The 114,222-nt window shown below is 35.9% G+C and overlaps 10 protein-coding genes and 2 long non-coding RNA genes across 20 annotated transcripts; 5 read left to right on the top strand and 7 right to left on the bottom strand.

Annotated features, from left to right (window-relative positions):
• The first annotated feature begins 3,761 nt into the window (after positions 1 to 3,761).
• Positions 3,762 to 7,990, top strand: LOC130722857 (uncharacterized). 4 transcript variants are annotated; one of them, XM_057573710.1, is made up of 11 exons: positions 3,762 to 4,150; positions 4,335 to 4,590; positions 4,802 to 4,909; positions 5,000 to 5,258; positions 5,348 to 5,444; positions 5,528 to 5,649; positions 5,787 to 5,853; positions 6,020 to 6,080; positions 6,425 to 6,535; positions 6,645 to 6,772; positions 7,014 to 7,990. In XM_057573710.1, the coding sequence occupies exons 3-10, from the start codon at positions 4,889 to 4,891 to the stop codon at positions 6,744 to 6,746; spliced, it is 840 nt and encodes a 279-aa protein (XP_057429693.1). In that variant the 5' UTR covers positions 3,762 to 4,150; positions 4,335 to 4,590; positions 4,802 to 4,888; the 3' UTR covers positions 6,747 to 6,772; positions 7,014 to 7,990. The 4 variants fall into 4 exon arrangements, 1 of the variants encoding a protein (XP_057429693.1); XR_009014109.1 differs by having other exon boundaries at positions 3,764 to 4,150; positions 6,645 to 6,847; XR_009014110.1 differs by having other exon boundaries at positions 3,764 to 4,150; positions 4,763 to 4,909; positions 6,645 to 6,847.
• Positions 7,991 to 12,284: 4,294 nt separating this feature from the next.
• LOC130722565 (probable cinnamyl alcohol dehydrogenase 1) lies at positions 12,285 to 19,776 on the bottom strand. 3 transcript variants are annotated; one of them, XM_057573323.1, is made up of 12 exons: positions 19,593 to 19,776; positions 18,591 to 18,665; positions 18,280 to 18,433; positions 18,099 to 18,167; positions 17,906 to 17,984; positions 15,657 to 15,776; positions 15,064 to 15,159; positions 14,700 to 14,813; positions 14,196 to 14,426; positions 13,561 to 13,846; positions 12,943 to 13,093; positions 12,285 to 12,830 (listed from the first exon to the last, which is right to left on the bottom strand). In XM_057573323.1, the coding sequence occupies exons 7-12, from the start codon at positions 15,150 to 15,152 to the stop codon at positions 12,634 to 12,636; spliced, it is 1,068 nt and encodes a 355-aa protein (XP_057429306.1). In that variant the 5' UTR covers positions 15,153 to 15,159; positions 15,657 to 15,776; positions 17,906 to 17,984; positions 18,099 to 18,167; positions 18,280 to 18,433; positions 18,591 to 18,665; positions 19,593 to 19,776; the 3' UTR covers positions 12,285 to 12,633. The 3 variants fall into 3 exon arrangements, with proteins under 3 accessions (XP_057429306.1, XP_057429307.1, XP_057429308.1); XM_057573324.1 differs by lacking the exons at positions 17,906 to 17,984; positions 18,099 to 18,167; positions 18,280 to 18,433; positions 18,591 to 18,665; positions 19,593 to 19,776 and having other exon boundaries at positions 15,657 to 15,795; XM_057573325.1 differs by lacking the exons at positions 17,906 to 17,984; positions 18,099 to 18,167; positions 18,280 to 18,433; positions 18,591 to 18,665; positions 19,593 to 19,776 and having other exon boundaries at positions 15,064 to 15,162; positions 15,657 to 15,781.
• Positions 19,777 to 23,770: 3,994 nt separating this feature from the next.
• LOC130725803 (protein FAR1-RELATED SEQUENCE 5-like) lies at positions 23,771 to 26,059 on the bottom strand. The gene is made up of 2 exons (XM_057576992.1): positions 26,027 to 26,059; positions 23,771 to 25,945 (listed from the first exon to the last, which is right to left on the bottom strand). Exons 1-2 carry the CDS (start codon positions 26,057 to 26,059, stop codon positions 23,771 to 23,773), a joined length of 2,208 nt encoding a protein of 735 aa, XP_057432975.1.
• A 3,568-nt stretch (positions 26,060 to 29,627) lies between these two features.
• On the top strand, positions 29,628 to 40,229 carry LOC130722465 (MADS-box transcription factor ANR1-like). 3 transcript variants are annotated; one of them, XM_057573192.1, is made up of 8 exons: positions 29,628 to 29,684; positions 29,892 to 30,104; positions 35,797 to 35,875; positions 37,928 to 37,989; positions 39,054 to 39,153; positions 39,258 to 39,299; positions 39,386 to 39,469; positions 39,721 to 40,229. In XM_057573192.1, the coding sequence occupies exons 2-8, from the start codon at positions 29,923 to 29,925 to the stop codon at positions 39,895 to 39,897; spliced, it is 726 nt and encodes a 241-aa protein (XP_057429175.1). In that variant the 5' UTR covers positions 29,628 to 29,684; positions 29,892 to 29,922; the 3' UTR covers positions 39,898 to 40,229. The 3 variants fall into 3 exon arrangements, with proteins under 3 accessions (XP_057429175.1, XP_057429176.1, XP_057429177.1); XM_057573193.1 differs by lacking the exon at positions 29,628 to 29,684 and having other exon boundaries at positions 29,699 to 30,104; positions 39,721 to 39,872; positions 39,967 to 40,229; XM_057573194.1 differs by lacking the exons at positions 29,628 to 29,684; positions 39,258 to 39,299; positions 39,386 to 39,469; positions 39,721 to 40,229 and having other exon boundaries at positions 29,755 to 30,104; positions 39,054 to 39,159.
• LOC130722466 (uncharacterized) lies at positions 35,867 to 45,595 on the bottom strand. Its single transcript, XR_009013966.1, has 3 exons — positions 45,447 to 45,595; positions 45,281 to 45,373; positions 35,867 to 41,268 (listed from the first exon to the last, which is right to left on the bottom strand). It is a non-coding gene; the product is annotated as an uncharacterized LOC130722466 (long non-coding RNA).
• A 2,430-nt stretch (positions 45,596 to 48,025) lies between these two features.
• On the bottom strand, positions 48,026 to 54,427 carry LOC130722463 (oligopeptide transporter 4). The gene is made up of 6 exons (XM_057573191.1): positions 53,822 to 54,427; positions 52,714 to 52,811; positions 50,912 to 51,475; positions 49,994 to 50,246; positions 49,065 to 49,247; positions 48,026 to 48,855 (listed from the first exon to the last, which is right to left on the bottom strand). The coding sequence occupies exons 1-6, from the start codon at positions 54,410 to 54,412 to the stop codon at positions 48,238 to 48,240; spliced, it is 2,307 nt and encodes a 768-aa protein (XP_057429174.1). The 5' UTR covers positions 54,413 to 54,427; the 3' UTR covers positions 48,026 to 48,237.
• A 7,043-nt stretch (positions 54,428 to 61,470) lies between these two features.
• On the top strand, positions 61,471 to 65,940 carry LOC130723569 (uncharacterized). 2 transcript variants are annotated; one of them, XM_057574674.1, is made up of 5 exons: positions 61,471 to 61,701; positions 62,044 to 62,871; positions 63,715 to 63,794; positions 64,736 to 65,000; positions 65,087 to 65,940. In XM_057574674.1, exons 2-5 carry the CDS (start codon positions 62,088 to 62,090, stop codon positions 65,353 to 65,355), a joined length of 1,398 nt encoding a protein of 465 aa, XP_057430657.1. In that variant the 5' UTR covers positions 61,471 to 61,701; positions 62,044 to 62,087; the 3' UTR covers positions 65,356 to 65,940. The 2 variants fall into 2 exon arrangements, with proteins under 2 accessions (XP_057430657.1, XP_057430656.1); XM_057574673.1 differs by having other exon boundaries at positions 61,802 to 62,871.
• A 1,773-nt stretch (positions 65,941 to 67,713) lies between these two features.
• LOC130722417 (heat shock 70 kDa protein, mitochondrial) lies at positions 67,714 to 71,050 on the top strand. Its single transcript, XM_057573139.1, has 6 exons — positions 67,714 to 67,885; positions 68,360 to 68,424; positions 68,528 to 68,606; positions 68,703 to 69,269; positions 69,359 to 69,979; positions 70,218 to 71,050. The coding sequence occupies exons 1-6, from the start codon at positions 67,817 to 67,819 to the stop codon at positions 70,845 to 70,847; spliced, it is 2,031 nt and encodes a 676-aa protein (XP_057429122.1). The 5' UTR covers positions 67,714 to 67,816; the 3' UTR covers positions 70,848 to 71,050.
• Positions 71,051 to 73,365: 2,315 nt separating this feature from the next.
• On the top strand, positions 73,366 to 80,597 carry LOC130722601 (rDNA transcriptional regulator pol5). Its single transcript, XM_057573379.1, has 8 exons — positions 73,366 to 73,978; positions 74,303 to 74,428; positions 74,524 to 74,721; positions 75,344 to 75,571; positions 75,664 to 76,776; positions 77,105 to 77,389; positions 78,515 to 78,956; positions 79,367 to 80,597. Exons 1-8 carry the CDS (start codon positions 73,490 to 73,492, stop codon positions 80,251 to 80,253), a joined length of 3,768 nt encoding a protein of 1,255 aa, XP_057429362.1. The 5' UTR covers positions 73,366 to 73,489; the 3' UTR covers positions 80,254 to 80,597.
• Positions 80,598 to 80,850: 253 nt separating this feature from the next.
• Positions 80,851 to 83,454, bottom strand: LOC130722602 (transcription factor GTE7). The gene is made up of 4 exons (XM_057573380.1): positions 81,852 to 83,454; positions 81,503 to 81,728; positions 81,248 to 81,406; positions 80,851 to 81,166 (listed from the first exon to the last, which is right to left on the bottom strand). The coding sequence occupies exons 1-3, from the start codon at positions 83,205 to 83,207 to the stop codon at positions 81,348 to 81,350; spliced, it is 1,641 nt and encodes a 546-aa protein (XP_057429363.1). The 5' UTR covers positions 83,208 to 83,454; the 3' UTR covers positions 80,851 to 81,166; positions 81,248 to 81,347.
• Positions 83,455 to 92,109: 8,655 nt separating this feature from the next.
• Positions 92,110 to 94,191, bottom strand: LOC130726985 (uncharacterized). The gene is made up of 3 exons (XR_009015072.1): positions 93,910 to 94,191; positions 93,478 to 93,571; positions 92,110 to 92,366 (listed from the first exon to the last, which is right to left on the bottom strand). It is a non-coding gene; the product is annotated as an uncharacterized LOC130726985 (long non-coding RNA).
• Positions 94,192 to 98,353: 4,162 nt separating this feature from the next.
• LOC130723415 (protein PAL OF QUIRKY-like) lies at positions 98,354 to 100,014 on the bottom strand. The gene has a single exon (XM_057574461.1). It carries the CDS (start codon positions 99,913 to 99,915, stop codon positions 98,506 to 98,508), a length of 1,410 nt encoding a protein of 469 aa, XP_057430444.1. The 5' UTR covers positions 99,916 to 100,014; the 3' UTR covers positions 98,354 to 98,505.
• Between the last annotated feature and the right edge of the window lie 14,208 nt (positions 100,015 to 114,222).

The raw sequence follows: 114,222 nt of genomic DNA, 5'->3' as shown, positions 1-114,222 counted from the left end.
AAAAATTACGAGTAAAAATATAGAAAAAGACTTGGAAGCAACTTCCAATTCCGTTGAGTGGAGGAGGAAGTGAAGAAGAAGGGCGGACAGGAGGAGGATGCGTGAGTTTATTGTTGTAATATTGCACAATTAAGTTGTTTCCTAGAAAACTCTAAAGGGGTTTGTTAACTTACTCCCACTTGTTTTTTAGAAGGAGTAAGTTAACAAGTAACGCCTTTTATACATGGACAAAAAAACCAAATCATTAATTCTTAAAAGTTAAAAATAACAACACACAATTAAGGGCTTCATTGTAATTTGCATTTCAGTTTTTTTAAATTAATTTTAAAAATATAATGTCCTCAAAGCCACGTTCTGTCATTCACCAAAAAACAAAGCCACGTTTTTTTTTTCTTTCTTCCCCAAAGTTGCATTCTTACGTTCTGTTAACGTAATATGATATTGCTTGCTGAGTTAAAAAAAATATGATATTGCTTGCTGGGATTGAGAGAAGAGTGAAGGAGAGCGAGAAATTTTAAGCTATTGAATTAATGTTGCAGAGGGTTTTTTTTTTTTAAAGAGTTGCAGAGGTAAAAGACGGAGGAGAGGAGGAGAGAAGAAAGAGGAAAAACTCAAAAAAGAAACTACTTTAATTTGAAATTAATAAGAGATTATGAGGAGAGAGAAATTGTTAATTTTAAAATTGAAATAAAATTGAATTACATGAATAGCCCTGAAGTTAGTTATCTTTAAGAACAAATTAGGGAGTTTTTTGTCCAACAAAAAAGGTGTTGAATGTTAACTTACTCCTTCTAAAAAACAAGTGAGAGTAAGTTAACAAACCCCAACTCTAAAATATTACGATGTGTGCTAACACATTGCTTTTTATGGAAATGGAAACATACCGGTTGTCAAAGACACTTTTTATACATTACAACAGAATACTCAACGCGTGTCCGTCGCGTGGGTGAAAAGTTGATGTTTGGATCCCTAAGTTAAAAGTTCGAGTCTCATATTGAGTCGCACTTTTGAGAAAACATTTGACATTCACCATAGTGAAATTAAAATTACGAGAACAATTTAAGACTAATTTTGTTCTTCCAAATCTAATTCACTTTAGTTTTCAATTTTATTTCAAATTTTAAACATTCATACTCACTTTTATTTATATATTATTTTTGATTTATTATTCTCCAATCACACTGCTCATTATATGTTCCTTACTCTTTTTTTCCTTCTATTTCTATCTCTTTGACTAAATTGGGGTATGATCGAAGATATTATTTACCTTTTAGTATCCCTTCAAAGAATTTTCAGCAATTTTGAGAATGATTGCTTGTTATTTTGTAAGGCTTGGAGAATTAAGCTGAATAACCTTCGTATTTTTAATCTATTGTTCAAGATTGTCTAAGCCTCGCTTTCTTTTTGTCTTCTTGTGCTTTAGTTTATGTAAAGAGGAAGAATAATAGTTGATTTTCTAACTAGCAAAGCTTTCTTAACTAGCTAGGTAACATGTGAAGGTAGAGGATTATCATATTTTGTTATACTGATTAATGAAAGTTTGCATTAACCGTAAAAAACAAATTCAATTACATCAAATAATATAATTAAGCACCAAAAAAATTACATCATATTTAAGATCGATTGCAAATACTTTTTAATTTGGTAAATAAAGAAGCATTCAAAAATCGAACCGTGGTCATAGGCATGTTGTTAAATATTTGTTGCGGGGATAGTGGCTTGCATCACGAGCAGAGACTGAGTCTGATCCACACAACACAACCTGCAACCTTTATATATGGATCCTTACAATCCTCACTTTCCCACAACACAAACTGCAACCTTCTTCTTCACTAGCTATGTAGCCAGATTCGTAAGAACATGTCTTCTTCACTTTCATCTTATTAATTTTCTTCACTTTCTTCTTCTTGTGCTGTCTACTACACCTTGATCGACAGTCCACCAAACATATCCAGCCATGACCAATATGCCACCAAACATAACCAGCCAGTTTCAGAGCAATCCTTCAAGGGATCTGATCTTGTGGAAATGGTTCAGGATCATGACTTTCTTTGTTATCTCTGCATCAACTGTGATTTCCTTGATTAATTGTCTTACCTTAAGACACATGTTCTTACCTTAGGATACGAATGAGCTAGGTGAGGACCACAAAGAATTTTCACGAAAGAATATTCAGAAAGTGGTCATTTATTTTTCCTGGTTAAAAATAGCTGCCATGGGGAAACAGGCATTGCCCCAGAATTCCTACACAAGTTCGCAGCTCTGTTGATGCATTGCATAAGCTTCCTAATTGAAAATGTTCTAGAGAGAGGTCCTCTGCATCAAAGCACAGATGTAAACGATTATGAAAGAGTGTTTCAATTCAATAATTACATGCTAGATTCACATAAGAATATTCAGAAAGTGATTATTCATTTTTCCTCTAATTAATTAATTTTGAAGTATTCAACTATCAGGCAATGAGAGTATAACATGAGTTGCCATTTGTATATCAAAGTTGAATTTGCTCGAGTACTAATTGTATGAGATTGATAGGAAATGATAAGACAATTTATCTTATTAGTGTACATCGCTATTTCAACATATAGCCTACTTTGTATATGAAATCTCATTTGTTACCGCATTTGAAAAAAAATAGGATTTCTTTATTGTTCTTCACTTCTTGTATATAATCTAAAGCTCAAAAGGAAAAGCAATGTTTCTTTCTTACTTTATAAATTAATTCCTTACTTTCTAAATTAAGAGAGCATCCATACATGATTAGATTGTATATAAGCGAGCTAGTTGAAGGCTATTGACAATCCATTTCAATATTGACTTAACTGCATTGGTCCCATATTTACTACAATGAGATCTCCCTGTTTCAAAACTAGCGATATCAGTTCATTTTCAATGTATGGCGTGTGAGTTGAACGATGAGAAAATGATGCTGGATTTTTGACTTATTGACTCTTCCCCTACCTCAAATGCAGAACATCTTCATCACTTTCATCTCCCAAACATCTCCATCCTCTCTAGGGATTAAGTAAATGAAAGTGTGAAAAAAAAGAGAACAATCAAAATTATATGAAACAAACTCATGAGTAAGAAAAAGATTTTGTAGCAGCTTCCAATTCCTTTTTATTTTATGGTTATCTAAATATCCACTACAAACTATATTTCACATCCCTATTTATGATTCTCTCAAGAGATTATTCGTATAACAGGATTTGAATCACATTTTCCCTCAAGTATGTAATATAGCAAACAAGGTGAAGTCCAACCATGAAATTCTAAGAGTTGATACATAATTTGAATCTAGTCTTCTATTAATAAGTTTACCTTTCACGGACTACAATGAAATTGGAGTATCATCCTTTTGTAATTGTACCATCAATATCAACAGCATTAAAAGTGTAAATTGATCCCTTGAGACAACGATTTTCTAGTCCATCATTGCAAAAGTCACAATCCTTGCATGAGTTGACATAAGTGCCCACTCCAACATGGTCACCAACACTGTCTGGTATGAAAAAAGTCACAGATAAATTAGCTTAAGTATTATGTACCGGCTTGGTTGCAAAACAAAGAACACTGATTGAAGCTTATTAGACCTTGAAGTTTATTGGAGCTTATCTTCAAGAATATGCACTAAATAAGCTCTGATAAATGCTCTTTGGTTTGCATTCTAATGGGTACTTAGTACTTTTTCTAGTAGATAAACTCTAGTAAGCTCGTATCCAAACGAAGCGAGATATATATATAGGATTCTCAGCAATGTATGTAGTCCACATACCCAGGCACAACAGGGTACATTGAGTTCCCATGCAAATCCCTTGTCCAAATTACATCAGCTTAACAAACACGACAATGGGTGATCGATTTTAACATAAACATCTTCATTTCCAACAGCTCTGATCAATCATCATTATCAATTATCATCCTTCTGTATCTACTGAGTCCCTATCTATGCACTTTGTTAGCCTTTGTTATCTTCTTCGACAGTTGTCCTACGTTATGTTCTTATCTGTTGAGATTTTTTTCTGCCATTGCTATGTCCTATTAAGATATGGAGGATGACTATTATCTATTTCCCCTTCTCAATTTTCATAAACCATGATACTTTTGACAACTATTGCTTACTCAGGCAGCTATGGCTATCGCTTTACAGGTTCTTTTCTTACACCCTATCTGATCCCCTAAGTCTATTATAGCTGAAATCAATTCAATTCGAAAATTTGGTTGTGGAACTGTGAGCTCCTTGCTATAAATTGGACCCTTATGGTCTGAGATGTCCATAAGTTGTTTCACTGTGTTTTTTTTACTTCATTATCCCGCTCCTATTTTGGTTTTAGGTGATCAATTTTCCCCAATTTTGATCGGAGACATGGGTGTTCATGTTAATCCAATCAAGAGTCTATGCCCTGGGAAAAATTTCTTCAAAATTAGGACTAGAGTTATCCGGATGTGGGAAGTATCCCCTGTGAATGATCCCTTGAAGCCGATTGTGCACTGTTTTGGAAGATTTCCATGTCCTTTGTGATGTAAGAATCCCTTCCATAGTCGACAACTCAGTGCTCTCATCTCTTTATAGTACTGAACCAGCTAGAGGTTAGTTCTTTTTTTTAATTTAATCCTTAAATTAATTGAATTGTTACCCTCATCTGCTATAAATACATTACATTGTTTCCGATTGAATACACACTTGCCTGAGTTCTTGAAGCTCCTTTCCCATCAAATTTGCTTTTGTGTTAATTTTCCTGAACTTCCAATGGATACTCAGTTGTCAGCGATTGATCATGTTACTTCAATTCAACAACAGGGACGGTCATGGAGCATCAGGGTCCGTGCTGTTGCTGTGTGGAGAATACCATTTGACCACATTACACTGACACCCTCTTGCTTGGATATGATCTTGATCGACAGAAGGGTAAGCTGAATTCCTTTTATATACACCATTATTTTTACACTTTCAACATGTAAATTCTGAACTGTTTGTTGTAACTATTATGGTTGTTAGGGGACAAAGATACAAGCTTCTGTGTGCAGGAGGCACCCTATTACTCGTCCTATTGAAGTTGGAAGGGTGTACAACATATCTCATTTCAAGGTTGTTTTAAATGATGGCATTCGATTGACCCCTCATGACTTTAGGTTGATATTCCATACCTGCACAAGTGTTGCTGAAAGCTTTGATGTTCGAATCCCTCGCAATGGCTGGTCTTTTTACAATACTCAGATTATTCGTAACAGGGTTAGTGATTTTACCCACCTGATTGGTATGTAAAAGCTTTAGTTCATTCAGTATTACCTTAATGTATCCATTTAAATACCAAACACAAACCTAAATTCTGGAATTTATAATCAGATTGTTTGGGAGTTATTTCTGCTGCTGGTCAAGAGAAGCTCTTCATAAAAGACAGTCAGCTCACTAAGATGTTGCATATTGATCTGCAAGATTCAAGGTATTGTTGGCATATTTATTTATGGCTTATAGCTAATAAACCTGATGATTATGAACTTATCTCTCAACCACATTCTATTTCAGGGGAAAAATTAGATGTCTTCTTATTGGGAGTTTGGTGAACATTGTTGCTGACTATTTGGCTTCTAACTGGACTAAGAGGTCTGTAATTGCATTTCAGTTTGTTAAGGTCAAAAGCTTCAAAGGTATGTGAAAACTCTTTTCAATAGTACTCACAATTCCTCTACATAATCTGATTTGAAGCATTGTATATAATGCAATTTCTATCTTACTCTTTAATAACTGAAAACACTTGTATTTGCAAACAAATTTCTCATTGAAGGCACACCTGTATCTTCAAAAGTTCATTTCAACCCAAACATTCATGATGCTATTGAGTTAACTAAAAGGTATAAACCATCTGCCATATAATGACTAATATTTTTTTAAAAATGTCGTATAACATTATATCTGATCTATATGTAATGCTGCTATCTTCATATTGGATGTTCTTGGTTTGAATTACCATGGACCTGTTGGATTTATTCCCACTAATGAGTCTAATCTGAGCCTTAGGGATGAAATGCTTAATACCTACCCTAGGAAAACATTAACTCAGCTGCTGGAAACTAAAGAGGTGATCAAATTCATTCTTTTCTAATTTAGCTCCATTATTTGTGTTCATAGATTGTTTTTGTATCTACTTTGATTATTTCACTAAACAGGGGGGGATATTCATAGTGCATGCTGTAATAGTCGGGGTCCTTAGGGATGGGCAATGGTCATATCAAGCATGTAGATGTTTCAGTGAACTTAGAATGAATGGTGTTAAGTATGACTGTCTAAAATGTGGATGTATCATTGGTGAAATGATTAACAAGTATTTCTAAGAAGCCAGATTTTGTATATTTATCTAAGATAAAAATTCCTTAGATAACTAATGGTAGAATAAATTGCACCTAAAATGTGTACATGTTTCAGTTCAAAGTAGAGGTTTTTGACGGCGTCGACAGCGCTGTATTTGTGTTATACGACCCTGAGGCAGAACAGTTTACTGGCTTTTCATGTGAAGAATTGATCAATAACATTGCAGTAACTTATTCTGAATTCTTGATTTTGCACTTATGGATCTTGCATTTTTTCCACCACGTGTATACTGCTGCTAAAGCTTTTAACCCATCTTTTTAACTTTACATTTCAGCTTGAGAACAAAAGCATTCCTGAAGGGGAGTATCATGAGGACATTGAAAACCGTGTAGCTGGCTTGGAGATGCTTTTATGGTCCGCAACAAAGTTGGTATGATGTATGGCAAGGATGATTGCTTTGAGGTGATGAGGATTTGCTGTGATTTGGACATAATTGCTATGTTGCATGATCATGATGCAATAGTTACACCCAATAAGGTTGATTCTTTGGATATTTGGTTCATACATTACACATGTCCTATTTTGATCAATATTCACAGTAGAATTCTGCATTGAATAGCATTGCAATAAATATATTTAGTGTACACTTTTTGTATATTTTCATTTGATAGGTTTTTTGCTGATCTATGTTGTTGTACAACAGGCCAAGTTCATGCCATCTTTCCCTAAGATGGGGAAGAAATCATCTGCTGATGAAAGTAGCTTGAACATGAGTGACAAGAGTCTTGGGTTATCTGAATCCAGCAGTCTTGAAAGAGGTAATCGTCGCCTGCGAAGGAAGCTGGTGATTGACTTTGAGTCAGAATATGAGGATGTTAATGCTGTTGAGGAAGTTGCTGCTTAGATCAAAGGAAAGAAACGTGTTGCTGATACTGAGTTTGATCTGAATGATGAGCCAAAGGAGACAAATGCTGAAACTGAAACCAAAGATGTAGCTGGGACTGAATCTTTAGTTGCAGATGGAGAAAGAGTTGTTTCCATTGATGGTACTCCAAAGGCTGTTGAAACTGAGGAATCTAAATCTGGATTCACTTTAAGTGAAGTTGTTGCTGGGAAGAAGTTTATTGACTTTGCTGTGGAAGATGATGAACTTGATGGCATAGTGTCTGCAGATGAAAGCACTGAGGACAGTGATCCTTCTGAAGGAGAAGACATGGTGGATAATTTGGATGAATGTGGCCTTAAATACAAGGTCAAGATTGAACATGTTGATGATGACAATGACAAAGTGCTGAAGAAAGGTGTATATGGTGATGAGGTGATTGTGATCTCAGATGATGATGAGGTTGCTCCCTGAGCTTATCTCTACCTATTACTAGGAGGTTTCAGACTATATAGTCTGATATGCTGAAAAAGATGCAGATTGCCTTATCTGACAATAGCTCCAAAAACTTTTTGTTATAGTATTAGTAGGATTAGTATTGTTGTCAAGTTCAGTCCTCACTTTTTGATGCATGAATTGAATTTGGTCACTGTACCCTGACCACAGTTACACACTCCAATTCAATGCTTTTATCTTTATGTTTTAATGTATCATGTAGGAATCTCTGTCATGTAACTGACATATCCAATATATGCTGTACTGTGGACCTATCTATGTATGCAATGGTTTCTTTAATACATATCTGCTTTGATTGTGTATATTTTTCTATTTTCTTTCTATGCATTTATCTTTACTCGGTTTCTTTTATGTGACTGAGATGAGTTATTTTTTCTACCATTGGTTCATACACTATTTATAAAATGGCTAATAATTACTAATCTTTTGTATTATGAGATCCACACCCTATACTGAGAGATAGTGAATCTTTTAAGTATATCTTACATATATTACATCTCAATTCTATTTATCTCATTCTTAACTCTTAAATTACACAATTAATTATGGAGTACATATGCCATACACAAAATAGAGACAGAGGCACAACTCCTTTTAGTTGTTGCCTAATGAGTACAGGTGTAGAAAATTGGCACCTTAAAATGAAGTTATACTAAGAACATAGTCAGTTTTGCAAGTAATTAGTGGTATGATTATCATTAAGTTAAATAGTTAGCAGGGAAAATAGTGAGAAGTGTGTGGTGTATTCTATGTGTTATGCTGTTAATTGTTTCATTATGGGGTTAAATTTAGTTTACTTGAAATTGTTATGATAGATTTCCATGGCTAGGTAGGGACGAGTGGTTTAATGGATTAGGGTCCAACTATAGTAAAAGTTTGATTTTTATCATCATTTACAATGATAAGATAAAATAGAGTTTGTTTCTGATATGCATCATATTTACTTCCCTCAACTATAGTATGGTGATGGTATTCTTTTTAGGAAAATTCTGTGGTACCCATAATTTTGTTTGGGTGTGATACCCACATTATGTTATTTAATAGATTATTACTATGTTTTTCAATGTAAATTTTACATTTTCAAATTTTATTTTACTTTTCAATTAACTTCATTCAATAAAATTTATTTTTTAATGAAAAATAGATGAGTAGTGAAGACGAACGAAGGTGGTGACGATGCGCGTCAATTGACCATATTTGACGGAAGAACAAAAGTTAACAAAACACAACAAAGAGATTTTACGTCTCTAACAATGGAATACTACATTACTATAATATATTAAAATCAAACTTTCAACGGATATATAAGTTTTTACTACTCATTTAACTCATTTTGGGTACCACGCCTTGAATTGACTCAAGGTACCACAGCAAGCACCTTCTTTTTAATATGCTATCTATATACATTAATTGTTTATGTAAGAACAAACCATTTAAATGTATAAAATTAACAGGGCCGATTTTATTATACACTTGATCTAAAAAAAATGGGAACAAAGGAGAGAAATTAGGCGCCGTGCATCGCACGGGTACAATCCTAGTATATACCTGCGACTGAGTTTGTAGGGTGACAGAACCCCAGATGAATCTCTTGATGCATATCCAAGGCAATCTTCACCGACACCTTCAGAACTCATAATTTTTCTACTTCACCATAACATAATTAGTTACTTCAATGTAAATTAAGATAAATCAGTGAAGTTTTGGGGCAAAAAATTTCATGTCGACATAGAAGTAGAAAAAAGTTGGGGATATTGATGCATGCATGTAATTAAGGAAAATGTAGACTCATGTTGAGGTTCACTGATTGAAGATATGACTAAAAGTAAATTAATGAATGGTTAACTTGGTTTTGGCCCTGAGATGTTTGTAACCGGAAGAAAGAAATACGTTCAAAAGTCCCAAAATGTGTGAAGTGTGGGTTAGAGACAAATTTGGTTTGCTAAAATTTTGATCAAGATAGTCATTGTATGAATTAATTTGGCTGATGTTTTACACTTTCAGATACTTTTGAACTTCATTTCAAAAAAAGAGAGACTTTCGAACTTATTTTCTTCTTCAAGTTACTATTTTGCAAGTTTCAAAATCTTTCAAAGACCACAAACAATCCTCAAATAGCTATATTCAAGCGTGAGTGGATGTGTTGAGATCTCACTTATTAAAAGATACGTTCAAAGTTTTACTTGCAAAAGGGTTTTTAGTGATTAGAAATATGGGTCAAGTAGTCCTTATTCTAAGATCCCAAACCATCATTAATTACTTTAGAAGAGACACAAGGGGGGTGAGCCTTTGATATGAATCAATTCGTAACTTCGATGTAAATGAAAAGTAACATGCAAACAAAAGTTAAGCCAAAAGCAGGGCAGTTAACTGCAGGGACCTGTGTAAGTCTAACGAAGAGGAAGAGGAGGTGAAGAGAGAAAGTGGAAGTGGCCTTTTGTTGTTGTTTCCTTTCTCCCAGTTCATCTGTGAATTTAACATTGTTTAGCAGCACTATAAAAACCGCCGCAAATGCGAAAATTCAACATACATGATAAACAAATGCACCTTATTTTTTTTTATGGGCAATTAGAAATATATTGAATAGAAGTACAATGGGTACTTCAACCCAATACAAAAGGAGAAAGAAAAGAAAAAGAGACAAAACCTAAAGATGAAGGAACTACCCTACCTAATACCTCCTTGAAAATAGACTAACCAAGACAAGCCTCATTAAAACCTTGCTAGGGTAAAACCCCCTTGGGAAAACCTAACAAGGAAAAAGAGTACCAATCTTGAAAAGTCAAGAGAATATTTTCAAGGAAATTTACAAAGAAGACTAATAACTCAGCCCAAGCCCAGCTCTTTCTACTCCACAGAGTGTAGAGAAGAAAAAATTCCTCAGACCACAAGCTTTCAAACAATAGACAGAACCAACCCTTCTGGCATCAGAGCAAGAGATTCGTTTGAAAACTGCTGAGGCTTTCAATCCGGTGTATAAATAAAAATATTAAAATGTCAAATTAGCAAACCGCTTATCCATACAGAATTCAACAACGCATTAAACCTCGTACATTATTGTAAAAGTTTGCTTATGCACAAAGCTAAAAGAAATAGCTCATCCATTATGTCAGCCCTTCCAACTTTTCAAACATTATTGTAAAATAAATCACGTTTAATCCTTTCAACAGAGTTGATGTGTGATTTGGTTTTTCAATAATTTTTTAAGTAGATTTAGTTATCCTCACTTCTTTTCACTTTTTGTTCGGGTTTGACAAGATTGATCTCCAATGAAGCTGAGTGATTAACTAGAAGTGCGGTGGAGTTGTGACAATGCAAGGTGCTAGAAAATGTATATTCGCGGCGGTTAATAAAGCGTTATGGTTAGAAGCGCCGTGCTTCAATCTACATCGGTTTTGATCAACCGTTGGAATAGCCACATGTTAACATATATCACAGTTCAACATGCACACTACTCAGTCAAAAAAAAGAAAAAAACATGCACACTACATTTGATGTCCTTTTTTGCGGCAGTTTGAAATCGTAAGGAATATCAACTAGATTTTTTTCCTTTTGAGGAGGTGTACAACTTTTTTTTTTGGTACAAAGGTGTACAACTGCTGCAATGTTTATTAATTGAATACAACCACAATTCCAAAAAAAGATTCTTCAAAAATTTAATTGCATGTGTTAATTTCAATGATTTTGAAACTATTCATTGATGACCAACAAGTGAATAGTTATGGGCACTAAATAAACAAAGTTTCTAGAAAACTATTGTCCGCCATAAGATATATTGATAAAATATTTAAACGAACCCAAATCTAACCAACTCAAGTATCATATGGTTGGGCTGGTTGGTCAAGTCTTAATTTAAAAAATGACAAGGAAAGAAAGAAAACAACAACAACCGATCTCATCACTAGGGAAAATCACAAATTTTTCATCAAAATCTAGGTTAAAATCCTATCCAAACACACTAACAGATTTAGAAAGAAAATAACTCTCTTTGGTTATTAAATCAAATCAAAATAAGATCTATGCATTTTAATAAAATACAAATGAGATCTTTTACATGTATGTATGAGATTTTCAACGGATGTGCCCAACGGAGGTCGTGACTCGTGAGAATGAAGGCACGACGGTGGTGCGATGCAGGCACGAGCACAACAAAGTGACCACATGAGGACAAATGCATGACGTAGATGCAAGTGCGACAAAGGTGTAAGCACCACTGAGGCTAAGGCAGGAGCTTGGCGGTGGTTTGATCGAGGCGGCTTAGCGGTTTTGTTGGTTTTCTAATTTACGTACTACTTAAAACCAAGACCCGAAGTAGTAAATTAGCTTTTGTCGATTCCACAAGGATTGTACTTCATTAAAATTCTTGAGTTAAAAGGGTTCAAATTTGTAAACATATTTGTAAATTGGCAAATGATAAAGTAAACAATAACAAGTTTAAAACAAGAGAATAAAAATAATGATAAAGTGTCTCAATTCAACTTTTTCAGTAATGATTCAACATGTATTCTGCATATGCAATAACATCATCAACCGTCCAATAAATTGCTGCATGTATTGAAAACTATAGTAGAAATATACGGAAAAAAAGACTTGGAAGAAACTTCCAATTCCTTTAGTATTATCTTATGGATATTTAGATATCCTACTTACAAACCATTTTTATTTTTTCAAAAGGAAGGGGCTAGTCCTGAAAAAACAAACAACTAAACAACAGCCGAAAAAGAAGAAGAGGATGCAGTCTCTGAAACACCCCTATAAGAAGTATAGGGTGATGAAATTACAAACCATATTTCACACCCCTATAAATGACCATCTCAAGAGCTTATTTGTGTAACACGCTTTAAATCACCTCTTTCCTGAAGTATGTAGCGAGCTAGGTGAATTCCAATAATGTCTAGCTTGAGAAGCAATTCCAATCATCCTATTAATTTAGGGAGTTCTCAATATCTATGACAAACCGATATTTCACGTCCTTCTTTATGACTCTATCAAGAGCTTCATTGGCATATTGGATTGGAACCACTTCAATATTTGGATGAATCTCGTTTGCTACACAGAATTCAATCATGTCTCGTATTTCTTTTGTACCACCTACACCACTTCCAGAAACAGTTCTACTTCCTGCCAAACAGATTATGCATACTTTAAGTCTCGTTACTTCAATGAAGTAATCAATCGCATGAATGAAACATGGTCATTATGACAAAACTTTTGTATGTTTAAAGCAACTTACCCATGATAAGGAGCCCCGGGTGGATTTTGATTTCACCTGGGAACCCAACTAGGGCCAGAACACCAAATGACTTCAACAGTGCCATGTAAGGATCAAAAGAGTGAGGACCAGATGCTGTGTCAACTATAAAGTCCAACGATTTAGCCAATGCCTGCATTAGAAACACCATCAATATAGAAGAAGCATAAGCCATCATGGAAACTCATTTACAATAGATAGTGTGTTTGGTTCCACATTTGAGAGCCTTAGAATCAATTTTCACTGACCAGAACTACTTTTAGGTGGTTATATAGATGTTTGAAATTCGACTAAGAGAATTGATTTAGGTCCTAAAATCAATTCTGCTGAGAAACCACCAAGAGTAAAGACATAAACAACTGAGATTTTGTAACTCGATTTCACAGCATTACCTTATAAAAACTAACTTTTCATAAACGTATTGAAACATAAATCAATTCACTTTCAACTCACTTTTACCATGACCAATTGCACCAAAATCATTTCTATCCAAAATCATGTCTAAAAGCACACTGATTCTAAAGGCAGATCTCAATATTATTTCCATGGTCTAAAGAAATTGTTCTGTGAATTGAGATAGATGCATTATATGATACTTACCCTCATCTCCTCTTGATCAGATGAAACCACAAACCGGTCTGCACCAAGCAAACTCAGTGCCTCTTCTTTCTTGGATATACTAGTGCTGAAAACTGTTACATTTAAACCAAATGCTTTTCCAAACTTGACTGCCATGTGACCGAGGCCACCAAGACCAATCACTCCTAGAGATTTACCAGGTTGATTCATCTTATGGCGCATCATGGGAGAATAAACAGTAATTCCAGCACAAAGCAAAGGAGCTGCTGAAGCCAGAGGATAGCTTTTGGGTATCAAGAAGCAGTACCTGAAAATGTAAGACCAAATATGTCATGAACAGGGCTATAACCTGCCTTCAATATGAAACCAAACAAGTACTTTTAGAGGCTCATAATAAAATTCAGGAAGAAGACCTGACAAAATTCTAAATTCTAAGTGTTGATACATAATTTATAACCTACCTATAAGTTGTTTTGACATTATTTTCATAATAGGCTCAGAATGGATTACGGATCAGTGTTTATACCTACTTATAATCTAATTTAAACTTATCTCAATAAGTTTCTATAATTAGTTTATGAATAAGTGTTTATGCAATGTGTTTATTCATGTAATCGCTTAATTAAGTTGTTTACTTAAAAGCAGCGTGAGTTTACCTTTCATGGACTACAATGAACTTGGAGTATCCTCCTTTTGTAATTGTACCATCATGATCAACACCATTAAAAGTGAAAACTGATCCCTTGACACAATGATGTTCCAGTCCATCATCACAAAACTCACAATCTCTGCATGAGTTGACATAAGTCCCCACTCCAACATGGTCACCAACACTGAAACCGTGAACATTAGAACCCACCTTTGTCACAATCCCAGCAATCTCGTGTCTGATATGAAAAAAAGACCAAAAGTAGATTAGCTTAAGGGAAAACGATTTGTAGACATCTAAATAGTGCAAACACTCAAAGTGAGAAACAAAAATAAGAGAGAGAAGTAATGGTGTAATATATGATGAATGTGATATGAAGACAGAGGATGAAATATGATGTCTGTCGAGTGTCTGCACTTTTCGGGTGTGTAAGTATCATTACTATTAGCTTAAAGTACATAGGATTATGAGATTCTCAGCCATGTACAAACTGTAAGAAACGTCCACATACCCAGGCACACAGGGATATACTGAGTTGCCAAGTGTATTCCTTGTCCAAGCTACATCAGCATAACAAACACCGCAGTGGCTGATTTTAACATAAACATCATCGTCTCCAACAGCCCTGAGCAACCATCATTATCATATTGTCAATATATGTTTTATGAAAAAAGGTAAAAACACCAGCATGTCAAGTATTAGCATATTTGAATTAGTTAATTTTTTCTCAGAATCGATTCTGGTGGTCGGAAGCTACACACATAACTTTTCTTCAGAATTGATTTTAAAATCAATTGCAGGAGAATTTACAAACGTGCATTATGTATTATACATGCAACACCATTCTATAACCGGAGTAGAATGTACACACATACCTGCGACTGAATTTGTAAGGTGACAGAACTCCAGATGTATCTGTTGCTGCCCATCCAAGGCATTCTTCACTTGCACCTTCAGAACTCATAATTTTCCTACTTCACCATAACGCAATTAGTTACTTTCTGGTAATTTATCATAAATCAGTGAAGAGTCACAAGGTATGAGCATTTATTTGATATGAATCGATTCTTGACTTTGATGTAAATGAAAAATAACATGCATAAAAGAGTCAAACCAAAAGCAGAGCAATCATTACCAAAAATCAAAAGCAGAGCAATTAAAAGGGTCATAGTAAGAAAAGATGTAGCATTAATTTGGAAAAAATGATAGACCATAGATCAAAAGCTAACAAATCATAAAACTGGCCATGAAAAAATGACTATTAAATCAGAAATCCAAAACATGAGATCATCTTCCTCTTCAGTTTCACAAGTACCTGTAAAAAATACATGACTTTTTTTTATGATATAACACCTTGTTTATACCCTTTTTCCTATAATTCATATGAAGTTCTTGTTAGAGTGAAGAGTTCATTGGACGTGGTTATTAGTTTGGCAAAGATACACAAGGAATAAAGTAGCATAGTCACCTGTGTAAGTGTAACGAAGAGGAAGATGAAGAGAAATTTAAGAGAGAAAATGGAAGAGGTCTTTTGTTCTGGTTTCCTTTCTCTGAGTTTCAGCTTCGAATTTAACATTGTTTTGCAGCACTATAAAAAAGAGTGGCAAAAGCAAAAATTCAAGATACGAGTCAAACAAATGCACATTATTAACTCCGCTGTGTAGAAAGTCAAATAAGAAAATTGCTCATCCATTACGTCGTCAGTTATCTTTTCCTGACCCACTAGTACTAATAAAGATTTCTACACGAATTATTCATAGGTTTTGGATAAGGATTCCATTGCTTTGACAGATCATGCCATTTTTTTGGAAAATGATATTTGGCACGAGATTTTGTTAGATGTGCTACATTGACTAGAAATATTCACATTAGATATTTTTTATAAATGGTAGAGCAACCATAGTCGAGTTGACTTTTTAAATTTTAATAAGATATCAGAGTCTATTATATTTTTGTTTGTTAGGGGAGACCTCTCATACTACAACCGCTCCGTAGATTCCAGCCTGGACTTGAGGTAGTGCGTTAGAAATCTCACGTGGGATAAGGATAGTCTTTACTCTCGAGTTAACTCATATGTTAAAGTTAGGTCTCCCAAATTATAATATTTTCAACAAGAGCATACGAAAGAAACTTGACTTTAACTGTAGCTGCTTACATTTTACTCTGCGCTATCTTTTTGTTTTTTTATCACATTTGGTCGGGCTCGTGCATTGTGTTTTTCATTACAAATAGCAATTCTCACTTTTTTAAACACAATTTTGTAAATCTAAGTCGTTTATTTCTTTTTATGTTACTTCCTATTCGAAAGATCGTTGTATGTCTCCTCCCAACAAATATTTTTCCAGAGCTATGAACTTGTGCTCTCACCTTACTTAGTACCCATAAGACCAATTGATAGTCTTTCGGTATATAAAAGGTAAAGATAACAACTGAAATTTTAATGCAATTCATTTAATTTTAAAAAATAATTGAAAAAAAAATCAACTCTTTCGTTTTAATTCAAATTTTTATTTTCGTTATATATTTTTTTGGCGAATTTTTTCATTATCTATGAGGTGTTAATCGTAATATTTCACCGCCCTAAGCATATGCGCCTGCTGTTATTGGAATTGGAATTTCCAATTTTCTTATGACGGAAATTTAGCCGACTTAATTAAATACTATTTAGGTAGGAACCACAATATCATAGCAAAAAATAGCTACTTTAATCATGTATATAGAAAAATGATTTATGGGTAGATGTTACTTAATTCGGTGATCTCTTTCTCTAGAAACAAATTAAACGGTGGCGCTATTAACCGGGGAACACTTGCTAAAAAAATATCTAGGGAGCAAGGAATTCAACATCGTTTAGGGGCCCGTATGAAAACAACGATTACCAACAAAATTTAAAAATAAAATAGTAAACTCGAACATTCTTAACTCTTGAATTGTCAAAGGAAATAGCTCATCCATTATGTCAGCAGTGCTTTTTCAATAGACTAGATTTGTATTCTACTTAAAAAGAAAATGTTTATGCTCTAAAGGACTAAACACGCCCAACCCAACGAGAAAAAAGTTTACATAAAAGAACCTCCACTAGTCTCAAATTAACAATTGAACGCATCCATGGGAGACAATGAAACGAACGTGTGGAAGACGTAAAATATCAGGACTGGTTCTGAGTTTTCATAATATTATTGCAGTTTCCATTATTATATAACTTTTGTGACTCAATCTTTAGTGATAAGGAGAATATAGGATTAAGATCCTCCCAATGCAAACCATACAAGGTTCCTTGGCCTACCTATCTTTCATGATTCTCTCTGCACAAAATATGTCCTACTAAACTAAGCATAATCTCTTCCTTATTTCTTCTATCCATAGTGTGATATTGTTCAGTGAGCCGACACTATCTTTAAGTGAAATAAAATATCAAATCAACGCTTTGCGTAGGTTTGGACAACAAAATTGTTGTTTCTTGCGGTGTTCTATCGTAAATACTAACTTCTTTACTTGGTAGTAATTTTTGTTTGGCAATAACTGCTTAACACATTATTAGGAGTGTTCATCTGATGCCACAATTAGGTTACACGAAAATATCCTCCCAGCTAATTGCAGTGCGCAACTATCATGATTTTGTATTGCAGAGAGAGCACAAAATCTAGCAAAGAGGCCTATAATGCTTGTAAAATATAACTAGGAGTTCAATATAGTCTAGCAACAAAGTACATTTACCTGGAGTTGCAAGGTGTGAACAAGAAAGTTCTAGACAACCCAAGTTTCTCCCTTGAGCAAAAAAGCAAGAGATACAATTCTGATATAAAAAGTGTAGAAGAAAGAATTATGAACAAGTTAAGTCAAGTGTTAGTGTTTCTTTATGAAAAGTTAGTGAGTTTAAGTGTTTAACATCTAAAACTCAAGAAGCTACCTGAAAAATAAGGGTCCCAATAGTCACTTGAACATGAAGTGCATTATTACTATTCAGCTCCACTAAAAACTGCATCACATGGCAAACACTAAAAGTAGTTAATGAATCATGCTTGGAATCTGTTAAGCACCAGCAGTAACAATACACATAGTAAGTTTCAGGAAATGGTGTGAAAACATACCACTGCTGGTGCAAATAATGTTTTGAATTAAGAGGCAAATAATGTTTTGAATTAAAGAGGCCAATAATTTAGCTCCTTATGCCACAAAGGAACATGACTAAAATACTATTTGAAGCAGCCCTCCACGAACTGCAACAGGCCCTGCAACTTTTAACTGCATGGAAAAATAATGCAAAACAGGTTCCCTTAGAAAAATGGAAATGGAAACAAGAGTTTTACTGATCTATAGCCTCAAATCAAAAGCCTCAGGTGAGGACAATATAAAGTTCCATTCAATCTGTTCATATGATTTGCAACAAGAAATAGCAAACCTTCGCCAAGGACGAAAAATCCAGCCCTAAAGCAAAGAGAAGAAACACAACCCCAAAATGCGCAACAGCCTCAACCTGTATAAAAATGATAAGAAAAAAATGGTTATACATCGCAAAATGATTGAGTGACAACATAAGAATCAGTTCGCTAAAATCAAACTTGAAGGCTCAAAACCCAAATGGAAATATTATTCTTTCATTGATTCTTCCATGGATGGGCGAGGAAATGATAACCTGTCAAATTTGTTCTATATGCTGTATTACTGATGTATAGATCATATTAATATGTCACTTGAGCTGAAAGAAACCTTAAAGCACCCTAAGTCAACAGACAACAGGTTACCTTTGTTTATCAGGCCTGGAATTTATCATACCACTAAATCAATTCCAATAGCTCTGCACTTAAGAGCCAACAGCCACCAGTCAAGCCCTTCATAATCATCTTATTCCAGAATTTCTTGCAAATTGCCCCATTTTTTAGAATAACTTAAATATACCCCGATTCCTAGCATTGGTACATCTAAAATCCTATCCTTAACCTATGTACACAATAATTCCTCCACTGTCCTATCAAATATCAGTTCTATACCTAGTCCTGCCTAAGCAATAAGCAGCCATCATACCCTGAGTAAACGATAAACACTGTCGCAGATAATTTAATGGCAGAGGAGAATATGATCAGTAAGAAATCTCAATTTCTATATGATTTTCAGAGATAGTGGATGGATTAATTAACATTAAATGCCAATGGAGAATTATGATTTATGATGATCACCATCACAAATGAAATTCATGAACTATGGAAGAATCTACATTTCAAAAGCAAAACATGTATAACTAGATCAAAGTTGAGTAACATCACATTATATACAATGTGCAAATAGAAATAACATGAACAGATCCAAGTTCATAACACTTGAATGAAAGTAGAAAATTTAAACATGCATACAAGCAACCAGAAAATAATGAACTAAACTTGATAATTTGCATCTAAAAGCTGACCAAGATATACAGAGTTACTCAAATCACCATTTCGCCGAAACGAGTGATGCCAACGCCGGCGACGTCACATGGCTGAGGAACGATCAAGCCTTTACGGATTTTCACGGCGTCATGGAGTTTGGGAATTGAAGCCTAGCACCGGCGAACGGAATCCGAGGAGGGAGATCGACCGACGACCGGCGGTTTCTCTGATTGGAGGAGAGACTGACGAAGAGGTCAGCTTCGAAGGAAATGAATGTTCTCTTCATAGTCTTTTTACAAGAACAAAAAATTTAGTGGCATATTTATGTGATGCCACTAAATAGCTGCCAATAAAATGAATGATTATGGTATTTGCGACGAAAAACATCTGTCTCTAATTGTAACTAAATTAAACTTGATTACAAGGACTTTGTGACGGACAGACAGTACGTCGCAAATATACTGACAAGGATTTTGCGACGGATTTACTTCCGCCGCAAACATTCTGACAACGAGTTTGTGACGGATTTAATATTCGTCACAACTTTGCTGACATGGATTATGCTGGCGCTTGGCAAGGATTTTGTGACTGACTTAATTTCCGTCGCAAACTTGCTGACAAGGAACTTGTGGCGGATGTACTTTCCGTCGCAAAAATACTGACAAGGATTTTGTGACGGATTTACTTTCCGTCGCAATTTTTCTGACAAAGATTTTGTGATGGGTGTGTTTTCTGTCGCAAAATGTAATGACTGATATTTTCCATTTGCAAACATATTGATATGAGATCATTATTGTCACATTGTTTAACTAATTAGACCTATCAATTATTGATAATTGACAACTGGCTAGGAGCTTAGTTGGAAATATAATACCCCTAATATATTCTCATTCCTTTTTTTTTTTGTCAATATATGTTCTCATTCCTTGAATAAAGTTGACCATAACAAATCCATTGACTGTTTATTTTTTGGACAAATCCATTGACTGTTTAAGGAAACAAAATATATACAAAAACTCTATCACGTGGGCTAATGGCTATGGGCAATCTGTGACGTAAGTTCCAAATTAAAAGAGACCCAGAGGCCCAAGAATATAAAATAGGACATTGATTTAATACCTATTTTCATTCTATAAATCAATAGGGAAAACAACTACAAGGTTTGTAATTACTGAAATATATTGTCATTTAAGTTGATGAAAGAAATGATATCCATCGGTGAGGTGTCAGCTTATTCATTGAACATTAGTGTTGACAGAGTCGATTGATGCTAAAACATGGGCCGAAGAAATGGATATATATAATACATTTCAAATTAGTGTCGGTGAGGTTAATACTATTATTTTTTATGAATGCTAAATTAAATACATAAATAACAAGGGTTGCTAAAAGCTCATTTATAAAGAGAAAAAGAAAAGGAAAGCAGGAGCCAAGAAAAATAATTCAACAAGTGACCAAAACAAAGCCAGAAACATTTTGAAGTCAAAATACTATCATGATCGGTGATTTTATCGCTAGCCAAAATCAATGCTTATTTTTTTGAGCGAACACTAATTATAAGCGTTAGCTAAACTCAGGGACGGATGCAGGTTAAGGGTGATGAGGGCAAATGACCCCACCTGAATTCCAAAAAATAGGCTAATAGTCTGATAGAATATTAGGATACTAGTGTAATATTGCCCCCAGACTACATAAAATGCCCCCACTATCATTTCCACTATGCAATACACTCTTTTGTTTTCTTTAATTTCTATTTGATAGTATATCCGATCCATTGTATCACTCATTCTTATTTCCATTTGATAGTATTCTTCTCTAACAATACAACACCATGTCCATCACTTCAGCCCTCTTCCCTTTTTCTCATCCAGTATTAACCCCTTCTTATTCCTCTAAAATTTGTCTCAGTTTCTAAATGCATGCATACCAGATATTTGATAATACCAATTAATTGGTTAGGCATTTTCCCTCGAATTACATGTCCTGATCAAATAAAATCAAATGTTTTATTGTACTTTTCAGTTCCTAATTCTTGCTTTTTTTTGGCAGAGTTCCTAACCTTGTTAATGACTATAAGTTATTAAATTAAGTTCAAAATGAGATAAACATTCATTCAGACCAAGTGAGAGATAAGAAGAAACAAGGGAGAAATGTAAGATATGATAAATAATGTGATAAGAAAAGAAGAGAGGTAGGAAAAGAAATTGAGTAGAAATGAAATGGAACAGAAAGTTATTTGTGAATAAATCAAAACACAACATAGAAAACAACTAAAAATTGAACAAGTTACAAATATGTTATATATATATATAGGGAGCATATCAGGTGAGAGGAGTGGTTTATAATGAGAGATGAGAGGAATAATTAATAACCCTTGGATCAAAATAAAGGGTTCAGATTAATTCTCACTTTTAAGTTCTCACGTGACCACCTCTCTCTTCAATTCATTCTTTTCGCACATACGCACACCATCGTTCGTTCTCTCCCTCTCCCTCCCCGTCTTCCAATCCTGCATCAGATTCAAGTCTGTTCTTCCCTTTCCCTCTATTGCTGACGAATATGGGTTGGTTCTGTGTTTATTCGAGTTTCTTCTAGCTGTTGGAAGCAAAGGCAAACACGGTTTTCGTGTTCACTTCAGTTCAATTCAATTCAATCTGAAAACCCTAAAGCTTTAGGTGGTCGAAGATGGAGGTGGTGGAACCCGTAGAGCCACAGTCACTGAAGAAGCTATTATCTATCATTGCTGATTCTAATTCATTATTTGTGCCTCCTTTCTCCTTTTCTATTTCAAAAATCGTAACTTTTCACTATTTTCGGGTACCCATTATTTACCATTGCTGATTCTAATTTATTATCTTTATCTGTGTTTTTTGCAGATATATTTCCTTGGAGCTTATTTACGGAGTATTTTTGGCTACATGTGAAATTTGTGTTATGTTGGTTTGCATAACTTGCTTTAATTTTTTTTTGCACATACAAATTTCCTCACGAATTTTGCAATTTGTGTGATGCTATTAGTGGTCAGATTCAAGTGATTCAATAAAGCCTTAGAGAATGAATCAGCATCTCAGATTGAAGTGATTTAATGCAATGGTGCATCTTTGGAAGCTAATGGAAGAGTCCTATGACAGTTAACTAATGTTGATAGTTTATACTTGGTGACAATGTATTAGGTTATGAATTGGTTTATACTTGGTGACAATGTATTAGTTTATACAGTGGTCTCCCCATGAGATGTATTCCCCATGAATTGATCTGCTGGGTTATAAGTGTATTCCCCATGATTGCTGAACAACAATAGGCTGCTGTCTTTTTTGTAACATATTTTTCTGGTTCTTCTCTTGTTTCTCTGTTACTTGAGTCCCTTGTACACACCATGGGTTGAGGTACCCCTAGTACCTCTTTAATACAATTTTGTTTATCAAAAAAAAAAGTTTCCAGTCTTTATAAATATTGATCCACAAATGTGAAAGTTGCTTATGTTGTATCAAGTGACTAATGATTTCAAGTTATGATTTTGTAATGAAATGGATGTTAATTTTTTCTTTTTGCCCATAACTGTGAAAGTTGTTTTGCTTCCCCAATATCAAATGATTATGGAGCAACTTTGAAAACTTTTACTTCATTTCATTTGTCCCAGATCATCAATAAATTTACCTTAAATCTAAATATACACTCTGCTAGTACAGAGGAATGCATAAATACTGGGATGAAGAGAAGTTCTGGCAAGTCTAATTCATAATCTGCACTTCTAGCACATGGTCAATGTATCAGTCTCAATAACACATGAGAAGCAATTATTTCAAACTTCAACTCTAAACAAAGCTACTAAACTAAATGATCCATAGCATGAGATCCCTGAGTACAATTCATCTTCAATGAGCTATCACCATTGTCTACAACATAATGAAAAATCCAAAATCAATTTCCTATTTAAAACATTGAATTGACGTGTTCTTTTAAACTCCAAAATGTCCAAACTTGAAGGTTGAATTGACTTCTTCTACTTGAATTGAGTTCTCTTTTACGTCTTCTTTTCATGCCATTCTTCCCTTTTGACAACAAACACATCTATTTGCATGTGAAATAAGAAGAAGCAACACAAAATCCCCTGTTTAATAACAAACAAGATTCTTAGTTAGAAAGTTTTTAAAAAACAAGAACAAAAAAGCAGAAAGAAGTAATTGAAATCATATACGAAAGTTTCTTACCAAAACTAGGAAGATGCTTTTGAGGGACAGTTACGACTGTCATGAATTCCATGTTCGCCACAAGTTCTACAAAGCCTTGTTCTTTTCTGTTGTTGTTCTACAGCCTTCTCTTTTCCACCTTTGATTCGTCTTCCACTTCCCTTTGTTTTTGAAACCCGTGGGGGAAGGATTTCCACTTCTTTAGGAATATTGGATCCAACAAAAGTTTGCAAGTCATCAGCCATATCTTGTTCAGGATTCTCTTCAAACTCGTTCAATTGCTTTTCAATGTCAATAACTCCATTCATCACGAAAAGCAATTTTTCTTTACTATTTCCCGCCTTCTCCACACACTTGAATAAGTGATCCCATACATCTGAAATGATCTTCCTCTCATTTTCTGGTTTAGAACACATTTCCAATGCATTCTCAGCAGTATCAAAAATAGGTTTTCTATTTGCCAACTTAGTCCACCTATTTAAAATGTAATTACTTGGGATCTCATTTAATCCTTTCCCTTTTAGAACACAAAGTATGTGTCTACAAGGTATTCCTTGAGATTGATACATTTTGCAAGAGCATTCTGCATTGTGATTAGAAGGATTATAAGCCACTTCTCGCATTTTAGCATTGGCGTGACTGTTATCGATTATATGCAATATTTCCAGTCCACCCTCCTCTTTCTTGCTTTCAACTCCACAATCCACACATGCAATCCATAACTCTTTCTGAAACTTATAAAAGTTCTCATGAGTATAAACATTTGATCCATGCTTTTCTAAATTGCGATTCAACTTCAGTTTTGGTTGTGAGTGAAGTGAATCATTATCTGCAAGTAGTTCCTTTTGCCTCTGTGCTTCGATAGCAGAATCAAATCTCATCCAAAATTCAACCAAACTAACATTAGGATTCAAAAATTTACCATAGAAAGAATTCTCACTTTCTGATCTTGAGGTTGTTCTCAATATCCCAGCTAAAAAAATATCTTTAAAGTAAGCTGGGATCCACATGCTTCGAATATCATACATATGTGAGAGCCAATCATTCTTTTGTAATTGAAATCTAATAATGATAGATTTCCATGTTGTTTCAAATTCATTTGCTGTCTCCGATCTCCAAATACATGACTTGAAATCAGTGTTGAACTCCTCATTGGCATTCAATGAAACACCAACTTTTTCAGAAACTTTCTTCATAATGTGCCACATACAAAATCTATGAGCAGAATGATTAAAAATCTTCTCTATAGCTACTTTCATTGCAGGATCTTGATCTGTTATTATAAGGTTTGGTTGATGGTGACCCATGGCTTCTAAAAATTTTTCAAACAACCAAATGAATGAATCAGCTTTCTCATCTGCTAAAAATGCTGCTCCAAAAGTAACACATTGCCTATGATGGTTTACTCCAGTAAATGGTGCAAAAATCATTGAATATCTATTTGTCTCATAAGTAGTATCAAATGAAACAACATCCCCAAATAAAGAATAATTTTTTCTAGAAAGACCGTCTGCCCAAAAAACACATTTTAATCTACCTTCTCCATCTACATCATAAGCATAATAGAAGGATGGATTTAATTCTTGCTTCCTTCTAAAGTTGTCAATAAATACATGAGCATCAGAATCTTTAATTAAAGTCTTTAAATCTCTTGAGTAATTCTGAAGATCTCTTTGTGTGCATCCAACATTTTGATAACCCCCAAATTGCTCTTTCAACAAGTGGTAAGTTTTCGAAGGCCCAATATTTGCTCTATTATATGCACGCAATAAACTCTTGTGCACAGGATTCACTTTTCTTGCTGATCGTAAAAATTGTCTCTTCATAGGTGAAGCAAGTGCATGTGTATGACTTTCATGAAATTTATTAAGTTCATATTTACCTTCCTCTACCAGTTTGAAAACAGCCCTTGCATAGCATCCTTCTCTTGTTAGACTCCTTCTTCTAGCCTTAAGCTTAACTGTGGATTCACTTTGCACCACACTTTCTGTCTTATTTGGTAGGTAACCTTCTTTTGAGCAAACAAAATACTTCCAGCGCTTCACGCCATTTTTGTCTTTAGTTTCAGATGAGCAGCGAACACTAAATCCAGCATTATGTGCATACCTTTTGTAAAACTCTTCACCTTCTTCTAATGTATTTAATTGTTGTCCAACCTTCGGCTTTAATTCTTCAGCACAAGTTGGCACCCATTCGTTTTCCTAAAAAACATTACCATATAAGAAAAAATAACTTAATTACACAAAACTTAATATAGTAACATAGTGTAGAGAGCTTTGTACCTCTTCAATTGAGCTGTTGAGGGCAGAATCCATCCTTAATGGGGATACAATTCTACTCATTCCTGCATATAGCAATGTCGCCCAATTAGCTCATTGTATTTACCAATTAAAATTGAGAAAATAATAACTAATTCAGAACAAGTGGGATGAGATTATTCAAAAAGGGCATATACGTGGGATGCATTACAAAGATAAGAGTCAATTGAAATATATAAAATGCATACAGTGGGAACATTTTCAGCCAAGAAACAGTCAATTTTGGAAGCATTAATGTAACTTAATACCCTTTTACTCAGATTTTGCAATGAAAAGCAATGAAGTTCAGTGGAAGATGTTAAAAAATCGAAAGGGGGAAACCTGGGAATAAAACTTGATCATCACTCGAAAGGACGGTGGAGCGAAATAGAGCCTTGGTCCTCCGAAACGCTGCGAGGGTGGAGTGGGCAGAAACGTCGTCGTGGCCGAGGACGGAAGGAGACGTTGCCCGACGGCGAGAGGATGAAGTGAAATCGTCGGAGAAGAAGGCAGTGACGGGTCGTGTAATTCTGCCCGGCGACGGAGAAGATGAAGTGAACTCACGAGTCGTGTTTCTGGGGAGAGAACGAACGATGGTGTGCGTATGTGTGAAAAGAATGAATTGAAGAGAGAGGTGGTCACGTGAGAACTTAAAAGTGAGAATTAATCTGAACCCTTTATTTTGATCCAAGGGTTATTAATTATTCCTCTCATCTCTCATTATAAATCACTCCTCTCACCTGATATGCTCCCTATATATATATATATATATATATATATATATATATATATATGTGTGTGTATGTGTATGTGCGCGCGCGCGTATATATTGCCCCCACAACTTAAAACTCCTGGATCCGTCACTGGCTAAACTGATGTTCCACTAATTGTGACACAAATTTAAAATTTGACATTTTATGTCGGGTAAGCTGATGTAATCGTTTTTTTTGTAGTGTTCAAGTTTTTTTTCCTTCACTTATTAGTAGAAAGAACAAGTTATGTTTATATATTTGTTGGCATTATAGCGAGTAATGATTTATATACACATCTTATTTCTCTTTACATTTCATGTCACATCACATGTCATATCATTTATTTTTCTCTCATTTCTTCACTACCTCCTAAGGTGGAGGTGAAATTAATTAGTGAACAAAATTTTATTGGGAAATTTATTGATATTGCACGTAATTAATATTCAAACAAACACGGGAAATAGCTTTTATTTACTCCAAGATCTTCACAAGACTGACAAGAGCTGTCGTTTCGAAATTAGCTGGCCGAGGAATCTGATAAATGAGTATGGGAGAAGATTTTTCCAATTCTAGAAACCTTTATGTAATTATATTGAGAGATGTAATCACATGTACGATGTTTGATTCTTTCTTTTTCTTTCTTGTGTTCTTGTTTCATGCAAATGGCAGGTCCTGTTTTGCAACTTGCTATAAAACAAACCATTAACCAGTGTCTGTAGATTCCTGATTCCTCTATCTCCTTTGTTAACTCACAGTAAAATATGCAAGGGGCATTTTCCCATACACCCCAAATGTGTGGTTGGACACCATTTATATATGACTTATTGAGTTAAACTTTCATGTATATAATTATATACTATGTCATATAGGAACACATTAATTAATTATGTAGCGAAAAATCCAATACAATCCAATCCAAATCACTATATATTGGATCCAATTTGAATATAGAGACGAATGTGTTAAATGGTAGTACCATAAAGTTGATAAAATTGGATCAGATGATTTTTTCCTTCAAAATCAATTCAATTCAATCCACAATTACTCATACTCTTAGGTATTATTTGCAAGAGGTCCACACCATGACGCGAAATCCATCCAAATTGAAGCGAAGCTCAAAAGCACAGTAGTCTTTCATGGTTCACTATCTAAGAAGTTAAATACTCTTCGGGGTGATTGATTGATTAGGTTTTGCTTGGTCACTTTCCATTTTGGATTAAAGATGATAAGATTCCAAACCACTTTAAACACTTTATCCATAGCTTTGTATACTAATATATTGGCAATAGAAGAAGAGATGATTAGTGCTCTCTTCAGTGTTGCTACCCAGTGTATTTGTTCAGATGATCGATCCACTTAATTATAACTAAGATTTAAATATTTTACTAAATATCCTCTGGAATATTCCTTGTCTTCCACCATTAGCGATCGTTCTGATTTTCTTCTAAATTCTAATAGAAAATGAGTAAAGATATAACCTACGAACTAGTTAATTCTGCTTCCAGTTGAAAAAAGTTCCTCCTACAAGAGAAATTAATTCTAATACCACCTTCCTTCATTCCAAACTCCTACGTCAGCTACTGTATATTTCATCTTTGTTGAACACTAGGATGTCTTTTTAAAAAGGCTTCATATAATTGTATTTTTAAGCAAATTTTTATTATTCCATTATGCTTAGTAAAGTGTATATTAGACAACACATTGTCTTGTGACTCAGATACTTAATTACACGCTTAGAACATTTCAGATACCTAATAGACATTATTTTTTCCAATAATTTTTTATTCTTATCACATTTATCTCTATCTTATTCTTTTATAAATCAAGGTGTCTCGATCTCAGGTGGCTATAGTGTGTAAATGTCTATGGATAGTTTTCCATTTTCATTTTCAAAAATGATTGGTTAAGTCACTCTACAATGGTAAACACCTTAGACATCTACATGTCAGTTCTTAGCTCGTTTCTTTTTTATCCTTCTTTCTCTTTATATTGGGTTGAAGTACACTTTGTACTTCTATTCAATATAATTCTTATTGCCTATAAAAAAAATCTACATTTGTGGCGGTTTAAGTGGTTTTAAACCGCCACAAAACACGTTTTTTTCCACGTTTTTTACTTTGTGGCGGTTGGTTTTAGACTACCACAAAAGTGGATGTCCAAACACCTACCGTGATTTATGTATTACTCTATTTATGTGAAAACCTACCTGTTGACTACTTTAATTTGGAAAGAATGTTACATGTTTTAAGGTGTCGACATAAAAACTGTGTTGATAAGTAATTTATAAATATCTATGGAAGCGATTTACGATCTCAAACGCAAGTCGTTGCTGGTGGTTGTGATCCGAGCTGAACTGTAATACATGAGAAAAGTACCATGTTACTCGCAACCGATACAATTGTTAATAATGGAAAGAAAACCATGTTGACGCTTTTAGCCAAACCTTAAAGCAGGAAAAGAAGCGCCCTCGGTTTTGGAAAGTCTACGTGTCAGTTCCCAACACGTCACAATAATCCAAATCTATTCACCATTCACAGACTCCCCACGATTTTAGGACACCAAAGCAGTCCTAGGATACAACCTTAACCACACGCACACTTGTCACCTTTTTCACACTCGCCCTCTCCATCCAACACGTGTCCCTTGCAATCTTCCTCAGCCACTTTACATGATTTCCTCAGCACAGTGAGCGAGTACGTAAGAATTTCTATAGTTTTTTATGTCCTCTCCCAGACACACCAAACATGAAAACCACTTATCTTAGAAAAACCGCTTTTAAGGTTTTGTAGTGGCTGTCATAAATAAAAACCTGAGTTGTTAACTTTCCATATAAAGCATATATAATTTAATTGCATCCTCCTACGAACAAAGTGTTTCTTCTTCGTCTTCAAGTAAGTTACTTTCATTCTTCTTTTGACTCCTACCTTACTATTTATAGCGATTTTTGTTTTTTTTGCACAATTTTCCCCCTTCATGCTGCAATTTCATTTTTGTTTTTTCTTCTCATTTTTTAAAGGTTTAATCTGATTAACACTTTCAAAACTCAATAAACCCTAATTTTGGAAGATCTTAGAGGAGTTTGTTCACCGATCTACCAGGTCAAAGGAGAAATTAAGAACCCTAATTAATATGGGGAGAGGAAAGATTGCGATTCGGAGGATCGACAATTCCACTAGCCGGCAAGTAACTTTCTCCAAGAGAAGGAATGGATTGCTGAAGAAAGCTAAAGAATTGTCCATTCTTTGTGATGCTGAAGTTGGATTGATTGTGTTCTCCAGCACTGGGAAGCTTTATGAGTATGCTAGCACTAGGTAAGAGCAATTTCTTATAAAATCTCTCATTTTCCTTTTAAAACATGTTTGGATCGGTTTTTCATTTGTTAGAATTAATTCTAGTTTTCAACGGAATCTACTCATACAAACTTCTTCTTAGAATTAATTTTAACTTTATCAGTTGTTTGTTGAAGAATTTTCGATCATGCTATTAATGGCTTTGACTTATAAACTCAGGGATCTGAAATCCAATTTTTTTGTGTAAATTACCTCTTAGGGAGAAGTGTTCATATTCTTATTTAAACTAAAGTGAATAATTAAATATGCATAACTTGATACACTGATTGTATTATTAGGTGTCAGCTGTGCTGTACTACATGTCTCTTGCATTATTAGGAATATATCTGTCACTTTAATTTTTGTGCTTGCCTATAACTTACCCATCGTCTTGTTTAAATGCATGTACAACCTTCATGATTATAATCCTGATTTGTACCGTATTATTTCTGAAGAAAAGAGATGATCTCATAACTAGAAGAATAACTTCTAAGCTAGAGCTGATCTACTTCTTGACAGGCATTGAGGTTTCATGCATGTTTGGGAGATAGGAAAAAACTAGTGATTTCAATCTTAGCTTCTAGTAACCCATCTAGACTAGCTTGACGCAACTGCTTTTAATACTAAAATCTTTAAAGAAGATGCAGCCTGCAGAGTATAAACCAAGTACATCAATTGATGGTCTTTCATGACAGAGTGTGCATCAAAAAATGAGACTTATGTCTTCTTGTTTATATTCTCAATAATTTTTACTTTATTTTACTATCTAAGCAATTTGATTTCACGTGACATTGTCACCACTAGTGATTGGTGGTTACATTATATTATAGTGTTTTTTAGCATATTTTCATATCATATTTTATTTTTAATCCGGGATTCCTAGTTTAATCACTTTACCTAGCACTCAAACCCTAATCCAACTTTGTCACTGTAACAAATGTCCAACCTATAAATTAAAAATATGATTCGAACTTAAAATTTTAAAAACAAACTAATACAATGTGTTGGGAAATTTCACACAATTGTTGTTACAATGGGGAATTGAATGTGTTCAGGATGAAATTTTAGCAAGTATATACATCAAGTTATATAAATAATACAATGTGTTTAGACAAACATAAGAATTTGTTAGTTCAAATAGATTTTAAGTCTAGAATAACCATGTGAGTCGGCTGAAAAATCAACGTAATAATTATCAAACCAAAAGATTACTTAAGGAAGAAATTATGCTCCTTAATGCAGACTCACATGTGTTTATGCTACTTTTTTGTTGTGGGCTTGGCTTTGTAATATCATCTCTGCCTTTGTCTATTTAGAGCGTGATATTATTCTATCCCTTTGCTTCTTTTTTGTAAATACTTTCTTGTTTCTTTTCACGTTAGAGTACCCCTAATACTCTTTTTCAATACAATTTTGCTTACCAAGAAAGAAAAAAAGATTCCTAAGGCACTCTAAAAAAGCTTTTAGTAATAGTTATATTGATTGTTTGATTGAATGGTTTGTACAAAGTGACTCTTTCTCTATTTATATGAAGTAATTTGACTAACTATCGCAATTAATTTGAGATCATACTACTAACTCATGCTATGTTTTCCCATAAGCCATGATGGACCATGAGGTGTTAGTGTTTTATCTCTCCTAGTTAGTATGGAGATTCTTTCATACTAGACTTCCTTATATCAGCTGGTTCGATAGTAGAAATCCACATTCTCTATTATTAAGGATTTGAACCACATGATTTATCTGCACGTAAGAGAACATCCTAGAAGCTCTGAAATATCTTTCCTATAAGCTTATGTCTCTATCCACAAATTATGTATAGGTGCATTATTGCCCATGCTCGGTCTCTTGCTTTATTGTGCTAATTCATATCCTAGGTTGTTATTCCAACGACTAGTCGTTATGCTGCGACTAGCTTGCCTTTTCAGTTGCCAAAGAAGCTATTGGTTACAGATTTTTGATTGCCAACACAATTAAGATATATACATGGAATTAAATAATCAAATGAACTTGATATTCTGATTGTAGATCAAGAAATCTTCACCTGATGTACTATAATATGGGCAGTTCTACATGTCAAAAACCAAAAAATCAGATCTTGATGAATCCCCTCCCTATTGTTTTTTCTATTTGTCACCTTTTATACCCTAGTTGTAATACCATGTAGAGAGCATATACTTAGGAATACCTCTTTACTAGGTTTTTCCAATGGGGTTTTTCTTAATAAGGTTTTAATGAGACATTTTTCCTTGTCTTCCTCCTTTGGTTTTGGGGTGGGTTCTCTCTTGATCTTTTGTAAATTTGTATCTAGTATTATTATTTGTATTGGGTTGAAGTATCTCTTTGTACTTCTTTTCAATATAATAAATTCTCATTGCCTATAAAAAAATATATATATACTCAGGAATACAATGACAGTTATTAACAGTGCTATTACAATGTATAATTGAAAGATTATTACAAACTTTATCTTCAGGCTCAAAGCAGCTACTTGCTTCCAGCCGATATAAAACCTTCCATCACCTTAACCAGACCAATCGACTTTTGTGAATATTAGGTCTTGGGTTGCATAGAGTCCTGATTAGAGGTTAAAATGCAACTAAGTTTAGACACAGTAGCTTATGTGTCGATACTATATTGAATTTGAAACCTAGAAGTAACATACGACGTGGTTTTTTTTTATAAGCCAAGCAATTGTATTCAAATAGCACAAGGGGTGCTAACCCAAATACAAGAAGAAGAGAAAATAACAAGATATTGTTGTAACAGATATCACCAAAATATAAAAGATAAATAAATAACAGATCAAAACAAACAATCTGTTATATAACCCTTCTTATAAAGATTAAATAGTTCCCCTACCCACAAGCTAAGCTCCAGATGTGTCGAAAGTCTTCCTGACACCGTAAAGATCTGCCAGCATATGTCCTAATGTTATGACAAAGCCTATTATGGTACAAGTACATGAACAAAATGCTTCATCTTAAAATGCTCTAACACTTGATGGAGAGATTGTTGGGGTTCCAATTGTGATCAAGAAGACTCACATCGGATGATAATGGCTATGTTGAGAAACATAAGTGGGATGACTTATACGACTAATGGCATAAGATTTTGGGTAAGTGGTGTCTGGTTCTCTTGGTGACCTTTAGTCTTAGCTCATTTGTGCAGGTTCTCCTGGTTTAGGCTCTCATATCTTCCCAACAAGTAGTATCGAATTTAATGGTTGGTGCGACCAAGGTGTGATGGCTCATGTATCAAGTCATCTTGGCAATGTGGTGGCTAGCTAGGCATTGTGTTCCTTTCAGAGTGAAAGAAGATGCAAGTGTTGATAACTTATATGAGAGGGGGTATAATAATATGGAGATGACTCACACTTGAGGGGGAGATTGTTGGTCATTCAAGTGTGTTGTCTTGAGTCGCACATCGGTTAGAAATGGATGAGATGAAGACAATAAAAGAGATCTGATCCATACAATTAATGTCTTAATGTTTTGTGTGAAAGATGGAGTTCAATCCTTTAATGTTGTTTCTCTTAGCCCACTATGGAGATCACCTAGAGTTTTAGGCATCTCGCAGCCCAACACTGGTATCATAGTCAATGGTTAGTGACCACTAGCCTCTTGTGTCGAAAGTCTTCCTAGAGATCTAATGGGCAGTTAGCGTGTCTAGATGATATAGAAAGCTAGCAGCGATTGAAGTACGTGGATGAAAGACTTCCTCTTGAATTGACTCACACTAGGGGGGAATATTTTTAGGATACCAAGTGTGAGTAAGAAGCCTCGCATGGATGATATGTGTATGTTGAACAACATATATTTAAGTGATATGACTCATACACCTAAAATGAGTTAAGGATTTGGATAAAGATGTGGTGTATGCTTCTCTTGGTGGTTTTCAATATTGACCCATTTGTGTAGGTTCTTCTGCTTTAGGCTCTTCATATCTCTCCAACAAATGATATTAGAGACGATAGTTTGTGCAATCATAGTTTAACGATTCATTGCTTCAAAAGACTTTTTGGTAATCCAGTGGCCAAACAACATATTTGTTTAAGGGTGAACGGGGGTTCAAATGTAGATAGCTTTCAATGAGGGGATTATAGTAATGTGAAGGTGACTCACATTTAAAGGGGAGATTGCTGATAATTCAAGTGTAATATTTGAAGTCACAAATTGGTTAAGAAGGATAAGGTACATAATTACATGTATAAGAAATATAACTCATAAGCTCAACGTTTTAAGATTTTAGGTAAAAGATGTGGTATTCATAACATTTTTATGTTGCTGGCTCTTAACCCAGCGTGAAGATGTCTCTAGAATGTTAGGTATCTCACATCCCAACATATGGTTGGGGTCTGCAGTGTTATAGTTCTTCTCACTTTAACTCTGTAAAATAGTCGATAATAGACATTGTACCTTGTTTATAGCCATATATCACTTGCTGCAATTCCGAGACCCTGACAAATCTCCTTGAGAAACTCTTTCTTTTACATCCTTCCTTACTTCTACACTCTGAACGTAAATCACACTCTGAGCAAGCCACTTAACACATATCCAATAATGCAAAAGATTTTTGTACCTTTCCAAGCATCAAAGCTTGCACCAAAAGATTTGAGATTCTTCCATCATCGCTTTTTTCATAGTGCGAGCTAGTTAATGATAGTTCTCGCCCGTAAGAACTAGATTTATAAGTGTTGCTGATGTATTTATGTTGGAGAACATTATAGGGACTAGCTGTATTTTGGTTTTGTTCAAGAAGCACATTAGCATGCATCACATCATCTCCTAAACTCTGGTGGCCGAGCCCCTGTTTGTAAGGGCTCTGATACTATCTTATGAAGAAGAGAAAATAAACAAGGCTTATTAGAATGCTTGATTACTAGTATCAATAAGTTACGTATGGTTTGAGGGGTTGTCTAAATGACCCATGATAAAGTTTGGGTTAAATAAACCACCATCCAATCATATTGAAGATAAATGAGTTGGAAATAAATTAATAAATATAAAATAGAAATTCCAACTCACTTATCTCCAATGTGATTGAATGGTGGGTTATTTAACCCAAACTTTATCATGGGTCATTTAAACAATCCCATGGTTTGATATGATACAGCTAACACAAGCCAATTTGCTATGTCAAACAGAAACTAACTTACAAAATAACTCAGTAACTTTTTTGGCCATGTAATTAACAACTAACTTCATTAGTTCACTATAACTATCTCTTCATTGTTCAAGTTCTTAAAAAGAATTCCTTAATTTAGGTAATAACTTGATTGGTAAGTGTCAGATGGTTTACTCGATGAACATCTTTGCAAAAATATTTCGATTGAATTAAAGTGGTTTTTTTAACTCATTCAAAGATTAAAGCGTGCCATTTTCATCTTCCAAGGATTTCGGCATTAAAATTATCTTTTTACGTGACGATCAAGATCAGTCTCTACTAATTTTTGTCTGACTTTTTTTAATTTAAATACTACATAGATCTGAAAATTCTTTGAATAAGACGAAATATAATTTTAATGAACATGGTAATATTATCTCGGCATGTTCAACGCATTAATAAATATCTTTTACTGGTATCAGTTTAAACTCAACGCATTAGCATACATCTCTTTTTATTCATTAAAAGTTGCCAATACAATATCACACTGACTCCTACATTATGGCAGCATGAAATCTGTTATTGAGCGCTATAACAAGCTAAAAGAGGAGCATAATCAGCTAATGAATCCAGCTTCGGAACTCAAGGTAACTCTGCTTTTATAATATATTTACTGTTAAACTTCATGGTTTCAGGCATTACATTATTACATTACTCAATTTGCATATATTATGCAGTTCAAATTATTTCTAATAATACCTGAACAACAACTTGAATTTGGCGACAAAAGTAGAAAGCCAAATAATAAATGTTTATTGCAGGAAACTACACATCGCAGAGCAGTCCAATGCCAACACGTGTTCCAATGGTGTCTGTAGTTGTCGTGACTCTTTAGATAACTGCACTTTGCACCTAGTTACAGATGCACATACATGTCAATCTGCTTAGATTGTCTCTGCTGTGTGAAAGTGTCATCATATATTTCACCCTTTAGTCGTTTGCCGAGTCTCATTCAATAAAATATAGAATTGAGGTACCAATGTGCAAGAGCTTGCATGTAAGTGAAGATCCAAATAGAAGATTAATAGCCTGATGTATGCTTCACTGTCTCACTAACAGACCAAATAATTAAAACTTGTTGTAGGCTTCATCAACTTATTTCTGATTCTACATCAGTCTTGTACAAACTACATTCCATATATTCTGCTTTGCTTTTATTTAGTCAGAAGCCATATGTTTGTAAGGTTTGTCTGCATATCGCTAACCTTGCATTTATATCTTCTCTCAATTCTCTAACCTCTACATACAGTTCACAAAAAGCATGCACAGTTGCATTGTTGCTTAGATTTGTTCAATAAGCATGTCTAGAACTACAATAAAATGATAATGACTCAGTAGAAAGCAGCTCTATTTTCTCTTCTACATCTAGCTTGTTGGCTAAAATTGTGTCTTGACTTCAGATGAGAGAGAACCAAGAGAAAGGGGTACACTAAAGAGATCCCTTCCATTGATTTAAAATCATTCCACAAGATGAGAGAACAAACAAAAAACAATATTCTTGAAATTACCTTATATATAAACAACGAAAGGTAGATTCCAATATTACTTCTAACTAGATTCCGGTATACTTTATCTCATTTACCCTTATTATTTCTAAAAGCCATATCATTTTGACTTAACTCAAGGAAGTTGGGATGGGTGGTGTGGATTTGGAAAAGATTGTAGATGCTAAAGTGATGGTAACACCTTCATGTGCCAAAAAAGCCACAACAAAAAAAAGGATCACATCACCTACCCTCTATGCTTCAAAAACACTAGTTGCTCCTAAGGAAGAGCCATTTGTCTAGTTTGATCTCTCTTCTTATTAGATACACATCATGTAAAATAAGCATTATGCATAGCCAATTCCCTTATATCCCCAAAATAAAGGATACTAGGGTATTCAAGCAAAACTCTTCCAGATTTCTATTCTTCCTAACAGGAATAACAACCAGAAATTATCTATGATACCAAAATTATCATAACCGTGTTATAATTTGTTAGATAGAAGGGCATTTGCTTCAAGTAGTTAGAGGGGAAGAATAACAAAATAGATGTTAGTTTTGACAGTTACAGAAGTTAGAGTGGATTTGTGACATAAGAAAATAGGGGGATGCAAAGGTTGGCGGATCATTCTGGATTGTTAACATTTCAGAACTGAGAATTTGCTCTGCTGCAGCCAGGGTAAATTTAGAGGAGAACTCCTTCGTTCTCTAGTTATATCCAATCACCAATAAAAGGTGATCACTCTTTTCTCTCTTTTCAGTTTTTTGAGCTATATGCTCTGTTATACCATATTCTCTTTCTGGGTAAATTGGATGAAGGAAGGGGCATATTGGAATTTCTTCCAACCAAGCTCATATTGTTACATAACGGGCCAAATCCAAGACTATCGAATTCAGCCTAAAGAGGGGATATTCTACTATATAAAGAATTTTAAAAATATGGTTAGGACACCAAAATAACTTACGTGCAGTAAAATAATAAGGCAAATCACCATACTAGCAATATTTATAGTCTAAAAAGCATCCTGATTCCTGATGTTGGCTCTTGTCCATTATGTTAGTCCTCAAATTCTCTACCCTACAATCTTGTATTAAAATAAGTTCCTCCGATAATAACGGTGAAATATATCTGATATCTGTATTTCTACTTGCTAGTTTTGGCAGACAGAAGCAGCAAGCTTGAGACAACAACTACAATACTTGCAAGAATGTCACAGGTAATATAATAAATGCATGAAAGCCCAGCAGTTGCATAATTGTACTAAAAGCAAGAATATAGAATGAAGCAGGTTACTATCATCACTTTTTGGTGAGAGTAAAATTATAGGGAGGGCATAAAATCGGAAAAGGAAAAGAATTTTACCAGGCACCTTTCTAATCTCTACCAAAATATCAACAAAAAGGAAAGTCATATCCATCTTTGCTTCTCCTCCCTCCCAAGCATTTCCATAGCATGAAATTAATATATATTGAGTGTCTCATTAGTGAGGTAAAGACATTGGAGGCATCCCACATATGAAATGGAAGAGATAGACTCAAAAGACAAGACATAAGGAGCAAAGTTTGACAATATTTCATAAATAACTTGTTAAGTCTAACCTTCCACTGTGTTATTTGGCTTTGATATGAAAAACGAATAGCTTTCAATATTAGGCTTTAAGGAAAGGTGAATTCAAAAAAATAGCTTTGAAATCACTGCAGAGCTGAACTCTAGTAAATCATATAATTTTGGTCCAATGATTCACTCAGAACTCTACAGCAATTTATTATAAGTAGAACATGTGATCTGAAAACACTGACAGTGAAAAAAAATGTTGTAAATAGGACAACTAGAGCTTCTTGACACACAACTAGCCATACTATAAAAAATTAAGCTTAGAAACTTACAATATTTTTCTGCTAGAAATAAACCCATCTAAGATGAAAAATTATCTCATACTTTCTGTTAGAATAATATAAAACCATTAAAATGATCCTTACCCACCAGCTTAAGCTTTTGGGATAAAGTGGTTGTTTGACATGGTATCAGAGCCTCTATGACCGAGAGGTCTAGAGTTCGATCCTTGCTCCCCTCACTTTCTGATTAAAAAGTGGAATTTAATTAAGCACATGGTAGGTGGGCCTGTGCATTTATCCATGCTTCAAGCCCAAAGGGCTCTTGCGTGAGGAGGCGTGTTAGAATATAATATAAAACCATTAAAGTGACCCTTAGTCCCTTACCCACCAGCTTAAGTTTTTGGGATAAAGTGGTTGTTTGACACTTTCTTCATGGTAAAAGTAGGCAATTAATGGGTGAAGGACTTTCTGGTTTGGGTGTTAAAGAACTACAAAATCTGGAAAACCAACTGGAGATGAGTTTAAAGGGTGTTCGCATGAAAAAGGTATGATGGTCACATCAAATCAAATTTCTTTGACTCATGTTTCAAGATTCCATCTTTTTGACAACACCTTTATTACTCTTACAGCATAATCTATTTCCCTGCAGGACCAAATTTTGACTGATGAGATTAAGGAGTTACACCAAAAGGTTTCAGGAGACTGGTTTTATTCTTGCTATGTTTGACTGAGGTTTTCCCACAAACTTTTGACCAATTTCCATTAATGCAATTGTAGGGAAATCTCATTCATCAAGAAAATGCGGAACTCTATAAAAAGATGGAGCTTATCCAAAAAGAAAACGCAGAGCTACAAAAGAAGGTAGGCGGTTGTGAAAAAACATTCTACAATTTAGGAATCAGATATTCACCTATAACTCATGTGCAGGAAGGACTGCACTTGATGAGTACAATTTAGGAATCAGATATTCATCTCTAAAAAAGTTAGGCATGTATGATTAACAAGTCTGTGCACACAGACAAAGCACATATTTAGTCCTAATGCAATTTATCTAGAAGCTAAATACTTCAAGTTTACTTCAACTAAAACTAAACAGAAGATATGGATCTTAGGTTTATGAAGCAAGGAGTACCAATGAAAAAGATGCAGCATCCAGTCCTTCCTGCACTATCAGAAATGGATATGATTTACAGGCTATCAGTCTCCAGCTAAGCCAGCCACAGCCTCAATTCAGTGAACCACCAGCCAAAGCAGTGAAACTGGGGTATTCCCTCAAACTAATATTGTAAAACATGCAGATTGATACTATAATTTTTTGTTATAATTATCAGAAACTAAACCCCTGCATTCTGCACCAGATTACAGCTGCAATAGCAAAAACTGTTCAGTAATCAGCCATTGTTGTAATTTCTGACAAGCTGTCAACAACTTGTCCATATGTATGATCATGCTTCTAAGAATGGTATCTTGTAGTTCAACAACCACAATTGTTCCATTCAACAGTACAATGCATATATATGGTATGAGATTATCTATCAAGACGTTTGCAATTGTTGTTAAGAATCAGACATGATGAGTACCTGTGTAAATTTTATGCAATAAACATATCGACAATTATGCATGGTGTTGTTTTCTATAATTTATATTTTATACATCTCCTGAGATCAGTTAAATGGAATTCAGAACACAACCACTTGTGCCTACACCCCTAATAACTAATCTGCAAAAGGTTGGGAACTTCATAGGTCATATTGTCACAGTAATTGCTGTATTCTTCTTAAGTAATAAGCATGATTTATGGTTCTTCACTGTGAATTGTAAAGCAGTATTGCACTATTGTCAAACATAAAGAGGTAACGGATATCCCTGAATCATACACGATAATCTTGTATTTATCAAACTGTAATATAATGCTGAAACATCATATAAAGAAATAATGAACTAAGCATTGAGGCCTCCTCCGCACATAGTTAAATACATGCGGCGCAAACAGAAAGTTCCCTACTCAGAAATAGGAAAAACTTCATCTTTAGCAGCACAATAAAAATAAAAAAATACTAGCTGAACTAAAGCATCCAAATATTCTTAACTAGTTGTCAGTCAATCGTAAACATGCATAACAGAGCTGACTATACAAACAAACAAACAAGGAAAAGTCACCACGTAGACCCTGTCTGCTGTAGTTCAATCAGTACAAATAATGAAATAAAATATTCATATCCATTCCAACAGAAACACACACAGCTGATAGTCAAGAATAAACCATCATTTCCGACTCATCCAGCTGTATGGAGACATCACTACAAATATGATTGTAAGAATTAAAGGAATTGCAACTATATAGAGAAAACCCAGATAAAAATTGAAAAAGAACAAAAGAGACTATGGCTGATAGCACCTAATTCCATTTTGCCCATTCTAGCAATGTTAGCATTTCACAAGCATTTAGCCTCTAAAGCCCAGTGTATTGAAATACAGATTAGGTCTAAAGTAAACCCTAAATTTTAAAGATCAAACTTTTAATGTTAATGAATAGCCACACATCAAGTGGGACTAGGCCCTAGGTCTCACCTTAGTTCCAGTCAAGTGCCTCAAGGGAAATAACATAGGGCAGGAATTCACTTCTAAGGGTAAAAACTATCATAGTATATATGATGCAGCTGAAAATAAAGCGGAAAAAAAGGCATTAGTATTTTAATTATTCACACATGATGTTAGCATGAAATTACGAAGAATAACAATAAAATTTCTCTTCTTGTAGATGCATCATGTGAGCAATAGAACAATCTGAAGCGGATATCAAAGTCTAACTCTACATTCTCATGGATCAATCCTCGATTTCCATAAAGATCAATTCAACAGAAAAGCAGAGTTCCAAGTGGGTGTCCAGGATAGCAGAAATAAATTATTGAATTGTTAGTTCCAATTGTTTGATAGTTGACACCAATAATCACATGATTCATGTCTATCTTTAAAAATTGATAATTATAAAGCTGCATTGTTTGCAAATACACGAAGTATTCCTAATTACGTTAAGGTAACAACATTACATGGGTGAAAAACGAAATCAAAGCCTATTGGATGCTTTTTTTTTTTGTATAAGCATACCTTTAAATTAATAAATATTGTATTTGTTAAAGTCTCATTTGATTAGAGATATGACCTGCAACTATTCCTATAGAAATTGAGAATGTAATTCTGGCCAGCTCATGTTCAACCTTGAGCGTGAGTGGGTATTAAGGTCCCACGTTGATTAAAGATATAGGTAGGGCAATCCGTACCTCTAAACTAGCTTTTGAAGTAGAATTATGTCTAACCCAAATTCTAAAAGTATTAAATACGGTTCAAGGTTCTACAGCAACAACTTCTGATTACATGAAGGGCATGCAATCTTGGGGAATAATGGTGGATTTGGATAAAACTAAATTGTGAGCAGTAAGATACAAATTTTTATATTGGTTTACATAAAAGTAGATATTAAGAAATGGAAGCATATAAAACAGGACATAATAAGTAATGATTTTCATCATAGTTTGAACAGTTCAGAACACCCAGACAGAAAAAACATTATGCCCAATAACTCCCACCTACCCATATCAGCTATTTGACAACTCCTTGCAAGAAATCTTCAAACATTAAGATTCATATGATCAAGAATCTAGGATAGGCTAGCAAAGCTCTCTTGTCCAAGAAATCAGGAAAAAAGCATAATTGGCGTTCCGGCTGGATTTAGTTTCATTCTGAGTTGACTAAAAACTAAGCTCAAGGCGGGCCCATACATTGGCATAGCCATATTATGATTTGAGCATACTATATACAGAGGTCAATTACACTATGCTTAGAAGCTTCAATTTAATGAGCATCATAAACTTGTTCAAATGACTGCTCAGTTTACTCTCATGGCCAAACTGAAGGAGATTCCCCAAAAACCAATTTCAAATTATGTATCAACAATTCAACATCTATAGCGGAACTGGGATTCTACAAAGAAGCCTACAAGACCTGAGAGAAAATATCAATGAGGTTATATACCGGCTTGCTCGACAAGATTTGAGATTTGACCACCTCATACTTTGGTTCAAGGCCAAATAGCCAACTCAAGGCTATGAGTTTCTTATGTTAGATTATCATTTCCATTATAGGCTTACAGGTCAACAGAGAAGTCAGCTCCTCAATATAATTCTTAAAACCCAAGAAATAGTCCATCAATTTACGCTTATTCTACTTCAGGTGAAGTATCCCATGCAAAAGAGCTTAGACATTGTTGAACGAGAAAACACCGAAAGACATTGAACTGAATCTATGTATCTAAACAACACGACGGAGTGAGTTATATATAATGTGTATAATAATTGCATAGTATCATTGTTTCCCTATTTACTAAAATTACACTACCCAATTACAAAGATCATGAGATATGTTGCCTATTCACATTATTTGTAACAAACATGATTCAAATTATCAGATTTACCATTAATAAACCGTAAAAATTACCACAACCCCTTCATTGATTTGCGTCTATTTATCAACGAAGTTCACATATATGTTTATCCTTCATGGTCCATTTTGCAGCTACCTCCAGATCCGCCGGACATCTATCTATCACATGTCCATCCTCAAAAATTTCTCTAAAGCCGACTTCCGCCAAATATTTCCACTCCACATAGTTGTCATCCCCCCCCCCCCCGCATCAAGCTTGGTACTAGTTTCGACGAAGTGGACATAAATTCATTCATTGGGGCCTTAGAGTTTCTAACAGCCTTAATCTCAAAGTTGTCCTCAGACTTAACTTACCAAACAATCACCACCCAAAGAAAGAAGCCCAACAACACCAAAAAACAAACTATATGGAAACCTATTACCACAAATGCATGATTCCACCATCGAAACAACACCAAAGCACATTGTCTCACTCTCACCTCAAACATCACCATTCACCAACAATCGCTAAAAAGAAATTGGACCCTTCTCAAACTTCAAAGGCGGACTATTTTGTCCTAGACGTGCACCATTCGGATCCGAAACAACGTCTACATATTTGCTCATAAAACACAACTTTGGCATTCTGTCCATTTCTCCAAGAACTAGCCACCAAAAAAAATTACAACCCCCAAGCAGCATTGGTCGGCCTTCTCTGAAGTGACCGGTAGTTTTTTTTTTTTCATTTTCTATTTTTGTGGAAAGGATGGCTTAGAAGTGTGGATCTAAACTTAGTAAGTTCACCATGTAAAAATGGAAAATAATTAAAAAGGAGAGGGAGCGAGCGAGGGAGGGAGAAAGAGAGAGAGAGAGGGATTGGCGAAACAGTACCAGGTTAAGAGTGAAGTACAATATGTAGTACAAAGTACGAGATACAAGTATGTATGGGTGAAATCCGTACATCCTCAATAATCTAACTCATGGCAGTTCCCAAATGACCTTTAAATGTTGTTCCGCCTCATGTATTCGATTGTACTTGTTTTGTTCATGATCTCACCCAAGGTCATGATAAGATGTCTGCTTGTACTATCAAATGTATTCTCTTTGGGCTTAGGCTACTCGAGTATCCAAAATGATTATCAATGTTACTCTCCTACTACACACCGGCTTTTCTAGTATCCCAAATGAATATGATGTTACTCACCTACTGCACATTGGTTCTACATACATGAAGATGTCCCATTAATTGAAGAGACACTTATTTCACCTCCTTTGATGCTCCTCCAGTACACTTATTTTACCTCCTTATATGCTCCTCCCGTTAATTAAGAGCTTTCTGCTCCGGGTACTACCTACCTTCCACTTTGATATTGATATGCTTACTCCTGTTACTTGAGGATTGCATATGTCCCCAATGTGGCATGGCCTAAATCATTCTCCACAAGCATGGTTTGTTAGGTTTAGCACAATCATACAGCAGTTTAGTACAACTAGTAATGCAATCACACTATGTTCTATCAATACTCTTTCTCTGATCCATGCCATTTAGGTTTATGTGGATAGTACCACTACAGCCTATAGTGATCATAAAGGTATTAAAAGCTTGAAGCAACACTTAACACTTCTAAACAAGGGACTTGGGACTACTGTGATATTTCCTTAGAATTGAGGCGTATAGCATTGATATTTCTCAAAGAAAGTATGGTCCTGACATTATGGAAGAAAACGAGATGTTAGATTGTGAATCAACGGATACCCCAATAAACCCGAATGTTGAGCTTATACCAAATCAGCGGGAGCCTTAGTCGAATAAGACTCTGAACCCTAACATATTGCCCTAGCTAACTTTCCCTTGTCCCCTACATTTTTTAAAAACATCCGGACAAAAATTGAATGCTTAAAACAACAAAACAGAAAACATAAAACAACATAAGTAAGGCGTGGCATCAATTTCAAAACAAAGGAAAGGAAAGAACAGGATCATAAAAGTAGTGTCCTTGGTGAAATCGTGCAAATGCATAAGATGAAAATCCATTCATCCATTCCATAAAATGAACTACACGCGTGAACCAAATTCATTTTGCCAGGTGATTGTGTGTGTGATACTGAACATGCTTCTCCATATGACCACCACATGCATCAAAATAGTAGTAACTAGGAAATCAGTTAACTAAAACGAAAACACATATTCCAACTATGAAGAATCATTCACATTCACATACACAGAAACCAGACCAGGTAAAACGAACTTACCTAATGAAAAGAGAAATCCAGATCCGTTTCTAGTGTTTTGCTTCCTCAGGAGGCTCCATGTTAGGTCTTCCGTCTTCGGACTAAACCATTAACCTGTTCAAAAGCAGCACATCAGTTAAAACCGCCGGCGGTTAAAAGAGAAAGAAAGCGGCGGCGACATGCTTACCGGCGGCAATTCAGCGGAGGGAACCAATGAATGATTCATCTTCATCTATTAACAGTGCAGTGCAGTGCGGTGCGGAAAGGGCATGGGGGAACTATAAAAACGGCAACGTGGTAGAGAGAGAAAAATATCTACGATTAAGCTAATTATTAATTAACAACTGGAGACTCAGGAGTGGCTAGGGGAGAGGAATTCATTGCTAATTAATTAATTAAATGCTTAATTATTTAAAGGAAAGAAACAACTCAACTAAGCAAGTGCTAAAGGGTTTACCGTTTCAATCTCAATTTTTGTAAATGAAAAAACTCTTTAGCAATCATATGCTAGTTGGTGGTGTATTCATTGTGAGATGAGAAATTACTTTCACAATTACCGATTATACGTATATTTTGGTTAGTCAGAAAATCATAAAGAATGGACTAAACTCTAATAGATTCTCACTTAGAGTTTTTGATAAACAATTTAATTAAACATTTATAGCAATAGCGCTTATTCATACGGAGTCGGCATCCTTCCACCTTCCATTTCGGAAGATGACGATCACCTTAGATGATATGTTTATTGCATATCCCTATTCACTAGGGTGTTTTTCACGCTTCTCGTTATTGATTGAGCTAGGGCAAGAGATGCCCACTATCTCTAGTGTTGAGGCTTTTATGGAGATAAACTATACTAGGTGGTCCATGTCTAATTCTCGTTTCTACAGGAATGGCAAGTAGCATCAATTGTAACTGGAAATTTCGAGGCTTGTTTTTTTTCTCCATCTTGTTTTGATGCAGCATTTTGTGTGGCAAGAGTCGGACGTACATTGATGTCACCTACCTTTCACTCTTCGAGGATTTGGAGACTAGAACAAATGCATTGCAGTACAACTAGTCTTGCATTTCTGTGTGACGAACTTGGGGATGTTAGCATAAAGGGTACACAGTCGAGTCTATGGCATGTTACACGATCGCGTTACATGTTTGATTCTCACTTGCATTTCACATTTTTATTACTTTAATATACACACATTTTTCATTTTAAGGCATTGTCTGTGAGACTATTCTGCAAACATAAGGTTTCCAAAATAAATATATGCATCGAAACATCGTATCGGGGTACAAATGTTGGTAATATCAATTCATACACTGTAAACTTCGGTATCTTTGACCCCAATTTTGGCGACTTGGGTCGATGAAGTTAAAAATCAAATACAGGTGTTTTGAAAGTTCAGTTTCCAAATCGTATTTTGAGATTTGAGTTACCAGGTTCTAATTCTTGGTAAGTTCATAATGAAAAGATGTATCAAATTTTAGGGTTTTCTTGAGACTGCTAGGGTTTTAGTCAAGAGTTTTAAACACATCTGGAGACTAGGATGAACATGCAGATGAAAGTGTAAGCCTAGAGACAAATGAAACACACAACATCATAGCTGTTCATTGCAACAACATTTGAGATACACGACTGAAGGCTGAAGCAATTCCACCAAAATGAGATTAATTTCTATGCACCGACGGTGTAAAAAGTTTTACACCATCATGTAATCATAACCTTCCATTTTCTATTTTAGGTATTATTAAATTCAAAATTATTTATGAGCTAACAAAATGGAGGGATGTGATTAAATGATGGTGTAAAACTTATTTACACCGTCGGTCCATAGAAATTAATCTCCACCAAAATTGCCTTGCTTCTTGATACATGGTGTCTGCAATAAAAGTACCATTTGAATTTAAAATACAAATATATTCTTTTAAACTTAATTTCCTCCAATTTAATTATATTAATTCTACTAGTGACTGCACGAGCTCCACCAATTATTATATTTGAAAGAAAAAATGTTTTCCTAAATGGCAACTTGGCAAAAAGTTGTCGGGTTGGATCAAAGGGAGGAAGAAAGGGATGTAGCCGACACTGTGGACTGTGGTCCAAAGTGCAAAGTTCAAGAGGGAAATATGCAAAAGAACAAGTTTCTAGTAAGTTGAGTGCATTTCTAATTCTAAATTCTAAAGCATGCTAATTGCCATGTACTATCATGTTGGAGAACAAGACTGCTTTGTAACTGTACCATGGGTGGCTCTGAAAAGCAAGTACGCATACATGTATTCGCTAGTAATTATTTAATGGAACAAAAACAAGTCATTGGAATTAATTTTCTATTTTTTATTTCATCATTAAATTTAATTTAGATGTTTATATTATTAACCCAAATATTATCTAAGTAGTGTCAAAATTCCCTTTTCTTCTAACATTTTTATTTTATTGCTTTCATACCAACCAAAAGAAAGAAAATAGAATGCAAACAATAGTTGTTGTACAGATACATATATATACAGCAAGGGATACACAAGGAATTATAATAATGAGGAAATTCAGGGATATGATCATATTGTGATTGTACCCAATCATGCTAACAGATTTGGCATCATATTAAATGAGAATATCTGATTCTAAAATCAGCTGCTATACTTTAAGAAATAGTCAAACAATTCCTTAACACTATTTATTTTACCACCTCAGCTTGAGCTTATTGCAAACTTTATTCCTAACATATAGCATTGCTGCAGAGTAAAGTATAATGATATGTTTACGATGGCACATGAGCTTCAAACATTGATTTACATAAATTGAAGATTTCATTTTTATCCCAATAAGAAAGAAAATCCATAGGAAGAGTAATACCTGATAAACCATGTTACACTAGCCAGTTACTGGCAAATATAGTTACCGTTATATATTACATTTTGCATTTCTCAATAAGTGCTTTCCCTGAGTGGTATTGTAACAATTAAACCATTAAAAATGCCCACAATCACAAGTTTACTGGGCAATCACCAACCCTTATGCCCTTTGCTGTTGGGCAAGATGCCAGTGGACAATGTTCACCATCAGTTCCCCACCAAGTAATACTCTTGTTTTCCAATCCCAGTGAAAAGTACAACAAAATAGTCATAAAAGCCACCCCAGTATCCAGTGCTGCTGACAGAACATAGTTGTACCTCTGCCACCACTTCTTCCTGTAACGGAAGATGAAGAAGTTGAAAATTGTTCCGACGAAAATCCATGAATTGTAGTTCAATGGTGTTGCTGGTGGCATCATTCCAGTTGCTCCTAGCAGAACTGGAAGGTTGATTAAGGGAATCCATGATTGTTTAGGAAATGCTTTGTGCAGTAACCAAACAAGTATAGGGCCTATTGCACCTCCAAGGAAAAACCAGTTCATTGCATGGTAGTTTCCTTGAGAACCAAAGATCTTCAATGGTCCTACCAGTCCCCAAATGACTGATGCATCAAAGAACACGCGATCACCAGGACATGTCCAGGGACTTCCTGGGGGAAGGATTTCGTCGTGACATATATTATCAATAGAATTCAGTAACCACCATGCTACCCCAATATTGATCGTTCCAGCAAGCACTGTGCCTATGAACTATACACATGTATGAACAAATTGAATGCATCAGAAACTATAGAAGAAATGTAATATCAGCATGTAAGGTATCATAATTGTGCCTAAATTAGGTATTAGTTTTGTTTTTCTTCATATGATCATGGTAATTGGTAAGTAAATAATTATCAGGTGGGATATAAACTCAACATAATATTAGGGAAGAGTGGAATTTTCCTCTGAGAATATACCTGAACTAAGAACATTGATCTTGGAGGGATTTTCATGTAGTGTCCAAGCTTGAAATCACTGAGGAAGGAGACAGCCTGCGCCATGCTGATGTAACCATAGGTTTTGAAGCATACATTTGCTATTGGTCTTCCAGGGTATATTAGACCGAAGACATACTCCGTGATGATATTCAATCCGGGTGTCTGCAGACAGAGCATCAGAGAGAAGCAGCCAAAACTTCAGTTTTTGTTATCCAGTTAAGAGCAAAATCAGAAGAAGACTATCCAGCTAAAGTTACATATAACACAAGATACAAACATAATAGCATCATCTGATCATAAACTGCTCTTAGATTCAGAAGTGGTCATTGATAAAGCATTTCAAATTGAGCATTATTTAAAAAATATCAGTATTTAGTTTATCATAAGACATGTGAAAAGACAGTTCAAGATCCTTTGTCCGAAATGGTGTTTCATTCCATGTCTCATCAATAAGATTATGTCATGTCAATTAAAAACCACCTATATAAGGTTATAAATGTCATATGTATATATTTTAATTGACATGGTATAATTTCATTGTTTGAGACAAGAAATGAGATCATTTGGGGACAGATCTCGATCCAAAAAAGATAAAGTTTCTATTTCTAACTAGTTCATGCCAATTCAGAGAATTATGAGAGTATAATGTATGTATCTCCATTTCATTTTGTAGATAAATATTAGATATTGAATCAATTATGTCTTCATCTAACAGTTTAGGACTTTTAAGTTTTTGAAGCAATTGGATTTGAAATAGTTAGAACTCCTTTGACCAATTCTCTATGAGCTTCATCTTTGTCACCCCTGTTTCTTTCAAATAAAAGTTAGTTATAGCACAAGGGAGACTTGGCCAATGCTTGTTTTTTCAGTTTTCACATAAAAGGGTGCAAAAGTTTCATGATATTAACCTGGTTTGTGGTGGCTGTTATGATGCTAATGGGGAGGGTAAACACAAAAGCTAGTGCTCCAGCAAAGAGAAGTCCCCACCATGGCATCTGAATCTGGTCATTTAGAAAGATGCATAGCACAAGAGAAATTGCAAGCGTCGCAACCAGCAATGCATAAAACCACCAAGAAGGTATGTCTTCGTATCTTTTCATCAATTTTGTGTGGATATCTTCTCTTCCTTTGGAAGAAGCACGGTAGCGCTCCATAATCTCCCTACATATTTAGTTATACATCAATCAAAACATAGCATTTTTTTCAATGATATAGCTGCTAGCTCATTAAAAATGTTTTAGACATTGAACATGAACTCTTGAAAGTTTTAGAAAATCATCACAAATGTTTTAATCCAATCCATCCTTTTAATACAATATGTACCCAAGTTATTCTTTAAAGCATAAAATTTCTAAACCTCTAGCCTACATAAGTAAATTTTCTAGAATTCTGAGAACTATAATGCAGATATTCATTAGTTTGTACAATATGCAACTACAGAGTACTTTTGAATCATATAAATTAAATTAACTTCTGTCAACAAAAGCAATATAGATTTGAGAACATACTGTTGTATATGTTTGTTCCAAAATTTTCAAACTCAATATTACATTACATCCCAGATTTAGGAATCTTCTTTTTGTTCCAGAATTTTCAAACTCAATAACACCTTAATGAAGTGATTATGGTATCACATTAGCGCTTATTCATTTGCCAGCAACTTAAGAAAATAACCTCAAAACAGCTAGGTCATAAGCTACTGTGAGAAGCTCTCAGAAACACTTGCATAAACGCTTATGATATACGATAAACTCAAATAAGCTCTTCCAAACAAGGGCTATACTAAGAAATTAAACAAAACTGTTGAACAATTTGAGTAGCATTACCTTCCATAGAAGCAGGCAACATGAGTAAGAGTGGAAGCTATGGTGGCAAATCCAAACCCATAAGTAAGAGAGAAAAACACACTGAGATGAATTCTACCTTGCTGGGTATACTTTTCAACATCCAACTCAAACTTGTCATTGACAATATTAGATATATTATACTTTTGACCTTCAGAGGTAAACAAGTGTGAGGAGAAAATAGGAAACCTATCTGCTTGATACACATTCAAACCCCAATATGCAATAGGAATCACAGCATAGACTATGACTACATATCCCACAAAAACATTGACAATGGCAAAGAATGGTGAGACAAGAGGACTGAACAAGAATGAAGCAACAGCAGTCCAGTCCAGTGTGATTGCTCCGAGTCCCAAACCTCTCAAACCTGAACCGAGTTGTTGAGCTGTGACTGATTTGGAGAAGACCCAACAGACCCATGAGATGCTTGTTAGCGTTGTAAAGAAGTATCCAGGGATCACGTACCATGAGAAGCTGCAAACTAGTGCAATGGTGAAAAACTTTGCTCTTGAGAGTTTGCGGTCTTCTTTCTCGTGCAATGCTCTGCATACCAGACGAACAGTTTTTTGGTAAATAGCCAGAATCCAAGTCAAGAAAAATAAAAATGCTAGTATATCATGAGAGAGTAAGAAATGGATAAAAATAAAATCGATCAAGATAATAGAAAATGAGTGGGTTTTTTATCTATTGTTTAGATAGATAATAGAAATAATTAAAAGTGAAAATTTCTCTTTATTCTCCTCATTTATGTAGAAACAAGTCTTCCTAATCACAAGCAATTTTTCCGGGTTGTTGGTCAAATCAAATTACATGTTTGGATTTACAGTAAAAAAATTATGTGAATCAAAACTACGCTAAATAAAAATGATTGTGTGCATGTTTAGCTTAACGTTAGAGTTAACTAAATATGATTTCACGTATTTTAATGCATGATCAAGTTGAGTTTAACATTGAAGAAACAAAATTTTGATATATAAGTTGACTTCAACGCATGAATCTACATTACTTCTCAAATTTTCCTCCATGCATTCAAGTATAGTCCCTTTATAATATCTAGGATGTATTAAATATTTCTTTATAAATCTACTTTCATATTTTCTAATTACTCTAAGAGAATTGAAATATTGAATATAAGTGAAAGGAGAGAGTAATTGTGGTTTGTGACGCTAATTCAAGGACCATAGATTTGAACCGAACCGAATCAAGCTTAATAAATGCTTGACACGGACGTTAACCGTGTACCAAGTCAACACTGTTTTTTTCTTTTACTAAAAGTCAACTGTGTGAATCTGAATTTTTTGTGTGGAATCTGACATGAATCTTTTATGGCACAGCTGGGCCAGCTCAGTGTCATTATTTCCCACCAATATACTCAAGCATTATCTTCATCGATCCATCATATCTCCCTCCTCAATTTATGCCTAAGAAAATGATCTCAATATAATAGTGCAATTTTCTCCATTTCATACGTACTACACGTTAAATAATGCATGATACAGTGCAGGATAAGTTCAACTTAGAAATCAATGACTTAGACAAAAGACAACCCCTTTTATAATAAGATCAAGTTGTGTGAAAATAAAACAAGACATGTGATTTCCACAAATTAAATTCTACGAAACCCAATTGTTATTTTGTTCTCTCTTAATGCATGTTTCATAGTTCATCCTAATCGCAGTTCTATAAGCCAAGAGTATTCTATTAAAAAGTAAATACTAAATGGTACATATATGATTTGATTAAAGAGGGACTCGTTTTGATTGGCATTATGGCATACATACCGGAAAAGAGAGACCTGGACGAGAGTGCTGGGCCACCACATATGGGCTGGTTCCACCACGTACTTCCTCAGCAACCCTGCCCATCCATATCCTAGTACCTGCAAGCAAACACATAATTCATGTCAATCAAGGAACAAGTAGCGATAATCGAATTCTAGAGTTTAAACTGTTTGCCCATTGAGGATCTGATATTATATCATAAACTAATTATTTCAAAAAAAAAAAATTGTTGAACAAGAGACAAATAATTTCCATTATTATTTCTAATAATTCACGTCACAATTTGTGAATAGTTTTTTTTTAAGGTGTGAATAGTTGAATTAAACTGCAAAATGGTTTTAGACCTAATATTAATAAACTTGTTTATTATTTTAGGTCACTCATATATATTTTTCTCTTAAATGTCCTCAAAGTGTTGGTTAAATGTAGTAATACACTATCTTGCAGGGATGTATTCCCTTATCTTAAAATTTATATACCAAACAAAATCTCTTAAAATAATATAAAATGAGTATAATTATTAGAATATAATATAAAATTGTTCATTTAGTCGTTATCCAACAACTTAAGTTTTTGAGATAATTGATTATTTGACATAGTATTAGAAGTTTAGAACATATATAACTTAGCAGTCTAGAGTTCGATTCTAGTAAGTGAGCATGTGCATTATTCACACTTCAAGTCCAAAGGTTTTTTGCATGAGGTGGCGTGTTATAAAAAATATAAAACCGTTCATTCAATCGTTACCTAACAGCTTAAACTTTTGAGATAATTAGTGGTTTGACAATAATAATACACACATAATTATTATGTAGTAATTATTAACAACCCATACAACACCTCAACAATTAGGATAAATTATATCTAGTTCTATATTAGAATATATTGTATCACTCCATTTATGGTGGAATTAATGGGATTTCAAGGCATCGTTCTGCAAAAGAAAGGGAAGGAAGAAGGAAGAAGGAACAAGTTCAAGTAAAATATATAATACGAGGAAACACCAATCAAAAGGGAAAAAAAGGTAAATAGATAAATTTTAGTATATACTTTTCAAATAAAAAAATCAAGAAAAAAAAAAGAATAATGATTAACCTCACTAAGTTACCTGAGTGGTAATGATGAGAAGCCAAGCAGCATGAAAGGAGATACTGCGTCCATAAAATGCTTTTATTATATTCACAATCCCCACCGCATACGGCGACCCGGATCCGAATGCGCTTCCGGCATTGGCGAATATAGTTATCAGAACGTGCTCCTTCATGTTAAACGGACCCGGGTTGAACGACAGCACTTTCGACCCGACCCTGAACTTCGTTTTTGGAAGCACCGTCGCCATGAAATGGCCCATTGGGAGGGTGGCGACTTGAACGGTGATGAGTGTTATGATGAGTGGCTCTGTGCGGTAAGCGAAGAACTGGTTGAGGAAGGACAAGAGGGAGCATGAGAGTAGACCCAGGAACCACATCCGGAATGTCCATACGGGTTGGGTCGGGTCGTCGGTGTTTGTTACGGTTAGACGGACTTCTTCCACGGGAGATAGTTCATCTTCGTCTATGTCTACGTCTGTGGCCGCCGTGGTTTGCTTCTCTGTGTCGGAGTTCATGGTGGTTTCTTGGTTGAGCTGTTTTTCGTTACATTCAATTTTGGAGGACTTCACTTGTGCAGGATCATGATTAAGGGGAATGATGAGCTTCATATATTCATTGTTTATGTGAGTGGTGTTACAATTTTAAATTTAGTAATGTACACTTTGTCCTTTTGTTTTAGATGACGAATAATATTATGTTCACACTTCTAATATGAGGTGGAGAGAGGTGGAGAAGGAGAGAGATGGGAAAAAAAGAAAAAGTATGAGAGAGAAAGTATGAGATGTGATAAATAGTAAGAGGAGAGAGATAAAAATAAAAATGAGTGGAAATTAAGTGTTTAGAAAATAAGGTGTGTATATATCATTGTTGATATATCACAACACATGCATGCCAACTTGGTGGCACAACTAGTGACAAGTTGTGTTGGATTTAACTCTTGCTTCCACATTGAGGGTTCGAATATCTAAGTCTAATAAAATTTTAGTTGGTCGGCAACCTTCTTCAAGTAGATTTTTCAGCGCTCATTTCTCAAGTAGATCTTTTGCACTCCTATCTAAAAGTAGGACTTCACTAGTCTCCTCAGTATGTTACTGATGTCTCATCCATTAGTTTATAAAAGTATTCTCTATGTTCTACCATTTTTAACCAAAAAAGTATATCACAAGTCATGACAGGGTAGTTGTTCACTTCAGACTTTAACCTTGAGAGTATGAGTTCAATCTGACTTGTAAGAATGAAACACATTTTGTTATTAATCTATGAGATTAGTTATTGTTATGTTATGAGCTACATCTTTACATTAAGTGATCATGTATTTTCTAACAAATCTAGCTTTTTATATTCACCCCTCAAATTAAATTTTAAATTAGACTACATAGTTAAAGAGCTGAACTTTCTACCAATTATATTAGAACTTGTTGGTTATATACTCCCTCCGTTCCAATATATAATTCACAAATAACTAATTCTCTTAGATTAAGAAAAGTAGTTACTAGTAATAAATTTGTAAAAAGAAATGATTTACTTTCCTAGATTACCCTTATTTACTTTCCTATGATTTTCTCTCTCTAAGTTAATACTTCTAAAGTTTATCATCTCTTTCATATTAAATATGAGGGTGAACTTGGAAAAAATTATTTAATGCTTCCTATATATTAGAAAGTGACTTATATTTTACAACAAAATTTTTTCAAAAAATGTGACTTATAATAGGGAACGGAAGAAGTATAATTTACTCTAGTTTCTACACATATTATTTTTTACTACATTGTGTTCATTATTAATCCAATGACAAAATTGGCGAATCCATCAATGTAGCGTCCGAAGTGAGCCAGCTACACATTTCATTTTGAGAAATAATTACTATTGAAGGATTTAAAAATTAGGATTATATTCATTGTGGATGCAATCAATACAACTAATTAAAGAGGTGTAGACCATTAATTTGGTCTGTAGTGACCAGTTGGGTTATATCTCTGTACTGTGGGCACATGTAAATGCGTGAGTTGCATTCTTTCTCCCACAGTTTCAATGGAGCGACAACTTTTGACTTTCGAGAATGCAGCAAGCCATAAACTTGCGTTCGGTGAAGAGAAACTCGCCACCGGGGAAGAATGTAATCCTATCTCCTACCAAAGATTGTTGTTATGTGTGCCACTTAATAAAATAGGTTTTTTTCTCTAGAATGTTAGTGACATGTATATCGAAGAGGGCTAAACAAAGACCTCTCACTCATGGGTAGAGCAGTAGATAGCTATTGGACAGGAATAACATGTTGCAGAGATCACTATATACTCACTTTTAGACATGAGTGCTAAAGAATCACTCGTACGTATAGTTAAATCTAGAATAGTAGAATACTCCTCCATCCCTAATTATAAGCTAAAGTTGTAAAAATCACACTTATTAAGAAAGCCTTAATTGATGCATTGGTTTTCAAAAAAAATGTACAACTTTCTATGTTTACCCCTATTTATGATAACACTTTTTCATCATTGTACTACTAATGGTGGTGCTCCACTACCAATAAATGCAAGGGTGAATATGGAAAGAAATATTAACTTTTGCAAGGTTAGCTTATATTTAGTGACACAAAAAAAGTCTCAATGTTAGTTTATAATTAGGGACGGAGGGAGTATATGATAAGTTGTGTGAACTTAGATTTTTCTTAATTCAATTGTGTGAATAAGTAGGTCTTCCATCTCATATTATATGACTTTTGGCGTTCCTAAAAATTAATTCAAGTGGTTAAAGCTATGAGACATAAGAGTTAGATGAGATGAAAGACGAAAGGTTATGAGTTCGAACCCCAAGGAGAGATTGACTATTTACTAACAAATAATATTTGTCTATAAAAAAATGTCTTTTAGCTTATTGGGTAATACACATATCTTATGAAAATAATTAATTATATTATACTCCCTCCGTTCCCTATTATAAGTCACATTTTTTGAAAAAAATTTGTTACAAAATATAAGTCACTTTCTAATACTCCATCCGGTCCTATTTATAAGCATGAAAGAGAAGAAAAATCTTGGTCCTTTTTATAAGAACCAAATGAAAGTTTGAGCTATATTAATTAATTTTTTCCAATGATGCCCTTATTAATTCTAACTTGTAAAATGTGTCTCATTAATTATTTTCTCTCTTTCCCACTTTCCAACACTAAAAACAAAGGGTAATTTTAAAAGTTTATTTTGATTTAAGACAAATTTAATGCATTTTATCTAGTTTAACTACATTTCTTAAACTATGTGAATTTTTTTTTTTCTTATAAATAGGACCGGAGGGAGTATCTAGGAAGCATTAAATAATTTTTTCAAAGTTCACCCTCATATTTAATATGAAAGAGATGATAAACTTTAGAAGTATTAACTTGGAGAGAGAAAATCATAGGAAAGTAAATAAGGGTAATCTAGGAAAGTAAATCATTTTTTTACAAATTTATTACTAGTAACTACTTTTCTTTATCTAAGAGAATTAGTTATTTGAGACTTATATATAGGAACGGAGTATTAAGTATTTTGATAAAATAATTAAATTATTCTGATTAAAATACATATAACATATCTTACAAGTGTTAAGCGTACGTAATTAAATTACTGCTATTAGTGAACAATCACCCGCACATCAATTGCATCATGCTAGCTACTCTTAAATTAATATATGTAGAATATACTCTTAATCAAGACAATGTTAATTAATTATAATTAAATAGATGATCCTTGATTAATGTATATGCAGAATTTTCTTAATCAGTTGCATCTGTTCGTCAGCATGTGCTCGATCTTTCCTCCACTAGTCATGGAGTGTGGACAAACTTTCACAATGATCAATCGTAACCAGTCCTCATCTCGCTTGCAAAAAATTATTAAAAAATCGCATAGCATGGTGATTTAAAAAAGAAGAAGAAATAAATTAATAAATAAGTAAGGACGAGATTTTCTATAAACTTTGTCATAAAAAACTTCTTCAACGTTTTATGACTTTTGTGACGGTAAGATGTGTAATGCTGAATCAAGACAGTCTCATATCCGAACAAAAGAAATTTGCATTCTATTTTTTATTTTTGGTTTAAAATTGTATGCCTTTTAATAAAAATACCTTCAATATTATAGCTTTTTATTCGTATACTTTGTTATCATTAGTAGCTACAGGATAGGATATGATAGGATATGATATGTGAACAAGATAACAACAGATATGATAAGAGCAGGATAGACTCTTATCCTATCCTGTGTTTGAGGTGCACATGATAAGGACAAGATATGATAAAGGAAAAATGAATCAAATTTATAGTCGAATAAAAAATACATTTAAAAATTGATCATTCTATTAAATTTAATTTTTTATACATTTTCATGAATGAGTCTATTTTAAAATAACTAAAATTTTATTAATTAGCCTATTTTATTATTTGGAAGATAGCCTATATTTTAAATAAAATTATGCAATTAACCAATTGGTTTTCACTTAGTTGTGACACGTGATAATTAACAATAAAAGTTAACTAAATTAAGAATATTATTATTTCAAAAGTACTTTATATTTAAATTATAATAGGAGATGAAAATAGAAAATTAGTCTATTACTATTAAAAAATCAATATTTTATCCAATTGGTTTCACTTAATTGTGACACGCGATAAATAAGAAAAATTAACTAAATTAATAATATTATTATTTTAAAATTAATTTATATTTAAATTATTATATAAGTAGATAAATAATTTTTGAATAATAGGAGATGAAAATAATAAATTAGTGTATTAATATTAATAAATTAATATTTGTAAGTGAGTAGTCTATTTTACTATTTATGAATAATTATTTTTTTTATTTTTTAATTTAGTTAAATTAATATTTAATATTTAATAATTAATATTATTATAAATTATATAATATTAAAATAAATTAATTTGGAGTTAGAATACTGAAATAAAATATATAACTAGTATCCTATCATGTTCTATCCTAACTCCCCCCTCAGGATAACTTTTACACATGATTGATAAGATAGGATAAGAGACAAGATAGTGTTATCATATCCTGCTGGTGCAATAAAGTACAAACAACAGATAACAACATGATATGATTATTATCCTGTCATATCATATCATATCCTGACCACCAAACAGACCTTTATATATAGTCATATCACATATTAACCTTGTTCTAATTTTTACAATTCAAAATGATGGTTGATTTATTTTTTAAGAAAAGTAAATTCACTAAAAATACCTTCACACGTACGGTTAGATATATAAGTGTTAAAAAAACTATGTCAACACATTTTGTCATAAAATATAGTATATATATAGTAGTAGTATATAAAAATTCTAAGAAAAATATATAATAGTAGATTTTTAATCAAATAAATCCTAGTGTACGTATTTACCTAGCTAGTACAAATATCACTTCACTCATCATTTGTAGTCTTCTAATATTTTCTTTCTTCAGCAATCGGTATCAATCTACCTCTAATTTCTTACTGTCCTTTTGGATCTGGATTTGCATTGAGAGAACAAGGACTTTTGAGAGCGATTGCTATTAAATAGACAACCTGTATATAAGAACCAATAAATCAGCATCATATGGATTTTTTTTTCCATTATTTATGCTACCACTAGCCATGCAGGCAGGCACTATATATGCAGTGTACAAGAATATGATTAATGGATCATGTGAATGCTCTGACTTTCGATCGTTGAATTATTAATTTCAACAATATATATACAACTTAATTTTACAAATAATATTCAACAAAAAGGTCCACAGCGGCGTATTTTATTGATGCTGTTCTTGTGTGAACGATCTCAGAGACAACAACATAGTAGTAATACGCAGAGGACATGCAATATATACAACAAATTAAGGATAAAGTCTAAACAATTGCGAACTTACACTTAGAAATTATGTGTTTAATTAAAAAAACGAAGAAATTATGTAAAATAAAAGAAAATGATAAGTGGAAAATGGAAATTTGGCTGTGTGGGGGAAGAAAGTCAAAGGTTATGGAGGGCATGGCTTTGTGGATAAGGTGGGTGTGGTACAAGTTGTGATTATTTTTTTGAAATGGCGGAAGTGAACTTTAAAAGAGGGTTTTTTAGTTTTTTTTTATAAGCGAGGGTTTTTTTAGCTAATAGATATGATCCATTAAAATATTACTCCCTCTCAATTTATAAGACGTACCTAATTCTTTATAATTTTTTGTTTTTTTTACTTCAAAAAATGAATTCTACAATTCAGGAATTGATCCCATATATCACATAACTCTTACCACTTGAGTTATCATTCGAGCACTTATAATTTTTTTGTTAAACTCCCTGATTCTTTTTAATTTTGAACTTACAAACTTTTACTAATAGTAATTACCAACGAGTGTTTTGTTTAAGTTACACGTGTTTGATTTTCCTTAAGAAAAATTTCGAGTTTGAGTGTTGTGAATAGAAAAACATCTACTAAAAGAGTTAATCACTAATCTCATGATGATGATGTGGTTATTTCCGTATGATTGCTTTCGATGGAGTACATTGTAAGAAAAAAAATCCCACTAAATAAAATTGAATGTTTTCACAAACTGAATATTTTTTTTTGATGGAAACAAACTGAATACTTATAAAGTTATAATTAGATCAATGTGCAATTTATTTTTTTCAAAGTGTACAACTTTATTATGAGTGCGTAATTATTAAACTCATTTGTAATAGTCACAAGTTTTTTTTCCTCATGGAAACTCTTTTTTGTTGTTAAAGCCACAAGTTCATATGGATCAAATTAAAAACGGTCACCGTCTCTCATGGGCCGGGCCGTTGCCATTTCGATGAAGAGAAAATATCATGACATTATAATAATTTAGGGCCCATTTTTTTAAATCTTAAAATATAAAATTCTTTCAACCAAAAAAATAATAATAATCCTTTTGTACTAAGTACTAACTGTTTTTTACAAAAAGAAGTTATATTATTTTGACTATAGTTGTATAAAAAATTAGTTCAAAAATAGCTGTATAAAAATTTTGTTTGATTATAATTTCATTCTTATATATACGGAATTTTTTGGAGATCAGAGTATCTATCGTTGATAGCAATGACTAATCTCTAATCTCTTAATGCAAGTGTTTACACTATATGTGAAATAAGCGAGGATATTCTCAAGCAGGGGCGGAGGCAGGGGGTGGCCTGCCTGTGCCATGGCCACACCTAAGATTTTGTAAATCTATTATAAAAAAAAAAAAGCTTTTGTATTGTTGAAAACCCACAACTGTTTCTTCTTCTCTGTTGTTCTATTTTCGTTCTTGGCCCCGGTGAGATCAAATTGCTGGCTCTGCCACTGTTCTCAAGGGTGATGATCGAATCTCTAATCTCATGATTAATGAACGAAATGAGTTAACCATTACACAACACCACAGTGTAATTAGAATTTTATTTTGAATGTTTGTATTCTAAAATAAAATTATTTAAACTAAAAGAAGAATAAAACACCGGCTTGTCTTGATGCGGCATGGGGCTAAACTTTTCTGATAAAACTTAAAAGTATAAACTCGTCCCTAAACCAAGTTATGTAAAGATAACATATTTAGAGTATCATTGAATGTGCCTAAAGTAATATTTGATACTTGTAACCTTGTTGCCAGTATATATTAATTTAATATATTTAATACTAAATTTCCGGCACCGACTTACAGTTAACAGAGAAGAGAGTTTTGGAAGTGGGACTTTCGAATTCGGATGGGATGAGATTAATCAGATTATAGATCATAGAATTTGAAAGGCAAGTTTCATAGAAATTAAATAACACTTCACTTATTATTATTTTATTTTTATCACACGCACAAATTTTCCCCTTCCCTTTGAACCTTTCAATATAGTTTCATCGCTTCACCCGAATTCAACAAGGTAATGCACTTCTTCGTCTTCACTTCTTTTTTGATTCATAATTGTATTACTTGCTGGCCAGAGTAGAATTTGATTTGAGCCACGTCAAACTTTGAAGCAGGGTTTTGAATTTGATTTGATTCATAGTGCACTTGATTGGGTTTGTTACAACATTTCAGTTATTTTGGTACAATTCATATTGGTTTGTTGACCTTGGTTTTGAGATTGCAATTTGCAAGTAATATTAAATCAATAGCATATAGGCTGTTTTAAAGTATATTAGATTTGAAATGCCAAGTTTATGAGATTAAGAAGTTAGAGTTTCTGGGTGAAGTTGTTTGGTATCATTTTTTGGTTTATTAGTTAGTTGGAAGGCTATTTTGATTTTGGGGTAGCTGGTGAAAGTTATGGAACTAGCTCAGCGGAGAGTATTGGAGAATGGCGAGGCGGAGGAGATGGAAGTTGAGATTCCGGCTGAAGAGCATCGAATCTACCATTCCCATCCTGCAAGCTTCGTCAAGAAGAGGGCTTATGTATTTGATGGTTTAGGGAATTTTTATAATAAGGATTGGGATCTGGCATACCTTTATAAAAAAGACGAAAGGGAAACAGTTGGAGTTGAAGGCCGAGAGAATGAGTTTTCTTGGTACCATGTAGAACTCCCTAAAGGAAATCAGAAGTTGTCGCAATCCGCGCAGGACTTGATCGGTGTTCTCTGCCCGCCGTTGAAGCTACAAGATATTCTCTCGCTTGTTAGTAATGGACCCTTTTGTGCATATGTAGATGGGGCGCTTGTCTTCCGGGTTAATTCACCAGGACCTCCTTCTAGTGACTTTACATTTAGAATTGCTGCTAGAGTTACGGAGAATTCGGTAATTACTGTGTCTTTGGGGCGTGTTCCCCGGCTAGGTTTCTCACGCATGGGCGAATCTCTACTTTCGGAAATTCCTAGTGTTGAAAGCTCTTCTAATTTTAGAGGTCAGCAGAAGGAAAAAAGTGGGACTGTGATTAAGGAGCATGTTCTTGAATTCTTGTTAACTATGAACCACTCCGAGGAAGCTGACAATCCAGTGCCTAGATCTGTTCCAAAACTTGTAGTTCACATAATTGATACACATGTAGATCAGCTTCAAGATATTGTGACCAAGCTTGAGATAGAGTTGGATTCTGTGGAGCTTGACCTGGATAAAGGTAATTCCCATTATACACTCCTTGATCCCCTGTAGTCTCATTCCTTAACAATGGCATACACAATCATAATTTCATTTGTTTGTACCATTCATAGTTTAATGGCTTTCTGTATATATTTATCCTCAAATTTAGATCTCTTTATATGTCAAACCTTACTAATTCATGCTATTCTTAATTACTGCAAGTTTGCCTTAGTTTCTAGTAAATTGACTTCAAAAAAATAGTGATAGAAGTTAGATGTACTTTGTGGTCTTTCATTTGTTGGAGGCTGATTGGAACTGGACCAGACTAAGAAGAAAGAAACTGAAATTCTATTGAGTTCTTCCTGGATTCCCTTTGCTCCAATTGGTGAAGAGAACTAGCTCAAATTACTATTACAGAAGAAAGTAGAAACTGAACTGAAGTAATATACCTGGCTTTTGAGAGGCCAATCCTCTCCCAAATCTGTATACAACCGAATGAATGACCCCCTCCCTGAACTAACTGTCTATTTATTAACATGCATTTTGACTCTAGCTAAATTTTTTGATTGGTTCACTTCATATATTTTAACTCTAGCTAAATTTTTTGATTGGTAGTTCAATATTTGTGCCTTTAAATGTTTACCACTAATATGAAATGATGAAGGCCTTTTGATTTGGTGGAACCTAAAGCTTATCTTCAGAAAAATATGGTCATATATACTTAAATTTTATTTCATCTGAGTGGCTTTTATGTATAAACTGAAATTTCTGTTTCCAACTTGGTTCTGTTCAATATGCCTATACACTTGTTCTTTGATTGCAATATTTAGAATTGTTTTATGGAATTAAATTAAGGAACAACCAATCTGCTTGAGTGTAGGTGGTTATGCTCTGAAGAAACAAATGCTAGATGACAGAAGATTCCCCAAACTTCACATTAATTTGCAGCGTCTCCTGCAGGTGATACTCTACTCATTTTATGCTTTCATTCAGCTTTAATTTATAGACCCTTGTGAGGAGATACAAAAGGCATTAAGATGTAGTATAAATATTTTTTACTAGAGAAATGCTAGTTACACAGTCTCTAGTACACTTTTTTCACACACTCTTTCTTATTGGTCCAAATTCATGTGTTCTACTAAATAGGGATTGTAACCCACCAAACCAAGAGTCAGACCCTTATGGTTCAATGGATCTCATGTGTTTGAACCAATGAGAAAAAGCGTGTTAGTTGTAAGAGCATGTTAGAGAATGTATAGAAAACTCATTACATTAGTGATTCATAAATGGTTCAACATTATAGCTATGCAATCAAGCATAAGGGTTGTGGGTCTCATCAACATAGTATATACAAGGTTTTAGTGTTTGCCATTTTCCTTTCAGCACAGATCTGACAGCTTACAAAAAATCGTTTTAAACAAAAAAGAAGACGGCATAATGGAAGCATAGTTATTATTGGAAAATGATTTGTGTTAGATGGAAAAATTAGCAGGGAAAGAAAATAATGTCAGTCTGAATACTCAAATTACAGTAACAAAGAATGTTACTGTCATGAATATGGTGTCACAGCCTCTATGACTAAGAGGTCTGGAGTTCATTCCTTGTTGCCTCCCTCATTTTCTAATAAAAAAGTAGAATTTCACGCACAAAGGTAGGTGGGCTGTGCATTATCCACACAAGAGCCATTAGGTGGATGATGAAGTTTGCACCTCCATGGCTGACTAACAAATTAAGGGCAGTGGACTCTTGTGTAAGGGGGAGTAATGTGATAGAAATATAATATAAAACTGTGCACTTGTCTTTACTGTTTCCCATCTTATTTGTTCTCATCTTCAAATCACACTGTATGGATTATACACTTCCGTTTGGTTTGAAACCTTACCACAATTGATTATATTCAGGTGATTGGTCATGGGGAACAAGTATATCTTCGTGTCAAAGAAAAATGCTCTTCGAGAAGATGGTTTCCAAATGAAGACATTAACACCCTTGATGAACTAATTGGAAGGTTAAGGAGGATGAAGGAGAATGTAGGGTTTATAGTAAATCGTGTCACAGCAATTCAGGCCGGTCTTGATAGCTGGCAGTCAGAGCAAATTAACAGGAAACTGTACTATCTTTCATTCCTTTCAATAATATTCCTCCCTTTGTCCATCATCACAGGAGGTTAGCAATCTGATTCTTTATGAACTTTAATTATCCACATCCGATGGCAATACTGTTTGGTTTTGATTCTTAGTCTTTCATTGCAGTCTTTGGCATGAATGTTGGAGGAGTTCCATGGACAGGTCAAAATGCCCCAGCACTGAAGGATGGTTTTCGGAACGTCATGTTTGTCTGCGTTGCTATGGTACTTCTTGTACTGCTCTGTTTCATTTTCCCAGCTCTTTATTCCCATGTAGCTGCTGCATGGCGAACAAAGAGAGTTCTGGGAAGAAACTGGTCATTCAACAAGAAGTCATTGCTCAGGAGATCATTAAGGACAGAAGATTCACAGAGAGGGGGCTACCTTCGGATTTAATGGTGACAGTGTCTATTTTATTTCATTGTGCCATTTCATTTTATAAGTGAGTCATTGTACTACTCTGCCATGATAGCATGTTTGGATCAACTTCTCTTTTCTCCGAATCAATTCTGGTATCTAGAAGCTACTCACAGAAGCTTCTCTCCAGAATTGATTTTGGCTTTAGAATCAATTGTAGAATGACTTCCAAACATGCATCCATCACTTCCTTCAGTTTTCTAGAATGTCTCACTTGCAAGCAATTTTGATCAGCTGGTTTTCAATGGCTGGTTAAGGAGAAATGAATAACCTGATATTAGTTTTCAGTACACACGCACACTTGAAAGCCTAAATGGAATCCTCTATGAAGGGTTGATTCTCTGGTAGAGTAAGATGGAGATTGTGATCAAGGCAAGCTCATCGTTTATTCTTTCATTTTTTTATTTCCTCCTTGTGAAGGGGCTATGTGGACTCATCTCTTCATTCATTTTTTTTGGCATTTATGGCAACATTTTTAACCTGTACAGTGTACTTCGTTTGGTTAACTGCAGATTCTCCTCTCAGATTATTAATTGTCACACCATTTGAAGCATTTTTTGGACCCCAAAATAGATTGCAAATGAGTCAAATTTCTTCCATGGTTAGACAACAATAGTGTTCTAATTACTATTTCCGTGGCCTTTTTCTATGCTTAATCCTCCACCTTCTTCACAACAAATTGTTTTATTTCAGTCTTAAGATGGCAGAAAAGAACCAAACAATTGTAATTTCACTGTGATACTTTTCGAGATATTGTGTCCGTGGGGGAAGTCTGAAAGCAGCTAGACTGAACCCCTATGAATCGAAGTGTAGCACACTCCCTTTAACTGTAAATAATCTGAGAATAAAATAGCAAAGGTTAATTTTTGGGATTGCATGTTACTCATTAGCTACGGGGTAGCTGTAGGGATTTTTGTTTCTTCAGGATTTTACGGAAGTCTCATTTATGCGATGAGTAGTTTGTTAGTCTTTGTTCTTGTTTTGGGCTTGGGCTTGACCGTAATTTTTTAAAAGAAAAATAATTGCAAAGGTTAATCTTGTTTTATGAAGAAATTTTTAGAGCATAAATTCACAAAATAGACTTTTTCTTTTAGATTGGAAGCAACAAAACAAACAGAAAACCAAGCTAGTAATTCTCCATAAGAGGAAGAACCTTTATGAGATCCAAGTTTTCAACTCTTTCCTCTTCCCCCATTCTAGGTTAACACATATGCTAGTTTATTGAAGCATGTGGAGACATGCTAAAAAATCACACCTTAATCGTGTTGCACTGCTTCTGCAAAGCGAAGCAAGTTGTGCAAGAGTGGAGATTGAGAGAACTCATTCACCACATTTAGGTAGTCCAATTCACACGTAAGCTTATAAGTACGAAGACGTCAAGCCAGAGTGAGGCCACAAAGACACTCAGAAGTTTAACTAAGTAAACATCTCATGTACCTTCAAAGCTAGAAAAGTCAATAACAACTAGTTGGAAGTTTAATATAAATGAATGTGATGGCTCTCTTTTTTTGTGTGAGAATTTTAATATAAAAGATTTTGTAATTCACATAATCATTATCACATGGCCTATAAGAAAATATAGAAAACAATACTAAGTTATTAACTATGCTATTATAGTATTAATTTAAACTGGAAATCGATTTATTTTGGGTGAAACAATGAAATTTAAAAAGACAATTAAACAAGACCGGAACATCAACGTCGGTCCGAATCAAGAAGCAACCTCAACTTCATTTGGGGAAAGATCAATTTTGGAGACCAAACTTACAACACGAGCCCAAATAAGCAAGTCTGTCAGCAACATACTAGCCTCTAACAGAACATGTTGAAAGCAAACACACCACGAACGACTAGAAATATCATCAATCTCCACCAATAAAGCTCTCAAATGCAAGGTCAAAGGATGAAACTCCAACATCTCCGTGAGTTACTCTCACAAACAACATGTCGGAAGACCAACTCCCAAGTTAAGAAAAGACCATATTTGATGACCATTAACTCAGTCAGGAGTGCACAATACTTGTTAAAAAAACCCGAAAACCCACGCAGCCAAAAAGAAGTGCAAATAGGTCGCCATAACCAATTACCTACTTGTCTAAAAATATTTCCTACATTTAAAATTTATAAATGATTTTAAACTCATTTCAAGCAATATTAATTAATCTCTTTCTTAAAGTAGGGAATAGGGATACAAATATGAGCCTTAGAAAAAGGACCAACACCAACCAACCATAATGAGTTTGTGGTATCCCTTTAGGCTACGTCTAACGACACCGTTTAATGGTCAATCTAGAACCTTCTTTATTCGCTTCGGTAAACAGAAGAACTAGAAGAATCTGGCACGCCCTTAAAAACATCACTATACCAAAAACCCTAAACCCTCATTTGTACAAAACCCCTCACACGCTTCCTCTGATCTCATCGCATTTCTCTTCCTACCATGGCTGCAGCCACCGCCTTGATCCGCTCTCTCCGCCGCTCCTCCGCTTCAGTATCTGCTTATCGCTCGGTAACTCTCCTCTCCTTCCTTCTTCTCCTCTTCGGTCTCGCTTTTTGGTATCGTGATGATTTTTCCAAATTACTCGATATTCTGATTTCATTTGTAGTTGAGGTTACTCTTGTCTAGTGTTTTTGTGGTTATCTTTGTTCATCCACCATCGCGATAGATATGGAAAGTTAGAAATATGATTCGTCGGTCTCGTTTGTTATAGATCTATCAATTTGAATCTCTGAACCTGGTTTTCGATTGGGTTTTTCATCCGTGGATATATATGATATTCGTATTTTCTGGATCATTTGTGTTTTTGTGCTGGTTGATTTTGTTGTTACTCAGTGGAATTGCTTTTATTGTAGCTAATTTAAGCTCTTTCATGGTTTGCTTTTGTAGCTTACAGTATTCAAATTGCTTTTAGAAGTATATGAAATTGTGAATGGCGCTGTTTTCCTTGAAGAAGTTGTAATTGTTTTGACTTGTCTTATGCAGGTGATAGGCAACTCTAAACCAGCATATGTTGGTCACAATTGGTCAAGTTTGTCGCGACCATTCAGGTGCGATTAATTGTCTTGTTTTTGTTAGGAATTGTTTTAGAGATGCTCTGCTTTCGATCATAGATCAAGAGTATTCATTAACACTTTGTCATCGTCGCTGCAGTTCAAGGCCTGCTGGAAATGATGTCATTGGTATTGATTTGGGTACAACCAATTCATGTGTTTCTGTTATGGAAGGAAAGGTAAGGCATTCACGCTTTTTATTTTAATTAGTTTGTGTTTGTTTGTTTCCATTTTCCAATACATGTGATGACTTGATTTTATTATATCTTTTTCAGAATCCCAAAGTGATTGAGAATTCTGAAGGTGCACGGACAACACCTTCTGTTGTTGCATTCAACCAGAAAGGGGAGTTACTTGTGGGCACACCTGCCAAGCGTCAGGCTGTAACTAACCCTGCAAACACTGTATTTGGTACCAAGCGTATGATTGGTAGGCGCTTTGATGATCCTCAAACACAAAAGGAAATGAAAATGGTTCCATATAAGATTGTTAAGGCACCAAATGGAGATGCGTGGGTTGAAGCTAACGGGCAGCAGTATTCCCCTAGCCAAATTGGTGCATTTGTTCTTACCAAGATGAAGGAGACGGCAGAAGCATATCTTGGAAAGTCAGTATCCAAGGCTGTTATTACTGTGCCAGCATACTTCAATGATGCTCAGAGGCAGGCAACAAAAGATGCTGGTAGAATTGCGGGTCTTGATGTTCAGAGGATTATCAATGAGCCCACTGCTGCTGCTCTTTCATATGGAATGACCAACAAGGAGGGTCTCATCGCAGTTTTTGATCTTGGTGGTGGAACATTTGATGTGTCCATCTTAGAAATTTCTAATGGTGTTTTTGAGGTATGCGCAAAGTTATTACTACTTTGTTTTCATTTCTTAAACTGTCAGAAGGAATATGAAACTTGTATTGACAATACTTTCATGTCTAGGTGAAAGCAACAAATGGTGACACCTTCTTGGGAGGTGAGGATTTTGATAATGCCTTATTGGACTTTTTGGTGGACGAATTCAAGAGAACAGAGAGCATTGACCTTTCTAAGGATAAGCTTGCTTTGCAAAGGCTTCGTGAAGCTGCTGAGAAAGCTAAGATAGAACTGTCTTCAACATCTCAAACTGAGATTAACCTGCCTTTTATCACTGCCGACGCATCTGGTGCTAAGCATTTGAACATCACATTGACTAGATCCAAGTTTGAAGCCTTAGTAAATCACTTGATTGAAAGAACTAAGGCACCATGCAAGAACTGCTTGAAGGATGCAAACATCTCTATCAAGGAAGTTGATGAGGTTCTTCTTGTTGGAGGCATGACCCGTGTGCCTAAAGTTCAAGAGGTGGTTTCAGCAATCTTTGGAAAGTCTCCTAGCAAAGGAGTAAATCCAGATGAGGCAGTTGCCATGGGAGCAGCAATTCAAGGTGGTATCCTACGTGGAGATGTTAAAGAGCTGCTACTCCTAGATGTGACGCCACTCTCTCTGGGTATTGAGACTCTGGGTGGTATCTTTACAAGGTTGATCAACAGGAATACTACGATTCCCACCAAAAAGAGCCAGGTACCCTTAAACATATGATGCTTACTTAATACAATTGTTTCTAAGTTGCAACTATTGGAGAAACGAGATCCAGTAATTCTAAGTAATTGGACACAAGATGTACAATTTGTGTTCATTTGAGTCCCACGTAGAAGTATCTTGACCACTGCATTGCACACACACATTCAAGGTTTTTAAATAGAGCCTATTCATTTGTTGTGGGTTAAGCTCTTCCTAACTTGTGATGTCATTGTTTCAGGTCTTTTCAACAGCAGCTGACAATCAAACCCAAGTGGGTATCAAGGTATTACAAGGTGAGAGAGAAATGGCATCAGACAACAAGAGTCTTGGTGAATTTGAACTTGTCGGCATTCCTCCTGCACCCAGAGGTTTGCCTCAGATTGAGGTCACATTTGACATTGATGCAAACGGGATTGTCACTGTGTCTGCCAAAGACAAGTCCACTGGTAAAGAGCAGCAAATTACTATCCGGTCATCTGGTGGTCTCTCAGACGATGAAATCGAGAAGATGGTTAAAGAAGCTGAGTTGCATGCTCAGAAGGACCAAGAAAGGAAGGCTCTCATTGATATCAGAAACAGTGCAGATACTAGCATATACAGCATTGAGAAGAGTTTGGGTGAATACAGAGATAAGATTCCCAGTGAAGTTGCAAAAGAGATTGAGGATGCAGTTTCAGAATTGAGGACGGCGATGTCCGGGGATAATGCTGATGAAATTAAGTCAAAGCTTGATGCTGCGAATAAAGCAGTCTCAAAGATAGGGGAACACATGTCAGGTGGTGGTTCTAGTGGTGGTTCTTCAACTGGAGGAGGTTCTCAGGGTGGTGACCAAGCTCCAGAGGCAGAATATGAGGAGGTGAAGAAGTGAGAAGTGAAGTATTAACTTTTAGATAACCAGTTAATGATGAGGAATCATCTTTTTTTTTTTCATTTAGTAGAGAATATAAGGCAACTTATTTTGGTAGTTAATGTTGAAGGTCATTTTTTGCTGAAGGTTTTTCAATTTGCAGTACTTTGAAATTACCGAACTATGATGCTGTTTGAATAACGATACTGAATTTTTTGCCTAAAGATTTATAATCTACTCAGTGAATTGTTTGTATTATACTCCTGAGTTGAGGAGTTGCGTTAGATCTATGCTATTGAAATTAAATCGAATCGCTGACGATGCAAGGCCAAGGAGGTAATGGAAGCTGTAAGAATACACCTATGTGGTTAGGACATTCTTCACAAATCACAGGCCTTTGGAAGTTACCTTGGTTTTTATTTTTTATAGACAAATGTTAGTTGTTAGTAATGTTGATAAATTAATCATTTTCATGATACAAAGTTCGAACCCTGAATCCTTTATCTTCCTAAACCTTGATGTAGCTCTTATTACTTGAGCTAACTTTAAAGGCAGGAAGTTACCTTGGTATATGCCTCAATGAGCTCATTGTTAATTATCTATTTTAGCTTCTAAGCCTCCTTAATGGTTTGTAGTAATGTTATTAATTATATGATTTGTTACTTGCAATGTATGTCAGTTGTTATATAAAATTAGGTAATTCTGATACGATTCACCGCTCACTTTGCTGTTTGATTGACCTAGTCATGCTAAACTTTAACTCTACTTGGCCAATTTGGTTAAGTTAAGTTTTATGTTAACCTCACCGCTCATTATAAGTTTTATGTTAAGCATTTTGCTTAGGGGACTTGTGATGAAGTCATTTCACAAACATTATCTCTACTTTTAGAAAATATAAGCAATTATAATTTGTAAGTATATTGTAGTTTAAATTTTAAGGTCTAATATATTTTTGAAAAGTTTCATCGTGGTGTAATTGGTTGACAAATTTACACATAATTCACATGTCATTTGCATCTACTGATTTACGTACTACAATTTCTCAATAGGCTAAACTTTTATTTATGGGTTAAATACTTTAATCGTCCCTGAACTTTAGACATCGTTTGAAAACCGTCCCTCGCCGGAAAATTATTTGAAAACCGTCCCTGAACTATTGAAAACTAATTTGACCCGTCCCTCCGGCCGCCTTAGCTCCGGTAAGAGCCTTTTTTTAATTTTTATCCATCCCTGAACTTTGAGCGAAATCTGAAAACCGTCCCTTTTTTATTTTTATTTTTCTTAAAATTGAAATTCCCTAATTTCTAAGAATTAAATCTACCTAATTTGAAAATCCCCTAATTTCTAAGAATTAAAATTCCCTAATTTGAAATTTGAACTTTGAGCAAAATCTGAAAATTCCCTAATTTGAAATCTGAAAATTCCTTAATTTCTAAGAATTAAAATTCCATATTTTTTCTAACAAGAAGAAGAAGAAGAAGATGTTGTTGGTGGAGGAAGTGAGATGTAGATGAAGATGAAGAAAGAAGAAGAAAAGAGATATCTGAAGGAGGAATTGTGGTTAAATTGAGATGAGTTAGGGTTAGATTAAGGGATTTGTGGTTAAATTGAGAATTCAGACTTAGATTAAAGGGTATTAGATTTAATTCATAGAAATTAGGGAATTTTAATTTAAAAAAATAAAAATAAAAAAGGGACGGTTTTCAGATTTCGCTCAAAGTTCAGGGATGGGTCAAATTTGTTTTTAATAGTTCAGGGACGGTTTCCAGATAATTTTCCAGTGAGGGACGGTTTTCAGATTTCGCTCAAAGTTCAAGGACTGTTATATAAGGGCTTCGCCGGAGGTATGGTGGCCGAAGGGACGGGTCAAATTAGTTTTCAATAGTCTAGGGACGGTTTTCAGATAATTTTCCGGCGAGAGACGATTTTCAAACGATGTCCAAAGTTCAAGGACGATTAAAGTTTTTAACCCTTTATTTATCTATGCTATACAATATACATACTCCAACAAATTGTTAACAATTATGTGTCTTTTCCATTCCACCTTTGAATTTCTAAACTCTTGCATAATGTTTATTAGTCCTTTTTTAACAGATTTAACTTTTGTACCCTGACTTATTCACCCAAATATTTTACCACCTCATGTTTATTAATTATCTTGTGTTACCAAAGTGAGATATGGAAATTAAATGAGTATTGATCGTAGTGGTTATTAAAACTTAGATATAATCAAGTTGAGATACTTGATATTTTATTTATCTTTTTACTTATGAACCCAAACGAAACAAATTAGACGTTAAATCCATTAACAAAATTTGTATAATTCCACAACAAAAGATACTATAAATGTATTAATATATCAAATATCAAATATAACATATTTATAATATTTTCACAAGATAGGAAGTTAAAAAATAAAAATATTTAGAAGATGAAAAAAAAAAGAATAAAATATTTTCTTACCAGAAAAAGTGAAAAACCTCCCCTAATAAATAAAAACAAAATAAAAAAGAACCCAGGTTTCAAAGGGGCCAACACCTAATAAGACTAGTAGCAGTACTGTCTCTTGTACACAAAACATTGTTACGGCAACTGAGAGAGTTAAACCCTAAACTCAACTAGACGCCGCAACCCCCTCTCTCCACCACCGTCGTCCGCCGCCAATGGCCAGCAAAAAACGGAACTCAGTTCCGGAGGAAGAAAATGCCACCGATTCTCCCAAACCTCTCAACAAAAAATCCAAAAACATCGATGCTGTGGCGCTACCATCCTCCACAAAGCCGAAACGAAAAGCATTAGACAAGGAGCGCCGCCGCGCCACGGCCGGAGAAGTAGTCCCGGAGCCGAAACCTGTGGCGGCGGCGGATTCGCCCAGCACCAGCGGCGGCAGCGCGGCTCCGGAGTTTCACATTGGAGTGTTCAAGGACTTGGCGGTTGCTAATGAGACGATGAGGGAAGCTGCTGCGAAGCAGATGGTGAGGGAGTTGAAGGAAGTTCAGAATGCTTATGATGGGCTTGGTGAGAGTGAGAAGGAGGAGGGTGATGGTGGATTCAAGCTGGAAGCGGAGAAAGATGATGGGTTGGAGAACTGTGCAGCCTCTGTTAGATACGCTGTTCGTCGGCTTATTCGCGGTGTCTCGTCGTCAAGAGAGGTTTGTGTTCTGTTCTTGAAGGTTCTTATATTGTAATGGTGGCTGCTTGAATCATGAAATTATGATGTACATGCTGGTAATATTTATATAGTTTGTGTTCTACTAAGACTTGTTGCGAATTTATTTTTTCATAACTATAGGGTTATTTTCTCCATATTATGTGATAATAATGTTTTCTGGTCATGTTTCATTGTTTGCTGGATGTTGCTCTTGTTGTTTTCTGATATGAAGAAATCAATAAACAATAAACCATGCTTATTGGTATTGCAAAATTTGCTTACTGGATAGATACTAAGATAGCATCTTTTGTTGTTGCTCTTACAGTGTGCCCGGCCAGGTTTTGCTCTAGGTTTAGCAGCGTTAGTTGGCTCTATCCATAACATCAGGGTTGAATCCTTCCTGAAACTTGTAGTTGATTTACTGGAAGTAACCTCATCAATGAAGGGTCAGGTAGGAGATCACAATGGCTTAATGATATTGTTTTTTGATTCATTCCTCAGCTTGTTGGGTTTTTTGATATTTTTGTTTTCCATGTGAAATTGTAGGAAGCAAAAGATTCGCTGCTGGGACGCTTATTTGCTTATGGTGCTCTGGCTCGATCAGGAAGACTGGAACACGAATATAGTTCGGATAAAAACACTTCATCCATAAAGGAATTTATCAGTGCACTTATATCTCTTGCAAATAGAAAGCGGTACTTGCAAGATCCTGCTGTCTCAATAATTTTAGACTTGGTTGAAAAGGTTTGTATATTATATGAACATTTTACCCTTCAAATTTCTATTCCTAAATCTCATGCCTGTTTCCAACTATGTTGTGAGTGTCTTGGATTTTCATGGGTTTCAATGTATCCACGGTCACTCTACCTATATTCCTTTAAAGGATTTTAATTTTTTAACCCCTTATTGCTGTTACACAAGCAAAATCTGTGGATGGACTATGGAGATTATCCTTTGCCTTTATCTGTTGGTATCCTAGTGAACTTAGTTGTGATGTTGTGTAGTTATTGACTTGTTGTGCTATTCTCTTATTTTGTGTAATTGAAGATTTGCAAAATCTATTCCTGCATCCTTAAATACACGTCCCTAACAAGCACTTGCAAACAACTACTTGCATCACTGGAAGTATCTATGCGGCAATGAGTAGATCACTTTGTCATAGGATCATATGTTGAAGTTGAATGAATTTTAAAATTCTTGGAGGCCACTTTTTGGACTCTGTTTCATTTGACTTATTTATATGATTTTATCCACTAGTTCTCTTGTAATCTTGAGACTCATATTTCATTACTTGAGGCTATATATTTTGGTTATTAGTATTTCAAACATTTATTTATTAACGTATTATTATTATTATTATCTGTAGTTGCCTGTTGAAGCATTGGTTAATCATGTTATGGAAGCTCCCGGGCTCCAGGAGTGGTTTGAAGCTGCTGTAGAAGTAGGAAATCCTGATGCTTTGCTCCTTGCTTTAAAAGTTCGGGAGAAAATATCTATTGACAGCTCTAGATTTGGCAAGCTATTACCAAATCCATTCAGCTCTAGCCAGCTATTCTCCGCTGATCACCTGTCCTCCCTGAGTAATTGCTTGAAGGTAGCTTATGTCAATTCATATATTTGCGAGCCATACTATTTTGATTGAAGTAATGGAAAGAAACAGTTCTTATGTATTTTCTGAATGTGCAGGAATCAACCTTCTGTCAGCCTCGTGTTCATGGTGTCTGGCCTGCTTTGATAAATATTCTTTTGCCTAATGTTTCACAATTAGAAGATGCCGCGTCAGCTTCAAATTCATTGAAGAAACACAAAAAGAATAAAAAATCTAGCTCTTCTGATGAAGAAATTGTAAAGAGTCTTCAGTCTTTTTGTGAAATAATTATTGAAGGATCTCTCCTTTTCTCATCTCATGACCGTAAGCGCTTAGCTTTTGATCTTCTGTTTCTTCTCCTCCAAAAGCTGTCTGCATCTTTGGTTCCAGCTGTTCTTTCGAGCAAAGTTGTTCAGTGCCTGATGGATGTACTGTCAACAAAGAGCTCATGGCTGTATAAAATTGCACAGCATTTTCTTAAACAGTTGTCAGATTGGGTTGGGGATGATGATGTCCGAAGAGTTGCTGTTATAGTTGCATTACAGAAGCACAGCAATGGAAAATTTGATCTCATCACACAAACAAAAATGGTTAAAGATTTAATGTCGCAGTTCAAGACAGAACCTGGTTGCATGCTTTTTATTCAGAACTTAATGAATATTTTTGTGGATGAAGGTAATGCCTTGGAGGAACCTTCAGACCAGAGTCAAACAACAGATGAAAATTCTGAAATAGGTTCTGTTGAGGATAAGGATTCTCCTATGAGTTCTGACTTTTTGAAGAGTTGGATTATAGAATCCCTTCCTAGTATTTTGAAATGCTTGAAGCTGGATCATGAAGAGAAGTTCCGAGTGCAGAAAGAAATCATGAAATTTCTGGCTGTTCAGGGTCTGTTCACTGCATCTCTTGGCACTGAAGTGACTTCGTTCGAGTTACAGGAGAAATTCAGATGGCCAAAATCTCCCACATCAATTGCTCTTTGCAAGATGTGTATTAACCAACTGCAGTTATTATTGGCAAATGCTCAAAAGGGAGAGGGGTCACGTCCTTTAGCTAATAGCCTTGAGCCAAATGATCTCGGTTCATACTTCATGAAGTTCTTTGGTACCTTATGCAACATTCCTTCAGTTTCCCTCTTCAGGTCTTTAGATGATGAGGATGAAAAAGCAATGAAAAATTTGCAAGCAATGGAAACAAGATTATCCAAAGAGGTAATTATACTTGTTACTTATTACTGATCCTTAGACATAAAGTTGATGTTCTCCTTTCCAACTTTTAAGCTAAAATGATGCTAGCAGCTAGTTAATTTAACATTCTAATGAATTAAATGTTTGTCTTTTAGGGGGATAAATAACTTCTCTTGAATAAGAGTTACGTGATTATGATATTGTTTTTAGTACGTTGATGTATGTTCCAGCATTTATACGATTAAACAAAATATGCAGTTGAATTATGTAAACTGTATTATAATTTGATTTTTTTTAATATTTATTTAGTATTTACTAATCTCTTTCATCCTTATGTGGTAATAATGAGCAGGAAAGGAGCTCTAGCTGTAGCTCTGATCCTAACAAGTTGCATGCACTGAGATACTTGCTTATCCAGCTGCTCCTGCAAGTGCTTCTTCATCCAGGGGAATACTCTGAAGCTGCATCTGAACTTGTCATCTGTTTTAAGAAAACTTTTTCTTCTGATCTTCCTGAGTCTTCTGGAGAAGATGATCTGGAGGTTGATGATGCTCCTGAATTGATGGACGTTCTTGTGGATACATTACTCTCTCTGCTTCCACAGTCATCAGCTCCTATGCGCTCTTCTATTGACCAGGTTATTATGAAAATTGAGATGTTTAGCTTTGGCAGCTTTGTTATTATTATACATCATAGCATCAAGCAGATTGCAGTTCCACATTGTCTTATATCAGTGTATGCTTATATGCTGCATCTTAACATTGTGTCAAGTGGATACATAAACTTTCACTGAGAACCAAATGGCCAGCTGTTAGTCTCATGTTTGAGGAAGACAAGAATGCTTGGTTTTGGTTAAATAAGAGAACATGGGTGTCCAAATTTTATATTAGAAATGGAAAATATGTACCTGAAGCTTCTGCTCTCATTTAGATACTCAAGATTCCTTGTTTTACAGTCCTAGTCTAATCAGCTATGTCACATTGAAGTGAGCTTAATTTTTTTCTAATCAGCTATGTCACATATATGAATTGAAGATATTATGAATTCTCCAATGGGCAAATAGCAATATATATTTTTTTCTTAAAATTTATGTCAAATTAGAGTCCTCAAGTTGTAATATATTGGGGTATTGGGGTAATTCCTGATTTGGGTTGGACTCAGCCTGCATCACATTCTAAACTCTACCCATTTCATAGTGCCTATTCACATAAGCAGAAAGCAGTGGACACTGGAATGTCATATTCTGAACCATCCTTAAACTTATATACTGTCTTGATTTGTGAGCATTCAATGTAGCTCCCTCTAGATTTCTGTGAAAATGGAATTGCCTAAAACAATAATGCAATTTATTGTTTTTGCATTTTTATAGCGTGATAAGGTGGCAGTGTTCTAGGATGTATAGTTCCCCAATTGCTGCATATCTTTCTTTTCTTCTTTTTTGTATGTACAGCATTAATGAAATCCAAACGTCCCCTTGATTCTGTCCTCACGTTGTCGATCCTGGTTATGAATGGATGGTTCAAGTCCCCTTGATTCCTTTCATCTGGAAAACTTGATTGAGTGGATGGTATAAATAGGGTTCCCAATATAATGCACACATTCTTTAATTTAGCCCAGTTGTGAAATGAGATAGATTTGCTAGAGAATGATTGGGCGAGCTATAATACATGACGCATTAAGAAAACTTCTTGTCTTTGGCTGGACTCATAATTTAAACTTGGAACTAGTTTTTATTTTTCTTACAATTTTCTCTATACTGTAGGCATTTAAGTATTTTTGTGGTGATATCACTGATGATGGACTGATGCGGATGTTGCGGGTCATTAAGAAAAATTTGAAACCTCCTAGGCATCCTGATGCTGATGATGATGATGATGATGAAGATGAGGACGATGACTTTCTCAATATTGAAGATGAGGAAATTGATCAAGGTGAGACGGGTGAAACAGGTGAGAGTGATGAGCAGACAGATGACTCTGAGTCAGTAGTTGAAATGGAGGAAACTAGTCATGGCGATCCCGAAGCTTCCAATGATTCTGATAGTGGGATGGATGATGATGCTATGTTCAGGATGGATACATATCTTGCCCAAATTTTTAAAGAGAAAAAAAATCAGTCTGGAGGTGAAACGGCTCATTCCCAGCTTGTGCTTTTCAAACTTCGCATCCTATCTTTGTTGGAAATTTTCCTTCATGAAAATCCAGGCAAGTATAAATTACTTATATCATTTCAGTTCTTGGACTAGCTCTATATTTTATTAAGTTGCTGCACTTCAATTATAGTATCTATGTAATGAAGAAGTATAAAATTTACAGAAAAAAGTGCTGTTTTGGATTTTGAATGTAACATTTGTGCAAAAGAAGTTCAAAATTGCCCTGAATAGAACGTTGAGTACTACATATGGCGATATTTTTGAGCCAATTAGGAGCCAAAAGAATGATGAGCATTGAGCAATGATCACTTAGGAAAGTTGAAAGTCGGTTTCTGTGGTTTCTATTTTATTGCAGTACTAGTAACCTGTATTAGTTCAATGTGTTATGTTCATCATTATTTATTCTGTTCTTTTTAACTTCATTTGTAATTAAGTTGATTATGGTGTCTTGATATTATACAGGTAAGCCTCAAGTTCTTTTGGTGTTCTCAAATTTAGCTCAGGCTTTTGTTAATCCACATACAGCAGAAGTTAGTGAGCAGCTTGGACAGCGTATATGGGGAATATTACAAAAGCAAATATTCAAAGCAAAGGATTATCCTAAGGGTGATGGAGTCCAAGTATCCACTCTTGAATCTCTGTTGGAAAGAAATTTGAAATTAGCTTCAAAACCTTTAAAACCGTTTAAAAGCAAAAAGCCTGCATCCAAACCATCAGAGCAATCACCTGCTGTGAACCTAAAGAAAAAGCAATCAGCTGTCAGACAGAAAATGGTTTCTTCCCTTGCCCAGCAATCAACCTTCTGGATTTTGAAAATTATTGATTCAGGAAATTTCTCAGAGTCTGAACTTGGTAGGATTGTTCAAATTTTCCGGGCAGCATTGACGGGTTATTTTGACAATAAGAAGTCTCAAATCAAGGCTGGATTTTTAAAGGAAATTTTTCGAAGACGCCCATGGATTGGACATGCTGTCCTTGGCTCTATACTGCAGAAATGTGGAAATGCCAAGTCAGACTTTCGCCGAGTGGAAGCACTTGATCTAGTTTTGGAAATATTGAAGTCAACAGGTGGTAATGATCAGAGTGCATCAAGAAAGATTGTTAAATCCAATTTGGATAAACTCTCTTTTCTAATGAAAGAGTTGGTGACAAATATGCCGAGCAAATCAGCAAGACGTTCAGAGGTAAACAAGTTCTGTGTCAAGTGCTTTGAGATCTTGTCTAAGCTTAACCTTACCAAGCCACTGGTTAAAGCTTTGCCACCTGATGCTCAAGCCGCCCTTGAGGCTCAACTTGGTGACAAATTTACTAGATTGAAGAAGCTAGACAAAAAAACAGTGGAAACATGAATTGCTGCTACATCCTGATGCTGCTACAACTTAATTGAATGAGCTTTTTGGTAATACGGTGCTCTCCACGCTTCATTCAATCAATTCCGAAATACAGTGTTGTGTCCAAAAGCAGTAATCTGATCCTTGAAATTTTGGTAATCTGATCCTTCATGATGGACTGGAGCTTTAGTGCCTTTAGAAGAAGGATTGGAGTGGAGTTTTGGTAAACTATAAAATTATTGATTTTGTTTGTTTCCGGCTATGTATTGTTTTGTGAACCTTTTTTTTGCATATTGTGAGATTTTGACTGAGTAAACAGGATAAACTTGAATTTTTATATCCATTTTTTTCTCGTCTGCAAACTTTGATTACAGGTACTTTAGACAAAATGTGTATCTGAAATTCAAACATAATCTTGGTTTTTTTTTATATGATGTGATACTTTAAAATTCGTTTAGCAAACAATTCTACAAAAAGTGGTCTCCATTAACCAAGCAATGGATTTCGCTTAACTGTGTTTGTGTCTCCTCATGGTCTTTAATTGTTTATAGTGCGCACAAACAGAAAAGTTTAGTGTTTTAACGATTAATAATGTTTTCAATGCACACATCCAGATTGATAAAAAAGATTGATAAAAAAGTCTTTCATCATAGAGAATAATGACACGTCTATTTACTGTTGTAATGTGTACAAGGTAAACTCATTAAAAAACACTAGTTCTCTTGGTTCTATTCCTAATCTTTAACACTAATATCCTAGGATTTTCACCACATTTCATCTACTTTCTGGACTACAATTTGTTTAGATTAACTTGGGTTTTCCGGAATCATTTTTACAACTATGTCACACCACAAATCCTCGAGCAGGTTCCCAGAGCAACAATCATATCCACTACGCCCAAACTTCACCAACAAAACGATGGTCACAGCCCCTGAAACAAAACAGCACACCATCAGTAAAATGTAGCAGCAGAAGAATAACATGCAATACTATGTCATATATATATATATACCTCGTCCATGTGTTCAAGCCGCACCCTCAAGGGAAGCTAATGAAGCAAACACATTCTTCATCCGCTAACCCGCAATAATCTAGCTTGTTTTCATTGGCTGCTATGATTGTCCGTTGTCTGCTTCAGAATCACTCCCTGAGGAACTCCCCGAATCCGAATCTGCAATAGGGATCAAACTTGATAAGAAATTTTGTTCCTGGCAGGAAAAATGGTTTTATCTTCAAAACCAAGGCCTGCTAGAAACAGATTCAATACCACTAGATGACGAGGAACCACTGCTTGAACTGCTCGAGCTACCAGAACTACTACTCGCGTGGCCTGCAGCGACATCTTTGTCTTTCTCAATCTCTACTGGGGGAAACTCACTCATTGGCATCTCGTCGCCAATGTCTACATCCTCATCCCCTGCTGCTTCCACTTTCTTTGGCTTTTTCACCACCTCAACTGGTGCTGGTTCAACTTTATCGCAAGCGGGCAATTCCTGTCAATTGAATCATAACAAAGCAGCAACATTAGCATATGGCAATCACTTATACTTCACTCTAAATCTAACTTAGCAAACCCAATATAATCAGACAAGTGAATAAACAAGGAGAGATTTTACCCCATTGTCTTTGTTTGATGCTACATTGGGATTCAGATTGTCTAACAGTGCCTGCCGCTTAATCTTGCTCATCATCTTCTTCCAATTTGTCACCAATCGATCAAGCTCCCAAAGGGTCTCATTGTCAACAGCCTCAATATCCAGCTCAATCTCATCCCCATCTTGCTTCAAATGCCCATTCCTCTTCTTTATAATCTGCACCACCTGCTCCATTTTCTCTGATGGTAAACTCTGCAACCCAAGCCCCAGCTTGTGCTTCTCCTCAAGATTCATGTCCCTCTTATTCGGATCCTTGGCCTTCGGTTTCGGTTGCTTCACATGCTTCACTGGAGGAGCTCGCATTGGTGAAGGTGTGCGCACTGGAGACTGCACTAACGGAGGGTTTGAAGAACTTGCAGGCGGCTGCTGCTGCTGCATAGGTGGCGGCTGCGGAACAGGCTCTTGCTGCAATTTCACAGGAGGAGGGATCACCGCCTTCACCGGCTTCTCCTTCTTCTTTACCCTCTCCCTCTCCCTCTCCGGCTCAATGTGGTTCCATGAACTCGCCTGCAATTCCTCGTCAAAATCGCGCTCCTGCCTCAAACAATCCTCGAATTTCTCCTGCAAGGGGCGATACAGCTCCTCGAACCTCACCAGAAGCTGCTCCGCCATGGTGTACACATCGTGGCCCTTAGGGTTATAAGTCAGTGCATTGTTGAACGTCAATCTCACATCCGATGCAAATTCCTCAGGCGTAGCGTACACGTTCTTCGAGAGATTCGCTTTCACCGTACCCAGATCCATGGGTTTCTTGATGATCTCGTAGTAATCATGAAGACCCATTCCAACAGCATCAACGGGAACATTGAAGATCCACCCATGCTTGTGCTTCATAAGCTTCTGCAAAACCTGCACGCAGCTCTTCATCAAGCTCGCAACCTCCAAATGCGATCGTTTGAAATCCTTCACCGGCAAGGGACGCTTGTTGCCGGAAACCTTCTTGCTCCCCGCCGATTTCTTCGGCAGCTGAAACTCCCCGGACTCGATTCTGCTCTTGAGCCTCCGAACCTGTTCGAGCTCCGATCGGAGGCGAATTTTGAGGTCGTGGAGCTCCTTCTTCGTGTACGACGCCAAGTTGAACGTCACGTATTGGGAGTGATTGTGATTGTGATTGAGATTGAAGATGTTGTCGTTCGTCGACGCCGGTCGCCGGTTGATGGAGGAAGCATCATCGGACGCCGATTGAGTCGTCCTCTTCCCGTTCCCAATTTTAGGGTTAGGGTTAGAGAATGGTAGTTTTCCCATGAATCCCGCTCCACCGCCTCTATGCTGTGGCCAATTGGGTTCGTTCCGGTTGGCTATGACGGCGGAAGCCATGGAGGAGCAGAAATCACGGCCGTACGGTGAGATTTCGATTCCGGCGTAGCTCCGGCATGAATTCCCAAATGCAGCTCATACAAAGCATAACTCAGCTCTACACTTCACACCACGCGCTTACACACCCTCACGCGCCGTATAAAACACGCACGCGCCGCCGTGGTAACAGAGATTTGGGATCTGAAGAGAAAATTGTGAGGGTTTGGAATTTCTTTCCCTTACCCTGTTCTGAGCGATGAACAAAAGAGAACTTGGGTCGCTTCTTAAAGGCGATGAGATCTGCCCGTGGTTGCTTCGGGAAGCTTTCTCCACCGTTGATTGATGATCCAACGGTTCGCGTTGATTTCTCGGCAGTCCAGAAAACTGACCGCGTGATCTGGCACGGACGGTGGAGATTCTGGTGTACTAACACGTGGAGGTTTTTCAGCCGGAGGATGGAGGAGGTGGTGTTTTGATTTGGAGTTTAGTTTGAAGTTAATTTCGTGTGAATGTGTCGTGCATTTAGGGGTTTTTTTAACAGGGGTGTGGGCCTACATTGATGACGTGGATGGGGTCAAAGTGGCGGTTTATGGAGGAGGTGAGAATGTACGCGCAGCGCGTGGCTTTAAGGGAAACGCGTGTCCCAGTGAAGGGTAGTATGGTGAATAAATAGTGAGGTTTGGAAGAGGACCGGTTCTTCTACTCCCTGAGACCATCCACAATGGTTAAACAAAAAATGTTTTGTTTAACCCTTTTCTACCCCACTTTTTCTCTTCCCAACACTCCACATCATCTTCTCTCTCCAATTCAACAAACTTTCAACAATTACCCACTCCAATGGTTTTGTTTAACTCTCAACACCCTACCCCACCACTCACCACTCACCCTACCCCACCACTTTTTTATTTCACATTTTTATTTAATTTTATATTTTTGTTTTTATAATTACATAAAATTACAATTATCGATTTAAATTAAATTAAAACAATAAACACTTAACGATTTTATTTTTTTTAAATATAGACTTTTTTTTTAAAATATAGACTATAATTTTTTTTTTCTTAACTTAAAACGCAAGACAACAAACTAAGCATACAAGAATTTATTTTATTTTCTTAAAATAAAATGCAAGACAACAAACTAAGCACACAATATCTTAAAATGCAAGACAAGGAAAAACTAAGCACACAACACACAAATAACGTAAATAGTACGATACAAATCATCTTCAATCCTGAGACATTCCAAACTTTGCCCAGATGTGCTTCACTAGATCTGCTTGCAGTTCATGATGAACATTTGAATCACGCAACTCGGATCTAGCACGCACATGATTTGCAAAAGCGGGTAAAACCTCGGTCGAGTATGGTTGCTGTGTACTAGATCCACCTTCCCCAGATTGCTCAAAATCGGTCCAACGTTGAGCATATGTATCTCGTTCATCCTCGACAATCATATTATGTAATATGATGCATGACCTCATAATGATACTCAAGTCATCTATGTCCCACAAGCGAGCTGGTTCACGGATGATTTGAAAACGAGCTTGAAGAACTCCAAATGCACGTTCGATGTCCTTCCGACATCCCTCCTGAACTTTTGCAAATAACTTATCGGGTTCACTTTGAGGAAGTCTAATCGTTTTGATGAAAGTTGGATAAGAAGGATAGATACCATCGGCTAGATAGTATGCCATATTATAGGGACGTTGATTCACAACGAAATTCACAGCTGGAGTCTTTCCCTGTTCCACGTCATCAAACACTGGTGACCGATCTAGAACGTTTATGTCGTTCAACGTTCCAGGACATCCAAAAAAGGCATGCCAGATCCATAGGTCATAAGTTGCAACTGCTTCAAGAATAACTGTTGTGGTTCCCTTATCCCCTCTAGTAAATTGACCTTCCCATGCTTTAGGACAATTTTTCCACTCCCAGTGCATGCAGTCAATACTCCCGATCATGCCTGGGAACCCCCGCATGTCATTAGCATGTAATATCCTTTGCAGGTCTTCTTGGGTTGGTGCTCTCAGGTACTGTTGCTCATACAATCGTATGATTCCTTTACAGAATCTACGTAAACACTCCAATGCTGTAGTACCTCCAATTTTGATGTACTCATCGACCGCATCTGCTGCCACACCATATGCTAACATTCGCATTGCTGTGGTACATTTTGCTAAGGGTGATATACCTTGTTTATTGGCTGCATCAACGCGTTGGGTGAAGTAGTTATCACTACTTGAAAGGTCATCAACGATTCGAAGGAAAAGATGCTTTTGCATCCGGTACCGACGACGAAACATTGCATCGTCATATGTAGGCTCATTGGCAAAGTAGTCGCCAATTAGCATCTGGTTTGCCGCTGTATGATCTCTACCGAGATATTTTCTACTACGAGGTGCAGCATCTTCTCGAATTTTTCTTCGACGCTCTCTAAATCGGTTGAGTACATAAGCTTCTTCAATTTGACTATTTTGAATGTATGCTGCAAGATCAAAAGGACACTCAGATGGATCCATTTTTTGTGAAATTTGAAGTAGATTGGAAGAGATTTGGGATATTGATACATCAATGGAGCTATGAGTCCATATAAGTAGGTACATTGAATGGTGGTTGAGTGCCGGATTTGAAATAAGTTATCAACCAGAGTTAATTATCGGAAAAGGACAAGATTCGAATTGAGTGGCACATATTCAAACACAGTTACCCGAGAATCATAAAAGCCAAACACTACTGACCTAACACCACGGGCAAATTATTAAAGCAAACACTACAGACTTGACACCACTGGTGGATTTGAAATAAGTTATCAACCAGAGTTAATTATCGGAAAAGGACAAGATTCGAATTGAGTGGCACATATTCAAACACAGTTACCCGAGAATCATAAAAGCCAAACACTACTGACCTAACACCACGGGCAAATTATTAAAGCAAACACTACAGACTTGACACCACTGGTGGATTTGAAATAAGTTATCAACCAGAGTTAATTATCGGAAAAGGACAAGATTCGAATTGAGTGGCACATATTCAAACACAGTTACCCATACATTAAAGCAAACATTACATAGCTGTCACCACTTGAAAATTATTAAAGCAAACATTAAAGCAAACATTAAAGCAAACACTACAGACTTCACACCACTGACAAGTTTGACCGATTACAGACAAAGACTCGCTTGAAATTAATTTCCAAATAGCTCTTTGGACAACTGCTCTAACAACTCTTTCTTACGGTCACTGAGATGCTCTTCCGAAGTTAGCTTTAGATACATACTAACTTTCTTAGCATTAGTCTTCTCTTTCATCGCATTAGTCTTCTCTTTCATCAATTCGTTAGTCTCTGCTTGCACCAATGCTATCTTTTCCAATTTTTCAAGCTCTTTCTCCTTGAAATGGATATAAGAATCCCACTCTTTGTCCACCACCTCGTCAGCATCTTCTCTAATTTTCTTTTTACTCTTTTTTTTAGCTGCCTCCCTACCCATTGGACGAGGAATTGATCCTATAGAGTTTGAGCCACTTGCATCACTGTCGTGTGATCTCTTAGATCCACTACTTCTCGAGCCACTATTTCCTCCTACCTGACTACAAAAACGTGGTTGATCACGGAGAACGCGCCATTCTTCCATCAAAGTAAATTGACCAATCTTCCCACTTGCGTATAATTCCTGCGCTCTTGCGATAACATCATCCTCCGACCAACCGCTTCGATGCTCACGCTTAGCGCTATCATAAGCGCCAATCCATTTACCCAGTCTTGTGTTCATATAATTCCAACGGTTTCGGCAGGCAACCCAATCGCGCGGAGGATCGAATGAGCAATGCTCATTACAATACTCAGCGATATCTCTCCAAAATGTTTCTCCTTTCTGGTTTCTTCCGACAACACTGTTTGTTCCGCAATTAATCCACCCACTAATTAGCACTAGATTTTGTGGAGTGTTCCATGCGGGTAAATGGGCTTTTTTGCTCTTAGGAGTGATTTCATTGACTTCATTATCAGCTGACCCGCCACCAAGATTGACTTGTGTTGAAAATTCCGGAAATTCCGCTACATCAACACTCGGAACATTTTCAGGAACCACTGGCATATAACCACTAGACTGAGGTGTTTGAGATGAATATCTCACAGATCCATAAGATGGATGAGAGTTTGGAACAATTGATGACTGGTTAAAATTTTGTATGTTTTGAGGAGGTTGGTACGAATATTGATTCGGATCTGGATAATAGTTTGGATTTCGAGGACGTTGGTTGGAGAATTGATGGGGGACTTGATAATAGTTTGGATTTTGAGGACGTTGGTTGAACAATTGATGTGGGACTTGATAATTGGTGGGATTTTGAGGATGTTGGTAAGAAATTTGATTTGGATCTTCATAGTTGTTGTGGTTTTGGTTGTAAAATGGGTTGTTTGAAGAATTCTGGGTGTTGAAATGGGGATTGTTGGGATCCATTTCAATACAAATGCTAATAGATAGATAAATAAGATGGTGAGAGAGATAATAAGAGAGTGAAAAAACTTGGTTTTTTTTTCTGTGTCCAAATCAAACGAACCAAGTCTCTATTTATAGAGAAAAAAAAATCATGAATTTTGGTATAATTTTTTTTTTCAGAAAATATTTTTTTTTATGAAATAATTGAGTTCAAAAGATAAGGAAAAACGAAATCCGGACGGACCAACCAGAAGCAGCCACGTGGCAGGGCATGACAATTTTTCTCTCTCTCCCCTGCAGACAAGGCGCGTCACGCGCCTTGTCTGGGCGTGCAGGCCACGCGCCTGCGGTGGCCACTGGCCTTGCGCCACGTGGCACACCGCAGGCTCCTTTTTTTTGTTGAAAATCTTCAACATTTTCTCCCTCTCTCTCCTCTTTCAACCAACTTCAACAAACCATTAAACCTATTAAACACAATTCAACACAATTCAACAACACTTTCAACCATCCATTGTGGATGGTCTGAGCTTTCACCTAATTATAAGACCATCCACAGTGGTTAAACAAAAAATGTTTTGTTTAACCCTTTTCTACCCCACTTTTTCTCTTCCCAACACTCCACATCATCTTCTCTCTCCAATTCAACAAACTTTCAACAATTACCCACTCCAATGGTTTTGTTTAACTCTCAACACCCTACCCCACCACTCACCACTCACCCTACCCCACCACTTTTTTATTTCACATTTTTATTTAATTTTATATTTTTGTTTTTATAATTACATAAAATTACAATTATCGATTTAAATTAAATTAAAACAATAAACACTTGGTCGGCAGGCAACCCAATCGCGCGGAGGATCGAATGAGCAATGCTCATTACAATACTCAGCAATATCTCTCCAAAATGTTTCTCCTTTCTGGTTTCTTCCGACAACACTGTTTGTTCCGCAATTAATCCACCCACTAATTAGCACTAGATTTTGTGCAGTGTTCCATGCGGGTAAATGGGTTTTTTTGCTCTTAGGAGTGATTTCATTGACTTCATTATCAGCTGACCCGCCACCAAGATTGACTTGTGTTGAAAATTCCGGAAATTCCGCTACATCAACACTCGGAACATTTTCAGGAACCACTGGCATATAACCACTAGACTGAGGTGTTTGAGATGAATATCTCACAGATCCATAAGATGGATGAGAGTTTGGAACAATTGATGACTGATTAAAATTTTGTATGTTTTGAGGAGGTTGGTACGAATATTGATTCGGATCTGGATAATAGTTTGGATTTCGAGGACGTTGGTTGGAGAATTGATGGGGGACTTGATAATAGTTTGGATTTTGAGGACGTTGGTTGAACAATTGATGTGGGACTTGATAATTGGTGGGATTTTGAGGATGTTGGTAAGAAATTTGATTTGGATCTTCATAGTTGTTGTGGTTTTGGTTGTAAAATGGGTTGTTTGAAGAATTCTGGGTGTTGAAATGGGGATTGTTGGGATCCATTTCAATACAAATGCTAATAGATAGATAAATAAGATGGTGAGAGAGATAATAAGAGAGTGAAAAAACTTGGTTTTTTTTTCTGTGTCCAAATCAAACGAACCAAGTCTCTATTTATAGAGAAAAAAAAATCATGAATTTTGGTATAATTTTTTTTTTCAGAAAATATTTTTTTTTATGAAATAATTGAGTTCAAAAGATAAGGAAAAACGAAATCCGGACGGACCAACCAGAAGCAGCCACGTGGCAGGGCCTGAAAATTTTTCTCTCTCTCCCCTGGCGCGTCACGCGCCTTGTCTGGGCGTGCAGGCCACGCGCCTGCGGTGGCCACTGGCCTTGCGCCACGTGGCACACCGCAGGCTGTTTCAACATGTTTAATTTTTTCAACAAAATCACCTTCTCTCTCCCCTTTCAACCAATTTCAACAAACCACTAAACCTATTAAACACAATCAAACACATTTCAACAAAGGATTCAACCATCCATTGTGGATGGTCTAATATCACCCACATTTGTACTTTTTCCCATTAAGAGAAGCACACTTTTTAAATATAATTTATAGTTTGAATAAATCAATTACAAAAATAAGATAAGGATTAGAATAAAATTTTGATATAAGTATCGGAATACAAAATATTAAGATTAGGGTTATAATGGAGTAAAGGCGTGTGCACCATGAGTATAAATTTTGTTAACATATTCATTTAATCGAATTCTTTCACATATAAAATATGTTTTTATCTTACAATTAGAGGTTGTGCAGATGTATTGGTTGAGAACAATAAAGTAATTGAATTGACACTATTTTGAATTTTAATTTAGTGTCAAAAAATCAGTGTTTGTCCTAACGCTGACACTATTTCTTCCTAGATAGTGGAATTAAATCTGCTAGGCCGACGATGTACGCTCACTAGCCGCTAGCGTTGTTTGTTATCGGTGATAAAATCACATAGCTAACAATAATTGGAGTAGATTTGGCTTATTTAATTGACATATGAGTCGACACTATATTTGATGAATCATAGGGCGCTTAGATCTTTCTAACCTTTCAAGAACCTAGGGGCGTTTGTTACAAGTTATCAAAAATCATACCCGGGTAAGTGGATTCCCAGGAATATTATGATGAGAATGTTATTCCCGGGCATTTTTTAAAAATGTGTTTGGTTGATAAATTCAATTCCCAGGTATGTTTTTAAAATTTATTTAATTAAAATATTTAAAAATATAAAATTTGAAATAAAAATTATAGTTAGTGGGAAATAACTTCCATTCCCATGGGAATACAAGATAGTCATCCTTGAAGCCAGGAATCCTGAGTTGCTGAAATGAACTAAAAATTTTTCCCCGGGAATGTCTCATGCCTGGGTATCTTTTTTCCTAATCTTATACCAAACAAAGGAATCTGCATTCCCACACCCATCATTCCCGGGAATGTTTTACATACCCATGTAACAAACGCCCCCTAAGCTCTCTCACTTTCACATCACTCCATCTGCCTGACCTGTGTCGTCGCTGCTACACTCCTATATAATCGCCTATGCACTATAGTCCCATGTCTATGTAACTGCTAATGTCCTATGCTCAGCCTCGGTATCACTTTTTTTACGTCGCCCACTACCGTTGGTTGTTGTTCCTAGTAAATCATATTCCTTTCATCTCTATTTTTATGATACACTCAATCAGACGAGATATGATTCTTTCCTACAATGGAACAACGATGAGATGCAAAGAATTCATGTGAGGGAGGTACTACCAAGCATGTTGATAGCCACTAACTTAAACATGATCAATTAACTAACAAAGACTCTTAGTGTGTGCTTGTTTTGTGGTTTCCCACTTTCCAAAGCACATCAAGAATTTCATCCATTGAAAAAAACCTCATCAAAAGTTAATATTGTGAGAATTAACATCAATCTAACAGGCACTAATGTTAATGAAGACCGATACTAAAACATTAGCTTCATGCAAACATATAAGGAATATGATATATCCTTTGGGTTTTGTGAAGAGCTTCATCATAGAACATAAAATTTGTAATGTGATCATAGTCATATATTTAGCAAGAATAATTATAAGAGTGAATCAGTCATAATTGTAAACTTTGACATGAATATGATACAACTAATTAAATATAAAAATGGAATCACTAAAACATATTCAAGTCCAGCAGACCAATCCCATTGGAATGGTGGTTGAATCCAAAATGTGAACGGTTGTTCCTTGAAGGGAGGAGTACCACCACAGCAATGACGATGAAAGTTTCCATCCTTTACATTATAGGTCTTAAAAGAAGAAATTGACTCAAGCTGAAAAATAAAGGTTGAAATAAATTGAATCCCTATGACGGAAATTTGAGAAATATGAAGCCGACACAGAAAACAATGCCAAGTTACCCAAGAACAAAACATTGTCTCCCAAACTCTTGAGCTGTACAAGCTTTCCATTTTGCTCCTTTCTAATGAATGGGAGGTACATTCTTAATAAAAGGATTTCGTAGAGTTATGCGACAAGATTTAGAATTTGATGTTGCGAACCAATCACGGTGGAAGCCATAGCACCACCTAAATTGAGGCATAGGAAGGATTGGAAGGAGTATAACCTTGCACCTGGGATGCTATAAAAATCTGTCTCTCTTTTGGATTGAAACATTAGCATAGGAGACAGTACATTGCTCTTAAATTGGCGGTATTGATGGTGAATTTTTGCAACTGAGCACCTACTCTTGCACACTACACCAAACTAAAGATAATCTATTGGTTCTTCTAAATTGTCAAGAATCAAATTAAGAGCAAGTGCATCTAAATTTGACTAATTTGGCTATATCGATGATAAGTGCTTGAAACTTTTTTCAACTTTTCACCAATCAATCTGTGCGGTCATGAGATGTATGAGTGTGTAACCGAAATTACACAATCAATTTTGTTCTATTAGAGTCTTCCCATAATTTAAATTGCAAGGAAAAAAAACAAGGAGATGACAAAGGGGAATTCTCTTTTCAATTGTGACAATACCATTAGTTGAATCACTATACATTGATTACTCATAATACATACTCATACACAGGTAATAATCCGATAGGATTCACTAAAAAGGTTTTAAATAAAAACATTATTACAATAATAGCGTTTTCTCCCAATTATTTTGGTGAAGGCATTACACTAGCCAGCGAAAATAATGGTGGGGTCACAGCAGCATTCATCCACCAGGCAACAGCAACACAAAGCTGCTAGGCTGCATATTTGGGGAAGAGAAACTAGTCAAAACACACAAACAAAACCAAACAAAAAAAGAGAGGCTTTCATCAAGAAATGAATAATCTGCTTAAATAAAAAATAAAAGAGTTAAATATGTTTTTTTTAGATCTTGTTCAATTGGTAATGTTTATTTTTTGTCTTATTAAAATTTTGGCATATTTAATTACCAGTTTTTATCATTATAGTACTCATGTATTCTTTATTTTACAAAATTCATTGATCTAATCTCCATTTTTTTATATATCATTTTGAATAATAAAAATTATTAAGTATTATAATGATAAATATTTAGAGGATCATTCAATAATGATAAATTCTATGGAAGGTCGATGCAAACAAAATAATTATGGTTAGTGTCTGATTAAATAATTGAAAAATATAATATCTGGTTTTGTGATCGAACAGGTAGAATCAAACCAGACAGGAAGACTCGAACTTATGAAAAGTACCGTATGAAGCTCTGTCTGTCTAGTTCGGGATGAAAAATAAAAGATTACTCTAAGTAATTTCGTTCTGATCTTCTTTCTCGGAAAGATGGAATTGGAATCCATTTGGTAGAGTCTGCCGCCTTAGCGACCCGAATAGATAATAGCGATCGCCAAGCTTATCCTTGACTTTTTTTAGAGCGTACCGCTATTGAAAAAAAGGTTGATGGATGAAGTGACAAATGATTACGGTTGCGGAAACCGGAGAAAGTCGGGAACCGTCGGTTACCTTTTGAATCAAAGTAGACAAAACTTTTATATGGTAACTTTTATATTTATAAGGACTAAAATAAAATAATTTTTTAAGAAGATCTAAAATTAAAATGTATAAATTTTATGGGTACTTCTCGAAAATATATTTATAGCATATTTGGATCAGCTTCTCTTTTTTCATAATTAATTATGAAAGTAAATAAATACTCATATAAACTCATAATTTACTTTAGCTTTATAGTTAATTATAAAATGATTTTTAAAATTGCACACTTTTTCTAAAAGAAAATAATAATGTTACTCCTATGAAAATAAAAAATATATGTTAGTTATTTGGTTTAATTGTAATTGTAAGAGCAAAACCCTTCATATATATTAATTATTACTTACCATCCCTCAAGGAAACCTGGTTGTCTTTTTGGTGGTGGTGGAGCGGCATAGTACTGCGGAGGTGCCGCTACCGGCGGTGGCCCCTGATAAGGACCTGTTTGGGACATACCAACAACAACAACAACTATTCAGTAATGATGGACAAATTAAATACTCATAAAAGAAGTGTTTCAATTCAGGCCAGGATTTATATTATGCAGTGGATAAAATTTGATCAATTGCTACGACTGAAAGGTGGAGAAAGGTAATTCAAAAAAGCCTACAGAAAGGGTTTAGTACATGTTTAGGAATTCTTCAATAATTGATTTTGAAGCCAAAATCAATTTTGTGAAGAAACTTCTGTCAGAATTGATTTTGAGGTAAGAGAAGCCGATTAAAACACACCATTAGTATAATTTGAGGGATGAAAATAATTATATAAGGAGTATGCACCTGGAGCTGGATATGGATAGCCGTATTTGATCTCAGTACTCATCTCTGCAGGAACAAACAACCCTTGCACAAACCAGATAGACTCATAAAATTGATTGGAAGACAGAACTTGTAGCTGGGTTGGAATGCAGGGGTTGATATATATTATATATGAGCACAAATGCTTTCAGGAAAAGGAGAGAATATGACAACTGGTGGAGAGAATTAAGAAGAAAGATCCAGAAATATGACATTTCATTTCGTTTCACACTAATTGGATGTTGCCAGCAGGTAACTTCACTGTCACTAGTTGGTAAACCTTAAGGATCACTTTTTTTCCTTATAAAAAACTACCCCTAATAGTTTTTTTTCTTTTTTTCTTTTTCAAGAATCAATACTCTTTCAATGTGAAGATTAAATGGCTTTTCACATACCCAACTAGAAGAGAATAATAAAACATTATGATCTCAAACATGGTTCCTTTAATTAGATTCTAAGAGAGATGACTTACAATACAAAGTGTGTGTTTGGATTAATATTACGTTTGAATACGAATACATTTATGAGAAAAATGATTTCATGTTGTGGTATATATCTTATTATGAACATGTTTAAAAAGCTTAATCAATTATATAGAATCGATTCTACTTGGTTAAAATTAATTTTAACCCATTAAGTGATGGTTGGTTGTACTAGAAAGTAGAAAAGTTTATTTTTCGTAGGTCAAAAATTGGATCCATTTACCGCGACAAAAAATTACTTTCACGTTAACTAATTTTAAAATTTTACACTTGAATTTCATAACATTACCGTAAAAAAAGTTAATTTTTTTTTACTATGATATCTAAATATAAATCACATAGAATCAATTTTGTCCATAATTAATTCTGCTAATGTTTATCCAAACACGTGCAATGAAATCTCACTATCATTTATGTCTAGTGCACAAGTTACTCCGCGTGAATTTTTCTAAATCAAATGTCAAAAAAAAAAAATATTAATATATATAACTTTCAAATGTAAAATTATATACGATTAATGATAGTTGATTCTAAGGCTATATATAAAATTGTAACCAAACACACTATGATGAAGTTTGGACTCCATATTTTGCAACGTGACATGATTGGATGACAATAACACTCTTGTCCAGTTTCTTCTCTTTCTTGGGAAGCTTCTTCTTCCATTACTTGCAAATTGCAATGAAAAGGTCATAAAAGCTTGCGAAGTTGCAATGCAGTGAGTCCCATGTGAATACAAAGTTGAGTCTGAAAAAGCACTCGCATCACATGATGCTACGCTTACCTATCTTAGCAAAGCATAATGGGACAGTGAAGTCTTAGTAATACTATCTTTGATACTCTGTTTCTAACATTTTCTTTAATTGTTTAAATTTTTGTATGTCTTAATAATTTAATAAATCTATATAAATTTTGACCAATTAAAAAGAGAAGATTAGAGTAAAAATATTATTTTGTTATGGAGTAAAAATGTTAAATAAATAAATAGAGTGATTCTAACATTTGTTTATGGGGTAGTCTATAACTAGTAGGAGCTTTTAAGGCCGAATATATTCGTTCCACTGCACACACGCTATACCCGCGTCTTACTTTGTTCTTTATGATGGTTTACTTTGGGATAACGTTAACTTGAGTACGTATTTACTTAAGAATCTATTAATAACTTCTACTTATTGTAATTAATTTGGATAGTCACTAGTAGTGGTAGGTGATTATTTAATCTTATTTACACAGATATATCGTCATTAACAAATCTCAAATGGCTTGCCTGTGGACTGTGGAGAATGGAATCATGGAGCAAATAAACTAAAAAACTATCCATACAACTAATCAATATAAGAAAAAGCTATTTGTGCATCAATGAGTAGTGAGTTGTGATTATGGGGTGCCTCTTTAATCAGTGCAATCATGCTACCAGCCAAGAGCTAGCATACCCTAATTGGGCAGATACTATGTATTATATAAAGGGCAAGACTTAGATTGATACATCTAGGGGTCCTTCAAATTATATTTGTTCAACTATTAATTCGGTGGGACATATATGAATTTTAACTAATTAAAAAAAAATATTAATAAAAAAATAATGAAGAGAGTATTGCTAGTACTTATTCGGCGTGTTCCCTATTTTGTTTTCTCTGGTCTGGTTCCCATCTTTCCTTAATTTTTTTGCAAATGAACGAAGACTAGTAATAAAGGGGCTAGAAGTAGCCCAAGTCCAGGGTTTTGAGATATTTATGGTTCACAGGCCATTTCGTGGATTTGCACTTTTGCAGTGTACAGCGATTGATAAGGCCCACGTGAAGGAGCTTCCAATAATAACAGGATACCTATTACTGTCGTGAGTCATGGGCAATTAAATTTTGAGCCTACGGTTTCCTTTACTTCCATGCTCATTTATTAAAGTATTTAATTTTTTTTTACAAAAAAAAAAGATGTTCTTTTGTCATTTAAATTGTTTCATATTAGATTTTTTTAAGATATATCTTAGGCTAATGACAGTAACTTAGAAATTTTTTCATTTGGTGGATAGGTGATTCAGTCGAGATACCTTTGCTGATTAGGTCGAGAGACTTTAGGCAATACATGTTTGAGTATTAGGCCGATATACCTTTGGCGATTAGGACGGGTTCTTTTGACAATTAGGTTGATATATTTTTGACAACACACATTTAACGATTAGGCTGAGACTTTTGGTGATACACATTTGGCGATTTAGCTTTAGAGTCCTTTGGCCACACTATCACGATCAAAGTTGAGAGACATTTGACAATTGAATTTAGAGATATTTGATGATACGCATTTAGCGATGACCTCACCTAAAAATAAGTTATTTAACCCAATCATACATGATAGTCTATGAAATGATTATATTTATCATTTGTGAATCTAGTGTAGAAAAATGTCCACTTGTAAAGTTTCTAGCTTTTTAATACTGAGAAATGTCACCGACATTCTCTTTAAAAAATGTACTTTCTTACACACTCATATGACGGTTAAAAGCCACCACTAATACTAATGTCGGTTAAATGTAGAGCCAAAACCATATTTCTATCTATCTATCGTCAACTTAAAAATATGTAAGTCCAAATGTCTCCTTACATTATCCGATCCTTTGATTATGTTATTCTTGATATTTGATGACCAAGTTTATTATTTCAAAAGGAATTGCATTGCTTCCTAGGTGCTTGTTAATGTCTCTACTCATAAAAAATTAAGAGAGATTATATAAAATAGTGAAAATAAAGCAACAACTCCCAATACTTTTCCAACGCAGATTGGCGCCACGCCGCCTCAAAGTATGTCATAAAAATAGTGACATGTAAGTGTGAAGAAGCCATAATGAAACTTCAAGGAAATTTGTGTGAAAGAGACTCCTTCTAGCTACTTAAATTCAAAGGAAGATGATGTTAGTGGGGGCAATCATGGGCGTCGGATTCTCAAGAAAACGCACTTGTTGTATCATATAATTCCACCTGTTACGCTTTGTCATCTTTGTTTTTTCTAGCATTATCAAACAATTATGATTTTGGATAGGACCATTTAACTAAACCATGCGCACTTGTCAATCTCTGGTCCGTTATATGGGAAACGAAAAAGGTTCTATTCAAAACTATCTCAATTGCTATAAGAGCATCTCCAATAGAGTCCTTATTTTGGGACCTTAAAATAAAATCTGAATCTTATTAGATCTCACCATTGGAGCTATCCTACATGGCATGAGATCTTAGCAAAAGCTAAGATCCGTGCCTTAGCTCAGGTACTCTCAAATGTGGGATCTTAAATAAAATAATATTTTTTTCTCTCTCCTTCAATACCATAACCAAAGTGAAAATTAGGGAGAGAAATAAATAATATAAATATATTGGGTACTGTGGGTCCTGTCAAAAGTAAAATAATATCCCAACCACTAGAGTGAAATATGCATGAAGACCTTATGGGTGTCTTAAATCCTATGTGGCAATTTGGGCCCACAAAAATTGAGTTAAGTCCCAAAATAAGTTCCTACCATTGGAGATGCTCTAATATCTTAGGTTGGTTGATTGCTAAACTTTTGTTTCCTTGTATCACTTTTGATGCAAACTCAAAGACTTGTAAAACTTGTAATTTTTTTATCAACTTCTTTGGTTACCATGGCAGAAGCTTTTAATTATTTTTCACACATTGATACACTTATGTTTAGATGTAACTTTTTCAATTTTGATCATCTGATAGAGGAAGATTCAAATTCCTTGATGTAATTAAAATTTTAGTTGGTAAATAACACTTATTAAAAAAATTATTTAGCGCTCATATTTAAGAATAAATTTCTGCTAATCACTTCACTCAACACACTAAGTTGTACGAAAGACCGACCAAAGAATATATTGAAATCGAAAAGAAATTCCTCTTTGTAGCATGTCTACTCAATTAAGATAAAAAAAAAAAAAACACTATTAACACACAAATTAGTGTCACAAAGAAATGTAAACATAGTCATAGAAATAGTATAATCATAACTCACATTGTTTACAGCAATAGCAAGTGCAAATAAAGAGTAAGAACACCGCACCTTAATAACATGATAATATTTCAAATTTAATGCAAACCACAATTTTAATCACACTGAACCTTGAGAAACCTTGTTTATAACTTTAACATCTTGACCCAATGACATGCCCGGTGGTCTCAGATCAGTGGAGCCTGGCGGAGCAACTCCTTGGTACGGCGGAGCGTGCACAACACCTCCCGGGGCAGTATAGTAAACATGTCTCCCAGTGGCACTATCATACGCCACCTGTGCGTACGCACCTGCCGTATTATCCGGTAACCCAGCTTGTCGAACCACGCTGACTCCTTCTGTATACGCGGGAGCTTTAACTGGCTGCGCCGGTGGATAAGTCACCGGCACCGCCGACGAGTGCGGCGCTTTAGGCGGCGGAACGCCGCCGTACACCGGTTGCTGCTCACGGTAAACATCAGAAGGCAATCGTGGCATCGCGTAGTAGCCTTGCGACACCGGCGGACGCACCATCGGCGCGTGATAGAACGTTCCCGTTCCCGGAATCATGTACACCGGCTGGTCCCCTCCTCCGGAGTGATAAACCTCGCCGGAAACAGCCTTCTCCTGCTGCCAATAACCAGCTTGATTCGGCGGCGGCGCGCTCACCGGGAAATTAGACGCTGGCAACTTCTCCGGCGCCTTCTGAGCGTAGTAATCGTAGTTCCCGGCGGGGGTGGGGTTATGATTATCCTCGCTTCTCCTCCGATACGGACCTTGCTCGCTCTCCGCAACCTGTAACCGCTGCAACTGCCTCTGGATCTCGATATGATGGTTTACACCCGGATCCGAACCCATGACCCGATCAGAATTTGGTCGCGGCTGGTGGTACTCTGGAGGGGGCACCGCCACAGGTGGCGGCACCGGATTAGCCGCGGCGAGTGGCGGTGGCTGAAGCGGAGGAGGAGCAGCAACCGGCTTGTCGAGACCGAAGAGGAAATCGACGTTGTTGGGCTTTACCGGGTCGGGTTGATCGGAAACCGGTGCTGGTGCGTGTGCGGGTGCGAGAGCAGAGGGAAGAGGATTCTCAGGGAGAAAGAGGAAGAGCCGCATACGAGAAGGTCTAGCAGAAGCGCGGTAGAGGCGATCGTACTCGTGCATCATGTGATCAAGATCATCGTCGTTGGTGACGGAGATGAGAGCGTCGAGGTCCTCGCCAGGGAGTTGGTACTTGAAGGTGAGGTCGGCGGGGTTGTCGCAGTTGTTGCAGAGAGCGGAGAGCTTGGAGAGAAGCGCAGGGAACTTGATGTTGCGATCGACGGCGAGGATCTTGGTGTCGCCGCCGACGTAGGAAAGCTGATTATCGTGTGTGCGTGGCTGGATCTTGCCGCCGTAACTGCACATGAACTTGACCTTGTAGTTTTGATCATCCCATGGTGGTGGGTTTTCGAAGTCGATCTCTCGTGAACGTGGAGAGGATTCACCGGAATCTGGGTATGATGGTGGGTATGCAGGAGCATAGTTCTCCATTTCAGAATTCACGAACACTGCGTGAGAGTGCGATGATGAATGGTGATTGAGAGAGATACGGAATCATAGGATAGGAGACTTTTTGTGAGGGACGTCTTTGTTTTTGGTTTTATACTCTTAATTACCTTTTTTACAGATATTTTTTTCCCATGTTTAGGACTTTTCATAAGGAATAAAATTTGATTTGATTCACCCTTAAAATTCACCTCCAACTTTAAAATGATTGGAGTATAAAACAATAATGTTTTATTCACCAATCATTTCCACCTCCACCTTGGGAGCTAGGGAAGGAATGAGAGAGAAATTAGTGATATGATATGTGATGTGACAGGAAATGCAGAGAGAGATAGGAAGAAAAATAAGTGGAAATGAGATGGAAGAGAAAGTGAGGTGTGTATATATCATTACTCGAGTATAAAATAGAAATACGAGATTCTTATTTGTACATGTTAGAAATTTCCTCTTATATGAAAATTATCTTTTTGTCTGAATAAATATTCATATAATTATTATAAACTCATATAATTATTACATATGAATGAATGTTACAAAATTTGTAAGTTTAAAATTATTTGTCATAAAAGCAATGCTACCCATTAGGGAAATTTCTTCATGAAACCCTAGAATAGATTATGTGTCATGCTAGATTAAAACTTGGAGTTGCTGATTAATACATGGGTGAACTTGTAGATAATCAGACGACAGTAAGTTATTTCGTACTAACTATCAATTTCCTTGTTTTTAAGAGGGGCGACTCAGTTGGCAACGCAGGCTGAGTGTGTGAGAAAAGCTTTTTGGTTCGAATGAAGAGCCTTAACTTTGACTAAATCCCGAATCTGGCGGCATCTAGAGGGTGACTGGTACCAGATGTTTATACAAATGAAAATGATGATTTATAAGTATTCATGTATATTAACTAAGAAATTTATTAGGTGTTGAATAAAGAAATTAAGGAAATAAAAAAAATTATGGTGGAGTAATTAGTTAAATATAACTTTTTGAAGAAATATATATTGAAATTATGATAAAATCCTCTTCATTCCGAAAATTCATCCAAACAAAAAGAGATGAAGGAAGAGAAAATAAATAAATGGAAAATATGATATATGATATGATATATATTGAAAAAAAAAAGTGAGTGAAAATAGAATGAAAGAGAAAACAAGATGTGAATAAATCCAAACTCTTAAGATTATCTTTTGGTGATTTTGTTTATATTTGTTGATTAAACTCTAAAAATTATCTTACACTTGAAAAAGAATTTTCAAAATTAATAATGTGAGTAAATTGAAACCACAAACTGCAAAGTTTAGTTGCTTGTATAGAGTAATGAGCAAGGAAAGAGTTCGGCACAATGCAATATGGAAATTCAGAGAGGATAAGAATCCAATTGAGTTCATACGCGGCTCTGCCTGTGAGTCAATGCACACAGAACCCACTTGTTTCTCCATAATTGGAGTGGTGCCTTGTAATGTTGGCATCTAATTAGTCAAATTATTTGTATCTTGTTTTTGGTCACTGACTTAAATTTTTAAAAGATTGTAGTTATAAAAAAACAATAGACAAGTGGGTAATATAGTAGTATAGTAGTTTATCGTGAATATATCCATGATGACTACATGTTCAATGGCTTAGTTTGATGAAACACTGAATTTTGACCGGGTATGCCTTTGCACATAGTGCTAGTTAATGTGGTAAAAAATTATTGATTTTGTTAAATTACTTATGAATTTCTCTTTTTTAAGCTAAAATTTTTTTAAAATCACAATTTTATTTTCATATTAAATATGAGGGTAAACATAAAAAAGTAACTAATATTTCATATATATTGAAAAGTGACTTATATTTTAGGGAAAAAAAATGAGAAAATGTAACTTCTAATATGGGATAGAGGAAATATAGAACATTATTATATTTGCATCCTTCGAATGACATCATTTCGATCTGACGACTAGCCTCGAGTCAAGAAGTCTTGTTAGGAGTTGCTCCCAGTTCCTTCTTATTGCATTGATGATCGCTCTCCGACCTCGTCGATCTCAAGTATCACGTGTGTAACACCCCGATTTCGGTGGCGTCACTTTAGTAACCAAAATAAACTTAATGCGGAAAAACGTGAATATTTTTTTTTCGATATAATAACTAAGACAAGACGGAATTAAATAAAACCCAACAATAACAATAATCAGAACTAATATACAATATATAAACAGCCCCCGCTGTAGTAGTAACCTCGTCACGAGTAAACCTCCAGTGACGGAAAGAAAAGCGTAACGCCCGAAGGCAAAAGGTACAATCCACAAGAAAGGTCAAGTGTCCGCAACACCATCCCTCAAAACTGAGAATAAGCTGGCCCATCGGTCTGAAGCAAGACCTCCTAAGTCCAACCAACTCTCTGTGATTCTCGTAAAGAACCACACAAAAAGCTATAGGTGGGAAACTACCCTGTCCCAAAAGAAACAAATGATGTTCAGAGCTAAGACTCTACTCCTACACTAATCCCATCTTGAGGAGCTCACACCAGCACTAAAACCTACATGCTAGCATGATCGTTGACCGAATTCGAAATCCAGAACGACCTAGTCTATGTACACCATCCGTCCTCCTCTCGCTACCGCGATACGCTCCAGTTCCCGCATCTCAACCCTAGTTCCTCCCGAAGGATGAACCATCATGAATCAGCCCGCCAAAGACATCTGACAAAGGGCGTTTGTTCGCCAAAGCACACACAGAAAACGCGAGGGTCAACTCCAAAGAATTATGTAAATAATAGCACCAATAAATATAAATAAGATAATAGCCACTTAGGCTTATAACTAGGGATAACATCCTAGGGTTGCATATTTCCACAAAGAATATAACGACTGTAAATCACAGTTAACATGCATCAAGTAGAACTAACAAGTATCAAACACACTCATCAACTATGTCAGTATGCATGTTGCATGAAATGATATGCAGGTTAACCCAGTCAACCAATATGCAATCCAGAACGGATGGACATCATCGGATCAGCCCTTCACCAGCCACGGTGGTGCCATTTCGGCCCGTGATGCCTCTTACTCCAACATCATCATGTAGTCAGATCAGCATAAAACCCGAAGGCCTGCCATTTCGGTCTGCTACTAAGAGTCGCCTAATAGCGCTCTTACGCGGAAATCCGGGTCTTATGACCATTTTGGAATCCACCGAGGTCCGGTATCACGTCGTGTATTAACCTCCAATCCACCGAGGTCCGGTATCACGCCGTGTATTAACCTCCTATGTATGCATGAGTGCAATGTGATTTGCCAAACAACGTCTCCGACCTCACTCGACACGTCGCCACGTGTTCTAGGTAAATTAAAGTTTCTAAAAGCTTACCCTAAGGTAAAAGTCGATTCTGCGACAAAGTACATTAATCATAAAATGAGTGCAACCACTCACGATAACTCTTCGAGTCATCAATGCTCACACGAAGTCTCACGCTTCAGTGGAGTCTCACACATTCACAAAGTCTCACGCTTCAGTGAAGTTTTATGCTTTCACAAGGTCTCACGCCTCAGTGAATTTACACACTTGCACGAAGTCTCACGCTTCAGTGAAGTTTCATGCTCTCACAAGGTCTCACGCCTCAGTGGAGTTCCATGCTTTCCACAAGGTCTCACGCCTCAGTGGAGTATCCCGCATTCACAAGGTCTCACGCCTCAGTGAAGCTTCTCGGCTCATCCCTTGGATGGCTAACAAATTGCTCAACGAGCGATGAAGTACCAACATACTCAGAACTTACCAAATTCCTCAACACTTGGATCCGACGACACTCCTCGCTTTTCCAAAACCATGATTTGACTTCCAATGCCTTCCTTCGAGGTTGTTATCATTACTTAAAGATTTTGAGGTTATTTAAGGTTTTATGAATTTTCTTTATAAAATAGATTCCATTTTGTCTTATCGCAAGTCTTATACATTTGCAGGATCTCCCAATCCCAAGTCGCTTCCAGAGGATGTCTCGATCCACTAAACAGAATTAAGGCCCGAACCTCGTTCGTCCTATCAAACTTTCTCAAAACTCTCAAAATAAAATCGGCATGACCTGCCCGCTATTCTCACCATTCAGAATCTCAGATTCCAGTACAGAGCATATTTAAATCATCACAATCCACAACATGTCATATCTCAATAAATCGCATCATAAACACTTAGCACTTAGCATATAAAGCATGCACCACACATCCTAGATTACCCACATAGCACATAGCATGTAAGACAATCTCAAAAACATTCAGTAGATGAATCATCTACATTGTCAGCCGAAGCCTCAGAAAACATTTTCCAATCACACACAATTCCAGTGCATAAACAGTAAACAATGTCGAAACATCGACCCTAAGCATTAACTAGAGATTCAGTGAGAAGCCCTCACCTGTAGGTTCTCCAGAATAATCAACTAGTGCTTCCTCGCACTCAAAGTGTTGTTCCTCAGGAAATTCCTCAAAAGTTCCTTTAAAACAAAATCACAGAAATACTATCAGAATCTATCGGAAACTAAGCTATCGATACTTACTAAGGTTACTCGAAGTAATCTATACTCTAAGGTACGATAATCTAGCGCGAAAGACAAGTTTTCGGAAAAAGGAAATTTCTTCCTCCCCCTTAATAGGGCTCGGCCACTTTGGCTAATTATGGGGCTCGATTTTTCTTCGATCAAACTTGGTTCCTATGCTTTCATAAGCCGTAACTAAGGGTATTCTGAACTCGGAAAAATTATCGGATCAAAAACTGTCGCAGGGGTATTTTGGTCATGATTTTTAACTTAGGATTTTCAAAACTGAAATCCCAAAAATAAAATTTTGCAGGGACGTCACCAACGACGTTTATGACAACTAATCCTACTAACACTAAGCTAAGGCGATAGTTTACAGCCTAAAGGTTGGAACTTTACTCAAAAACTACATAAATGGGTATTTTAGGCTAGAATTGATTCCGGCGGAATTCCGGCGACATAACGGAAAATCTAATCCGGCAGAAGTGATCTTGGGCACATATAGAAGATGTTTAGAATCAGAAATGAAAGATTCAGGATAGTTTTGCAAAAACCCATAAACTATCCACTCAGAAAACTCTACAGAAAAGCTATGGAAAAAGCGATCGGAGGTAAGGATTAGCGACTATACCTCGAAGCCTTGAAGCAGCAACTGATTGATCGACGATCAAGCAAGGTTTGAACAAAAACTCTTCTTCCTTCTTACTTGGATGAGCTCGCGGATTTGAGGAGAGAAAATGGAGGAAAATTTGAGTTTTTCTTCCTTTCTTTGCTATATATAAAGGTTGGAAATTCGCGGGAAAATGAAAGTTTCGCGAATCTGATTTTTCCGGCGACATTCTCCGTGAATTAATAGATATGTTTTGGCAAAAGAATTCCAAAACTATAAAGAGGTCTCCTTGTATTTTTGGCAACTAAAGCATAGTCGGTATAAAACTATTTTACCCGATAAGTTGCTTTTTGCATCGGATGTCGGAATGGAAAACTTCCTTCGGAAGAAAGATTGAAATCATCAAGAGAAATGGGTGTACGCGTGTAGAATATTCATTTGAAGCTCTGAATAGATAAAGTCCCCATAGTCGGGTGATTCTAGGGTTTTGAAATACCAGGGATTCGGTTTCGGCAAACTTCCGATGATTGGAATCGGACGTTCGTAGATCCTAGAGTTTCGCCTCGAAACGATTGTTATATATGGAAGAAGAGAAATTCTAACATTTATCTGAAGATTTTTGGAATTAACTGCCATCGTGCCTAAAAGTGAAAATTAGCTATATACTAGGGTTTCTGACCTAGGTTTAAGCGTATAACGATCGTGCTATAACTTTTATCGACTTCGATACGATCCTTTGACTTTTCCTGAACTTCCTCCTTCATAAATTTATTTCATTTAATAAACTTTCGTTCAGGTTTCCCTTCACATTACATCAACCCTAATCGTAAATGGAAATCTCTTCCACTTATTCTAAGCTTAAAAACTTGGGTCTTACATTACTACCCTCCAAAAAGAAAGTTTCGTCCTCGAAACTTAGGGTTCAGTAAAAGCTCTGACTATTGTTCTTGATCTTTTCCTCTAACTCCCATATGGCATCGTCTGTGTCTTTGTTTCAAATAACTCTTACTAAAGCACTCTGCTTTCCCTTCGATTGTTTCACTCTTCTAGTCCCAATGTTGACCAACGGCGTCTCAACAGACATATCATCTTTCAACTTGCCGAGGTTTAACTACAATCATCAATGATAACACCACTAAAACTCTTACTCGAATATGATCTCCAGCTTCTGAAGTCAATCTTTACCCTAAGATTCTCATTCCACTTAGCAAAATTCACTCGCTAATCTCTAGCTTGTATCACCGAAATCCATAACAAGTTTCATTCACTCTTAGACTTTAAGCAACTTGTCCAAATATGACAACCTCAAGTGTTCATCTTAATACTAACACTTCCCTTTTCTGTAACTTGATCACCATCTCGTCAATCAACTTCTTAATCTCTCTATCAAATTCTAACCAACTTCGAGTCCTAGAAACTTAAGACAACAATTCATAGACTTAAAACCTGAACCTTCACCAAGTTTGGACCTCTAATGCTCTGTAGCTCTCCAACATTTCCTAAGAGAACATTCATCTCTTACAACGACAACTCCTTCCCAAAGAAAATCAATTACTTAACACGAACTTTCCTCCCAAATCCGACTAATCCTCGATCAATTCAAATTCATCTTACACATCCTTCTATCAAAGTCCCTATCCAGCTGTGATTCCGAATATCACCCCCTCAATATTAAGTTGATCAAGCCTAATACATCGAAGGTGAAATTTAGAAAGAGCCCACTGGAACAGTCAATTAGTTCCTATCATCCAATAGTCACAAATATCCTGACATCACATCCTCAACGATTCCGCTACGGGACTACACGCCCTCGACATCATACGTATACTATCCATAAGAAATCTCTATGAGATTTATTCTTCAGCTTCTAGCTTCCTTTTAAACGCATCGGTAGAAGACTACTTTCTAAGCTTAGCGTGTCATTCTAAACCTCGTATAACTTTTATAGCTAAAATACTAGCTACGGTCAAATAAGGTATTAATAGGCGTAATAACTATAAGGTCGAAGCTTAGACAGTATAAATAAGTTAGGTGTGTTTGCACACGCTACGAGAGTGATGGAATATATTATACTGAAATGAGAAGGAATGGTTAGAAAGTTACCATCGTTCTTGCGCTCTCCTCTGGCAAACCCCTCAGCTCTCTCACCGTCCATGGTGTAAACTCTTGCTTTAGCAGCAGGACGCTTTCCACGAGCAGTGTTCATGGTTGACTCCGTCTTGGGTGCTCTGCACTGACCAGCATTATGCCCCATTTTGCTACAATTAAAGCACTTGGGCCTCTTGTCGGGACAAGCATTAGCATAATGCCCCGGCTCCCCACATCTGAAACATGTCATCTCCTTCTTCAAAGTCTGATCTCCGGAACCTCCAGCAGTACCCGTCATGGGTCTGTAAGATCCTGAAGTAAATCCTTTTCCAGCAGGACGCTGATATGGCCCCCTGCTCTGAAATTTCTCTCTGCTCTGAAAATTTTGAGAGCCCGGCCTCATCGACCCTCCAGTCCCAGCCCGGTTTAATCTCCGGTTCTTCATCAGCTCTACTTCCGTGGCTTTCTCAACCAACGACTGGAATCGCATGATTCCCAGCGGCCTCACTGAGTCCTCAATATCAGGCCTCAGTCCATTTACAAAGCGCTTGCACATGTAGCGCTCATTCACATGATCATGAAAGAATTGAAAATGCTTCGCCAAAGATTCCAGCTTTGAAGCAAATTCCGGTACTGACATACTTCCCTGACGGAGTGTCAGAAACTGTGACTCCCGCTCATCCCGAGCACTTGTTGGAAAGTATTTCTCCAAGAATGCAGTTCGGAAGGAGTTCCAGTTGATCTCCTCATGGTTATCCTCCATAATCCCCCTGGCGCCCTTCCACCAGTACTCAGCATCACCGAGCAGTAGATAAGTCGCCATGCCCACTTTGGCACCCTCAACAGTCTGCAGCACGCCAAATATCTTCTCGATCTCCTGAATCCAGAGATCCGCTTTGTCTGGGTCAGTACCACCAGAGAACTTTGGTGGGTTTTGCCTCCTGAAGTCATTGAGGCCTTTGTTTTGGTCCAGAGTTACTTCCCTCTGGCGCTGATGCTGATCACGTGCCTCCTCAGCAGCACGCCTCATCGCATTATCATTTGCCTGTGCTGTCACCGCTTGGGCCTGCGCTGTTACCGCTTGGGCCATAGTGGCCATCATCTCAGCTAGCTGATTAGTATTCACCATGTTCTGTTAAGTTAAACAAACAGTTAGTACTCATCATAAGATAGCATCTAGTATAACTATACAATATGAGTAAGCAATAACTTCAATCAATTTTTAAGCGAAAAATCGCTTGCAGACAATCAATTTTTCACCCTTTGCAGAGTCACACAACCTAGCACAGAAGACCTATTCCCCAACAACTCCCGAAAGACTCGACCGTGCTCTGATACCACAATTGTAACACCCCGAATTCGGTGGCGTCACTTTAGTAACCAAAATAAACTTAATGCGGAAAAACGTGAATATTTTTTTTTTCGATATAATAACTAAGACAAGACGGAATTAAATAAAACCCAACAATAACAATAATCAGAACTAATATACAATATATAAACAGCCCCCGCTGTAGTAGTAACCTCGTCACGAGTAAACCTCCAGTGACGGAAAGAAAAGCGTAACGCCCGAAGGCAAAAGGTACAATCCACAAGAAAGGTCAAGTGTCCGCAACACCATCCCTCAAAACTGAGAATAAGCTGGCCCATCGGCCTGAAGCAAGACCTCCTAAGTCCAACCAACTCTCTGTGATTCTCGTAAAGAACCACACAAAAAGCTATAGGTGGGAAACTACCCTGTCCCAAAAGAAACAAATGATGTTCAGAGCTAAGACTCTACTCCTACACTAATCCCATCTTGAGGAGCTCACACCAGCACTAAAACCTACATGCTAGCATGATCGTTGACCGAATTCGAAATCCAGAACGACCTAGTCTATGTACACCATCCGTCCTCCTCTCGCTACCGCGATACGCTCCAGTTCCCGCATCTCAACCCTAGTTCCTCCCGAAGGATGAACCATCATGAATCAGCCCGCCAAAGACATCTGACAAAGGGCGTTTGTTCGCCAAAGCACACACAGAAAACGCGAGGGTCAACTCCAAAGAATTATGTAAATAATAGCACCAATAAATATAAATAAGATAATAGCCACTTAGGCTTATAACTAGGGATAACATCCTAGGGTTGCATATTTCCACAAAGAATATAACGACTGTAAATCACAGTTAACATGCATCAAGTAGAACTAACAAGTATCAAACACACTCATCAACTATGTCAGTATGCATGTTGCATGAAATGATATGCAGGTTAACCCAGTCAACCAATATGCAATCCAGAACGGATGGACATCATCGGATCAGCCCTTCACCAGCCACGGTGGTGCCATTTCGGCCCGTGATGCCTCTTACTCCAACATCATCATGTAGTCAGATCAGCATAAAACCCGAAGGCCTGCCATTTCGGTCTGCTACTAAGAGTCGCCTAATAGCGCTCTTACGCGGAAATCCGGGTCTTATGACCATTTTGGAATCCACCGAGGTCCGGTATCACGCCGTGTATTAACCTCCAATCCACCGAGGTCCGGTATCACGCCGTGTATTAACCTCCTATGTATGCATGAGTGCAATGTGATTTGCCAAACAACGTCTCCGACCTCACTCGACACGTCGCCACGTGTTCTAGGTAAATTAAAGTTTCTAAAAGCTTACCCTAAGGTAAAAGTCGATTCTGCGACAAAGTACATTAATCATAAAATGAGTGCAACCACTCACGATAACTCTTCGAGTCATCAATGCTCACACGAAGTCTCACGCTTCAGTGGAGTCTCACACATTCACAAAGTCTCACGCTTCAGTGAAGTTTTATGCTTTCACAAGGTCTCACGCCTCAGTGAATTTACACACTTGCACGAAGTCTCACGCTTCAGTGAAGTTTCATGCTCTCACAAGGTCTCACGCCTCAGTGGAGTTCCATGCTTTCCACAAGGTCTCACGCCTCAGTGAAGCTTCTCGGCTCATCCCTTGGATGGCTAACAAATTGCTCAACGAGCGAAGAAGTACCAACATACTCAGAACTTACCAAACTCCTCAACACTTGGATCCGACGACACTCCTCGCTTTTCCAAAACCATGATTTGACTTCCAATGCCTTCCTTCGAGGTTGTTATCATTACTTAAAGATTTTGAGGTTATTTAAGGTTTTATGAATTTTCTTTATAAAATAGATTCCATTTTGTCTTATCGCAAGTCTTATACATTTGCAGGATCTCCCAATCCCAAGTCGCTTCCAGAGGATGTCTCGATCCACTAAACAGAATTAAGGCCCGAACCTCGTTCGTCCTATCAAACTTTCTCAAAACTCTCAAAATAAAATCGGCATGACCTGCCCGCTATTCTCACCATTCAGAATCTCAGATTCCAGTACAGAGCATATTTAAATCATCACAATCCACAACATGTCATATCTCAATAAATCGCATCATAAACACTTAGCACTTAGCATATAAAGCATGCACCACACATCCTAGATTACCCACATAGCACATAGCATGTAAGACAATCTCAAAAACATTCAGTAGATGAATCATCTACATTGTCAGCCGAAGCCTCAGAAAACATTTTCCAATCACACACAATTCCAGTGCATAAACAGTAAACAATGTCGAAACATCGACCCTAAGCATTAACTAGAGATTCAGTGAGAAGCCCTCACCTGTAGGTTCTCCAGAATAATCAACTAGTGCTTCCTCGCACTCAAAGTGTTGTTCCTCAGGAAATTCCTCAAAAGTTCCTTTAAAACAAAATCACAGAAATACTATCAGAATCTATCGGAAACTAAGCTATCGATACTTACTAAGGTTACTCGAAGTAATCTATACTCTAAGGTACGATAATCTAGCGCGAAAGACAAGTTTTCGGAAAAAGGAAATCTCTTCCTCCCCCTTAATAGGGCTCGGCCACTTTGGCTAATTATGGGGCTCGATTTTTCTTCGATCAAACTTGGTTCCTATGCTTTCATAAGCCGTAACTAAGGGTATTCTGAACTCGGAAAAATTATCGGATCAAAAACTGTCGCAGGGGTATTTTGGTCATGATTTTTAACTTAGGATTTTCAAAACTGAAATCCCAAAAATAAAATTTTGCAGGGACGTCACCAACGACGTTTATGACAACTAATCCTACTAACACTAAGCTAAGGCGATAGTTTACAGCCTAAAGGTTGGAACTTTACTCAAAAACTATATAAATGGGTATTTTAGGCTAGAATTGATTCCGGCGGAATTCCGGCGACATAACGGAAAATCTAATCCGGCAGAAGTGATCTTGGGCACATATAGAAGAGGTTTAGAATCAGAAATGAAAGATTCAGGATAGTTTTGCAAAAACCCATAAACTATCCACTTAGAAAACTCTACAGAAAAGCTATGGAAAAAGCGATCGGAGGTAAGGATTAGCGACTATACCTCGAAGCCTTGAAGCAGCAACTGATTGATCGACGATCAAGCAAGGTTTGAACAAAAACTCTTCTTCCTTCTTCCTTGGATGAGCTCGTGGATTTGAGGAGAGAAAATGGAGGAAAATTTGAGTTTTTCTTCCTTTCTTTGCTATATATAAAGGTTGGAAATTCGCGGGAAAATGAAAGTTTCGCGAATCTGATTTTTCCGGCGACATTCTCCGTGAATTAATAGATATGTTTTGGCAAAAGAATTCCAAAACTATAAAGAGGTCTCCTTGTATTTTTGGCAACTAAAGCATAGTCGGTATAAAACTATTTTACCCGATAAGTTGCTTTTTGCATCGGATGTCGGAATGGAAAACTTCCTTCGGAAGAAAGATTGAAATCATCAAGAGAAATGGGTGTACGCGTGTAGAATATTCATTTGAAGCTCTGAATAGATAAAGTCCCCATAGTCGGGTGATTCTAGGGTTTTGAAATACCAGGGATTCGGTTTCGGCAAACTTCCGATGATTGGAATCGGACGTTCGTAGATCCTAGAGTTTCGCCTCGAAACGATTGTTATATATGGAAGAAGAGAAATTCTAACATTTCTCTGAAGATTTTTGGAATTAACTGCCATCGTGCCTAAAAGTGAAAATTAGCTATATACTAGGGTTTCTGACCTAGGTTTAAGCGTATAACGATCGTGCTATAACTTTTATCGACTTCGATACGATCCTTTGACTTTTCCTGAACTTCCTCCTTCATAAATTTATTTCATTTAATAAACTTTCGTTCAGGTTTCCCTTCACATTACATCAACCCTAATCGTAAATGGAAATCTCTTCCACTTATTCTAAGCTTAAAAACTTGGGTCTTACAACGTGCCCACTAGATTCAGCTTAGTTTATCCTGAACATCGTACTTGAAGAGGTCAACTATGATACAATTTGTAATAATGCAAGTATTTACAACACACTTTGTCTCCAATCACGTGCTCCACAAAAAACTTTCCAATAGGTCACCTATTCTCCTAAACAAGCACACTTAGCTTAATTTTTACAAGTAGTACCTATAAAACTTATAAGTCTTCCTCAAGTGGTTAGTCTCATACTTATAGTCTCGACACAACTATCATTATGGTGCCATATTGTTCTTATCATGTGTCTCATTCCTAAAACTTTTGCTAAGAATCGCTCTTTGTTCGTGTCTTCTCACAACACGACGACCACTCACCGCCCCCGTCGGCCCCGAGTGTCATACAAACCAGATTAACAAATGCTAGTGTGCTATAAAGTTCCGGCCCCACCTTTAAATAAGTAGAAATGAGGTGTAGAGATAAAAAAAAAAGTAAGAGATATGATCAGGGTCGTGGGGGCCTTTAGGTGAAAAAGGCGGCTGCCTAAGGCCCCCAAAAATAAAAGGCCTAATTTTTTTTAGTTATAAATGACCAAACAGTGAGCATAAGCATTGGATTGGAAAAAAACTCAAATAATTAGGAAATGAACGTTGTTAAGTTGGAAATTGCAAACAGAATTGAATAACTCATTGATAATACAATATATAAGAGTCATTAGAAATCCTACCAGAAATAAAGACACATAGTGTATCAAAACAAAATAAATAAAAATCATTTTTCTTCCCTAAAAATTAGTCGGTTAAAAAGGGAAGTTACATAAAATTCTTTTTGAAAATAAGTTACATCAATATCATCTCTTTTAAAACTATTCAATATCATCATTAATATAATTTAAAATATTTATTTATCCTAAAATATAAATTCCTTTTACACTCATGTTCCTCCTGGTTTTAAAAAAATATATATCCTCATCTCCTTCCCTTCATCTCTATTCTCTTGAAGGTTTAGGCTTGAAACCAATTGATCTTCTAAATTCTAAAAGCTTATAAACCGCACACGCCTTTCATCTCTATCTCGTGGCGATGGATTGGTGGAACGATTTATTTCACTATTTTTGTGACTCTGTAGTCTGCACGTTTCCAAATTCTATTGTTCTGTAGTTCTGTTCATCAATAATCATTTTCTAAAATATATTTTAGACTTTAGGAATTAGTTTATTTATATTTATTTAGTATTTTATTTAAGCCCCTTTAAAAAAATTCTTGTTAAAAAAAGGTCCCTTTAACATTTTCGCCTTAGGCCCCAAAATGTCTGTACACGGCCCTGAATATGATTGAAACAACAAAATGTAGTAGAAAGTTGAGTGAAAAGGAAGTGGAGACGGTGAATAAATGTTTGTTCGATTGTAGTTGAATTTTACCATTTGTAACTGAATAATTATTTCTTCACACCTCATTTTTTAGATGTGGAGAGGTGGAGGAAGAGAGAGATAAGAAGAAATGAGAGAGAAAGTAAAGATGTGATGGGTGATTTGATTGATAGAGAAAAGAGAAATAAATGAGAGAGAAGGTGGAAAATGAATGGAGAGGTGTGTATATAGGGATGGCAATAGGTCTAGGACCCATAGGGTACCCACAAAAAATACCCACTATGGGTAGGGTAAAAACCCGCTAGATGGGTATGAGGTTGGATATGAGTAATTACCCGCAAAAAGTAATGGGTATGAGTGCGGGTATGGGTACTATAGTACCCAACCCGCCCCATACCCGCACACACATATTATTATTATTATTATTATTATTATTATTATTATTACTATTATTATTATTATATGAACAAATTAACTT

Source organism: Lotus japonicus, chromosome 6 (assembly GCF_012489685.1).
Source record: "Lotus japonicus ecotype B-129 chromosome 6, LjGifu_v1.2".
In the NCBI taxonomy this organism is placed as follows: Eukaryota; Viridiplantae; Streptophyta; class Magnoliopsida; order Fabales; family Fabaceae; genus Lotus; species Lotus japonicus.
The sequence above is the reverse complement of the archived record's forward strand: the minus strand, read 5'-3'. Positions and strand labels throughout refer to the sequence as shown.

Excerpts from the sequence above, each read along its gene's own strand:
- LOC130725803 (XM_057576992.1), bottom strand. The coding sequence starts at position 26,059 with ATGGATTCTGCCCTCAACAGCTCAATTGAAGAG. Across the intron at positions 25,946-26,026 it reads TCAACAGCTCAATTGAAGAG|GAAAACGAATGGGTGCCAAC; the intron begins GTACAAAGCTCT and ends AATGTTTTTTAG.
- LOC130722602 (XM_057573380.1), bottom strand. The coding sequence starts at position 83,207 with ATGGCTTCCGCCGTCATAGCCAACCGGAACGAACCCAATTGGCCACAG. Across the intron at positions 81,729-81,851 it reads CATCAAACAAAGACAATGGG|GAATTGCCCGCTTGCGATAA; the intron begins GTAAAATCTCTC and ends TTCAATTGACAG. Across the intron at positions 81,407-81,502 it reads TGGTTCCTCGTCATCTAGTG|ATTCGGATTCGGGGAGTTCC; the intron begins GTATTGAATCTG and ends TCCCTATTGCAG.
- LOC130722857 (XM_057573710.1), top strand. The coding sequence starts at position 4,889 with ATGATCTTGATCGACAGAAGG. Across the intron at positions 4,910-4,999 it reads TGATCTTGATCGACAGAAGG|GGGACAAAGATACAAGCTTC; the intron begins GTAAGCTGAATT and ends TATGGTTGTTAG. Across the intron at positions 6,081-6,424 it reads AGCTGCTGGAAACTAAAGAG|TTCAAAGTAGAGGTTTTTGA; the intron begins GTGATCAAATTC and ends TACATGTTTCAG.
- LOC130722565 (XM_057573323.1), bottom strand. The coding sequence starts at position 15,152 with ATGAGTTCTGAAGGTGCAAGTGAAGAATGCCTTGGATGGGCAGCAACA. Across the intron at positions 13,847-14,195 it reads TTCATTGTAGTCCATGAAAG|GTACTGCTTCTTGATACCCA; the intron begins GTAAACTCACGC and ends TTACATTTTCAG. Across the intron at positions 12,831-12,942 it reads CCCGGGGCTCCTTATCATGG|GAAGTAGAACTGTTTCTGGA; the intron begins GTAAGTTGCTTT and ends TCTGTTTGGCAG.
- LOC130722463 (XM_057573191.1), bottom strand. The coding sequence starts at position 54,412 with ATGAAGCTCATCATTCCCCTTAATCATGATCCTGCACAAGTGAAGTCC. Across the intron at positions 49,248-49,993 it reads TAACAGCCACCACAAACCAG|ACACCCGGATTGAATATCAT; the intron begins GTTAATATCATG and ends CTCTGTCTGCAG. Across the intron at positions 48,856-49,064 it reads GATCAATGTTCTTAGTTCAG|TTCATAGGCACAGTGCTTGC; the intron begins GTATATTCTCAG and ends ACATGTGTATAG.
- LOC130722601 (XM_057573379.1), top strand. The coding sequence starts at position 73,490 with ATGGCCAGCAAAAAACGGAACTCAGTTCCGGAGGAAGAAAATGCCACC. Across the intron at positions 76,777-77,104 it reads AAACAAGATTATCCAAAGAG|GAAAGGAGCTCTAGCTGTAG; the intron begins GTAATTATACTT and ends AATAATGAGCAG. Across the intron at positions 78,957-79,366 it reads TTTCCTTCATGAAAATCCAG|GTAAGCCTCAAGTTCTTTTG; the intron begins GCAAGTATAAAT and ends GATATTATACAG.
- LOC130723569 (XM_057574674.1), top strand. The coding sequence starts at position 62,088 with ATGGAACTAGCTCAGCGGAGAGTATTGGAGAATGGCGAGGCGGAGGAG. Across the intron at positions 63,795-64,735 it reads ATTTGCAGCGTCTCCTGCAG|GTGATTGGTCATGGGGAACA; the intron begins GTGATACTCTAC and ends GATTATATTCAG. Across the intron at positions 65,001-65,086 it reads TTTGTCCATCATCACAGGAG|TCTTTGGCATGAATGTTGGA; the intron begins GTTAGCAATCTG and ends CTTTCATTGCAG.
- LOC130722465 (XM_057573192.1), top strand. The coding sequence starts at position 29,923 with ATGGGGAGAGGAAAGATTGCGATTCGGAGGATCGACAATTCCACTAGC. Across the intron at positions 37,990-39,053 it reads TACTTGCAAGAATGTCACAG|GCAATTAATGGGTGAAGGAC; the intron begins GTAATATAATAA and ends TGGTAAAAGTAG. Across the intron at positions 39,470-39,720 it reads ACGCAGAGCTACAAAAGAAG|GTTTATGAAGCAAGGAGTAC; the intron begins GTAGGCGGTTGT and ends TATGGATCTTAG.
- LOC130722417 (XM_057573139.1), top strand. The coding sequence starts at position 67,817 with ATGGCTGCAGCCACCGCCTTGATCCGCTCTCTCCGCCGCTCCTCCGCT. Across the intron at positions 68,425-68,527 it reads AGTTTGTCGCGACCATTCAG|TTCAAGGCCTGCTGGAAATG; the intron begins GTGCGATTAATT and ends TCGTCGCTGCAG. Across the intron at positions 69,270-69,358 it reads TTTCTAATGGTGTTTTTGAG|GTGAAAGCAACAAATGGTGA; the intron begins GTATGCGCAAAG and ends TTTCATGTCTAG.
- LOC130723415 (XM_057574461.1), bottom strand. The coding sequence starts at position 99,915 with ATGGAGAACTATGCTCCTGCATACCCACCATCATACCCAGATTCCGGT.